This window comes from Stigmatopora nigra, chromosome 8 (genome assembly GCF_051989575.1).
Source record: "Stigmatopora nigra isolate UIUO_SnigA chromosome 8, RoL_Snig_1.1, whole genome shotgun sequence".
Lineage (NCBI taxonomy): Eukaryota > Metazoa > Chordata > Actinopteri > Syngnathiformes > Syngnathidae > Stigmatopora > Stigmatopora nigra.
In genome coordinates, this window is record NC_135515.1 from 3414125 (window position 1) to 3558303 (window position 144179).

At 38.6% G+C, this 144179-nt stretch overlaps 4 protein-coding genes and 3 long non-coding RNA genes across 10 annotated transcripts in view; 3 read left to right on the top strand and 4 right to left on the bottom strand.

Moving 5' to 3' along the window:
• The first annotated feature begins 4565 nt into the window (after nt 1-4565).
• On the top strand, nt 4566-28330 carry cdon (cell adhesion associated, oncogene regulated). The gene is made up of 19 exons (XM_077722321.1): nt 4566-4789; nt 14848-14987; nt 15148-15426; nt 16177-16323; nt 16401-16544; nt 17351-17644; nt 17709-17981; nt 18947-19176; nt 19245-19419; nt 20310-20429; nt 21315-21518; nt 21604-21785; nt 22783-22888; nt 24511-24633; nt 25335-25526; nt 26326-26585; nt 26701-26780; nt 27549-27796; nt 27913-28330. The coding sequence occupies exons 1-19, from the start codon at nt 4746-4748 to the stop codon at nt 28050-28052; spliced, it is 3381 nt and encodes a 1126-aa protein (XP_077578447.1). The 5' UTR covers nt 4566-4745; the 3' UTR covers nt 28053-28330.
• An 11304-nt stretch (nt 28331-39634) lies between these two features.
• Nucleotides 39635-46900, top strand: bcl9l (bcl9 like). Its single transcript, XM_077722320.1, is given in 8 exon segments — nt 39635-39661; nt 39664-39970; nt 41418-41540; nt 41801-41996; nt 42080-42164; nt 42263-44588; nt 44674-44928; nt 45025-46900. Coding segments are annotated over 8 exon segments (4482 nt in total). The 3' UTR covers nt 46188-46900.
• A 353-nt stretch (nt 46901-47253) lies between these two features.
• On the top strand, nt 47254-54935 carry ddx6 (DEAD (Asp-Glu-Ala-Asp) box helicase 6). The gene is made up of 15 exons (XM_077722444.1): nt 47254-47532; nt 48112-48671; nt 48835-48898; nt 49459-49563; nt 49658-49787; nt 49893-50039; nt 50131-50225; nt 50646-50768; nt 50879-51007; nt 51093-51209; nt 51306-51369; nt 51540-51641; nt 51729-51908; nt 52330-53725; nt 53803-54935. Exons 2-13 carry the CDS (start codon nt 48484-48486, stop codon nt 51902-51904), a joined length of 1440 nt encoding a protein of 479 aa, XP_077578570.1. The 5' UTR covers nt 47254-47532; nt 48112-48483; the 3' UTR covers nt 51905-51908; nt 52330-53725; nt 53803-54935.
• A 271-nt stretch (nt 54936-55206) lies between these two features.
• On the bottom strand, nt 55207-57603 carry LOC144201049 (uncharacterized). The gene is made up of 3 exons (XR_013327259.1): nt 57530-57603; nt 57383-57463; nt 55207-55344 (listed from the first exon to the last, which is right to left on the bottom strand). It is a non-coding gene; the product is annotated as an uncharacterized LOC144201049 (long non-coding RNA).
• Nucleotides 57604-58241: 638 nt separating this feature from the next.
• Nucleotides 58242-82298, bottom strand: LOC144200876 (uncharacterized). The gene is made up of 5 exons (XR_013327215.1): nt 82180-82298; nt 77954-78061; nt 73261-73338; nt 58373-58449; nt 58242-58308 (listed from the first exon to the last, which is right to left on the bottom strand). It is a non-coding gene; the product is annotated as an uncharacterized LOC144200876 (long non-coding RNA).
• A 5771-nt stretch (nt 82299-88069) lies between these two features.
• On the bottom strand, nt 88070-119770 carry LOC144201067 (uncharacterized). Its single transcript, XR_013327264.1, has 5 exons — nt 119712-119770; nt 118078-118131; nt 108358-108471; nt 94933-94998; nt 88070-88153 (listed from the first exon to the last, which is right to left on the bottom strand). It is a non-coding gene; the product is annotated as an uncharacterized LOC144201067 (long non-coding RNA).
• A 1038-nt stretch (nt 119771-120808) lies between these two features.
• Nucleotides 120809-144179, bottom strand: part of nectin1b (nectin cell adhesion molecule 1b) — a 136375-nt gene continuing 113004 nt past the window's right edge. For 2 of the 4 annotated variants that reach the window (XM_077722010.1, XM_077722011.1), the window contains 3 exons: nt 137720-137811; nt 136449-136550; nt 120809-124671 (listed from right to left, as the gene is read on the bottom strand). In XM_077722010.1, coding sequence (XP_077578136.1) covers nt 124435-124671; nt 136449-136550; nt 137720-137811 — 431 coding nt within the window. In that variant the 3' untranslated portion in view covers nt 120809-124434. Of the gene's footprint in view, nt 124672-132135; nt 132323-136448; nt 136551-137719; nt 137814-144179 lie in introns of all 4 variants that reach the window. The other 2 variants (XM_077722013.1, XM_077722012.1) reach the window with 2 other exon arrangements.

Genomic DNA, 144179 nt, shown 5'->3' on the forward strand with positions numbered 1-144179 from the left:
AGTACTGTTTAATATCTAAGTACTGTTTCATATCTAAGTACTGTTTAATATATAAGTACTGTATAATATCCAAGTACTGTTTAATATCTAAGTACTGATGAAACCACCTCTCAAAATTATATACATGAGAGTTTAATATCTAAATATCTACTGTTTTTAACAGTACTCCGATATTAAACAGTACTTAGATATAAAACTCTCTTGCATATTAAACTCTCTCTCTCATGAATATAAACATCCGAGCACGGACAAGAACAGGTCAAAGGGCAAATCACATCAAGAAAAAGTCAAAAATATTACCATAGCATTCCATAATCAGCACAATACTAATCTGGACAAAAACAAATGCAGAGACGAGACCAAGATTTGGCCAGTCCGGACCAAGACCATTCAAATCTGGTCCATAGACCAGTCCAGAGTGACAAGGGAACCTTTGGGACAAATCCCTTAGCCACACCCCCAGTTTGGAAAAGCACACTGACAGCTTGACGGTGGCTGGCGTCTCAGCAGAGTCGACGACCTCGACTCCAGCAGATGCCGCCTCAAGAGCCCAAGCGCACATCCGCAAGCTTTTTTTTTTTATGGGCCAAATATATCTGGCTGCTTTTTTTTTTTGCGGTGTGACAGATTTGTGTTGACCTCCAATGTTTGCTTTGTATTTTTACTACGCGCGGCCTCAAACAAGAATGCAGGCTGCTCTTTTTTAACCTGCACTAAAGCTCTTGTTTCAGTCTAGCATTTCTTCATTTTTTTCTTCTTCTCTCCTTTCAATACCTTCTGGCTTTTTTCTGCATTTTTTTTGGTGCTGCCGTTTGCCAGTAATGTCATTTCATTTCATTTTCTGGCCATCTACAGTCTAGTATTTTTTTATTTTTAGCTAGAAAGCTTTAAAATTCCGGATTTCTCCTTATAAATCAATAATTGTAATTTTTAAATCAATTTTTCTTAGTTTTTAGTTAAAAAATCATTTTCTAAAAGCTAAAAATATGTAAATATTTTCTGTTTTCCACTTTAATATGGAACATAATGATTAAAATAGATTTTCCTTTACTAAGAAAAAAAAAGCTCAAATATACATGGTTTTAAATCTATAAAAATTGAATAGTTTGGGCTTTTGATCCAGTTCTTTTAATCCTTTTATAAAAAAAATAGATCTAAATATTATATCTAAATTCCATTTAATGCTCATATTTGGAGACCGCCAATCAAGGTTCATTGGCTCCTCCCATTAAAAAAATAATGGTCGCTAAAAAGGTGCCCTTCAAAAATCCAATCCCCATCACTGCTGGTGTCGGATGAAATCCAATCACCACGGCAACGGGAGACGAGTGCCAAGCTCCCAAGATGGCCGTCAGCTGGTGAACGGCCGCATTCCACAACTCGAAGGGGGGGGGGGGGGGGGGGGGGGGTTCAACGGTGGTCGGGAGGGTGTTTACTCCCAAAGGGAACTGCGTAAATAGTAGCCGGTGCTGTTTTAAGGACTTCCTGCCATTCGCTATTCCATAAAAAACTAGTTAAATAAACAATGGCTTTCCCATTGGAGGCCGAGCCCATGTCTGCCAGGGCCAGAGTTCATTCCGGCACCCCCGACATGTAGCTTTTTTTTAAGCTCTCACAGGTCACCACACTTTTGTATTAATCCTCCTCTCGCTCACCATGAGATAATACTCGTGCAGAATCCAATCGGGAAGCATTGGCTTCACAATTTGGATTTATACTCGCAGTCAAGTTAAATTGTGGGAAACCTGGCAACAAAAAAACCCCTGTAAAATAATTTAGGGCAAACTAATAGCAGTATTGTACGGAGTATAAACTGAATTTTTCGGGCCTGAAATCTACTATCAATTATTTTTTTGTCTCCATTTTGACAGCCACAATAATGTTAAGTTGTGTTATTTAGGATTAATATGTTCACATGTTATGCATTATTTTTACATATTATATTAATAAAATCTGGTTTCTAATAAGAAAAAAAAGAAAGAAAGAACTTAGCTGGGACAGGCTCTAGCACCCTCCGCGACCCTTGTGAGGTTAGGTAGTCCTGAAAGAATCAATTCTGTTTTAATTATTACTTTTTTTGTATTTATTTGCAATATGTCCCAGATTTTGTTTACACTTTAGTTGATGCTTTTCATTCCTTTTCCCTCCAATTCTTTCATCCACATTTTCTCATGCGTGATTGATTAAATTTCCACTCCATTCCAACAGCGTTTCTCCCCGCAAAAGCCCACTCTCATTCATCCTTAAAGCATCACTACTCGACACTCACTTTGCGGGTGACGCACTCTAATGTCATCTTTCTAAAGATAATGCTTCTTCTTTTGCAGTATGATGGAGTGTGAATGAGTGAGATGTTCCACACACTGTTGAATTCCCAAGGAGCCCCTCCACGGATGATGTTATCCCACCGCAGCGATGCAGAAAGCAGATGGAAAGAGGTGCAATGCTAACGCACGCGTCTGTCTAAATTATGATCTATCTATACACATAGTGCCTCTGTGTTGAGGGATTTGTTGCGTCGTGTATTCCATAAAATGAGTGACATTTTCACACTTTTCGTGTGCTTGAATTTTTGATATCACAAACCAAAATATGTTTAAGGAACAACAGTCAAATGGAAAAAAATAGCTAAGTAAGTAGCTGTTCACATAGCAGGTTTGATGATAAATGACAAAATAGGTTGTTGTGGTCAGAGAGGAAAAAAATGGCATATGTTGGACTTGAGTATTTGTTGCAGGCCCATTTAAGTCCAGAATAAAGTTCGACTTATAGTCCGGAAAATACGGTAGTGGCCCGTAAGTTGATTATTTGTGGAAAACCGTGGTTGGAAGTCATAACTGAACTATAGCCCAAGTCAAATATGAGTTTAACGCCCTGTTTTCATTTGCTAAATGCAACCGACGCGTGCCTGGCGACCAATCACCCCAATTCCCTATCCAAATACCAGATGGAATGGTCTCCCATGCAGTCCTGTTGAAAATGAATGTAACTCTGCAACCTCTCTAACTGAAGTTTTCCAACCCATCGTGAAAATTGTCGTAATCTGTTGACGAGAACCAAACGGGCCTCCTATCAGTTAAATGTGGGTCAAAGGTCGACCCAGCCGGCTCACATACGGGTGAGGTGAAGGCGACGGGGGTGTTTGCGCTGTCAGCTTTGCTTCCCTCCCGATCACGGCCTTTTGTGCGCAGACCCCCGGCTCCCCTGCGGACTTTCTGGCCTTTCACATGTGACTGTGTCCAATCAAGCACCCCCTCCCTCCCGCTTTTGGGTTCCCCAAACTTCAGATGTCTGCGGGTGGACCTTCACCCCGAGAGAAGGCGGACAGGATGAGCTTCTCATAAAACACGCCCCCCTTGTAGACCGCTGCAAACTAGCCGATAATGGTTGAGGGCGTTTTGCCAAATGCGACACAGAAAGTGGTCAAGGTCGCCGGGGGTGCCGGATTTGATTGCAGATGACTTGGTTTGAGAGAGCAAGATTATTGTACAGGTGTGCATACCTGTACTGTACTGGCCTTGAGCTACATTTCAAAATAAAAGCATGTAAAATGTTGTATATGTATATTTATTATTTTCACTCGTCAATGTGGCAATTTCAATTTGTTTTTTTCATTTCAATTTCATTGATTTAGCTTTAATAACAGTGTATCAATATATCCATGTTTCGGACCGGTGGATGAGTGGATAGTGTGTCGGCCTCACAGTGGATGATCTGGGTTCAAATCCAGGTTGATCCACCTGTGTGGACTTTGCAAAAAACAAATCATTGACCCTGAAAGGTTTAATCAAAAACTAAATCAGTTATACATCTAACCAAGTCTTCTCTTTATTTATTTTTTTGCAACAGGTTACACTATGAAGTGTGTTATACTAATGCACAGAGTCCATGTTGGGAAGCAGCACCCTCACTCCCTCCCTCCGTCTTCCAAGATTCCTCTTCCAACCTCCGCCTACCTTCCCTCCTCCTCCTCCGCCTCCTCCTGCTTCTCCTCCCCCCGGTGGGAGCAGCGTGCAAGCTGGGCTGGGACATTCCAGGCTGGCCGCCGCTGACATGACCCACGGAGCAACTCAACACTGGCTGCAGAGGTGCGAGTGTCGCCGAAGAACACCTCCGCTCAACGGCTACTGCCCATACCGACGTGGGTGCGCGTAACTCCGGCCAAGTGGGATTCCTTTTTTTGCCCTCTTTTTGGCTTTTTTAATATACAAAAACATACATACAAAGTGGAATACCGCCCACACCTGGGAAAAGTGCTCCATCGTCCACTTCCAGCTTTTCGCCTGATACATTTTCCTCCATTTGTTGAACTTTGCCCCCCGACTTCCCGACTCCTCCAGCCGGGTTCAGGCTCCACGCTCCCCGGTGCGGTGGTCGCCGTATCGCCCGCGTGGCATGGAGGGCCCTTTGCGGGTTTTTCAACGAGAGAATGTGTTTGATTGCTGATAAAGTCCACGGGAATCAACACTACTGGAACGGAGGTAAGGGGGACGCCGAGGGAAATTGCTTGGATGACCGTGAAATATTAGCTTTAGCAGCCCGGGAGTAGCGAGAGGGAACCGGGGAACGCTTGCGGAAGAGTCCGCAGAATGGCGTTATTTGGCCGGGGAAGTTTCGGAGAAGGGCCGGGGGAACCATACTAAGGGGCTGGGAAAGGCTCATCGAGACACGGAGATCGGTTGTATACGGGAGGCTTGTGGATTGAGTGGCGCAAGAATGTTTACTAAGTGCCCGGAGAATGTTTAATGAGGAGTGGGCAAGCTTCTTGGAAAGCTCCGCTGACTTACCGGTGAGTGGTCATTATAGAGGCCGGGGAAGGTGCACTGAAGGCGGGGGAAAGTTGAGATGAGCACCGGTGCTTTGAAATCATGTATTTAACCCTAATTTTCTTCTACTTTTAACGTTTCTTTGTTGTTATATGCCCACTTTTTAACATTTTTGGGAAGATCAGGAAAGTAAACAAAACTTTGTGTTGTTTAGATGGCATTGAAATAATGATTTTTAAATGCAGTTTTAACAAAAGTATTCATCAGATTTACTACATCTCTTGCTCCTTGATGATGAAACAAGTCAGCTAAAAGTTGACACTCAAAAAACAAAAAAATGTGTTTTTTTTGTCACTTTGACAGCCTGTTACCACCCCCAGTTGACTGACATACAGGCCAAAGTATACCCTCTCAACAAAACACGCCTAAAAATGGTCATTATGTCCTCAGTTGGCGTGGCGATGTTAACAACATCCATTTAAAAAAAAAAAAAAACAAGAGTCCAAACATGGCATATTGAATCATCACTTTGTTCCAAAAGAAAATCCCGAGTCCACTTTGGGGAGCCATGTTTTCCGCCACATTAAACCTGCTGCAGAAACATTTTGCGTTTCTTTCTCGGCTCAGGGAGCTTGACTTGTTTTAAATCGAGTGTGTGATGTGACTTTTTATTGAATTTAATGTCAAACCCACGCAGGTAAAACTTGATTTTTATGCAAAGTCAGATAGGCCACTTTCATTGATAATAGACATTTAAATGTATACAATCAATATCATATACTGACATCCGATTGTAATGTTTCTTTCCATAATCCAGGTTTAATTCTGACCCCACAGGCCTTCAGTTTGACCCTTGCACCCAAATTAGGAGAAGCAACACCGATTAGTATATCAATTATTGTTATAGATGCCAGATAATTGCTGAGCGGTGTTGACTGTAATGCATTTTTTTTTCTGTCAGCAAAGTGAACACTCCAAACGAGTGACGGGTAACAAAGGGGCCAATGAAGGCGAAGTCTCGGTTCGACACGCATGGCTACCCGCGCATAAAAAAAACGCCTCCGAGTTCAAACACTGGCCGCCGCTTTGTGATGTCAATGGGCGACAAGCAGACACTTCCGATGCCATTCAAATCCTTTCAGGGATCGCCGATATTTGCCATTTGCTCTTTTTGTCGTGGGAAATCACATGGAAATGTCTTTTACCTTTCCAGTATTAACCCGAATTCCACAAATTCTTCTTCTTGGTATCTTTATCGTCAAGTTGACGCACCTCCATGGCGCAGGTGTCAAACTGGCGGCCCCGGAGCCTGATTTGGCCTGGATCTTTATCAAGCATGGAAATATAAAGCTTGACTAAAAAGATCTTTTATGTAACCTCGGATTTCTAGAGATAACGAGATTACAAACTTAGCATTTTGGAGATGTGCCTTTTACTAACTTTGCAAAGAAAAGGAAAAAAATGTAAAAACAAGGGTATTCATAACAATCAAAGACCCCCCTGTTAACAATCAAAGACCCCTGTTAACCATCAAAGACCCCCATGTTAACCATCAAAGACCCCTGTTAAAACGTGAAACTGCCTTTGCACCTTGTGTTGATGACTTGGTACGTAAAACTTTCAAAAGCATCCACGTAAACATCTCAACAAAATGAATCACTGTCAAAACTCCCAGTCCAAACGAATTGGACATCAACTCCCAGCAGTGCAGCAGTTGATTGGACGTCTGAAATAACCAGCGGCACTGACATTTAATAATCTTCTGGACGATAGGCACCATCGAGCAAGCTAAATTCAGCATGAACTCTTTTTTTGTATAACGTCGTATTTTTACTACGGTATCATTAGTCCCTTTAGAATTCCGTTTTTTTTCTTTTGCTAGGACATTAATAAGCCATTAGCGGTCCCGACTCTTATCGGACAGGCGGAGAACAAAGCACAGCGATACCATTAAGAGCGCCGCTACACATCCACATTTCGACTATTAGCCCGCCCGCTAACGACAAACACATGTCGCCGTGGCAACGCGATGTTAAGTGAGCAATTTTGAATGAGAGTGTGTAATGGTACTGAGCTCACATTGGCGCTATTAGACCCACACCAAAACATTAAAGTCCACCCGCTAGTTTCCCATGAGCAAACTCATTCACGGTGACAGTGTTTTGGACGTCTATCGTCACCCACGGCAGCCCCTTGCGTGAGTCAAAGTCAAAAGTTTTAAAGTCTTGCATATTTTATTAGCACTAACGTGTTACGCCGTCGCCCCGTTAACCTCGGAGTCGTAAAAAGAGACAAATCGCTTATTTTTTCATCGCTGTCACAATATTTAGACGTAGGTAATGACTCTCACTCCAAATCGCCTTCCGAATTGTAAATAGCCGAATTTTTCAAATTTAGCTTCTCGCCGTTTCGTCCTGCAAGCGGTGGCCCATTGCCAAGGCGGACCCCCGTTTGTCGAGTTGGAGGAGGGGGGGACGGTGGGCAATGTGCCAAAAAAGCCCCCATGATCAAGAAGCCTCTGGGTGTTGATTGACAACACCCAGCAGCCTGGAGGAGCTCAGGGAGGGCGGAAGGGAATGGCAAGCCTTTCCTAAAATTGTATCCACGTGGATGTTGAACAATGTGGGAACATTGTAAGACATTTCAACGTTTGAATGCATCAACTATGGGGGTAACCCTTACCCAATTCAATTGAATTGGATCCATTGGATTTGACTTGGTCGCAACCCATATTTTTTTGTAAAATATATAAAAAAGCAAAATATAGTTTGAATCCCTACTTGTAGAATTGAGAGGTCTCATTTCTGAACTGCTTTATCCTCATTAGGGTCGCGGGGGATGCTGGAGCCTATCCCTGAATTGGTGACCAGCCAATCACAAGGCACAAGAAGACAAAGGACAACCATGTACACTCACAAGGGCAATTTAGAGTGTCCAATCAGCCTACCATGCATTTTTTTGGAATGTGGGAAGAAACCGGAGTACCTGGAGGAAACCCACGCATGCCTGGGGTTAAAATGCAAACTCCACACAGATGGACCCACCTGGATTTGAACCTAAAACCTCAGAGCTGTGAAGCCGACAGTCGAAAGGTGTCCATGTAAAATATTTACCATTCAGTAGATTGACTTTTACATTTCTATTACTTTACTTACACTCTTTTTGTCTTACTTGCACCGTTTTAGTGAGTTTTGCCTCCAATTTGCACTTGAAATGTCAAATTTCCCTGAATTAGGTTCTTCAGGACTTCCTTCTCTGACCCAATTTTCTATTCCGACTCACCGCACGATAAAAACAACAAGTCTCGAGTGCTATTTTCTGCTGATTTTGGATCAGTTCTGATTGTTCAGGATCAGTGTCAGTCTTGATCATTTAATTTGAACTATTTTTGACACGATTCTATCACTGCAATACTGTGTTACTGGGACTGTAAACTAGTAATACGCACTACCCCCACTTTTTTTTCGGAAGGTGTCAATTAAATTTTTTCTTTCGCAGGGATTAGCGTTACGGATTTGAAGGGGAAAAAAGAGAAACATAGGCCGCAGTGATCAGGAAGGCAAACAAGCAGCAGGAACAGATGTTCTGAAAAGCAAGGGAGGGCGAGGCGGTACCGCTTGGAAACCAGCCCGGATCGGAGGTCTGCTTCTTCTCTGAGGTTTTGCTCGTCAGTGTAATGAAAATACGGACCATTTCTAAATATACGCTAAGTAAGATAAGGAGGCGCAAACCACCAACACGGCACCCCAGAAGCCATCGTGAACGGTTTACGTCAAACCGGGTCTTCTTCAAGAGGCTGCAAACTCGTCTGAAGCCGCCTCTTTAAGCCACGCTATTTGAAGTGACTATAAATACCCTTTATTATGTACTTGGAAGTATTTGAGGGAGCGCCTATTGGCGAGCTGTAATCTTCCATACGCGCGTCAAATGCGCTGCATGTGGATGCTCAAACGGTGTATTTTGTTGGCTTGTAGTTAAAAGACAACTATCGGATTTGAACTCTTCTGCATCCTTCACTCTTTGGAATCTTTCGGTTTTGCAAGATTCCCGAAAGTGGCCGGACTAAATAAGCCCCTTTCCAAAGGGGCCCTGACTGAGCTCTCATTTTTGCTTTTTGGACAGACCGCAACTTTCTATTTCAAATGTTTCGCAAGCCAACATGTCACTTCTGACTTTGGTTTTGGCAACGACCAACTGGATTAAATTAAGGCCAGAATGAGCGGCGGTCGGCGACTGGTTTCAAGGGACTTTTCTGTCCTGGCAATGATATTGCTCGCCACTAACAGCCTAAATCAACTCCCATTGGGAGTTATGATCCAGATGTATCAAGGGTCCATTGGTACTGACCTGAAGAGTACCAGGAACAATCCAGGATGTCCTCAATTTACCATGTTTTGGACTTAATGATGACCGTATCTTGTCCGCCGTTATGCATTCGGGAACCGGACAATCGATCCGTATACATCCCTAAAATATACCTACCCAGTTTCATTCCGATTACTCCACAAGTAATGGCTCCAGAGCAATTTTAGTAGTAGGAAAAAAATGAAATCTGATCCGTAAACCAGCTAATCCCAGTTTTACTTGCTATTCTTGAGGAAATCGGCTCTTTCAAATAATCTCGCACTAACAATGATCCAATTTCACGCTATGATTTTAGCTACCAAAAGCTAAGATGCTTTTACGCATAGTTTGTCTTCTCATGTTCCCAGCATGCTTTTACTGAGGGGTACTAAATTTAGTATTAATGACGGTTACCATCTTTAAATATAGTTTTAATAGTAGTAAAGATACAAATAGTTGGTATACTGTCAATATTTTCATCCCCATTTTACACTCCTTGTTTACTTCTGATTTTGTTATTTTGTTGTTCACCCAAGGCAAAGACTTTTGCAAACATTGGCATGGAGTGGCGACCAATCATTATCTTCTCTGTTTGGATCCACAGTAGCAGTTTATGAAAGATGGTCTGCATGAGTTCACTATTATGGTGTTTGGTTTTATGTCTTGTTTTTCTTGGCTAACTTCAACCCGTTGGACTTTTTAGACGTCGCCAGGGAGCCCAGACGCGTCTTGTTTATTATTGACAGCAGCCTGTTTGATTTTTGATCTCCCGATTGGCACGCAACAAGCAAAGAACACCAAGGATAAACATTTAGACAAACTATATAGAGCTTTTGCCTACGCATATTTGTCTTTGGCGCTGGTTTATTTGGGTTTTTGCAAGAGATTTGTGCATTGGTGAGGAAGACTTAATTATATTTAACTTCTTTACAAATGTTTGTTTTTGTTCTGGCTAGCTAACAGGAGTACTTGCAGACTTGGTTTTGCAGTCCTTCCCGTAAATCCTTTCCCAATGTTGAGCCATTAATCACGAGTTTCTACAAAAATCAGTTTTCTTTTGGCTTCTTCTAAAAAAACTAAAAAAAAATGAATCAAAACCAAGAAGTTAATAACTTTTTGGGCATTAGCCACCAATCTATCAGAAGGAGGTTTTACAGAAACTGTTTTCTGCTGCTTGTTGCCGCGGAGATGTTCACTGACGGAATCCAGGAGCAAAGGGGAGCTGGATCAAATCACCGTATAGCCCACACAACAGATCCTGACTCCCCCCCCCTCGACCAGTGAAGGTAGACCTTCTGGAAAACTTGATCCTACCCTCGCATCAACGCTGTTTCCCCATCATCCCATGAGTCAAGGCTGACTTGTAGGAATGTCTCACCTGGCAGAGGAAATCAGACTCTTGGCACATGTCAGGGTATTATAACACTCCCTACAGGCATAGAGGGCCCCCCTTCAGGCATTCTTCCTTTCCATCGGAATTACCTTTTTGGTCCGAGTTGGCGTCCCACTGTGGGCTAAAAGGCCTGTGAAGTCAGCTAGAAGAACTGGTACAAAAGCAGCCGGCTTGTTAGTTTCTTTGCAAAAAAAGTCCGGAGGCGGCCTTGTAAGGCGGCGATAGCCCACGATCCGTTTCCCGTGCGCCAGGCCCCGATTGAGTTTCGTCACCGTCCACTAATCCGGCTCTCGGAGGAGCTTGGGAAACCAGTGCGCCTCCCACCGGACCCCCCTCGCCAACCCCCCTCTTACACATTCAGATTCCCAGGGGAAACAAGACATTGCTGAACAATCTCCAATTAAGAGAAGCCTAAGATACTGTACCATTGAGGCAGGCTCAGTCTGGCCGAGACCCCCCCTTCCCTCCCCTTTCCTTTCCGTCTCGGCTCTATCGGCCAAAAAGCCTCAGGGCGGAATTAGCGTCGTCTCGGCCCCGGCTCCCCGCTTTTGGGGAGGGTTGGGAGGCATCGGGGCGGAGATAGGAGGTATGGGAAGGGGGGCTTGTGTGTCCTCGGTAAACAGGTCTTTGTGGGATGTGACTGTCTGATCCCCCGGGGCCTCCCCTTTTCAATCCTGATCCCGAATCGCAGGGATGCTGTCACGGCCTCGGCGTCTTGGAGCCCTGAGACCCGCTTGGCCTAGCTGTCACCCCCGCCTCAGTACTGCCTCCACTGTCCAGGCTTTGACATCCTGGGACCCATTGATGACTTTCCACTCCTGGACGATGGTCTCGTCTTCTTCTGGAGCTAATTCCGTTTGCCAATAACAAATTGTCCCTCTTTCTTGAGGTTGCTTGAGGAGTCCCCATCTATTAGCTTGTTTAATTGCCTGGGCCTATCTTGGTGGGTTCTTCATAGACAATCAAGTAGAGCTGGCAATAAAACTAAAACGAGGCCATAATGAGCGATTATGAGATGCAGGACAATACAGATCCGATCCACTAAAACAGTAATGTCAATCCGGTCCCCAAAGGGCTGTAGGGGGTGCAGGTTTTCATTCAAACCGAACAAGAAGACACCTTTTGCAAGTTTAATCAGTTGATTCCACCCAGGTAGTACTTATTTTAGAAGACCCCTCATTGCTTGAACTGTCCACTGCCAGAAAAATGGCTACTACGTGTTTTATACGTTTTTTTCACTGACCAGAATTCATGTAGATGAAAATAGGCTTATTATTCCATTTCAGTTCCAATGCTTTAATTTGTTCTCCAAGAAATTCAATCATTTTATCAGGAAAAAGTTTAGCATCTGCGTGAGTATTCCTAGTTTATTTTGCGACCACTCTTTGACAAGATCCTATCATCTAATTTCTGTGTAAAAAGTGGCGATTGTAAAACTTGGCAACTTTTCACCTCTTTCTACCCTCATCTCCTTCTACAGTTTCCCGTCTTCATGTTTACACGTTTATCTCCCATCATTGCGTCTATCCTTTCCGCCGACTTTGTCTCCATGTCGACTTGAGGAATGCAAGCATCCACAACCCATCCGATGGGCGAGTGCGGGCAGGTTGGAGGTTTAACTCTTGGGGTCTTGGCTTCTTCTGGCTGGTCAGATTAGCCTACCATCGAGGTATTGACCTTAAAACCAACCTATCTTTTTACGCAACAGACTCTACAGGTTTCTAGTTTTGGAGATCCCATCTCAACCCGACAAATCCACGTTGTTTGTGGTGGGCTGTCACTGGGCTGTGCAGTCTTGTGAAGCCGATTCAAGAACGCCAGTTGCGACCTGTTCTGCCTTTACCCTGCGGCTCTTTGATGCTTCACTACATGGCTTTTTATTGTCCCTGTTTACCCAATGGGACAGGGATATGGGCCGCGCCCCACATGGGGGCCGATGAAGCTTTAAGGAGTTCCTGCAGGTGCTCTCTCGCACCCCCCCCCATACCCCCACTACACTTGAAAACCCTCCCCTACTCCTTTGCTTTCCCTCAGGGCGACCTGTCAGTGTGTTTATTTTCTCCCGTGTCAGGACCTCGGCTCCCTTTCATCCAATGGCACGAGGATAGACGGCGCTATCCCGGTCGGTGTTGGGCTTCTGCCGCACAAGGCAAATAAACGCTACTATCTCTTTACAAGGAATGCTGTATATATCAAGGGGGAAGGGAGGCTTGAAAGATAAATGGGATGATTTTGTACAGTTGTTGAGGAATTGCTGTTTTTTTTTGCCCGGTGCCAGTCACAGTGTAACTGCTAAGTCGCTCATCCATGGTGAAAAGTTTTCAAAATGAACTTGTGGATGATTTTTTTTTGTTAATTTTGTAAGTGTATTTGTACAGTCTGTTTGGCAGGTTAAGGTCGATACCTGGAATTTGATGCAAACTTGTCTGAGGAATGCAATGCTTTGGATTGTTTGATTTTTTTGAGAATAATTGCTGGTCTCAGCGTTTATGACTGTAGTAGTATTTTTTTTATAGAAGAATTTATTAATTTTCAGGAGAAAAATAGTTTTTGGGTTTCTCGTACCTTTGGATCAAGGGTGTCAGACTGTTTATTTTAGCTTTTTTTAAATATATTTTTTTATTTTACCAAATGATTTTTGAATCAAAAACTGGGAAAAAAAATTAAAAATTTACAGTTATTGATTTAAAAGGGTGAAAGTCAGGAAATGTAATATACATCTATATTCTTCATTTTAATTTGATCGTAAAACAGAAAGTCAATACTCATCGTTTACTTTCCCGGGCCACACAAAATAATGCGGTGGTCCAGATTTGGCCCCTGGGCCGCCACTTTGACACAGTGCTTTAGATGCTGAAGAGTTTGAACAATCTCTTGACGCGATTGGTTGTATTCTCTATGGTTTTCTAGTGTGTTTAGCTTTAGCTAACAGTGTTTGTACTTTAACTTACAATTCGGAAGTTAGCTCGTCCATCAACTTGTCATAAGGAGAAATATAGATCTATTGTTGACATTGCAAATGACAAGCCTTGACAAGACTGTATCCACAACCCGTTATGTCGCGCCACCAGCATCAGTCCGGTTCTCACTAATGGGATTTTGGGGGTGACACCAGATATCCTAGTAGTGTGTCTTTTCATGGTGGCGGATGTCAAAGAAAAGTCAAGTAGATAAGTGTGAAGATGGATGTCCCTGTGTATTTCCTCGCAGCACCAGATGGACGGGACCGATAGGCAGCTGTGTCTGTGTTTACACAAGGCCGACTGGTCGCCATAGTGCTTTCAGGAACTGAAGGGAGCCAATGATCATATGGAACACCTTTGGAGAACTTTTTGATTGGATTTGTTAGAGAAGAAAGACTTCCTGGGTACTACAACTCAACTAGACCAAAACTGAGTTTTAAAATCCAAGTCCAGGCAAAATTCTGATAAATTGGGCTTTTTTTGTACAAGTTAAACATTTTTCCACAATATAAACATGAGTTAAATCCAATGCTAAATGTTATACTTTGCCGAATACCAGTTTTTAGGGACAGTATTCCCGTTCGCATATTTTATTTGCTAACGTGTATTATTATTGTAATTATATATCATGAATCCAGCAAAGCGGGGGCCTGTCGCGGCATGCACTCTTGCCACGTGGGTTTGATGTTAAAGTCCTTAAAGTATACTATACTTGTAGTCCAATAACATAGTCGTAAGTCAAAATCCAAACTCTGTCTTTCATTGGTTGAGAACGAATAGACAAAGCCAATCAAAACGGATCAGATTTCCATGGTAACCAATAAGCCAGATCCCTTAAATGCACAATAATATATATTAGGAATAACCTGACATAAAATTGCCTTATTTCACATTAAAGCCACCTCCCCTTCTCTTATTTTCTCCCTATACCCATTTTTTTTGCCCTCTCGGCTCCTTCCGCTGAAACGTCGGCATCAATATCACAGCTGGGCGGCCATTGTGGAGTTCGGGCCCTGGCTACCGAGCAGGAACCCCTGGATCAAAGCCTGGCCTGGATTACCCTCGGAAAGAGAAGGAGGAAAAACGGGAGGGGGTCTGCTTGAAAAGGATGGAGGAATTCTTCTAATTACACCCCCCGACTCCCCTCAAACCCCTTTTTTTTGGACCCTTCCAGCCAGGGTTGGCCTAAGGACGTTAGGCTAGAGTGCTTCTCTGAGGAATGATGCTCATTTTCTTGTATCTGGTCGTCTCTGGGGGGTAGGGGGTGCAAAGTGGGGGTCAAGTGGTGCCATGTGAAGATTAGAGAGATGCTCTTCATTGTCTTCTTTGGTCGCCGGGACTACAAGTTGCTTTCTGACATATTTTTTTTTGATTCGTCTAGGTTGGCCAATCGGAGAAGGGCGCGTACGGCGGGTAATCACGACCACTGGCAGGGGTCCCAGGACGCCATGGACGGTGGCCTCAGGGTCTTCTTGTCCACACTGCTGTGTTTTGGCCAGTCCTTGCTTATTAGCTGTACAGGTAAGTTAAGCTACAAACATTAGCATGAAACCAGATTGAAAACGTAAATAATGATTTACGTCTCGACTACTTCAGTCTATTTCCGTCGCTGTGATTTATCGCGCAATGGCAACGCGGTTTTACTCCCTCCATTCATTAGCCCCGTTCTTTCCCTCCTCAGTTCAATACCCGTCTTTCCTCTCCGAGCCCGCCTCGCTGGTCCAGAGTCCCGGTTCGAGGGTTCGCTTACACTGTGCCGTCAGCCCCTCGTCGGTGGCGCTCTCCTGGCGCTTTCGCGGCGCCCCTCTGCTCGTCGACAGCCTGCCCGGTGTGGAGGTGAATGGGGGTACGATTACCATCTACTCCCTGCAGCGTGCCCATGCTGGGGCGTACCAGTGTGTTGCACGGTCGAACCAAGGGACGGCTGTAGCTAGCCGCTACGCGTATGTAACACTAGCAGGTATGTCTACTTCTATTTCTGCTTTGAAAATACTACCGTATACAGTACTCCCTCGATTATTGTGGTTCATGTAGAACAGACATGACCACAATAAACGAAAAAACGCAAAGCAGGGTCACCCCTATTTAAAAAAAATAAATACATATATATATTTATTATTTTTTTAAAATAGGGGTGACCCTACTTTGCATTTTTTGTTTATTGTGTTTTTCACATTTTTATGAATTTACAAAAAAATATAATAAAAAAAAATGTCCCCCTGGAAAAATTGTTGATAGTTGAAGGCACGTTATTTGAGGGATTACTATAAGATGCACAAATGTACTATACATACAAAAACTGCTTTTACTCAGTCCGCCCTGTGCCATCCTAATTTTCTGCTTCCTATCTCATCATGTAAATTTGATATATTGTTGGATTACATATACATATCCGTGATTATGATTTTTGTTTTCGTATTGAGGTCATGAATTGATGATGTAAATATAGTTGAGAATTAGCCAGTACAAGTAGCAAGAAAAGCTTATTCAGTTATTTTTTAAAAGTGAACGCCAATAGTAGTGGTTGGTCGCTCTGCGTTAAATATCGAAGCAAGGCAGGAAGTTGCTCTCCTAAAGGGCGAGGACGCCTGCCTGCCGCCGCATGGTAACGGGAAGGAAGCAGAAGAAATTTCAACATCCTTAATGAGCTTTTGGGTTTTCCTTTTAGCAGTCATAACAACACTCGCCATTTCCTAATGTTCTTTTGCAGAAATCTGGCCATATGAAGACAGCCGCCGACGTTCGCTGTCCGCCCGGGAAGGCGACGTGGCGGTCATCGAGTGTCCTCTGCCCCGAAGCGTGCCGCCGGCCTTGCCTAGGTTACGAGTGCGAGGCGAACGTGTGGACAAGTCCGCAGGTGCCCCGTCTTTTATTTTGGCATTTTTAGGTTAAATTCCCCACTTGTTGCTCATAGGCTTGCTCTTATTTTTTTAGACAACTACTTGGTTCTTCCATCTGGCAACCTTCAGATCCATAATGTTTCACTCCGCCAACAAGGCACTTACAAATGTGGCTCGTACAATCCCGTCACGGGCGAAACCGTCATGCAGACCCACGGCATCAAACTCTCTGTACGACGTAAGTCTCATTTAAATGACTTATTTTTCTTGTTCCACTCTATTGGTCTTTGACTATACCACCCCAAAAAAATTATGTGGGGAAAAAAAACCCCACATTTATATTCGTTTGAGTCTGTGGAGTCCCTCCAAAGCTCTTTCAGCAATAGACTGCTGCACCCTCATTGCAGGAAAGAGCGCTTCCTCCCATCAGTTGTCAGACTCTTTAACAAAAAAAAATGGCCTAGTGTTAAGACCTCCCGTATGCATGCATGTACATTTATGTGTATATGTGCTTTTATATGCATATGTATGTATGTATGTATGTATGTATGTATGTATGTATGTATGTATGTATGTATGTATGTATGTATGTATGTATGTATGTATGTATGTATGTATGTATGTATGTATGTATGTATGTATGTATGTATGTATGTATGTATGTATGTATGTATGTATGTATGTATGTATGTATGTATGTATGTATGTATGTATGTATGTATGTATGTATGTATGTATGTATGTATGTATGTATGTATGTATGTATGTATGTATGTATGTATGTATGTATGTATGTATGTATGTATGTATGTATGTATGTATGTATGTATGTATGTATGTATGTATGTATGTATGTATGTATGTATGTATATATATATATATATATATATATATATATATATATATATATATATATATATATATATATTTCTATTTATATTTATAAATGATAGGACATCTACTATTAGCCAATGGCAGTCAATGAGTGGTCAAACTATGCATAAATAACCTTCACAAGCTGTATTATGTTTTTTTTTTCTTTAGTTGCGGATACCCCACCCTCTCTACTGCAAATCATTTACCCCACCAACCCCGTCACCGTGACGCTGGAGCGGTCACAGTCGTACACGTTGGAGTGTGTCACTTCTGGAAGTCCGTCCCCGGCGTCCACGTGGTTGAAAAACCGCGAGCGAGTCCAATTCGGACCCCGCCTGCGACGACTCCGGGACAATCTGGAGCTCGTCTCCGTGACGACGGAGGACGCCGGGGTGTACGCTTGCTCCGTCGGAAGCGAGGGAGGATGGGTCACCAGCGCCAACTACACCGTCGACGTTCTAGGTAAGGACTCCACGTTTGATTAAATAAGTCCGATAAATCTAATGGCAATTTTTGTCATTTTCAGAGCCGGCGACCATCTTGGAGGGCCTCTCCGACCAACGGTTGGACTCGCTAGGATCCGCCGCTCGTTTTAGCTGCGTAGCGGCGGGTAACCCCACCCCGAACGTCACCTGGCTGTTCAACGGCGAAGCCGTGACCACATCACGTCGCGTTCGGGTCTCCGCTAAAGGACTCGTCATTCAGGATCCGGTTCTGTCGGACCAAGGAGTCTATCAATGTCTGACGGACAACGGCATCGGGTCGGCGCAGTCGTCGGGAATGCTGACGGTGAAGACAGGTATGTCCCAGGTGGTTGAATGATTTATTAGATTAGATTAGATAACTTTAGTCATCCAGTATTTGGGAAATTTCACTGTCACAGCTAGACATATTTTATTTAAAAAAAAACAGCATAAAAATACGACAGGAATCCATCTAAAATATTTTTAATGATCCCACTATATTATCAGCTTCACGTTTTCTAGCTGAGACGCAACGCAGGCGCGGAGTGGGAGGACGCCGCCACGTAAATACAAGGCGGTTGTGTACCAAGTTGACAGCCGGGTGGTCTGCTCCCCGTTCTAACCCTTCACGTCTACTCCTCGCATTCCAGCGTCCGCGGGGGCTGATCCACGGACGGCGTACACAAAGCTTACTCTCACGATATAGCTCAGGGGCCGGCCTTGGCGCAATCAACCAAATTCCGTTACTTCGCTGATAACTCTCCAAATAGGTTGGACGCGTATAGTGCCGTCAATGGCAGACAATAACTTTAAAACATATATTTTTTAAAAAAATTGTAGGAAAATGTATGCAAAGTTCATACAGGAAGGTCGGAATCGGGGATCGAAACATTAATCTCCGAACTGTCAAGTGGACGTGTCAAAGTGGCGGCCCGAGGGCCAAATCTGGCCCGCCACATCTTTTTGTGCGGCCCGAGAAAGTAAATCAAGAGTGCTGACTTTCTGTTTTAGGATCAAATAAAAATGAAGAGTATAGATGTATATTAAATTTCCTGATTTTCCCCCTTTTAAATCAATAATTGTCATTTTTTAATCATTTTTCTCTGTTTTAGTTTAAAAATCATTTTGTAAAATCTAAAAATATATTAAAAAAATGCTAAAATAAACATTGTTTTGGATCCATAAAAAAATTTAATATTCAGGGCTTTTTATCCATTTCTTTCAATCCATTTAAAAAAATCTAAATATTATATCTAAAATGGTAGGCAGTAATATTTTTCCACAATCTTTTGCCTCTTAGAATCAAACCCCGACCCCGATGCCTGGCCCTCGCTACCACCCATGCAGAGCGACGAGGGCTTCCTGACAGAGGAAGACGCCAACGAACCACGATCCGACCACCTCCCACCCGACGCACCCATCATCACCAGCCCACCGCAGACCCACAAACCCGACATTTACGACCTGGAGTGGAGGGCGGGCCCCGATGGCGGAAGCCCCATCAATGCCTACTTCGTCCGATATCGTAAGGTGAAGGAGAGTCCACGCAAAACCATGTCGAGAGATGGCCCTTGGTTTAATATTTTGAAATTTTACAGGTGGATGAAATGGCCACAGTGATGGAAAGCTGGCTGACGGTCCGAGTTCCCGGCAGTGAGCGGTCGCTGAGGCTCTCAGAGTTGGAGGCGTCCAGTCTTTACGAAGTGCTCATGGTGGCTCGGAGCTCGGCGGGACAGGGACAGCCGGCCATGCTTACATTTCGCACTGGGAAAGGTACGTGCTTGCAGTACTACACAAAAAAACTTTAAAATTATTGAGTATAAGTTTACTGTTTAAGAAAAAAAATATATGGCTATTATTTTGGCAGTCAAACCAGCTAACTGCTGAGCTAATGCAAATTGACAATTTAACAATCATTTTTTTGTAGTGTTAGTACTTGAGCTAGTACAACATTTAACTGAAAATATTATTTTTGAAAGCACAAAAAGTGCAAAAATTCCAAAAAAACATGAAAAAATATATAAAAATCACATTAAATTACCAATAGAGTTAAAAACAGAAAACTCTTGAAACAGGAACTAGAAATATAACAAAAAATTACTAAAAAGCCAAACATCATAAAACTAAATTTATTAAAATTTTCGGTGTAGGTTTCTGAGGTGAAAGTTAACTCAAATACGACCATACATTTTGACTATCTGCTGAAGGATGATAACAACCACATGATTGCAGATGTATCTTGGTAAATACTACAAAAAGATTTATCATTAGTCAATTATTAGTAGTTAGAGCATGACCTTTAAAAAAAAAAAAGGCTGTCCAGGAGCTTTTCGAGAGAAAAAAACAGCCGCACATCCCAGGAAAACAGCTCAACCACAGCCGGAAAAGTCCAAAGTATGCGGCGAGGATTGTCATTTGCGCTTTCCAAGTGGGAACGCCCTCCTGCCGGGAAATAGCCCGAGCCAGCGAGCCACAAAAGAGTTTGTGTTTGACTTTTTGTCCACTGCCATTTATTACTTTTCTTCTCAGCCTTTATCAAGATGAGCTCTATTCAGTCTTGGAAATGAACAACAGTCCCGTCTCAGTCTCATTTTGCTCCTTTTATCGGAATGGCAAATATTTTACATTTATGACCAATTTTTTTCTTCTTCTTGTTCTTCTAGAAAAAAGCACCTCGTCCAACAAAAATCCCTCCAACAAACCCCCCGTGGTCTTGATGCCCCCCAAAGCGCCCGAGGACAAGACGCCCAACACCCACTTTGGCGTGGTCATCCATGATAGAGGTAAATCATTCAATTTTTAGAATAGTAAATACCACAGAAACACTTTATTTCATTGGTGTCCAATTCATTTGGACTGGAAGGGATGGCCAGGCTTCAGTTAATATATAGACTTTATTATTATTATTATTTTTTTTAAGATCATAAAACATAATACTTCATATTAGCTGTCTTATATATAAGGTAGACCAATATATGGAGTATTATTTTTACAAAATAAATCCCTCTACTTTGTGAAAATAGTTTTTTGTTGTTGTTGTTGTAATGTAGAATATCGTGCTTTGATTTCTTGATATGTATTGAAAAATATCATTATGGGTGTCAAAGTGGCGGCCCGGGGGCCAAATCTGGCCCACCACATCATTTTGTGCGGCCCGGGAAAGTAAATCATGAGTGTTGACTTTCATGACAAATTAAAATGAAGAGTATAGATTTTTTATTATATTTCCTGATTCTTTCCCCCTTTTAAATCAATAATTGTAAATTTTAAATCATTTTTTTTTGTTTTTAGTTCTAAAATCATTGTGTAAAATCTAAAAATATATAAGAATATTTTCGAGTCTGACACCCGTGGTCTAGAAAGTATGGCATTCTTTTATTTTGAAGGATAGAATGTTGCACTTGCTTTCTTTGCCTGTTTTTTCCAATTTTGGAAGCTAAAAAGTATTTAAATCATTTCCACCCCTATAATTTCCCTCTAAATGTGACAAGCAAACTAACAAGACTTCCTTAACCTTGCGCTAACCCTCATCTCCGTCTTTTTTTCTGCTGCTTGTCTAAGCGCTGTAAGTACACGTCCCCCCCCACGGTTGACCCTTTCCTAACTCCTCCCACCCCCGGACGCCGCGGTCCAAAGGTTAACGGGCTTTCTCATGTCGCCCCCAATAGTGCCCGAGGCACCCGACCGGCCCACCATCTCCATGGCCACCGAAAGCTCGGTTTACGTCACCTGGATCCCCAGAGCCAACGGCGGGTCGCCCGTCACGGCGTTCCGCGTAGAGTACAAGCGAAGCCGCGGCGCCGAGTGGGGAGTGGTGGCCGACAACATCTCGCCGCTTAAGCTTTCCGTGGAGGTTCGCAATTTGGAGCCCGGTGAGGAACCGCAACGGTGGACGTCGAGGTGGTCTTTTTTGGTCAGATAGACGGATTTTGATGCCGATGCTCTTTGCCCAATCAGGTGCCACTTACCGCTTCCGCGTGGCAGCCATCAACTTATATGGTGAGAGTCCTCACAGCGTGGCATCGAGGCCGTATCAGGTGTCACTGGCGAGCCCCCGCATGGCCGACCGACCCGTGATGGGACCGCACATCTCGGCCACCGACGCCATCAGCGACACGCAGATCATACTGCGCTGGACTGTAAGTACGCTTTATTGTTTGTAATGACTTTTACGGCGATTTGGATGACCATTTTGAAATGACAGATAGTTGTAATATCAGTAAATATTAATTTTTGTAACTCTAATAATAGTTTTTAATGTGATGTAGTAGACCCACTGCAATTAAGGAACAACCGTTTGACATACTAATATACTAATACTAGTACTAATAATACTAACACTAATACTACTACAAACAGAATTTCAGACACTAACACTAATACTAATACTACTACAAATATAATTTCAAACACTACTACAAACATAATTTCAAAAACTACTACAAACACTAATACTACTACAAACACTAATACTAATACTACAAACACTAATACTAATACTACTACAAACACCAATACTAATACTACTAAAAACACTAATACCACTACAAACACAAATGCTACTACTACTACAAACACTACTACTACTACAAACACTACGACTACTACAAACAATACTACTACTATTACTACAAACACTACGACTACTACAAACAATACTACTACTACTACTACAAACACTACGACTACTACTACTACAAACACTACTACTACTACTAATAATAATATTATTCTTGGATTATTGGAATTAAAAAAAATTGTGACGTTTCATGTCTTCGTTTTTCGCTCCACATTGCGATAAACAATGAGTTTCAACCACGCGTATTTCACCACCAAACAGAGTTGAACGGAGGTCGTCGCAAAATGACAAAAGCCACGGCGACTTCCCGTCTAAGCGGCGATCTCCCCGATATCGGAGCTCTCGTTTTTCATGCTCGCGAATTGATATGTTGCCAACTTTCAAGTGCCGATGGGCTGAGATAGTCGCCGCCCTTTTGGTAACCTCAGCTTCTCACGACCTCGTCTGCCTTTGCGCAATCAGCGGCTGATAACGGGTCACTCCATTAGCTTCTCGGGGGGCTTGGGGGGATAATTGTGCTGTAATGTAACCCTGTTTTTTTTTTTCTTGCCTTTCAGTACAGTTCTTCGAGTAACAACAACACCCCCATCCAAGGCTTCTATATTTACTACCGACCCACCGACAGTGACAATGATAGCGACTACAAGCGCGATGTGGTGGAAGGTGAGTGACCAAATAACCATCTTTGATTTCTTGGGGAAAAAAAGGATTAACCTTGCTTGAAAATATTAAATCTATTAAATATTAAAACATTATTTTCCTATGAAAACTAGAAAATGGGTCTATTTTGATCCAAATAACGTGTTACCCACGTTTGCCAAACTTAAGGGACCGTCAAAATCGACTAAAATGAAATTTAAATATTATTTATTTAGTCCTTTTTTGAAGGGTTGATCTATGTTAAACATAGATTATTTAAAGGTTTTTTTTTCTTTAAAAAAGGGGAAATTGTTAAAAATAAAAACACTTAAAAAGGAATATTTTCTATATTTTATTTAGATTAAACAATAGTAACAAAGTCAAATAAAATGTGAATATTTTTAGCAGATGCTGTTTTTTCTTCTGCTAATAACAATAATAAAATAAAATTTCAAAACATTTTCAAAAATAAAATATAATCGAAGCGTTTTCTAGGACAGCAATGTCAAGACTTATTGATTCTTTTATTTTTTTTCGTTTTTTTTTGGCGGTTGAGTTGATTCTGTTTTAAAAAATGACAGAGGGGCAGCATAACGATAATTGCGGCCTATGAAAAGGATGACTGACAGCCATATTGTATCCTCATGTCAACATAGCTGACATTCTATGCTACTGCCAAAAGATAGCCTTAGCTTCCCTAGTGTGTTTTTGCCAAATGGCTCATTCAACTTCATTTACCGGACGGAACTGAAATATGAGCGCCCTCGGCAGAGATGCGCGGCGCCTCGGCTTCCCGGACTGGAATGCTAACTGGCCGTCCCCAAATGGAAAGGAAAGATGAGAAGAGAACAGGAAAGGAAAGGAAAGGAAAGGAAAGATGAGAGCACAACGGGACAGAAACGGAAAGGAAAGATGAAAACAGAATAGGAAAGATGAGAACACAACCGGAAAGAAAAGATAAAAACAGGAAAGGAAAGAACAAGATAGGAAAGAATACAACATGGCCTTTGCTTCAAAATAAAAGTGTCTTTTGGAGCCATGTCAGAAATAATATGAAAAAAATAAGGCCGTCAGAATAGATGACCATTCATTCCAGTGTAGAAACTGTAAAATATCTAAAATTAAATTCTGCAAAAAAATATTTTATATATTGATTTTGTACCATATTCGTCTATGTTATGCTATCTCTCCTGTTGAAAAAGTTATGTTGTAACTGTTTTCAACTCCTTTAAATTACACTGCAATACCAAATATTGTAATGCAATGCTTTTGCTTATTTTCAAAAACGATTCAAGTATAAACTACTACTTACTAAAATAATTATAGTAACCTCATTGTTTGAAAATGAGAGTTTCTTCTCTCCAGTCCGTGAGTGTGTGTTAACATTGGAGTAGAGCCAGTACAAACACAAACTGCCATATATGGACATGGACCAGAGTGCAGCAGCAACTGTGCAAAGGCCCGCGGGACTGACCAGACGGTTCTGTGTGTGTGTGCGTGCCTGCCACAGTATTTCTTAGCATGTAAAATTAATGTGTGTGTAAAGACAAAACAAGCCTCTCCCTAAAAAAATGTGATCTCCCTGAAAAGGGGAAAAAATAATGAGGATTTTGTTATAATTGCATTGCTGACCCTTATCTGTTCAGGGTTGAAAGACTGGCACATGATTGGACACTTGCAAGCCGAGACTTCGTACGATATTAAGATGCAGTGCTTCAATGATGGAGGTGAAAGCGACTACAGCAATGTCATGATCTGCGAGACTAGAGGTGAGAATGTTGGAAATGTAGAAACTAAAAAATAAATAAATAAAGTCGTTAAATTGCACCTCAGGGCTTACGTCAAGGGTGTCAGACTTTAACGTCAACTTGATTTCATGTGGGTTGAACCATTTTAGATATAATATTTAGATTTTTATTTTATAAATGGATTAAAAGAACTGGATTAATATGCTTGAATATTCAGTTTTTATAGATCTAAAATAATGTTGGTTTTAGCTTTTTTTTAAATATATTTTTAGATTTTACAGAATGATTTTTGGACTAAAAACCCAGAAAAAATGATTAAAAAATGACAATTATTGATTTAAAAGGGGGAAAATTAGGAAATTTAATATACATCTATACTCTTCATTTTAATTTGATCTTAAAACACAAAGTCGACACTCATGATTGACTTTCCCGGGCCACAAAAAATGATGTGACGGGCCACATTTGGCCCGCGGGCCGCCACTTTGACACCTGTGGCTTAAATGATCAATTTGAATCAATTTCATTGCACGATTTCAATTGAGTCGGAATTCTTCGGTTTCAACTATGCACAGGCAAACCGTTCCATCAAATGTTGTTATTGCACAATTTCAATAGTTATGGATCTCTGTTTATTTTTGTATAGTCTTTGACAAATTCTTCATGTTTACTTCATGTGTAAAAAGTAGGATTTTAACATACACATTGCGACCTTCCCACAGCTCGCCAGTCTCCAGGATCGGCCAGCCAGCGGCCCTTCACCCCGGCATGGCCGCACCCGCAAGAACCCGCCGGACCGCCCGGGGGTCTCCTGTACCTCATCGTGGGTTGCGTACTCGGGGTGATGGTTCTTATTCTGCTGGCCTTCATCGCCATGTGCCTGTGGAGGAACCGCCAGCACAACAACACGCACAGTGAGTGTTTATCTTTCACGGCTGACTGAGCGAGCGGCAACTATTTATTGAGCTCTTTCTAAACATGCGCTCAGCTTCAATAAACTGAATCAAAGAGTCATGTCAACTGTGAAACACAATCAAATCAGTCCAAAACAACAATACCAATGATTTATTAGTAGTAGTGGAAATTGTAGTAAATGTCCACTTGACTCAATGCAAATCTTGCTTATAAAAATAATAATAACAAAAGAAATGTATACATGGTTGTGTGAAGATTATAATGTTATATAATTTGTAGATTCCCTTAAAGAAAAAAAACTACAAAACCTCAAATGATGAAATAAAAAATTAAAAAAGTGAGGATGACCTAAGATAAAATTATACTTAAAAAAGGAACCTGAAAATATTTATTTCTAATAGCCGTGATGATACATATTTTGTATTATACATATTAATATTAGTAGTAATATCTACAAATATCTCAATTTTCTACACCAATGTATTCATAATAATAATAATTTATTACAAAAAGTCTAAAGGCTACAAATAATAACAATTGGGAATCAATTACCGTGTTTTGCCATTTAATATACCCGGGTATATTAAATATTTTTTGCTTTTTTTTTGAGCCTCCCATTTGTGCGCCATTTAATATACCCCTGCCATTTAATATACCCAGGTCTATTAAACTGCAAAATACGGTAAGTATATTTAAAGTTTTGTATTTAATATGAAAATATCCTATAATAGTTAAGAGGATCTAAAAGGTGTCTAGAATGGAGCCTTGAGGAACGCCATGTTTTCCCTCCCACTGCAGAATACGACCCTCCCGGTTACTTATACCAGCCGACGGACATGAACGGACACGTTCTGGAGTACGGCGCCGGGCGTATGAATGGAGGTGTCCACGGAGGTTATGTACACGGCGGTGGGGGCGGCGGCATGTTGTCACCGGGGTGCCACCACCTGCATCACAAACACCCCAACGGCCTGCACAATGGGAATGGCGGAGTCTATCCTGGTGGACACCCACACGGCCATAACGGCACCCTGCCTCACCCTCACCACCACCACAATGTAAGTGCCTCATTTTTTGGGCTCCTTTCTGGCTAATTGACCAATTAGAGGACCCCGATTTGATTTTGCCTACATGGATATCTTTATCCCAATTAAATACTGTTTTAATTTTTAGGGAGGCGGCATGTATACAGCCCTTCCTCAGTCTGAATCTCCGGAGTGTATGAGCTGTCAGAACCTCTGCAACAATAACAGGTATGCAAGTGTAAAGTTTATTGTCATAAATGTGCAAAATGAAGAAAAATAAGGTCCTATAATGGGATGTAATGTAATGGGGATGAGAATGGAGCCCTGTGGAATGCCGGTGTTTCGTCATGTGCGTTTCTAGCAGATGTTTCTATTCTTTTTTTTTTTTTGGAGCTCCACATTCCCATGCTGCTCCGGTTTATGTACTCAAGCCTCGGAGGCATCACAGTTTACCCTGTGTGCACTCACCCAGCACACGAGCCGCGCGCTAATGAGCCTCCTGTTTGTTTATTTCTGTGAACTGGAGAAAAAAAAACAGGATTGCAATTGGGATAGAATCTTGTTCCTATTGCAGGAAGAGCTATGAAACACGACGCTACCCTAATTATATTTCAGCTTTGATGTTGGTTGGCTTTTAGGCTTTATTAACCCAACTAGCTAAAAGTTGACCTTTGACCCTTTATAGAGAAAGTGACTATTTTTTGGTTATTTAATAAAAAAAACTTTGTTTTTCCACACTTATAAACAAGTGACTATAATAAACATAATAATACATAAATATATTTATTATTATTACACTTTTTAAATTAATATTAACCCTTTCAGGCAGTTGTACTATAGTGGACGTTGATGCTTAAGAATGTAAAGCCTTAAAAACTGACTTTTTTGGTCATTAAAAACTATTTAAATATTAGCATAGAAATTTAAAATATGTATTTTTAAATCTTTACATGTGTTAATTAATTGCAAACTTTGTGTCTGGGTGTGGCTTGACAGATGCTACAAGAGCAACGGTGTCCTCCCGGGCGGGACGCTTCCCCTCATGCAAAGAGTGGCGCCCTGCCAAAAAGACACTCTGGAAATGGTACCAATGGGCGTGGCTCCTTGCCCAGGCCACACCCCTACGGGTGAGCGACCGGGCGACGAGCCTGATGCGGTGCACGCGCCCCACCATCACCAAGAGTCTTTGCCGCGCTCGTGTTGTCTCAATGGGGACGACACGGGATGTACGGCAGATAAAACAGGTGATTTTTCTTTTTTTAAAAGGGACGGGAACATTTATGTATTTTTTTTAAAGAAATGTTTTTGTAATATCCATATAGTATTACTATATATAATATTTGGTTTTGTTTTTTTACAGCAGAGGAGCACGTGGACTGCGTAGACCAGGACAGACCGGCAGTGCGCTGGGACAATCTTCCCGACTCGGACTGTGACGAGAAGCCCGGCTGGATGTCCGGCCGGAGCGAACTGATCCAGGCCAGTCTCCAGGAGGTCTAAGGTCTACTGAGAGTACATTCGGAGGACCTAAGAGAGGACTTTGTCACGGCTAATGCAGAATGAACTCCTAAAGACTCCTTAGATGACTTATTTATTTTTTTCTAGTAGTAAGCTATTATTTCCTATGAATGTATCTGTTTCAAAGAGAAAAGTGGTCAGGCTTTTATATTATTTATGCTTTTTTTGTGTGTTTGCCTGAGGATTTTGTTTTGTGTTTCGGAGATTTAGCGACTTGTAAAGTTTTGTAATAATATAAAGAGAAGATATGGAAGAGTTAAGTTGACATGTCATCCTAATATTTAAATGCACAAGATGTGAGGGAGTTAATTGTATAGATGATGATTCGTTATTGAGGAAATTAGGGGATTGATAAATTAGCGGGATTAAGAGTCATCTAGTTACTATATGCTGCGTTCAGGTCAAAATTGAACAGTCGCACAAAAACTTATGCCTCATCATTTGATGCGGTTTTTGCGGCCCACGATACAAACGTCGCTGACAGACTAATCCTCAAACAACTTTCAGTTAAAATATGGACATAAATGTCAATAATCGGTTTCCCAGTACTTTTCATGTCGATATGTAGATGTGTTATGATGAGTTTTCCGGGCTGTCCCTAAACGCCCCCCGCGCGTCTGATTGGTGGAGAAACAGGTGGACGAGTTGGTTCTGATTTCAATAGTCGTTCTAGCGTGCTTTCATTCACAAACAAATCATTGAAAAAGCCATACGTACTACCAATACCGGTAAGTAAATCGTTTTATTATTTTAATTTGACTTTTTGAAATACAATTTTGATGTTTGATTACGTTGCCAGTGTAGGAACGGAACCTGATCGGAACTGCAGGATCAATAAATGGGTGAGTGAATGAATACTTTTTTGAATCAAATCATGTATTGGATCTTTAGTTTGTGTGGAAAAGGAATTTGGTCAATGGGTTGGATTTAGTTTTAAGTTAGCGCGATCGATACGTTTGTTGTTAGCAAATGATCCTTTATTTCCCTGTGCATGTATTAAGAAAGACACTTGTTAAAGTTGCTGGTCAAACTTTGCAAAAATGTCCATGCTAACTCATTAACTGCCATTGAGTGTGATAGACGTCCAATCCATTTCAAGTGGGAGGGATGGCAGCAAATCAACATGTGCATTTGCAGCCATCCCTCCCACTTCAAGTGAATTGGACGGCTACTGGTACTAAAGCAATTTCAGTTCTGACTTTTGATTGGCCCACATTGGAGATTGATCTGTAACCATCAATGACTATGATCGCCATTTTTCTGGCATTTCTATTAGTGACTTTATTAGTTTATGAATCAGTCATCTTGCACATCAAGTTGGGTAGAGTAGAACATAACTCTGGCCCTGTGGCCCTCATCGTACAAAGCCTGGCAGGTGTACGTCCCCGCCGCCTCCTGCCGAACCTCATCCATCACCAACGCCGATCCATTGGCCGGCACGCGCACTCGTAGCACGCCATCCGGGGGAGCCCGCAACTCGGGCCCATGGCCGTAGTCGCAAGCCAGCGCCACGCTGCCATCAGAACCGGTTTTGGTAAAGCCCCAGATGAAGACGGCTGGTGGGTCGGCGCCGCAATCCAAGCGCACTGAGGCCCCTGATGTTGCCGTCATGTTGAAGTTGAAGTACTCCACCTCCTCTGGGTCAGTTAAAACCAATGCTAATGGCGTGGACATAATCGGTTAGTCCAGAAAAGTGATTAACTGCGGTTCAAATTTGGTTGAAGTCGCTTTTGTAGATATCACAAATAGAGAGAAATGAAAGTGTAATGCAGGTCAAAGAGGTCATCAGAAGTCGACCATTTTTTTTTAACAGATTACTAACCCGAACCTGACAAAGACTCGCAAAAAAGTATGCAAGAAGTCTGTTGAAAAGCTCACCTTGGAGAGGAAGATACCAAACGCAGGAGGCTAGCAAGAAGACCAGGAAAAATGGCGAGAACATGTTGCACGCCGCCGTCACAATTCTTTTGGCCCGATTGTTTTGTGGATGCCTTTGAGCTACGTGCTAAAATATTTAAGAGTACTGCACGTTGTCGGTGGTGTAACTTTTCTAGGTGCTAATGTTTTATTCAGCCAATTGCGGCATGCTTGTTGTCATTAGAGTAGCAAATAGGGGTGGAACAATGTGTATTTGGCGATGTACTTTTAATTAGGGTTAACTTTTGACTCTTTCACAAAAAAACTAGCATGTTTGGTACTTTAAAAAAACTTATAGAGATTTTTTTGCATTTTTCTCCTTCCTTAAAACAAAAACGAAATGCCATTGAAACCTGATTGTCAAAAACTGTCAGATTTGCATTCGATATTTCATTAATGGCATTGATTGATCCCCCACACGTCCCCAAAAAAGCAATTGTGTTGCATGATATTTGCACACTTTGGAATGGCTACTTCAAATTTGCCAAATAAAGTCGTCAGCCCAAACGCTAAGCGTGAACCCCAATAAACAACAAATCTATTGTATTATTAGGCATCGTCTCAATAGAAATAAATCATCGGTCGCACTGCCTTGTTTATTATTAATGTGTCAGCAGTTAAAATGACGTCCAGATGTGAAACAATGTGGACTTTGTTTACATAAAAGTCAAAACAAACAAACAGGAGGCCTTTGTCGCTTTTAAAAATGCTTTTTTTTGGTTGACAAATCTGTTTTTGCTTACAATTTGCTTGATCTTAGACTTTTATTTATACTTTTTAATTTAAAAAAAATCAAATAAAATACTTTCAAAACAAATACAATGAATAAAAGAGAATATTCAATGATTAAATGAATTTAAAATAAAATAAGATTTATTATGAAGGGCTTACAAAAGACCATTTGAGGCCACTACTGTTTTTAGATTAAAAAAAAACATTTAAGTACACTTACACACTAACTCACTGAAGAACGAAAAACAAGTGGTAGGGTTCGAACAAGCGTACAGGGAGCTCGTAAAAACCTTTTACCTTCCCCCTCTCTCGAGTCTTACCGTCTGGGTCGAAATGGATGCGTGACTTTTTGGCAGCAGATGAGAGAACAGACCACGCCACTCGTAGACCAATCGGCGCGTATCTGTCCAAGACATTACGACCTCCCAATTCACTCGTGTTCTTTTTTTTTGAGCAACCAAGGACCACCTGTAAATCTGCTCTATTAACACATTTGACATCTTCTCCCTGGGCTTTTGTGGGTTTTTTTCCGGGTACTCTCCCACATCCCAAAAAAAACAGTCACAGTGGGCTTTTTGTACACCCTAAATTGTCCCTAGGTATGACAAAGAGCGTAAATACCGTTAATTTTTTTGTGTGCTGCCATTGGCTGGTACCAAATTCATGGTGTCTGTCCATCTACTGGATAGGCTCCGGCACCCCGCAACAATTGCCACTAATGGCAATGAATGGGTGGAAAATGAAACAGCTAAGTTTGGACATGTTGTTTGACCTAGCATTTCTGCCTAGCAACAAGCGACCATGTTTGACAGCGGTAGGGGAAAAAGTCAATATTGTTGATTTATGGTCCAACTGCAAAGAACATATTTTGTTTCGGTTGTGAAATTTAATGATAAACTGCAAACATTTTTGTTATTTCTTATTGTTGGAATACAATTTGGACTCATAAAAGAAAGAAAAAGTTGAGTTTTTAGGTATGCATGGTCAACCTCTGATCCTGTTGGCTTTCTGGTCTGCTTGCTTTTTTTTTAACCTTAAAAAACATTAAAGCATTCTTTTTCTTTTTCTTCTTCACCCTCCCAGAAAACCAACTTGAACTCTGGAGTTCTCAAAAGTGGTGTCGGCATCTGGAAGCAGTAGAAGTCTTGTCTGGAAGATAAAGTAAGGAAGATATGAATGCCAATGTCCAGTCTGGGATCAATTACATAGTAACAGAAGGGGCGTGGCTTAGGGGGGAGGCTATCTCCATGTGGATCCTTGCTCACACCCAAATTCACTAAAATGGCCCGTGAGTGCCTTTTGCGGGACATTCCCCCGCCTCCCGAGCCTTTTTTTGAGCGTTTAACGAGAAGCTTGTGGCGACTCCAGATGTGGACGTCGCCGGCTCACCGACTTACGACTTTGATCGTAAACGAGCGCCGAGTTGCGCGGGTTGTCTCGGAGGGCCTTGCTGTTGATGAGTGAAATTTCAGACCTCTTACAAAGTAACCGCCACTGTATCTGTCATGTGGGTATTACTAGCAACATGAAATGTGGGTGATTCGATGTGGATATCAGACTTTTGGTCCTCTTGCATTCTGTAGTTTGTAGTAAGGACAGCACCCCCATAGAGCTCAAGCTTTTATAAACCTGGTGGGCCAACAGGCTATTTTTTCTACATCAATACTTCATGTCAAATCTGTCAAATACTACGAATCTTCCCAAGTTTACCACAGCAGTTTTTTTAATTAATTTTTTAGCAAACTACTAAATATGCATTATTACAGTAATCCCTCAAATATCATGGTTAATGTAAACCAGGCATGGCTGCCATAAACAAAAAAAACGCAAAGTAGGATCACCCCATTATACAAGTACAATAATCAAAAAGTGTATATTTATTCAATATTATGGCTGTCAGCATATTAAAAGACTAATTTATTAATGTCTTGTTATTATGGAATTTAATCAACAGGCGCTTCCTCTGGTCTTTTACTGGCAAATCTGTTAAGTGAAACTATAGTGCTCTCTAGTGGATGTTCACGTTACTACAGACAAATCTGGGGGATGATGCGATTTTTTTTGTGGTTTTATTTTGCGTTTTTTGTCAGTTTTCATACGAGGGTGGGAGTGTGACTCTAAGTGAGAGTGTAGTGTGTGTCAGAGGGTTAGCACATAAAAAACAGGGTGAACATGGGTGTGTATTTCCCAGTCAAAATGCATTTATTGGCCTGGAGATTTTGCGTGAGAGTGTGTCATTTGTGTATACTTGACTGCAAGAGCTAGAATGAGTAATAGGATGTGTGTGAGTGCAAAAATGCGTAATAGTATGTGATTTTGCCACTACAAATGTGTGTGTGTGTGTGTTTTCTGAACGTGTATTGTTAGTTTTCTCACGGCTTGTCAAAACAACTCCATTTTTTTCTGCTTAGCAACAAGAAAATGATACTTAAAAAATGGCAATTGACTGATATTAAATGGGCATAACATTGAAATATTGATTCAAAAAGGATACTTTCTATTTAAATAGTGAAATAATTGAAAGTTGAAATGATGTAGTATGCAAAAAGTAAGCAGAGATCTTTCACAAAGACAGTCCAAGGGCAGCGAGTGTCACCATGGAAACCATCATCTTTTTTTATCATTATCATCATCTGTAGACGACACTCACACTTTAACATCATTAGAGGCCCAAACAAAGCATTGAGTACTCCTACGACTCGTACATTTTAAAGTACGTTTTTACCCAAACAGCCTATAAAACCTTGACTAAATTGTCTATTGGCCCTATGATTTACCGGCGACCAATCCAGGGTGCTGCCCACTTCCCTCACCATGGCTCAGACATAACAAAAGAACAAGTATTGATGACATGATTGAAAGGGTTATTTGAACGGACGCACCCATGCGAGTATTTTCAACGGCAAGCCCCGCTGACATTCTTTGTTTGTCTCCTCACATCCATGCCAGTTTCCATGACAACGTGACTTCATTCTCATCCTCTTGTGCCATCCGTTCTTCTGACCCTCCGTCTCTGTTTTCATTTTCTTCACCCCCCCACCCCTCATCCCCACCACAAAAAACAAAATAGGCCCACCCGCTCATTCCGAGACTCTAATTGGTGCTCGCCAAATAGCAGCGGGAAAAGTAATGGATGTGCATAAAGTGGATGACATGTTTATGGTGACAAACAAATCAGGCTGCAGGCCATCTTTGTCCTTTTGCTATGGGATGACGTTGCACCACAACAATACCCAGCTTGCTAGCTAGAAAAGTCATTTTTTCTATTGTGGTTGCTTCTCAGTATTTAGCCACATTTGGCAACCAGCTCAATCCAGATCATAATAATAAACACATTTTTTAATGACTTTTCATCCAAGCGTTCCACTTGTAAGAGCATTCTATCATTCATCAAGGGGGTGCTTGAGAGTCTGGGTGAATGTGAGCAACAAGAAAAAGGCAACGATTTCTATTTATTTCATTTTTTTATTATTGAAAAAAAATTAACGACAAAAAAGAAACATTTCTGATTGCCCGTCACAGTAAATGCTCCAAAGTGACCTAGGAAATCCCCCAAATGTACAGGAAGTTAAGTTACCTGATACATGTTTAAGTAAATTGATCTTAATCCACATTTTATTTATAGAATTACCTTTTGAAACCAAATAACAATTGATCATAGAAAAACAACATTATACAAAAAAATACTTGTTATATTGCCCTAAGAAATATATAAATTGATTGGGGATACAAAAAAACAATTGCTCTAAAAATGAGCTGATTTGCCATTTTTGCATTGAAACAAAAAACAACAAAAACCTGGACGTCAATAAGCGTCAATGGCACCGAGACCTAATGATCCCACGCTAATTAGTTTTAAAAATGACGTCTCTCACTGTCAATGTCACTTGGTGAGTTAAAGTAATATATAAATCCTATTTCCAATCCCTATTTATTTTGCTTGATTTTCTTTATTTAGGTGGCTATCGTGCGTTTTTGCCAAATTACTCCTAAGAATTAACAATGGTAAAAAGACGGTGGGGGTGTACCTAATGAATAGTCCTGAGAGTGTCACTGTGGGAAGTCCACGAACGCAATGACACTTACGGATGCCCGCGTGGACACTCTCATGATTGTCAGCTCCTCGATGGCGACTCGTCTTGGCTGGTAGTCGTGAACCGCGAAGCGCGTCCGGATTCAGGCCAAACTTCCAGCGAGACGAGCCGCGCTGCGCCGCTTCGCCCGCAGCGAACCGAGGCTCCGCGGCGAGCGAAACTCCCGTACCCCACGCCCCCTCCCACTCTATACTCGAGCCATCGGGGGGAAGCGGCAGTGGCTGCGACGCCAGCCGGCTCAGCGAGCGCTGTCGGCGGCTTCCACCCTCGGGGAATGTCGGCCTCGGACGTCGGCCTCCTCCGCCTCCTCCTCGTCGGCTGTCACACTGAAGCCAAACGGGGTAAAGTACTCCGCTTGTTGTACCGATCTTAGACGTACGTGTTTGTATTTATAGAGAAAACTTTGCATATTTTTGTCCTTTCGAATGAAATGTTTGCCGCTGGTTCCAAAAAGTTGTGTTAGTGCGCGCGCGCGCAGTATGCCAATTAGCATGGAGCTAAATTAGCATTGACGCATCCAGCTCGCCGGAGTGGGCTTACGTGCCACCGGCTATCCGCGCCCCCTCCCCAAAAAGCCTCCCGGGCAACCGTAGAGGATCTCCCTGGTCTTAACGTCTAGCCAGGCGATCGACTAAACTACCCCGTGAACCCTAACCGCTCCTTTCCATTAGCTTGTTGGCTAGCTAATGTTGGAGAGGGCGGAAGCGGTGGTGAAGCTCCGCCGGGGTATGAGGGCTGACAGTCGGCTGTCACTTCCACGCAGAGCCGGTGTGGGCGTGCGGTGACTTGACCCTTTCTTTCATGCCCTGACCCAGTATTTCATTTAATACACTTTAAGATTTCATATGTCTTTTATTTCACTCTGTGTCTGCATCAAGAACATGTGTTTTTGCGCGATTGGGCAATTTTAAAAGTCTAAAAACCTAAAATTGTTCCGCCTAGCCACGCAAGTGAGGACCGGGGTGGCGTGCTTCCTCGCTCGTCCGGTTGTTGGGCTCCTCATGTCCGCTATGCCCGTTGTTAGTCCACGATGACAACAAGCCAGCAGCCTGTTGCATGTACGGTTGCCATAACGCTGCTGCTACAGTTCCACGCACTGCACGGCGTGGCTCCCATATCCCGGCGTGCTATATTTAGACCACTAATAGAGTTTGCAACTTGATCCGAATCCGAATTGTCTTACACAGCTTAGTGACTGGTGGTGCATTCGGTGGTTCATGGGCCTTCAGTGTGGATACGATTCACTTGATCATGCCACCCGCAGAATTTTGCAATCATAGAAACCATCAACACAAAACATGTGATGTAACTGCAGTGTTCATTCGTTGCCGGGTTTGATCGTTAACCACGTAAAAAGCAAAGTCCAAGAGTCAGGTGAGGTTACTTTTCGAGTTGACCCAGGTGAAGATCGGCGGCCGTGGTTAAAGTTGACGCAGTGTTTCCCAACCCGTCAGTCATACGTAGTGATATTGTGAGAGAAAAGTTATAAAATGTACTGGATTAAAATTGAAGTATGAATTATAATAAGTTCGTGCTGTCATACTGCAAGATTCAAATTGTCATTTTTACAGGTTTAAAGTTATTTTGTTGCTTATTTTTTAAACATTCGGGTGCTCACCCACCAGCTTTTTCACGGGGTAAACGGCCAAAGGCTTTTAGGATTTTTGTTTGTGGCTCGGTATTTGTCTAAGTGACATCATTGGCTCGCTTTCCAGTAGAGTGAAAGTTGGCAGCGGCTCCATTTGCTGATTCAGTGTCTGTTTGGAAGCAGGAAATCTCCGTAGACTTGCAGAGCTTGCACGCTAATCGTTGGAACGAGAAAAATTTGGTGGTTACTCGGTGGGAGAAAACATATCCGTTTCAATCTCAAGCAAATTTTGTCAATGTGAATGGTTTTAAATGTCATTGAACATGAGAAAATATAAATTTTTGGTTCAAGTCATTTCTGTCTTTACATAACACGCTTGACTGGTACGCGTTGATTTCCAAACTTTGTCAGTGTTGACAGTTAATGTATTGTTTTCTTAGATAATTGAAGAAATCTTCTTTTAAGACTGCAAATTTGACAGTTTCATTCCACAGAAGCGCTAGTGCAGGTGTGGCCAAAATGCGGCTCTTGAGCTGAATGTGGCTCTTTGTTTCTTGTCAAAATTTTGAAGAACTGCAGTTTGTGTGTCGAGGGTGGACACTTTCCTTACAAAATTGAAGAGATTCTATAGGAGCACTAGTGTAGGTCTGGCCAAAATGTGGCTCTTGAGCCGAATGCGGCTCTTTGCTTCTTGTCATATTTTTGTAGAACTGCACTTGGTGTGTTGAAATGAATGCATTAATTTTTTTGTAAGGGGAAAAATTGTTATGCTGAATTATACGGTTTTAATGAGTATTTTTGTGTGTGAGCCTCTTTGACTCTTATAGTTTAATTTTTTTTGCTTTTTGAATTTTGTTGGCCACCATTGCTCTTGTATAAGAATCTGCCGAGTTGCTCTCCATTTCTGATTTTCCTTTTTTTTTCCCCCGAGCCAAAGTAGATCGATGGGATCTGGTCGATGGCGTCGGCCTCGACAGACTCTCCTTGAAGCGGGCGTCTGGTCGCTATCTCCAAATTCGCTCCCAGATAGGCCCTATCTCCACTTGGCCGCCGTCTACTCGAAGGTCGACCGACCGCCCGCCGTGTGATTAGTGCGCCCGCCCCCGCCAGTGACTCACATTTGTCAACAGGGCCACATCTGATCGGCCCCCGCCAGGTTAATAAGTGACGGGGTCCCGGCCCCGGCGTACAAGGCGCGTCCCTGTTCCTCGCTTGCCGTACTTAGTTAATGACTAATGAGGAGATTGTGTTAGTGTTCGTTTGAGTTGTTTGTTGCCAGGCTGCATAGAAAGACTTTTCCTCCCCAAATAGATTGGGAACAAAAGTGTAATCAGTTAAAGAAAATAACATTGAAACACTAAAAATCTAGTTAGTGTTTTTTTTAAGTCGCAAAATCCATTGGTGGTGTTGGCGTCCAATCCATTTTGACTGGAAAGTCAATGGCAGTGAAGTTGGATTGGAGGTCTATCATTGTTAATGGCAGTTAATTTTGTTAACTTATTACTTTATTATTGAAAATTTTGAGAAACGATCATTTTGATAAATCATATAAATACAAAATGATGAATGTATTGAAGTTTTATCATGAAATACTACTACATTTAATAAAATTGTTTAGTTTTATGGACCAAAGAAGCTACTTATTCAAAGTCACTTCTCAGAAAACTCATTACAAGTTTAATCTATTCAAACATATCTTCCAACTTAGATATTTTAGCCCCTCTATCTTTTTTAAATTACATTTTAATTTCTTTAATACATTCCTTTTTACTTTACTTTGTACTTTATACTTTTTACTTTAATGATGAGTGATTAGTATGTTAATATTTAAGTCTTTTTTTCCTCTTTATGTTTCATATGTACTGTTAACGGATGCACTTTTTTATATGTATCATATCTTGTGCTGACCCGGCCCATCTGTCAAATTTTCAAGTCAATGTGCCCCCCGCACCCAAAAGTTTGCCCACCCCTGAGTTAAATCCTCCCTTCTTTGCAAAAACTGCAAATAAATGTCAAATGGCGCCTCCCCTCTCATTTCTCTGTCTGAAAAAAGGCCGAACAATGTCAAATTGCGTCTCGTGTTTTGCAACCGGCCTCAAAGTGAAACACGTCATGAGTCAGGCACGCTTTGCTTTGCTTTGCGGCGGCGGGTGAGTCAGGTATCGGCACACAAAAGCCTTGTGGAATGCCAGGTGAAGATTTCGTGACCCACAATGCTCCTGTGCTCCTTGGAGAATGGGAAGCGAGAATGCCCCGCCCACAATTCTTCCAAACGGAGTCACGACGGCTCAACCATTGACCGTGTGCTTTGCCTCTCGGGGGGCCTTTGCTCTCTTATCGCCGCCCTTTCTTGTCCCAACTCCCCCGCGGCGTTTGCGTTAACACGACGGTTGAGAAGCGCGGTGATGATTGCGGAGATGACGTACCGTGTTTTGCTTTCTGTGTCTTCAGGTTTAAGAATCCACTGAAGCATGAAAAGCAGCAGAGTCGCAATGACCACGTCAGTCCTCATCTGCAATTTCAGTGTTTGCAGTCATTGACAGGTTTGATCTTTTGTTTTGTTTTTCCTCTTCTAAAAGTGACAAGACAACTTTTTCATGTGAATTCCAATGGAAAAAGTCCATTGAAAATGGACAGAATTTCATTTTTTTTAAATGATGGCACTCGTAAGCAGTATTGTTTTGTTTAAACGTTATCCAAGAATGTTTTAATGTGTGATTAACATTCTTAAATGCTTCAAGCATAATGTTTTTCACATTAGGGTCATTTAAAACCAGTTTTGTTTGTCTTCTTAAGTCAGAGGGGTGAAACTCAAGGCTGGGGGACCAGATCTGGTCCACTACATCATTTTGTGTGGCCCTCAAGCGATAATAATGCACATTATAATACTTTCTTCTTTTTTGCTAAAATAAAATGCTTTATTTTCTTTCATTAAATATTTTTTTACATTTTAATCTTTGTCTATTGCCCGTTTTCCTTTTTACATTTTTTAAATAAACAAAAAAATAGCAAATTTAAAAAATCTGACGTCCATTTCATATGAACTGGAAGGACTGGGAGCCGTGTACTCCCCATAATGGTGCCCAGCGAGTTAAACTGGACTAGAAAAATGCAAAATGTGACTGGAATAACGGGCTCTTTTTGTGCTTGCTCATCTCTCTATCAGAGTCGCCCCATCGCAATGTGAGTTCCGGCATAGGAACGAGCCTCAGCCTCACTCACCAGCCAATCCGATGCACACGGATAATAAACTGGCCAATTAATGGCGAGCAAGGTCACCGGTGACGGACAAGCTCAAATGGCCGCTGTCAACCTGCAAGCACAGCAACAGCAGCAGCAGGGAGCTGCCGCCGTCGCTTCCGCCGCCGCTCAGCCGGCCCTCAAGACCCGCCCGGTTTCCGGAGCCGGCAACAAGAGCGGCCCCGGGTCGAAGGTCGCCGGGCAATCGGCCAGTGGCGGCGCCGGAGGGACGCTGAAAACCAAAAACAAGCGGGAGAGGAGCGTGTCTGTGGATTCTGGGGAACCGAGACAGGCCGCTGCCAAAAGTCTGGAAGCTGACACCAAAGCGGGTGAGATTTTCTTTGTCTTAATTCATATCAGCAAAAATAACTGTTTTATACACTGGTGTCAAAGTGGTGGCCCGGGGGCCAAATCTGGCCCGCCGCATCATTTTGTGTGGCCCGGGAAAGTAAATCATGACTTTCTGTTTTAGGATCAAATTAAAATGAAGGGTATAAATTTATATTAATTTTCCTGATTTCCCCCTATTAAATCAATAATTATAATTTTTAATCAATTTTTGTCATGTTTTTAGTCAATTGTTGTCTTTTTTCATATTTTTTTTTCACGTGGTCCTTAGAGATTATACAGCTGTTGCCAGAAATACTAGAATTTACTATAGTAAGATTTCCACAGGTCCCTGAATGCATCGCTGTTCCCTAAGAAGGCGTTTTAGGAAAACTTTTTGTCACCAATTAGAGGCCATGGTGACATTTCTTTCCCCAAAAAAAGATAGACTAACATCTCATTATGTATCATTACAAGACATTACAATACTTTAGTACCTCAATATGAAACTGCAAAAGTTAACTTCCGTTAGGCTCTCTCAGTTTCACGCTACTGCAAAAAAACGCCCCAGATGATGTGTCTTAACCTCCTCCGCAACAGGAAGTCGACGTAATATCACATAAAATGCCCTGACCTCCAGCAAAGCGGCAGAAATCCCCTCCTCGCCCCCCCCCCCCCCCCCCCCCAAGGCTGCTGATAGCGACACTGACGTGTTTCATATCAAAACACGTCAAGAATCCTCACCCGCAAGGCCACAGAACATTTTTTTATGCCACCCTTGTTGAAAAAGATATGAAAAAGATGCCCTTTTGTGTTAGTTTTTTAGGATATTTTTTTTTTGGGGGGGGGGCTTCTTTTGAGGGATGGTATCATTTTCCTCATGTAAAATTTGTACTTTTGCGGAAAAATGGCGACCTACGCTTTTCAAAAAGCAAGCAGTGACGAATAACCAAGCAAATTGACCTTCACTTTATTTTTCTTTGAGTTCTGCCCGGCAACATCTTTAGACATTCATTGGTTATTCAAATGGAAAGGTTTTCTAGCAGATTTAAAAACCAGAAATTTATTTCTTCTAATTTTGCTTCGTGTTCTCGATCTCAAAGGTGAACCAAAGACTTTAGAATTGAAATAAATAAAGGTCAAGCTTTTCTTCAACTAAGCTTTACATCACCGCTGAAAAAAAAAAAAGCTGGACAAGGCTAGCGACCAAGGCAAACAAATTGGCTCAAAGACTGACTTTATTGTGAAAAGAATCTTGTCGCTCTTAGCAACATAACATTGGCAGGCAAACAAGAAATCACTGTGGGTTGTAGTGATTGATGGGAGCTCCCTCTGCTGACGTTTTCATGTACTAATACTGTTTTTTAAACTTATGTATTTTTCTTTGTGTGTGTGTATTGAGTATTTCTTTACTTTTTTTTAATTGGGTGTGAATTGTTTGTGTTGAAGAGGGTGTCACACGCAGTAAACGTCGATGCGTTTTGGAGAAGAAGCAGCCATACAGCGGCGACGAGTGGTGCTCCGGACCCGAAACAGAAGACGACGAAGACAAGCCCCGCTTAACCACTCAGCGTAAGTTTAGCTAAATTCCTAAAGTAGGCGCTCTTTGTGTCAGGCGCACTCTATGCTATGATTTTCATTTTATATTCCATCTCATCACATGATAAAAACGAGTCTCGCATACTGCTTTCATAGTCATAGACTCTTTTGTCAACTATGCGGAGGGGAACTATTACTTCAATTATTTTTATTTTACTATTTCAATACTTGTGGGACTCAAGTGACAGACTACACAACTACACAAAAACACCAAACTATTTAATATTTTTCAGGTGAGCGGGAGCTGTCAGGACCTAGACAACCGGAACACCTTTCTGCCACCTCTGAGGCTGTAAGGACTTGTGGACCAGGACCTGGACCAGTACCTGGACCAGGACCTGGAACTGTACCTGGACTGAAGCCAGGACCGCTTACGTCTCAGCCCTCACAGCAGCTGTTGTATGTCTTCACTACCAACATGGCCAACAAGTAGGATACATTTTTAAAATACTTTTTTAGTTACTAAAGTATCGATCCTGAGGTTATATCACTTATTGTTTTTGCTCCAACAGAGCTGCAGAGGCAGTAATGAAAGGGAAGATGGATTCCATTCTTCAGTTCCACCAGCAAAATGTTTCAAGAACAATGTTAGAGCAGGTCAGTCAACAAATGACGAGTATGTTATTGTATATCTGATTTTGTGATCTTCCGTCTTAACCATAACTCATGCAGCACGATTTTTTTGTCTCATCTAGGGCCATGCACTGGTTCGGACTAGCGAGAGTGTGAATTCCAGTATCTCTCCGCCCGTAGGCACCCCTAAATCCAAAAGTGGAACCCCTCGACCCAACTCCGCGGGATGCACCGTCCCACTCTCTGGGGGAACACCCACGTCGGCAGGCCACTCTGACAATGACTCCCCTCAGAACAGAGTCGGTGGACTGTCTGGTTCTAACTCTCTTCATTCCAGTAAACAAGAGGCAGATGGCAAAGGCACACCTGTAGGCTCAGTATCAGTCACTGTACACGGGGAGGGTCTTCACGTTCCGAGTCTTTCTCCATCGGGGAGTCCTTCGCTTTTGTCTGCGCATTTACAGGGTGACACGAGACCCAGAAGTGGCCCTGAAAACATTGGTGGTCTTTCTAAGGAGCAGCTTGAACATAGGGAACGTTCTTTGCAGACTCTGAGAGACATCGAGAGGCGATTTCTAGGTACCGGAGAAAGACTTCATGGCGACACGGGGGGCTCCAATGGGAACCTTACCAATATTGCCTCCAAAGAGATGAATAGCGGCGAACGAGGCGCTGTCCTCGAGGACAACGGTGCTACAAACACTGGAGACTGCGGTAACATGGCACTGTCAGCATTGACCTCTATGGGAACCGCCAAGAAATTTGAAGAACCACTGCAATCCGTCGTATCTCAAACGCAATCGCTCGGTCCAGCTACTCACAGCCCTGAAATGGATCCTCGCCACAATCTACAACAACACCCGCATCATCAGATGTTTTCACCCGGTTTGGACATGGGCCCCTTACTCGGACATGAGGGGCCGACTCAAGAGCAAATGGCTTGGCGGAAACTGCAAGAAGAATATTACCAGGAGAAAAGGAGGCAACATGAAATGCAAAGTCCCCAACACTTGAGGATGATGACTGAAATTAGCTTACATGGAGGTGGACCAAGGGGACCACCCCCTCCATATCACAGCAAGCCCGGAGATCAACAGTGGGTTTCTGGAAACGTGATGGGAGGAGGAATGCCCGATAACGTACGAATGGCGGGTATGTATCAAGAAGTACCTGGACGTCCAAGGTTCCTAGCGCAGATGCAGAGAGGGACGGCAGGTGGAGCTGGGTTTCCTGGTAGTCCGGGTGTGTCGTTATCTGCCGATGGTTTAGGACCCCATAGGCCTGTAAGGCCTGGGATTTGGCTGGATAACATGCCCAATAACATGGATGGCGCTGGACCGTTTCATGGCTGCTACCCTCCTCAGCATTTGCAAGACGAGCCTGAGCACATGTTGAACCGTGAGGAATTGTTTCGGATGACGGAGAAGCGCCAGATGCAAGGACTTCCCAGGTTTGAACTGGATCGGATTATCGCACAAAGGCAACAAGGCAATACGGCCTTGAGAATCATGGAAAATCCTGGCGGACCAGATTTTTCCAACTTGATCATGGGCAGGGGTCCTTCTTCGGACCAAGGGGACCCTTCGGACTTTCACGGTTCGCGGGATGTGATGAACTCTCCTAGAGGTGGGCCTCAGATTCGAGATTTATTGGACTCTCCTCTCGGGAGCAACTTATCTGTCAACATGAACCCGCAGATGAATCTGCAGCAGCAACATATGATTCTGTCCCAAAAACTCAGAAGGGACCAAGGAAGAGCCGGACCGTTAGGGGAGTTGTTCAGTCCAGGAGAAATCGCAACTATTCGAGCCTTGCAAAATGAGAGGCGAAATATGGCTATGGGGCCGGGACCTGAAGGACCATTTCGGTTTCCCAAGCAAGGCCCTTTCTCCGCTGGACCAAGTGAAGGCCCCTATCCTCAACATCACCCCGACATGTTCGGACCTGAGCAAGAGGGTCGAAATCAGATGGGGGGCACATCGCGTCTCAGCCACATGCCGATCACTGGAGACCTCCGAGGAGTAGGCCCAGTTCCTCAGCATTCTAGCAACATGGCCATCAATGTCCACCCTCTGGCTTCTCCTACAATCCAGCACCCTCACCATCTTAATTCCCCATCCCTTCTCCGAGATTCCTCAAGTCATATTCCCTCACCGTCTGGTCCAGGACAGAAATCTCCTTCAATTATTGTCCCTCCTGGCCCTCACCCTTCCCTACCTCCTGCTTCTGGTGCAGGGACACCTTGCTCTTCTTCCAACAAATCCCCCCAAATAATGGGGTCTTCTAACCACGACTTGCACTCCCCATCCATCTCACCTGGAAGACTCAAGTCCCCAGCTATGGTCAGGGGCTCTCCCGCATGGATGTCTCCTAAAACAGCTCCTTCAAGTCCGGGCGGTCCAACGGCCGTAAGGGGTTCGGGTAATGGAGGAAGTTGTCCTGAAACAGGTACCTGTATAAAGAGCTAATTTCCAATCTTGTGGCATTGTCTATCCTAATAATCTTGGTGATGTTTATCTTTGTCATTCTACAGGTCGATCACTACCCCCTCGAAGTTCCAACTCCACCCCGAGTAGCCAACCAGGCTCGATGAATCCCAATATGGCATTTACGTCCTCACCCGATGGCCCTCAAGCACAGAACCCTTTGTCACTGATTATGTCTCAGATGTCCAAGTACGCCCTGCCCAGTTCCACTCCCCTTTACCACGAAGCCATCAAAACAATCGCAACTTCGGATGACGAGATGATGCCCGATCGACCTCTCCTGCCTGGCGTTAGCATTGGAGGTACGATCCCCTTTCAAACCCACCTAAAATAGCAAATGAATCGTTCAAAATTCTTTCTTTTCGACTGTTAACCTGCTGTTTTTGTTTCGGCAACAGGAAACATGGGGAACCCTTCGACATCCCAGGGCATGGTCTCCCAGAGTTCCATTGCCGCCCAAAGTAATTCCCAAAGCCCCATTGGAATCCTAAACCAAGGTCAGCAGCAACTATCCCACGATGCCTCCGATCCCGGGCTATCTTCCCCAAATGCATTGGGCCTTCCTCTCATGAATGCCACCATGATGGGTGGAGGAAGTGACGACCTGGGTCCTTGCAATATTTCACCCATGTCTCAAAACCCAATGGCGACTTTCCCCCGCACACACCCATCGTCTCACAGCCGTATGCGATCGCCCATGGGCAGAATTTCCCAAAACTTCCCTCAATCCGGCGAAGACATTCTTCCTCCTCAACAATTGAACTTGCTAGGAGGTAAAGACCCCCACCAACGCCATCCACACCCTCACCCTCATCCCTCAGAAACCTTTGGGCCTCTTTCCTTGGGAGACGGCCCAGATCTGAGCGAAGTCATCCGACCCACCCACTCCGGGATCCCTGAGTTCGACCTCTCCCGCATCATTCCTTCAGATAAACCCAGCAGCACCCTCCAGTATTTCCCCAAGAACGACCCACGGCCCAATCCAAACCAAGGTCCGCCACCCCAGCAGCTCCTCAAACACTTAATGTCCTCTGGTCCTCACCACATCTCCTCATCCAATCCCCACTTGACCAATCTGCAGAACATGATGCCAGAGCATCAGCTCCCCCCTCACCAAGGCCACGGCGGACTCGGACAAAACATGGCCGTCCTCCAAGGGAACACCCGCATGCTATCCGACCCGGGCATGGGCCCCATGTGCCCTACCGGACATGTTATGGGAAGGACTGGTGTGATTCCCCAACAACAGCAAGCCATGATGGCCAATAGTCTTCTTCAACATCCTGCTGGTCAGTACACGGGAATGATGTCACCTCAGCAGCACCAGCACAATTTAATGGTGCGACAAAATGCCATGATGATGCAGGCCAAGCAGCATATGTCCATGCCGGGAGACCCTATAAACTCCCAGGGACATTTGATGTCCCCTCAGGGTCCCATGATGGCCCCGTCCCATACACAGACCGGAATGATGGGACCTCAGTCTCTTAGACAGAGGAGTATGTCTATGGACGGCCCTATGGGCTATGGTCCTGGCAGTATGGCCAACATGCCTTTTTGATCCACCTGAGCTTTATTTTACGTTCTGTTGTAATCGTACTCCCTTCCGTGTATCATTTCGTTCTCTACGGTTCCATTAAAATCACAAGGACAAAATAATCTGGCATTTTTTTAAAAAACTTTAATGATGGAAAGATCAAATTATGCACAGTTTGGTGTGCCCAGTCTATTTGTTTATGGTTTCTTTTTTATTGGAAATGTGCGTCTTGCTTGTTTTTTTTTTTTTTTTGAGAAGAGAAATTGGAAATTACTACTTTATACTTGTACATTGAAATATTTAAGTGCCCTGTAAAATGATTCGAGATGAAAAATCTGAAGTGCTTTTCTCAAAAAAACAAAAAGGAAAAAAAAAGAAAATACTCTGTACATTTTGGAAATTTGCTTGTTTGTTGGAAATCATTTGGCAAATAAGAGTGCCTGAATTTTGTATTTTTTTTCCTCCTCCCTTGATTTTATTCCTCCAACTACCAAAACTGTTGCGCAAAGGAGTTCTATAAATATATATATATATAAAATAATATATACCTGCTGTATATAAGATGCGATTTGTGATTGTTTGCACTCTTGTTCTGTACAACTGTGTTTTAATATAAGTTTAAAAGAAAGGAAGAGTGAGGATATGATGGGTTTTACTTAGAATGGTGGTTGCTGTTTTTAAGAACTCAGACAGGACGAGACACGTTTGCAGTCAAATAAATGAAAGCCTTAATAACTCTTCGTCTGAAGACTCATCCAAACAATGCTACACTTAAAAAAATATATGTAAAACTTCCCTTCTATAATAACTAACATCATTATTTGTTTATCCTTTATATTAACCTAGAATAGCCAAATTGAAAGCAGGGTCCTTTTGCTGACCTCTATAACCTCTGACCCTTTCCTCTTCTCATCTGTCCTAACATGACATCCCTTTTAACCTTTGACTACATTACTCAAAAATGTAATGATATCTTTTGTTCGAATTGAAACACAACCCATGAAGTTTAAGATAAAGTGAGAAGTTATAGAGTTAAAGCAGTATTTGTTAAGTCGAAACTGTGACGTCACAGAGATGACACATACCCATGTTGAATTGAAACACGGCAGCACATTTGAACAACTACATTTATTCCTCACGAATAAAAGAAACAATTATATGACACAAAGGGAATCATTGAACATTTTGGTAGATGAAAAGAGATTAGAAATGAAATCAGATGATTTGGGCGTTAGTAGGCGGGCGCAAATACGAGTGGAAGCCATCTTGAAGGTTTGGACGTGAAGAAGGTGCCTCATTCGTGCTCTCAGCTACCATTCGGCACTGATTCAACAAACTAAATGACCGCGATCGACTTCGCCTATTTGAGGTAACGAAGCCTTTGTCTCCCCGTATGTGGATTTAATGTTCCGATTCACGATCGGCCTGTGATGTTCTCTAAAATTAAAGGCTGCTTTACACCGTCGTTACTTAGTATGAGGCTAAGCTAGGAAGCTAACCAGGTGACGTCGACTGCCGATGTTGTTAATATGAAACAAACATTTGATCCGCGAGGCCGTGTATCGTACCGATCTTGAATTAATCTTGGACATAATTGTGATCAAATGTTTGCTATAGTGACCCTTGATGAACGAGGAACTAATTCTACGTCATCGTTGCTAGAAGGCGAGCTCAGGCGATCGCTGCTAAACACGAATTAAAATGTTTATTAGACGAGACCTTGATTTGTCTTTTTAAAAATAAAGGCATTATTGTACATTTCAGATCCTCAAATGTCATATAGGATGGTTATTCGCTGTTAAATCAAACAGATCTCTTTTGTCCTTCACACTCAAATGAATGGACTTTTGGGGTTGGCTTATTTGAATGGACTTTTGGGGGTGGCTAATTTGAATGGACTGTTTTGATCTGTTTATTTGTGGTTGAACTAACTACTTGTGATCTTTAGGGTTGGTACAAAACCGAAGTGGAGGACACATCAGCTCAGTAGAGCTCCATGAAATGGCCAGCTTGAACACGTCGGCCCACATTTGAAAAGCCAGCTAAGCCATCCCTACGTTTGGATTCCAGACACCTGCTGTCAAGCTCCACGCTTAATAATACAAACTTCCATCCCTGACTGAAATCTATTCAAAAAAACACTGACAAGAAGTTCTCGCTTCATGTCCCAGAGACAGCAACATTGTGAAGTTGGTGGCAAGCGAAAATATTTGGACGCGTATCAAAAACAAAGCCCCGACGGGGGAGGGCGACACTTAATTGTGGATTAACTCCCCAATAGAGTTTCAATATTATTGAACTGAGAAACTAACGCAGAAACATGAGCACTGCCAGGACGGAGAACCCGGTCATCCTGGGATTGTCGAACCAGAACGGACAGCTACGCGGCTCCATGAAACCGGCCGGAGCTCCGGGTGGAGGACCCCAACAACAGCCACTTAACCAGATGAAAGGCACAATCAACAATGGCAATGCCCAGGCAGCACCCACAACTAATACTGTCATCAAGTAAGTATCCAAATATGCTTACTCTGTAATGGTAGCTTCAATAATAATGAATATGTTCTTTCAATTTATTTTTAGGGAAAATCCCTCAGTACTGTTACCAATTGTTAAATTGAAGATGACATCTTTTGTAATAATTTCTTATAATTTTTTTGGACTTTTACAGGCCTGGAGATGACTGGAAGAAAAATTTGAAATTGCCCCCAAGGGACATGAGGATGAGAACTTCGGTTTGTATTCATAACTTTTTCTTTAAATTTTAACTACTACTTTAAGTAAAATTTAAAAGGACTACTATGGTGTTTGTTAAAATCGCAGTATACTGTAAAATAAGAGTTTAGGTGATGAGCTGCTATTTTTGGTTGTTGAACAGGTTTCTGCTTAATATAGCTATCAATGGCTAGTAATTGACTTTGCTCAAGTAGTTTGAATAGTTCCACTAAGCTATTCATTTGGTTTAATATTGTTTTATGTGGGGAAAAGGTGGGTATTTTGGTGAATGGCTGATATTGTAGCAAGTTTTTTTTCCCAATACGGATAAATCACTGGTTCAATACTAAGAATAAAGGCTATTATGTTTCTGTTATTTTCTCAGGGATTTCAACTCATTTTTAAAATTTTCATTTTTTAGCTGCTATAAGCTAGCGCAATTTGTTAGTCTAAGCAGGTTTGTTAGGCCCTAAAAAAAACTTGCACAACCTTTTGTGCTTGTAAAAATGTCAAATACCATAATGTTGCCAGTTACAATATTATTGTAAATTTGTTCCGTTTCCTTTCTTGTTTCCCACAGGATGTGACCGCAACAAAAGGCAACGAGTTTGAAGATTACTGCCTAAAGCGGGAGCTGCTCATGGGCATCTTTGAAATGGGCTGGGAAAAGCCCTCTCCCATCCAGGTGCGTTTCTCCCACGCTAACATTTGACGCCCAAATCTTGGCCTGATGACGGCGAGCCGATCTTCAAAGCGCACGTTATCACTTATGCTCGCAGGAGGAAAGCATTCCCATTGCATTATCGGGGAGGGATATCTTGGCCAGAGCCAAGAATGGCACGGGAAAGAGTGGAGCCTACCTCATTCCCTTACTTGAACGTATTGACCTGAAGAAAGACTACATACAAGGTGGGCTTCTTTCTTCTCCCTTAGTGAATGTCTCCTTGACTGCTTGTTTTTTCCCCCCCCCACTCTCCCGTGAGATAACCATATCTCTTATTCCTGCCTACGCAGCATTGGTGATAGTGCCCACCAGAGAACTGACTCTGCAAGTAAGCCAAATATGCATCCAGGTCAGCAAACACATGGGAGGAGTCAAGGTGATGGCAACCACAGGTGGAACTAACCTACGCGATGACATTATGAGACTTGATGAAACGGGTAAGTCCTGCAACAGTTCGTTTGTGTCTTAAATTGTCATTGGTTTTGCCCATTTTTTTTTAAATTTATTTATATATTTTTACCTCCACAGTCCATGTGGTCATCGCCACTCCAGGAAGAATTTTGGACCTCATCAAGAAAGGAGTGGCCAAAGTCGGTCAAGTCCAGATGATTGTTCTCGATGAGGTTTGTGTCACAACAATGACACAAGTTGTTGGTGTTTTTTTTATTGTAAGAATGCAATACTATAATTTTTAATTTGCCGTTTTTCTTGTGTATAAGCCACACACCCTTAAAATTGCTTGATTTGACAATTTTTTGCGTATAAGCCGCCCACTGATTCATAATTTTTATTTCCAAATTCATAGTTTTAATAGGGAGTACAAATGTGTTACTTTGAAGGGAAAATCTTAAGAAAAAATCTTGCATGTAGTATTTCTGAGTTACAGTATGCATCAAAACCACATTCATAGGATCAGTAGTATAAGGAGTAAATTTATCCATCATTATTCAACCGACTTTTGGATTTGGATTCAGTAATGTGAGTAGTTCCACAAGAATTGCACAATGGTCATCATTTAATAATATTTTATTTCCTCTTTTCAGGCCGACAAACTTCTGTCTCAGGACTTTGTGGTTATGATGGAAGAAATCCTAGGCTTCCTCTCCAAACAGAGGCAGATTTTGCTTTACTCTGCTACCTTTCCCCTCAGCGTGCAAAAGTTTATGGTGCGTAATGGAATAACACACTTAACAAGAAATCAACTTCTCCAAATACATCCACAGATTCCACATATCAATACAACATTTTTAATTATTTCTTTTTTTATTTTCTGTAGAACTCGCACCTACAGAAGCCCTACGAGATCAACCTCATGGAGGAACTCACACTGAAGGGTGTCACGCAGTATTACGCTTATGTCACTGAAAGGCAAAAGGTGCATTGCCTAAACACTTTATTCTCCAGGGTAAGACTGATTTTTCTGATTCAACATCACACGAATTACATATTTCAAAGAAAGTAATGACTCTTGGGGATTGTCTGTCTTCTAGCTCCAGATCAACCAGTCTATAATCTTCTGCAACTCCTCTCAGAGAGTAGAGCTTCTCGCCAAGAAGATCTCCCAGCTCGGCTACTCGTGTTTCTACATTCATGCTAAAATGAGACAGGTAGGCAAATACAGTTGACTGATGGCACTAATTGTTGAAGATTGTTTGTGAAGTTGTCGCCAAAGTCAATGCAACTTTCTCCTTTCTCCTCCCCAGGAACACCGTAATCGCGTGTTCCACGATTTCCGAAATGGTCTTTGTCGGAATCTCGTCTCCACTGGTAAGTCTGAAACACACAAAATTAAAAAATCTAGTTAAAACAAGCCACAATTTTTCCAGATTTTTAAAAAAGCTCTTTAATTTTTCAGAGACATCCAAAAGACAGATGAAACTTAAATGTTGATCAGTGTTTAGCTTCAAGTAAAGCTAAACTGATGTCTTCTTTTTCAGACCTCTTTACAAGAGGAATTGACATTCAAGCTGTGAATGTTGTTATCAATTTCGACTTTCCGAAGCTGGGAGAGACGTACCTTCATCGTATTGGCAGATCTGGTGAGAACTTGCTTGCAGCCTTTAGTTTTTCATTCTCTACCCTCCTGAAATAAAGACAGAGAATTTAATTGACCTTGTCTCACACAGGCCGCTTTGGACATTTGGGTCTGGCCATCAACCTGATCACATACGACGACCGCTTCAACCTGAAAGGTATTGAAGAGCAGCTGGGAACAGATATCAAACCCATCCCCGGCATTATCGACAAGAGTTTGTATGTGGCTGAGTACCACAGCGAGAGCGGCGAAGAAGTCAAGCCGTGAACCAGTAAGTCTGCACCTGCATTTTTTTTTTAAGATGACTAGCAAATTCAACCAAATTCTAAAAAATACACAGGTTGAAAATGCCTTAAATGCATATATAAAAAATATTAATATACTCTAAATCATTTTGTGTATTGAAACCCAAATAATACAATTAGATTAATCTTTTCAAATAACTACATTTCCCATGATCCTTATTGGGCAAATATCAAGAACTCTGATACACAATGTTAAAAAGTATTTTCGTTCTCCCTATAATGTGTAAATACAGATAAAGTAGTAAAATTTAAAGGCCCAATCTTGAATGTGGTTGTCTTTGGATTGACACAATCTGAACCTGGCAACCCGCCAGGCTTAAAGTACTCTGCATTTGTACTTGAAAGGACTTCTAAGCTAAGTCGTCAAACTGTTTCTGTTTGTCACAGATCAGTCCATCCTCCATTTCCCTTTTGGATCCACCCATCCCAACTTTTTTTGTTTTTTTTTATGCCTTCATCGGGAATGTGAACTTTGGACTCGTTTTGGAAGAACTCTAATTTTTTTCCTCCCCCTCTTCTCACGGGGCTCAATGCTGCACCGCTGGCACAGAAGACAGTAGTGCTTGACCAAGTGGATGGCACACCTTTTTGGAACCCCTCTCACCACCAGCCCCATCCGCCACTTTTGTTCTCTTCTCATTCTGGAACCGTTTTGTATGAAGTGCCTTACGAAGCAGCCGCAGCCCAACTCCTCGTCTCCAAGTAACAACGTCCCCCTAGTCATCGATTCCCAACTGCTTTCACATTTGTGCTCGTCGTCCTGCTGCGCTTCAAGTCTGGCTAGTTAACATTGCAGGACCAAGTTGGAACCCTATTGACCGCTATGGACACAAATATTTTTTTCCCAGTTCAGTAAGAAAGCCAGACGATTCCTTTAAGTTAATATTCTTCAGAAAGCTCGCTTCTAGAAGAAGCTGACAATTTCGTCTTCAACAAAACTTGGGCGACGGTGCAGCCAGTCAACTTGAGTCAGGAGGATCTTTCAAGTGTTTGTTTTTTCCCCCCCTCAAATCGAATATTTTTTCTTTTTCTTGATCCACTCACCCTTGCTCACCTTCCTACGGATGGCTGGACTTAACTTTGTGAGCCTGTGTATATACCTTCATTTTAAGATTGTTTTAGACAAGTCAAGAAGAAGCAAAGCCGATATACCCCCATAGTTCCAACCCCCCCTACAACCTACTTGTCGGCACTGGAGAAGGATGACTGCCTATTGGCTTGTGAGTTTATTTATAATTTTACAAATGGCAGAACGGTTTTGAATTTCAAGTAAAAAAAAGACGCCTACCGTCAAAAGTGTCTGTCACCATTTTTGGCCAGCCTGTTACACGGACGCACACGTGGGAGCGCCAAGAAGGACATATTTCAACTACGTCGTGTCTGGGGAAAAAGCAGCAAAGTGACTGACGCATCTTACCTGGAAAGAAGAGAGAAAAAATATGTAGCATGTGAAGCCAATCCCGCAAGACGTTAAACAACAAAAAGTGAAATCCTATGGCAGGTTGGCCCTTCAAATATTGCAAGTTGAGTTCAGGCAATAACATGGACACGGATTATTTTTACCACCATTCTAACGGCACGGTGTTGGTGGAGAAGATTTCTAAAAAAAAAATTCTAAGACGACACGAAGAGGAACGGCTGTGATGGACAATATAATTGACTGACTGCAAATTCAGACTGAGCTAACGGCTGTTTTCTCAATTCTTTTCCCCGCCCTTTTTTGATGTATGTGTGTGGGGTTTGGTTATATGTCCACAAAAACCCATTGTTCTCCCCCAAAGGAGTTCCAAGGAGCTTCCAAGGAGCTTCCAAGGAGCTTCCAAGGAGCTTCCAAGGAGCTTCCAAGGAGCTTCCAAGGAGCTTCCAAGGAGCTTCCAAGGAGCTTCCAAGGAGCTTCCAAGGAGCTCCAAGGAGCTCCAAGGGGCTCCAAGGGGCTCCAAGGGGCTCCAAGGTGTTCCAAGGTGCTCCAAGGTGCTCCAAGGTGCTCCAAGGTGCTCCAAGGTGCTCCAAGGTGCTCCAAGGTGCTCCAAGGGGCTTTTTTGGGGGGAACATTGTGGTTCCCTTTTGCAGCAAGATGCTTTTTCTAGCCGTTCCGATAGCTTTCAAACATTAAGAATTGTACTTACTCATTTAGTCGGAACGGCGATCCTCTGCTCGCTTGAATTTCACGCTCTGCCCCCAAGAGTGAATCCAGCATCCAATTCGGTGAATTCGACCTGGGAGTGGGAGGGATGGGTTATGTTTAAAAACAATAGAAGACAATTTAAAATTTCAGCGTGCAAGCGAGTCGGGGATCCAAACTTTTCAGACGCTGGGCAGCCGTCTGCGTAGCCTGGCGCTCTGTCGGCGGTAGGCGGGTATGTTTTTGTTTGATGGTCCGTCCGGATCAGCGACAGCCGGTAAGATGGTTTGATGCCTCCCGCCGACCAAGCGCCATGGCTCCTTTAGAACCTTGGACACTGAGGCGATAGCATCTTGCCAAATTGTGTTAATTGGATTTAATTATTAAATTTGCCTCATTGTTTAAGGTCGTTTTAAAATTTGGGAGGGTTTTGATTGGATTTTTTTGCTGCCCTGATGCCCACAGGAATCCTCTGTCACAGCGGCGACTCAAAACGATGACAAATCGGACTTTGAAATGTCGTCGTTTGTGTGGGAGGATTCTGACGGCGCATCAGTTCAACTCGGGGTTGGTTGCCAGATCCTAAGTTCACAGAGATGGATCTGAAGGGAGAAAGAGATTGGGGGAAGAACATTAAAAAAATGGAAAGTAGCCCTAAATTTTGTTTTGTTGTTTTGCCCAAAGAAAACTGCACTCAAGCAACTTTTAAGTTTAAATTTTATTTTTATGGAAATTTGGTCATTAAGTAATTGGCAGGAATTTCAGTGATGCTAATTTTAGGAAGTGGAGTTAAATAAACGGCAACAAAAGAACTTGTAAAATTGGGCTTGAAAAGTGAAAGTTTTGTTCAAAATAAAGCTCACTGAATTTACTCTTTGCTCTGGTTTTCTGACTTTTAACTTTTGTCTTAAATTTTTACAATCTTTACCTTTTTAGACTTACTGCTGGCGGTCCACCTGTGGAGTATGCATGTTTTCACCAGGCCTATGTGGGTTTTTTCTGTGTACTCTAGTTTCCTCCCACATTCCGAAGACATGCATGGTAGGCTGATTGTCACTCTAAATTGCCCCTAGGTTTGAATGCGAGTGTGAATGGTTGTTTGCCCTGTGATTGGCTGGCCACCAACTCAGGGTATCCCTTGCCTCCGGCCCTAAGTCAGCTGGGATAGGCTCCAGCACCCCCTGTGATCCTAGAGAAGATAAAGTGGTTCAGAAAACAAGATGAGGTGAGACTTACTGTTCATTCTATGTTCTTGTTGGGTAGGAGGTGCTAAAGTCCATCTGAGGAAAGAAAAAAATTGTCAGTTTGGATTTTGTAAAAACTTAGCAGGTTAAAATATGCTTTAAAATTGATATTGGCGAAATATAGCATGGATAAAATCGGATAGTTAAGTTAAAAATCGGCATTGGAACATCATGGTAAATCTAACTACTAACTAGACGAACTTGAAGTAACTCTTGACTACAAATACTTTATTTCTGTCACTGTCAAACCAGCAGAGGGAGCTGAAGCTTTATGGATTCCTCTTTAGTCGACAGGGAGTGTGGTTATGCTGTAAAACACCTTCTGTGTCAATGTGAAGAATTGACAGTTATAGTTGTGACAAATTAACTGTTCGAGCAACGTTTACACTGACAGTGGAAGATTTCACGACTAGAGTTAAGACATGTGATTGATGTGTAAATTGATAGTGTGTGATGTAAAATGGAAAAATTAAACCAGTTGTGTTAATCACTAGTTTGCAGATAGGAATATTGGTTTGTCATTGGATTGGACATTTATTGCAGTCAATGGTAGTTGATGATTTGGTCAAGATTTGTTTGTGATGACCTCTAAACAGGAAATGTTAGCTTCACGCACGCAGTTTATATAAGACAGCTTAGTGGTATTGATTCAGCTCCTCCAGGAGACATTAGGTTGGTTATAATCAATAGTTTTCTTCAGTAGTTGTTCCTATCCAATTCCTTCTGCTTAAAAGGAGGTTTAAAAAAAGTAAAGAAGGGAAAATCCAATCTGTTGGACGGAGGCGAGTGAAAATGGAATGCCTCCACGTCCTTGAACTGGGCAGATAACGGAATGAGAGGATGCATGGTGTCATTGTTTTGGCTAGTTGCTGCTGACAAAGCTGGGGATTTGAATCTAATCGAAAGTTTTAGGGCTTTAAAAAAAATAAATGGGTAAGTAAGTTGACTCATTTCTTCCAATCAAGTTAAAGTATAGTTTTAAAGTAGCGCTTGACTGTAATCAACTGATTACAATTGCAAAAAGTCCTTGTTGGGTTTTGAATGAAAAGTGGTAGACATTTGAAAACTGCCTACATGTGACTAACTTGATGTAGAAGTGAGAAATAATAGCCTGGAGAAATGGTCATATAATTGAAGATATTTTTTTTGGGGGCCCCCTATGTAGATTGCACCCTAGGAGATTGCCTAAATTGCTCATAGGAACAACTGGCTCTGCTTATTAGAGTTTTTCATTTATTTAATCCTTTTTTTGGGGAGTTCAGGAAAATAATTGGCCTAGAATTATCTCGTCATTGGAGGGGAGGCGGGGCATCTGTTGCAAATGCGCAATCAAAATAACTTAAAGTGGGCGGATCTTAACTTAACTTAAGTGTTTCCAATAATGTGTCTTTTACAGCTTGACACGAGTTCTGTTTAAGGGATAATTTAGTTGCAAATTTGGCCTATGATGGAATTTATTTTATAGTTCGTGTTTGATAACTTAACATTAGTCTAATAGTGTTGTTTGTTAAAAGTTGGATCTTTTTGTCTCCTCTTAAGAAAGGATGCCACATAGGGTGCAAATTTTAAAAAAGGCTATTTGAGTGTGAATTTTAATGATTGCCTCAAGATAACCGCCTGTCGGGCTCCTGACGATTGTCAGGGCGCCCACGCAGGTGACTATGATAATGGCCATCATTTATTCTCACAATTCCTTTTTACAGATACGCAGCCCAGTGTGACGTATGTCCGCGGGTGGCGTGGAGCGCTTTGGGGTTTGCGGGTTCTCGCCGTGGGAGGTTGGCGAGGTCACGTACGGTCATCTGTCCGTCATGTGCTTTAATGTCCAAAGGCATATACAGTGTTCCCTCTGTTATCGCAGTTAATGGAGACCTGGACCACCCGCGACAGGTAAATTTCCGCGAGGTAAGGATTCCCCTTCAAAAATGCTTAATTTGAATTTAATTCCAATTTTTTGGATCTGGGTTCAAATCCTGCTTCGCTCTTCTTACCTAATTTTCCCCACTTGAAGGTACCATAAAGTACTAAGTATGATCTGGGAGTGGAAAGAGACAAAACAACAAATACTACTTACTGCATAATCCAGTAGAGTGGTGGCCCAGTGGATCAGTCATCAGTCTTCCACCTCTTTGGTCTTGGGTTCAATTCCCAGTGCCTGCAAAAATTTTCCAAATATTATTCAGGTAAATGAATGAGGTAAAGTATACGTACTACTGCTTACACTAACAGGGTGGTGGCCCAGTGGTTAAATCATCAGTCTGCCACCTCCATGGTCGTGGGTTCAAATCCAAGTGTCTGCAAAGATTTTCCAAATATTATTCAGGTAAATAAATGAGATAAAAGTGTAAATATTACTGACTTCTCTTACAGCTTGGTGGCGCAGTGGTTAAGTCATCACTCTCCCGCCTCTGTGGTCCTGGGTTCGAATCCAAGTGTCTGCAAAGGTTTTCCAAATATTATTCAGGTAAATAAATGAGATAAAAGTGTAAGTATTACTAACTTCTCTTACAGCTTGGTGGATCAGTGGCTAAGTCGTTAGACTCCCACATCTGTGGTCCTGTGTTCAAATCCCTGTACCTGCACATATTTTCCAAATATTATTCAGGTAAATGAATGGGATAAAAGTATAAGTATTACTACCTTCCCTCACAGGGTGGTGGCCCAGTGGCTAAGTCATCAGTCTCCCACCTCTGTGATCCTGGGTTCAAATCCCTGTACCTGCAAAAAATTTCCAAATATTATTCAGGTGAATAAATGAGATAAAAGTATAAGTATTACTAACCTCTCTTACAGCTTGGTGGCGCAGTGGCTAAGTCATTAGTCTCCCACCTCCGTGGTCCTGGGTTCGAATCCAAGTGTCTGCAAATATTTTCCAAATATTATTCAGGTAAATAAATGAGATAAAAGTGTAAGTATTACTAACTTCTCTTACAGCTTGGTGGCGCAGTGGCTAAGTCCTCAGTCTGCCACCTCTGCGGTCCTGGGTTCAATTCCCAGTGCCTGCAAAGATTTTCCAAGTATTATTCAGGTAAATAAATGAGATAAAAGTATAATTATTACTAACCTCTCTTACAGCTTGGTGGCGCAGTGGCAAAGTCTTCAGTCTCCCACCTCTGTGGTCCTGGGTTCGAATCCAAGTGTCTGCAAAGGTTTTCCAAATATTAAAACAAAGCCTTACAATACTAAGGCTTTTTTTCCTCCAAAAACGACATAGTATAGTAAGGTTTTTTTTTCCTCCAAAAACGACATAGTATAGTAAGGCTTTTTTTCTCCAAAAACGACATAGTATAGTAAGGCTTTTTTTCTCCAAAAACGACACAGTATAGTAAGGCTTTTTTCCCTCCAAAAACGACATAGTATATAGCAAGGCTTTTTTTCTCCAAAAACGACATAGTATAGTAAGCCTTTTTTTTCTCCAAAAACGACATAGTATAGTAAAGCTTTTTTTTCTCCAAAAACGACATAGTATAGTAAGGCTTTTTTTTTCTCCAAAAACGACATAGTATAGTAAGGCTTTTTTTTTCTCCAAAAACGACATAGTATAGTAAGGCTTTTTTATCGATAAAAAGCCTTACTATACTATGTCATTTTTTATCGATAAAAAGCCTTACTATACTATGTCGTTTTTTGACGAAAAAAAGCCTTACTATACTATGTCGTTTTTTGACAAAAAAAGCCTTACTATACTATGTCGTTTTTTATCGATAAAAAGCCTTACTATACTATGTCGTTTTTTATCGATAAAAAGCCTTACTATACTATGTCGTTTTTTGACGAAAAAAGCCTTACTATACTATGTCGTTTTTTATCGATAAAAAGCCTTACTATACTATGTCGTTTTTGACGAAAAAAAGCCTTACTATACTATGTCGTTTTTTGACGAAAAAAGCCTTACTATACTATGTCGTTTTTGGCGAAAAAAGCCTTACTATACTATGTCGTTTTTTATCGATAAAAAGCCTTACTATACTATGTCGTTTTTTATCGATAAAAAGCCTTACTATACTATGTCGTTTTTTGACGAAAAAAGCCTTACTATACTATGTCGTTTTTTATCGATAAAAAGCCTTACTATACTATGTCATTTTTTATCGATAAAAAGCCTTACTATACTATGTCGTTTTTTGACGAAAAAAAGCCTTACTATACTATGTCGTTTTTTGACGAAAAAAAGCCTTACTATACTATGTCGTTTTTTACGAAAAAAAGCCTTACTATACTATGTCGTTTTTTGACAAAAAAAGCCTTACTATACTATGTCGTTTTTTATCGATAAAAAGCCTTACTATACTATGTCGTTTTTTATCGATAAAAAGCCTTACTATACTATGTCGTTTTTTGACGAAAAAAGCCTTACTATACTATGTCGTTTTTTATCGATAAAAAGCCTTACTATACTATGTCGTTTTTTGACGTTTTTTTTCTCCAAAAACGACATAGTATAGTAAAGCTTTTTTTTCTCCAAAAACGACATAGTATAGTAAGGCTTTTTTTTCTCCAAAAACGACATAGTATAGTAAGGCTTTTTTTTTCTCCAAAAACGACATAGTATAGTAAGGCTTTTTTATCGATAAAAAGCCTTACTATACTATGTCATTTTTTATCGATAAAAAGCCTTACTATACTATGTCGTTTTTTGACGAAAAAAAGCCTTACTATACTATGTCGTTTTTGGCGAAAAAAAGCCTTACTATACTATGTCGTTTTTTGACAAAAAAAGCCTTACTATACTATGTCGTTTTTTATCGATAAAAAGCCTTACTATACTATGTCGTTTTTTATCGATAAAAAGCCTTACTATACTATGTCGTTTTTTGACAAAAAAAGCCTTACTATACTATGTCGTTTTTTATCGATAAAAAGCCTTACTATACTATGTCGTTTTTTATCGATAAAAAGCCTTACTATACTATGTCGTTTTTTGACGAAAAAAGCCTTACTATACTATGTCGTTTTTTATCGATAAAAAGCCTTACTATACTATGTCGTTTTTTGACGTTTTTTTTCTCCAAAAACGACATAGTATAGTAAAGCTTTTTTTTCTCCAAAAACGACATAGTATAGTAAGGCTTTTTTTTCTCCAAAAACGACATAGTATAGTAAGGCTTTTTTTTTCTCCAAAAACGACATAGTATAGTAAGGCTTTTTTATCGATAAAAAGCCTTACTATACTATGTCATTTTTTATCGATAAAAAGCCTTACTATACTATGTCGTTTTTTGACGAAAAAAAGCCTTACTATACTATGTCGTTTTTTGACAAAAAAAGCCTTACTATACTATGTCGTTTTTTATCGATAAAAAGCCTTACTATACTATGTCGTTTTTTATCGATAAAAAGCCTTACTATACTATGTCGTTTTTTGACGAAAAAAGCCTTACTATACTATGTCGTTTTTTATCGATAAAAAGCCTTACTATACTATGTCGTTTTTGACGAAAAAAAGCCTTACTATACTATGTCGTTTTTTGACGAAAAAAGCCTTACTATACTATGTCGTTTTTGGCGAAAAAAGCCTTACTATACTATGTCGTTTTTTATCGATAAAAAGCCTTACTATACTATGTCGTTTTTTATCGATAAAAAGCCTTACTATACTATGTCGTTTTTTGACGAAAAAAGCCTTACTATACTATGTCGTTTTTTATCGATAAAAAGCCTTACTATACTATGTCATTTTTTATCGATAAAAAGCCTTACTATACTATGTCGTTTTTTGACAAAAAAAAGCCTTACTATACTATGTCGTTTTTTGACGAAAAAAAGCCTTACTATACTATGTCGTTTTTGGCGAAAAAAAGCCTTACTATACTATGTCGTTTTTTGACAAAAAAAGCCTTACTATACTATGTCGTTTTTTATCGATAAAAAGCCTTACTATACTATGTCGTTTTTTATCGATAAAAAGCCTTACTATACTATGTCGTTTTTTGACGAAAAAAGCCTTACTATACTATGTCGTTTTTTATCGATAAAAAGCCTTACTATACTATGTCGTTTTTTGACGAAAAAAAGCCTTACTATACTATGTCGTTTTTTGACGAAAAAAGCCTTACTATACTATGTCGTTTTATATCGATAAAAAGCCTTACTATACTATGTCGTTTTTTGACGAAAAAAAGCCTTACTATACTATGTCGTTTTTTATCGATAAAAAGCCTTACTATACTATGTCGTTTTTTGATGAAAAAAAGCCTTACTATACTATGTCGTTTTTTGACGAAAAAAGCCTTACTATACTAAGTCGTTTTTTATCGATAAAAAGCCTTACTATACTATGTCGTTTTTTGACGAAAAAAGCCTTACTATACTATGTCATTTTTTATCGATAAAAAACCTTACTATACTATGTCGTTTTTTGACGAAAAAAAGCCTTACTATACTATGTCGTTTTTTATCGATAAAAAGCCTTACTATACTGTCGTTTTTTGACCAAAAAAGCCTTACTATACTATGTTGTTTTTTATCGATAAAAAGCCTTACTATACTATGTCGTTTTTTGATGAAAAAAGCCTTACTATACTATGTCGTTTTTATCGATAAAAAGCCTTACTATACTATGTCGTTTTTTGACGAAAAAAAGCCTTACTATACTATGTCGTTTTTGGCGAAAAAAAGCCTTACTATACTATGTCGTTTTTTGACGAAAAAAGCCTTACTATACTATGTCGTTTTTTATCGATAAAAAGCCTTACTATACTATGTCGTTTTTTATCGATAAAAAGCCTTACTATACTATGTCGTTTTTTATCGATAAAAAGCCTTACTATACTATGTCGTTTTTTGACGAAAAAAGCCTTACTATACTATGTCGTTTTTTATCGATAAAAAGCCTTACTATACTATGTCATTTTTTATCGATAAAAAGCCTTACTATACTATGTCGTTTTTGACGAAAAAAAGCCTTACTATACTATGTCGTTTTTTGACGAAAAAAGCCTTACTATACTATGTCGTTTTTTATCGATAAAAAGCCTTACTATACTATGTCGTTTTTGGCGAAAAAAGCCTTACTATACTATGTCGTTTTTTGACCAAAAAAGCCTTACTATACTATGTCGTTTTTTTATCGATAAAAAGCCTTACTATACTATGTCGTTTTTTGACGAAAAAAGCCTTACTATACTATGTCGTTTTTTATCGATAAAAAGCCTTACTATACTATGTCATTTTTTATCGATAAAAAGCCTTACTATACTATGTCGTTTTTTGACGAAAAAAAGCCTTACTATACTATGTCGTTTTTAGACGAAAAAAAGCCTTACTATACTATGTCGTTTTTTTATCGATAAAAAGCCTTACTATACTATGTCGTTTTTTTATCGATAAAAAGCCTTACTATACTATGTCGTTTTTTGATGAAAAAAGCCTTACTATACTATGTCGTTTTTTATCGATAAAAAGCCTTACTATACTATGTCGTTTTTTGACGAAAAAAGCCTTACTATACTAAGTCGTTTTTTGATGAAAAAAGCCTTACTATACTATGTCGTTTTTTATCGATAAAAAGCCTTACTATACTATGTCGTTTTTTATCGATAAAAAGCCTTACTATACTATGTCGTTTTCTGACGAAAAAAAGCCTTACTATACTATGTCGTTTTTTGACGAAAAAAAGCCTTACTATACTATGTCGTTTTTTATCGATAAAAAGCCTTACTATACTATGTCGTTTTTTGATGAAAAAAAGCCTTACTATACTATGTCGTTTTTTGATGAAAAAAGCCTTACTATACTATGTCGTTTTTTATCGATAAAAAGCCTTACTATACTATGTCGTTTTTTGACGAAAAAAGCCTTACTATACTATGTCATTTTTTATCGATAAAAAGCCTTACTATACTATGTCGTTTTTTGACGAAAAAAAGCCTTACTATACTATGTCGTTTTTTGACGAAAAAAAGCCTTACTATACTATGTCGTTTTTTATCGATAAAAAAACCTTACTATACTATGTCGTTTTTTGACCAAAAAAGCCTTACTATACTATGTTGTTTTTTATCGATAAAAAGCCTTACTATACTATGTCGTTTTTTGACGAAAAAAGCCTTACTATACTATGTCGTTTTTTATCGATAAAAAGCCTTACTATACTATGTCGTTTTTTATCGATAAAAAGCCTTACTATACTATGTCGTTTTTTGACGAAAAAAAGCCTTACTATACTATGTCGTTTTTTATCGATAAAAAGCCTTACTATACTATGTCGTTTTTTATCGATAAAAAGCCTTACTATACTATGTCGTTTTTTGACGAAAAAAAGCCTTACTATACTATGTCGTTTTTTGACGAAAAAAAGCCTTACTATACTATGTCGTTTTTGGCGAAAAAAAGCCTTACTATACTATGTCGTTTTTTGACAAAAAAAGCCTTACTATACTATGTCGTTTTTTATCGATAAAAAGCCTTACTATACTATGTCGTTTTTTATCGATAAAAAGCCTTACTATACTATGTCGTTTTTTGACGAAAAAAGCCTTACTATACTATGTCGTTTTTTATCGATAAAAAGCCTTACTATACTATGTCGTTTTTTGACGAAAAAAAGCCTTACTATACTATGTCGTTTTTTGACGAAAAAAGCCTTACTATACTATGTCGTTTTATATCGATAAAAAGCCTTACTATACTATGTCGTTTTTTGACGAAAAAAAGCCTTACTATACTATGTCGTTTTTTATCGATAAAAAGCCTTACTATACTATGTCGTTTTTTGATGAAAAAAAGCCTTACTATACTATGTCGTTTTTTGACGAAAAAAGCCTTACTATACTAAGTCGTTTTTTATCGATAAAAAGCCTTACTATACTATGTCGTTTTTTGACGAAAAAAGCCTTACTATACTATGTCATTTTTTATCGATAAAAAACCTTACTATACTATGTCGTTTTTTGACGAAAAAAAGCCTTACTATACTATGTCGTTTTTTATCGATAAAAAGCCTTACTATACTGTCGTTTTTTGACCAAAAAAGCCTTACTATACTATGTTGTTTTTTATCGATAAAAAGCCTTACTATACTATGTCGTTTTTTGATGAAAAAAGCCTTACTATACTATGTCGTTTTTATCGATAAAAAGCCTTACTATACTATGTCGTTTTTTGACGAAAAAAAGCCTTACTATACTATGTCGTTTTTGGCGAAAAAAAGCCTTACTATACTATGTCGTTTTTTGACGAAAAAAGCCTTACTATACTATGTCGTTTTTTATCGATAAAAAGCCTTACTATACTATGTCGTTTTTTATCGATAAAAAGCCTTACTATACTATGTCGTTTTTTATCGATAAAAAGCCTTACTATACTATGTCGTTTTTTGACGAAAAAAGCCTTACTATACTATGTCGTTTTTTATCGATAAAAAGCCTTACTATACTATGTCATTTTTTATCGATAAAAAGCCTTACTATACTATGTCGTTTTTGACGAAAAAAAGCCTTACTATACTATGTCGTTTTTTGACGAAAAAAGCCTTACTATACTATGTCGTTTTTTATCGATAAAAAGCCTTACTATACTATGTCGTTTTTGGCGAAAAAAGCCTTACTATACTATGTCGTTTTTTGACCAAAAAAGCCTTACTATACTATGTCGTTTTTTTATCGATAAAAAGCCTTACTATACTATGTCGTTTTTTGACGAAAAAAGCCTTACTATACTATGTCGTTTTTTATCGATAAAAAGCCTTACTATACTATGTCATTTTTTATCGATAAAAAGCCTTACTATACTATGTCGTTTTTTGACGAAAAAAAGCCTTACTATACTATGTCGTTTTTAGACGAAAAAAAGCCTTACTATACTATGTCGTTTTTTTATCGATAAAAAGCCTTACTATACTATGTCGTTTTTTTATCGATAAAAAGCCTTACTATACTATGTCGTTTTTTGATGAAAAAAGCCTTACTATACTATGTCGTTTTTTATCGATAAAAAGCCTTACTATACTATGTCGTTTTTTGACGAAAAAAGCCTTACTATACTAAGTCGTTTTTTGATGAAAAAAGCCTTACTATACTATGTCGTTTTTTATCGATAAAAAGCCTTACTATACTATGTCGTTTTTTATCGATAAAAAGCCTTACTATACTATGTCGTTTTCTGACGAAAAAAAGCCTTACTATACTATGTTGTTTTTTGACGAAAAAAAGCCTTACTATACTATGTCATTTTTTGACGAAAAAAAGCCTTACTATACTATGTCGTTTTTTATCAATAAAAAGCCTTACTATACTATGTCGTTTTTTGACGAAAAAAAGCCTTACTATACTATGTCGTTTTTTATCGATAAAAAGCCTTACTATACTATGTCGTTTTTTGATGAAAAAAAGCCTTACTATACTATGTCGTTTTTTGATGAAAAAAGCCTTACTATACTATGTCGTTTTTTATCGATAAAAAGCCTTACTATACTATGTCGTTTTTTGACGAAAAAAGCCTTACTATACTATGTCATTTTTTATCGATAAAAAGCCTTACTATACTATGTCGTTTTTTGACGAAAAAAAGCCTTACTATACTATGTCGTTTTTTGACGAAAAAAAGCCTTACTATACTATGTCGTTTTTTATCGATAAAAAAACCTTACTATACTATGTCGTTTTTTGACCAAAAAAGCCTTACTATACTATGTTGTTTTTTATCGATAAAAAGCCTTACTATACTATGTCGTTTTTTGACGAAAAAAGCCTTACTATACTATGTCGTTTTTTATCGATAAAAAGCCTTACTATACTATGTCGTTTTTTATCGATAAAAAGCCTTACTATACTATGTCGTTTTTTGACGAAAAAAAGCCTTACTATACTATGTCGTTTTTTATCGATAAAAAGCCTTACTATACTATGTCGTTTTTTATCGATAAAAAGCCTTACTATACTATGTCGTTTTTTGACCAAAAAAGCCTTACTATACTATGTCGTTTTTTATCGATAAAAAGCCTTACTATACTATGTCGTTTTTTGACGAAAAAAAGCCTTACTATACTATGTCGTTTTTTGACCAAAAAAGCCTTACTATACTATGTTGTTTTTTATCGATAAAAAGCCTTACTATACTATGTCGTTTTTTGACGAAAAAAAGCCTTACTATACTATGTCGTTTTTTATCGATAAAAAGCCTTACTATACTATGTCGTTTTTTATCGATAAAAAGCCTTACTATACTATGTCGTTTTTAGACGAAAAAAAGCCTTACTATACTATGTCGTTTTTTGACCAAAAAAGCCTTACTATACTATGTCGTTTTTTATCGATAAAAAGCCTTACTATACTATGTCGTTTTTTGACGAAAAAAAGCCTTACTATACTATGTCGTTTTTTGACCAAAAAAGCCTTACTATACTATGTCGTTTTTTATCGATAAAAAGCCTTACTATACTATGTCGTTTTTTGATGAAAAAAAGCCTTACTATACTATGTCGTTTTTTGATGAAAAAAGCCTTACTATACTATGTCGTTTTTTTATCAATAAAAAGCCTTACTATACTATGTCGTTTTTTGACGAAAAAAAGCCTTACTATACTATGTCGTTTTTTGACGAAAAAAAGCCTTACTATACTATGTCGTTTTTTATCGATAAAAAGCCTTACTATACTATGTCGTTTTTTGACCAAAAAAGCCTTACTATACTATGTTGTTTTTTATCGATAAAAAGCCTTACTATACTATGTCGTTTTTTGACGAAAAAAGCCTTACTATACTATGTCGTTTTTTATCGATAAAAAGCCTTACTATACTATGTCGTTTTTTGACGAAAAAAAGCCTTACTATACTATGTCGTTTTTTATCGATAAAAAGCCTTACTATACTATGTCGTTTTTGACGAAAAAAGCCTTACTATACTATGTCGTTTTTTGACGAAAAAAAGCCTTACTATACTATGTCGTTTTTTGACCAAAAAAGCCTTACTATACTATGTCATTTTTTATCGATAAAAAGCCTTACTATACTATGTCGTTTTTTGACGAAAAAACCTTACTATACTATGTCGTTTTTTGACGAAAAAAAGCCTTACTATACTATGTCGTTTTTTGACCAAAAAAGCCTTACTATAATATGTTGTTTTTTATCGATAAAAAGCCTTACTATACTATGTCGTTTTTTGACGAAAAAAGCCTTACTATACTATGTCGTTTTTTGACAAAAAAAGCCTTACTATACTATGTCGTTTTTTATCGATAAAAAGCCTTACTATACTATGTCGTTTTTTGACGAAAAAAAGCCTTACTATACTATGTCGTTTTTTGACCAAAAAAGCCTTACTATACTATGTCGTTTTTTGACCAAAAAAGCCTTACTATACTATGTCGTTTTTTGACCAAAAAAGCCTTACTATACTATGTCGTTTTTTGACGAAAAAAAGCCTTACTATACTATGTCGTTTTTTGACGAAAAAAAGCCTTACTATACTATGTCGTTTTTGGCGAAAAAAAGCCTTACTATACTATGTCGTTTTTCGACGAAAAAAGCCTTACTATACTATGTCGTTTTTTATCGATAAAAAGCCTTACTATACTATGTCGTTTTTTGACGAAAAAACCTTACTATACTATGTCGTTTTTTGACGAAAAAAAGCCTTACTATACTATGTCGTTTTTTGACCAAAAAAGCCTTACTATAATATGTTGTTTTTTATCGATAAAAAGCCTTACTATACTATGTCGTTTTTTGACGAAAAAAGCCTTACTATACTATGTCGTTTTTTGACAAAAAAAGCCTTACTATACTATGTCGTTTTTTATCGATAAAAAGCCTTACTATACTATGTCGTTTTTTGACGAAAAAAGCCTTACTATACTATGTCGTTTTTTATCGATAAAAAGCCTTACTATACTATGTCATTTTTTATCGATAAAAAGCCTTACTATACTATGTCGTTTTTTGACGAAAAAAAGCCTTACTATACTATGTCGTTTTTAGACGAAAAAAAGCCTTACTATACTATGTCGTTTTTTTATCGATAAAAAGCCTTACTATACTATGTCGTTTTTTTATCGATAAAAAGCCTTACTATACTATGTCGTTTTTTGATGAAAAAAGCCTTACTATACTATGTCGTTTTTTATCGATAAAAAGCCTTACTATACTATGTCGTTTTTTGACGAAAAAAGCCTTACTATACTAAGTCGTTTTTTGATGAAAAAAGCCTTACTATACTATGTCGTTTTTTATCGATAAAAAGCCTTACTATACTATGTCGTTTTTTATCGATAAAAAGCCTTACTATACTATGTCGTTTTCTGACGAAAAAAAGCCTTACTATACTATGTCGTTTTTTGACGAAAAAAAGCCTTACTATACTATGTCGTTTTTTATCGATAAAAAGCCTTACTATACTATGTCGTTTTTTGATGAAAAAAAGCCTTACTATACTATGTCGTTTTTTGATGAAAAAAGCCTTACTATACTATGTCGTTTTTTATCGATAAAAAGCCTTACTATACTATGTCGTTTTTTGACGAAAAAAGCCTTACTATACTATGTCATTTTTTATCGATAAAAAGCCTTACTATACTATGTCGTTTTTTGACGAAAAAAAGCCTTACTATACTATGTCGTTTTTTGACGAAAAAAAGCCTTACTATACTATGTCGTTTTTTATCGATAAAAAAACCTTACTATACTATGTCGTTTTTTGACCAAAAAAGCCTTACTATACTATGTTGTTTTTTATCGATAAAAAGCCTTACTATACTATGTCGTTTTTTGACGAAAAAAGCCTTACTATACTATGTCGTTTTTTATCGATAAAAAGCCTTACTATACTATGTCGTTTTTTATCGATAAAAAGCCTTACTATACTATGTCGTTTTTTGACGAAAAAAAGCCTTACTATACTATGTCGTTTTTTATCGATAAAAAGCCTTACTATACTATGTCGTTTTTTATCGATAAAAAGCCTTACTATACTATGTCGTTTTTTGACCAAAAAAGCCTTACTATACTATGTCGTTTTTTATCGATAAAAAGCCTTACTATACTATGTCGTTTTTTGACGAAAAAAAGCCTTACTATACTATGTCGTTTTTTGACCAAAAAAGCCTTACTATACTATGTTGTTTTTTATCGATAAAAAGCCTTACTATACTATGTCGTTTTTTGACGAAAAAAAGCCTTACTATACTATGTCGTTTTTTATCGATAAAAAGCCTTACTATACTATGTCGTTTTTTATCGATAAAAAGCCTTACTATACTATGTCGTTTTTAGACGAAAAAAAGCCTTACTATACTATGTCGTTTTTTTATCAATAAAAAGCCTTACTATACTATGTCGTTTTTTGACGAAAAAAAGCCTTACTATACTATGTCGTTTTTTGACGAAAAAAAGCCTTACTATACTATGTCGTTTTTTATCGATAAAAAGCCTTACTATACTATGTCGTTTTTTGACCAAAAAAGCCTTACTATACTATGTTGTTTTTTATCGATAAAAAGCCTTACTATACTATGTCGTTTTTTGACGAAAAAAGCCTTACTATACTATGTCGTTTTTTATCGATAAAAAGCCTTACTATACTATGTCGTTTTTTGACGAAAAAAAGCCTTACTATACTATGTCGTTTTTTATCGATAAAAAGCCTTACTATACTATGTCGTTTTTGACGAAAAAAGCCTTACTATACTATGTCGTTTTTTGACGAAAAAAAGCCTTACTATACTATGTCGTTTTTTGACCAAAAAAGCCTTACTATACTATGTCATTTTTTATCGATAAAAAGCCTTACTATACTATGTCGTTTTTTGACGAAAAAACCTTACTATACTATGTCGTTTTTTGACGAAAAAAAGCCTTACTATACTATGTCGTTTTTTGACCAAAAAAGCCTTACTATAATATGTTGTTTTTTATCGATAAAAAGCCTTACTATACTATGTCGTTTTTTGACGAAAAAAGCCTTACTATACTATGTCGTTTTTTGACAAAAAAAGCCTTACTATACTATGTCGTTTTTTATCGATAAAAAGCCTTACTATACTATGTCGTTTTTTGACGAAAAAAAGCCTTACTATACTATGTCGTTTTTTGACCAAAAAAGCCTTACTATACTATGTCGTTTTTTGACCAAAAAAGCCTTACTATACTATGTCGTTTTTTGACCAAAAAAGCCTTACTATACTATGTCGTTTTTTGACGAAAAAAAGCCTTACTATACTATGTCGTTTTTTGACGAAAAAAAGCCTTACTATACTATGTCGTTTTTGGCGAAAAAAAGCCTTACTATACTATGTCGTTTTTCGACGAAAAAAGCCTTACTATACTATGTCGTTTTTTATCGATAAAAAGCCTTACTATACTATGTCGTTTTTTGACGAAAAAACCTTACTATACTATGTCGTTTTTTGACGAAAAAAAGCCTTACTATACTATGTCGTTTTTTGACCAAAAAAGCCTTACTATAATATGTTGTTTTTTATCGATAAAAAGCCTTACTATACTATGTCGTTTTTTGACGAAAAAAGCCTTACTATACTATGTCGTTTTTTGACAAAAAAAGCCTTACTATACTATGTCGTTTTTTATCGATAAAAAGCCTTACTATACTATGTCGTTTTTTGACGAAAAAAGCCTTACTATACTATGTCGTTTTTTATCGATAAAAAGCCTTACTATACTATGTCATTTTTTATCGATAAAAAGCCTTACTATACTATGTCGTTTTTTGACGAAAAAAAGCCTTACTATACTATGTCGTTTTTAGACGAAAAAAAGCCTTACTATACTATGTCGTTTTTTTATCGATAAAAAGCCTTACTATACTATGTCGTTTTTTTATCGATAAAAAGCCTTACTATACTATGTCGTTTTTTGATGAAAAAAGCCTTACTATACTATGTCGTTTTTTATCGATAAAAAGCCTTACTATACTATGTCGTTTTTTGACGAAAAAAGCCTTACTATACTAAGTCGTTTTTTGATGAAAAAAGCCTTACTATACTATGTCGTTTTTTATCGATAAAAAGCCTTACTATACTATGTCGTTTTTTATCGATAAAAAGCCTTACTATACTATGTCGTTTTTTGACGAAAAAAAGCCTTACTATACTATGTCGTTTTTAGACGAAAAAAAGCCTTACTATACTATGTCGTTTTTTTATCGATAAAAAGCCTTACTATACTATGTCGTTTTTTTATCGATAAAAAGCCTTACTATACTATGTCGTTTTTTGATGAAAAAAGCCTTACTATACTATGTCATTTTTTATCGATAAAAAGCCTTACTATACTATGTCGTTTTTTGACGAAAAAACCTTACTATACTATGTCGTTTTTTGACGAAAAAAAGCCTTACTATACTATGTCGTTTTTTGACCAAAAAAGCCTTACTATAATATGTTGTTTTTTATCGATAAAAAGCCTTACTATACTATGTCGTTTTTTGACCAAAAAAGCCTTACTATACTATGTCGTTTTTTGACGAAAAAAAGCCTTACTATACTATGTCGTTTTTTGACGAAAAAAAGCCTTACTATACTATGTCGTTTTTGGCGAAAAAAAAGCCTTACTATACTATGTCGTTTTTCGACGAAAAAAGCCTTACTATACTATGTCGTTTTTTATCGATAAAAAGCCTTACTATACTATGTCGTTTTTTGACAAAAAAACCTTACTATACTATGTCGTTTTTTGACGAAAAAAAGCCTTACTATACTATGTCGTTTTTTGACCAAAAAAGCCTTACTATAATATGTTGTTTTTTATCGATAAAAAGCCTTACTATACTATGTCGTTTTTTGACGAAAAAAGCCTTACTATACTATGTCGTTTTTTGACAAAAAAAGCCTTACTATACTATGTCGTTTTTTATCGATAAAAAGCCTTACTATACTATGTCGTTTTTTGACGAAAAAAGCCTTACTATACTATGTCGTTTTTTATCGATAAAAAGCCTTACTATACTATGTCATTTTTTATCGATAAAAAGCCTTACTATACTATGTCGTTTTTTGACGAAAAAAAGCCTTACTATACTATGTCGTTTTTAGACGAAAAAAAGCCTTACTATACTATGTCGTTTTTTTATCGATAAAAAGCCTTACTATACTATGTCGTTTTTTATCGATAAAAAGCCTTACTATACTATGTCGTTTTTTGACGAAAAAAGCCTTACTATACTATGTCGTTTTTTGACGAAAAAAAGCCTTACTATACTATGTCGTTTTTTGACGAAAAAAAGCCTTACTATACTATGTCGTTTTTTGACGAAAAAAAAGCCTTACTATACTATGTCGTTTTTTATCGATAAAAAGCCTTACTATACTATGTCGTTTTTTGATGAAAAAAAGCCTTACTATACTATGTCGTTTTTTGACGAAAAAAGCCTTACTATACTATGTCGTTTTTTATCGATAAAAAGCCTTACTATACTATGTCGTTTTTTGACGAAAAAAGCCTTACTATACTATGTCATTTTTTATCGATAAAAAGCCTTACTATACTATGTCGTTTTTTGACGAAAAAAAGCCTTACTATACTATGTCGTTTTTTGACGAAAAAAAGCCTTACTATACTATGTCGTTTTTTATCGATAAAAAGCCTTACTATACTATGTCGTTTTTTGACCAAAAAAGCCTTACTATACTATGTCGTTTTTTATCGATAAAAAGCCTTACTATACTATGTCGTTTTCGAAAAAAGCCTTACTATACTATGTCGTTTTTGGAGAAAAAAAAGCCTTACTATACTATGTCGTTTTTGGAGAAAAAAAAGCCTTACTATACTATGTCGTTTTTGGAGAAAAAAAAGCCTTACTATACTATGTCGTTTTTGGAGAAAAAAAGCCTTACTATACTATGTCGTTTTTGCAGAAAAAAAGCCTTACTATACTATGTCGTTTTTGGAGAGAAAAAAAGCCTTACTATACTATGTCGTTTTTTGAAGATTAACCCTTATTATACTATGTCGATTTTAAAGAAAAAGCGAGATGAGATAAAAGTATAAGTATTACAACCTTCTTTCACAGGGTGGTGGCCCAGTGGCTAAGTCATCAGTCTCCCATCTCTGTGGTTCTGGGTTCGAATCCAAGTGTCTGCAAAGATTTTCCAAATATTATTCAGGTAGATGGATGAGATAAAAGTATAAGTATTACTACCTTCTCTCACAGGGTGGTGGCCCAGTGGCTAAGTCATCAGTCTGCTACCTCTGTGGTCTTGGGTTCAAATCCCAGTGCCTGCAAAGATTTTCCAAATATTCTTCAGTTAAAAGAATAAGTTCTAACGGGTAAGTGTCTAACTGAATAAGTATTCAGTGGTGGATGAAGCATTTTCCAGACTACTTGGTTCAGTGATCAGCCAAATGACGACAGCGAAAATCGAACCCAGGTCTCCCAAACAGGAGTCCAGTGATCTAACCTCTCTGCCACCAAGTGGACTACACTTTCCTTTGTAATCATTTGAGTATCTTGAGTACAAGTCCACAGAAACATTTAAGGGAAAATGATGTGTCCCAACCAGGATTTGAACCCAGGTCTCCCACACGGGAGTCCGGTGAACAAACCTCTGCACCACCAAGTGGATACACTTTCCTCTGTCATCATTTGACAGATTAGGTTACAATTTATAGAAATGCCAAACAATACATACAACAACATTTCTATATAAGCTGTAAAAAATTGACGTCATGCCAACGGAAATTCTCAAAATTATTGTCCTATGAAATGTAGTCTACTATCGATAAATTGTAAGAGCTAGATTATTGGTCAAATTTATCTAAAAAAGTTTGAGACCGGCTCTTCCATAACCAAAGTCAGCCTTGTGATGACCCCCCCCACAAATAAAATAGTCCATCCCACTTGCAATCTAGTAAGCCTTAATGTGTCCCGCCAAGCCAACACGCCATAATACGCCACCCAACAAAAACTAATGAAATGCATACAAGCCACGTAAACCAGGACCAGGAGTTGGCCAGCTTAACGGGCGCCACCCACTGCGCCGACCCGTCATGACAGCGAGACACCCGTCTCCCGTCGAGAGACGAGCGTCGCGCATCAAGCCACTTAAGAGCGTTTCGCCACGCAAGCGCGACGGATGTGTATTAGTGGGGGGTCGGCGAGGCGTGGCCAACCGGGCGGGTGGTCCGCTAGCTCGCACTCTCCCGGGATGCCCCCCCCAAACCCCCCTGGAGATCAGACTTTGTTCGTTAACAGCGAGAAGTCAAAGCTCGGGTTATGTTAGGAGCGACTTTGGCGTTGATCCGTGTCGAAGTTTTGGGGGAACAAATTATAGCTTGTTAGTGAGTTAGTACCAGAAAACGAGGTCAAAAAACAACAACAAAGTAGGAGTAAACCATTGGGAAAAATGGTGATATGTACATTTTAAATGTAAACATTCTGGAAATTTCCTCCTATTAAAAACAAATTATGTTGGTGTACAATTACTAACCTAGCATGCATGTTTTTAAGTTATGGGAACCAGAGGAGAACATTCAAACTGCAAACTAGAAGTTGGAAACCCAACGGAAATTGAACCCTTGATCTCAGAACTGTGAAGCGGACATGCGAACCACTCTCAGTTTCAACTTTTACGGTCACATCTCGGCGGAATCAGCTAATCTAAAACTCTTTCCTTCCTCTAACCCACTTTCAATTTCCATCTCATCACATGATAAACACAACAAGTATCCACTACTTTTTCCACATAGTCATACATATATATTTAATTTTTACTTTAAAAAAGCTTTTCTTCACTTCCAATCAATAACGTATACTTTACAGACATGTTAGCTAACCCCACACATGCACTCTTGATACAATCTTCTGGTCAAAAATAACGAAATAAATAATAATAATCAAAATGGGTCGCCTATGGACTGTAGTGTGAATTTAGCTGATTGCGGTTCTTTCTTAAAAAGAATCTGAAGAGAAGCAATTTCATTTCCACTTCCTTTGCCTGAAAGCCCCCCCTTTGCCCACACTCGCTTGTCTGCCAGTTCTTTATGATTATTATTATTTCCTATTTCTGTCAACAGGACTTTGTGAGCCGTCGCTGTGCTGCGACCGATACCAGCTGACCTCAATTTACTGGCGGGCCGCCATGAATACGATTAGGACGCCACGTAAAAACCCGACTCAAGTGGAAGGTTGACTGACGTGACGCCGTTTGGAGATGATTACATTGACGCATTTCCAGACTCTACATTAGGTACACCCTGCCACGACTACCACGAGATATTTATTACTGTAAAAATCAATAGCTTCGCTAGGTACAAACACCAAAACAAATTATAAACAAAGTGCAGCTTAAGTCTAAATCTTAAATAGAATTTGAAAAGGATTTACTCTTTACTGTTGAAACAAGCTCTCAAAATTATATTCATGAGAGAGTTTAATATTTAAGAGTTTAATATGTAAGAGAGAGTTTAATATGCAAGTACTGTTTAATATCTAAGTACTGTTTAATATCTAAGTACTGTTTAATATCTAAGTACTGTTTAATATCTAAGTACTGTTTAATATCTAAGAGAGTTAAATATCCAAGTACTGTTCAATATCTGAGAGAGAATTTAATATCCAAGTACTGTTTAATATTTAAGAGAGAGTTTAATATCTAAGTACTGTTTAATATCTAAGTACTGTTTAATATTTATGAGAGAGTTTAATATCTAAGTACTGGTTAATATCTAAGAGAGAGAGTTTAATATCCAAGTACTGTTTAATATCTAAGTACTGTTTAATATCTATGAGAGTTGAATACCCAAGTACTGTTTAATATCTAAGAGAGAGTTTAATATCTAAGTACTGTTTAATATCTAAGACAGTTTAATATCCAAGTACTGTTTAATATCTAAGACAGAGATAGTTAAACATCTAAGTACTGTTTAATATCTAAGACAGAAATAGTTAAATATCTAAGTACTATTTAATATCTAAGTACATTTCAGCTGCGACCAAACGTCCTGCCACACATCAAATGGTAGTTTTATGATATTTAATTGAAGCGTAACTTGCGTAAGTCATTATACGAGCAAAATTTGGAGGATGATTTCTCCCCACCGCCCCTTAACGGAAAACCATCACTGATGCTAATGTGTATACATTTTACCTAATGCAGGAAAACATCTGCTCGGGCTTTACAGCTTTTAGTGATACGTTGTGCATTAATGATGGCGTGCACACACACACACACACGAGCGCACAGATGACGAAAGCAGGATGCGTTTGACGGCGATGAATAAAAGTATAAACACTCCTCGCAACGCTGCCCCCTTGGCCTCAATTTCACGCCATTATCTGGGCATAATAAACACATTAGCTTTCCTTCCCGAGATGAAGCTTCCCGCGCTACATCCATTCCTTGGTCCACGTGAATAATGCATGAAGAAGCCCCTTTGCGACCAAACTCCCCCGCAAGGCCCACCGCAATGACGGCGGGGGGGCAGTAACTATACCCAATGTCGAACCACCTTTAGAGAAATGTTGAGAAATTAGCGCTTAGTGAGAAAGATTCGCAAGAAAAGACAGTTTCTACTAACTCTAACTACTGTTAAAAGTATTATTATTACTACTATTGTGGGGAAAAAAAAAATAATTTTGGGAAAAATTAAACAAAATAAAGACATTTAAAATGACTCATACCAGATTTTCGCCAATTTTTCAATCTCGCCTACTCACTTGAAATGAAAAAAAAAAGGTTATTATTATTACCATTATTATTATTACAATTATTATTATTACCATTATTATTATTACCATTATGATTATTACCATTATGATTATTACCATTATGATTATTACCATTATGATTATTACCATTATTATTATTACCATTATTATTATTATTACCATTATTATTATTACCATTATTATTATTACCATTATTATTATTACCATTATTATTATTACCATTATTATTATTACCATTATTATTATTACCATTATTATTATTACCATTATTATTATTACCATTATTATTATTACCATTATTATTATTACCATTATTATTATTACCATTATTATTATTACCATTATTATTTTTACCATTATTATTTTTACCATTATTATTATTACCATTATTATTATTACCATTATTATTATTACCATTATTATTATTACCATTATTATTTTTACCATTATTATTATTACCATTATTATTATTACCATTATTATTATTATTACCATTATTATCATTATCATTATCATTATCATTATTATTATTATTATTATTATTATTTGCTTATATCTCACCTATTTTTTTTTTTAGGTACGCAAGGAAGGAAGCTCAAGCGGCAAAATTTTGACGAGTCAAGAGAGGTACTGCATGCATACTTCCAATTGTTTCTGAAGAGGATACAGTTTACATTCAGATATTTCATTTTAATACTAAATCGAACATTTATCGTTTGAAATTCAGCCAGCGCACTTACTACTATGTTTGCTAGTTTTTTTGGAGGGTATATGTTACTTTTGTTAATTAGCAAGGTGGTGGTTGCGATGGGTGATTAGCGGTTGCTTACTACGCCATGTCACACCTCGCTCGCATATTTCCTGTCAGACTGAGTTTTATCGCCACCCCACCTTTTACACATAACCCTCACTCCTGTTATCAAATGTGTGATTTCTAATTAGACCTTGTAACTGAAGTTAAGAGACAATTTCATGCACTTTACTTTTGATAAATAGCCATCATTTTTTAAGAAAAAAGCCTTACCGTTCGTTGTCGGTGCGGCAAAACTGTCCCAGTATTCATCAACATTCTCTAGTTACTGCTTTATCCTCATTAGGGTCGGAGGGGGTGCTGGAGCCTATCACAGCTGACCTATTTTAACAACAAAAAAATAATTAGTGTACATTCTAGAAAAAGGATAAGATTAACAATATTCTCTAAATACAATGCAAAAGCTGTGCAGTATATGGTAGGAAATACTTAAATTTAACCTTTCTACACACCCAAAACAATATTTTTGTTGTAGTGATGTGAGGGTTTTCTAAAATAAGGCTTGGAAAATGGCACACTCGCAAGCAACTCTCCAGAAAAGCCATTCATCAATTACACGCCCCGCTGAAGCGCCACACAACTCTTTAATGAGAAAGCTAATATTTATAATTCGCTCTCATGAATATCATCTAGCCGCATGTGGGTTTTGACTCCAAGCGCCCGGACTAGAGCGGACCCTTCGCTTTACAATTCGATACCCGCAGCTAGCTATTTGCACATTATTATTACCCGAGCAAAAACAAAACAAAACAAACAATGTCGCGCCTTTGTTTGTTGATTCGAATCGCACGCCGCCGAGGTTCATTTGGGACGCAGGCAATCTGGTTCAAGCTTGCCGGCGATGGACATCGAGAGATTGGGGTGGGGGAGTTAGCGTGACGCTCGACGCCAGGTTTGCTTTGTTTCCACGCTGGCGAGCCCTCGGTGGATTTCAAGCGTTCATTCCGCAGAGGTTATGCTGACAGATGAAAGACCCGCGAAAATAAGCGTCACAGCCTGATAAAAGGGTGGCGCCAAACAAAGGAAGTGGGGAAACTGGAACGGCGCCACTGGAAATCTCACAGGTACGTCGGATATAGTTATATCTATCAGTAATATCTATCCATTTGCGGATTCCCTACATCGCGGCTTGGTTTTGGTGAATTTAGACGAAAAGTTTTAGTTCAGGTGCAATAATATAAACAAGAAATCAGGGAAAAAATAGCCAGGTTACAATTGGATAGTATTTTTACCTGCCACTAGGGGCAGTGTCGACCAATTTTCTGTCTTAAAAGTGTAATCGAGTTGTTTCAGAAGAAACTAACAAAAATATCTACTGATACCAGCTCTTAAAATCATATTCACCCGGGCGACCAAACGTCTGGGCGACCAAACGTCCGGGCGACCAAAAGTCCTAGCGACCAAACGTCCTTGCGACCAAACGTCCTTGCGACCAAACGTCCTTGCGACCAAACGTCCTTGCGACCAAACGTCCTTGCGACCAAACGTCCGGGCGACCAAACGTCCTTGCGACCAAACGTCCGTTTACGCTTCAACCCAGTCAAACTTGACCAAAAAGACGCAATTTAATTTGGTCTTGGGAATTCAAATGAAACCAGGCAAGTCTTGGATTTACTGGTTTCAAAGAAAGCCAAACTAAAAGGGGAATATATAAAAAGCAAATCATCAGCAGGTGAGTTTTTCTCATAGCTGAACGCGAGGCGGAAAGAGTGTGCTGCGCTAGCGCTGATTAGCCTGACTGACAGAATAGGAAGGGATTAGCGGTAAATTATACTTCTGAGCAGCGAGCATCCAAATTGAAATTCCACTCGAGCTTCAGGTAACGTATTAGAACCTGGCTTATGTATTTGCAGGCGCTAAGCTTTCAAGAGGTGTTCCCATTTAGCCCGACCGCAGAACCGCTATTTGGGGCTGTCAATCAATAAAAGACTCTATTGACAAATCGGCGTGGAGACCGAGAAAAATCAGGCCTTGCGAGAAAGACGAAAAATAAACACGGATAAGTTTACGTAACATTTAAAAGAGGTCAAAAGGTATGATTTATTCTGATTTAACGTTATAGTAACGTGTCATTTTGTCTGGGTGTCAATTTTGATCTGGCAACCGATTCACGGAGAACCCTCCTTACTGCTTTTTGTTGGCTTGAGTAGGCTCCAGCACCCCCTTGTAAGGTTGAGCGACTTTAATAACGAATGACTATCCACTCAATTTATTTTCTAATCCATTAGTTGTCGAAAATATTCAAATAGAATTGACAAGGCGAATTTTGACTGTCGTCCAATCAAAATGGTTCAAATGTTTTGGTCAAAGTAAATATTTATGATTTGACTCTTAGATTACATCTTGGAGTATTTCCCGAATTAGATCTGAAGCAGAAAAATCAAAAAGTAGCACACTAAAAGTCACTTTTAAATATGCGTCGTATAAATAAAGTACGAGTCCTCATCGGTTTATTACACAGCATAACTTAATTAGCTGCTCTTTATCTGGTGTCATATTTTTTCCCACGGATATTTTATGCCTTGAATTAATCATGAACAAAATGTATTTATGCACAGCGCTTACTTTTGATGAACTGATGAATCATTTAACTCGCAAAACTGTCAGCTGTCCAAAGTTGGATGGTGATTATTAATGAGGGATGTTCAAAAGTAGTAAACAAAATAAATGCAAGGACTTGAACCAGAATGCAAAACTGATGGGTGGCGAACTACTTAAAGACTGCATGATTTATCAAATGACCCAAATTTTCTGGAAATTAATTGACTATTAGAAAGTTAACCCTAAAATGTTATGATTTAGAAGGGTATCAAAATAGTCAGAAAATTAAAAATGAAGAATATTACAGAATTTTTGAGCAAAGTTGACCATGTGCAGTAGACCAAAATATTTTGGGAAATTCGCCTACAACTATAAAGTTAATTTGAATAATGTAATGACCCAAATTTTCTGGAAATGAATTGACAATTTCAAAGTTAACCCTTAAATTTTATGATTTAGAAGTGTAAAAAAAATAGTTAGAAAAGGAAAAAGGCCTTTAAGGTTGAATACCAGAATATTCAAGAATTTTTATACAAAGTTGACCATGTAGATTAGACCAAAATATTTTGGGAAATTCACTAATCAATGAGTATCAATGAGAGTATGCATACATAAGAGTATAATAAAGAAAAATTATGATTTAAAAAGACGGAGCGCCATATACACCCATCAAAAGAGCCACATGTGGCTCCCGAGCAGTAGGTTCCCTAACCCTGCCTTACAATTGTAAAGTTAAGTCAGAAGAGTAGAAAAATGTCCGAAAAAGTAAAAATACATTGAAAATCGTTGGGAAAATTGCAATTTGCTCAAGTCCAAAATCTAAAATGGCCATTTTAAATGAGAAAATATGTTACTACACACATGTAAATCTCCACTAACCCTCCTAATTCCAAACAACCTAATCTCAAAACATCTCTACATCCCAAAAACCGAACCAAAAATCCAAAACAACCCCCCCAGACTCTTTCATTTCCTCCCCATCAGGTTTCTCTCCCTCCACCGTCTCACCCACCAAGCGTCGCTGTTGCAACGTGGCCTACTACATCTCTCCACCCCACCCCCGTGTTTATTTTGGCGGGGAGGCGGAGTGAGTGACGGAACGTGGCTCTTTTTCATTTCCCCGCATCCTCTTCCTTTAACCGGCCGCGCCCCGAAACAAGGTAGCTCTGCCTAATTGCTCAAACGCGGCCCGTCCTCATTAGACTCTTGACCTTGGCGGCGTGCGATAAGAGGAGGTCGACGTGGATTATAAGTCGGTAGCCACTGCTACCCCCAGCCTTCACCTTTCTACCCCCCCCCTCATTGCCAGTCAATTCCCCTTTAAATGAAACATTTGAATTGTTACCTCATTTAACCCAATCCCTAATCTTAGTCACAGCTAGCTCACATTAACAAAATTATCTGTCCATTGCGGTCTCGCATTTTTGGGATTGAGGGTTGAATCCCACCTTTCTGTGTGGGTTTTCTCCGGGTATTCCAGTCTCCTCCCACATCCTCAAAAACATGCATGCTAGGGTAGCCGGTTGAATACTCTAAATTGCCTAAAGTGTGTCAAAGTGGCGGCCCGGGGGCCAAATATGGCCCGTTGCATCATTTTGTGTGGCCCGGGAAAGTAAATCATGAGTGCCTAATTTCTGTTTAAGGATGAAATTAAAATAAAGAGTATAGATGTATATTAAATTTACTGATTTTAAATCAATAATAGTAACTTTTTAATCCATTTTTTCTGTGTTTTTAGTTCAAGTATAATTTTGTAAAATTTAAAAATATATTTAAAAAAGCTAAAATAAACATTGTTTTATATATATAGCGTGGGTGGATTTTAAGACCCTCCCGTTAAACTAAGCACAAATGTTGCACTCTGAACAAGTGTGATGCATTTCTGGGAAAGATCTAACCTGAATGGTCGCTGTTATCCCTCGCCGCCGGACTCCGTCTCCATCACACCTATTCGACTGCCACCTCATCTCGTCACCCGCAGCGGTTTGGGAGAAGGGAGGGAGGGAGGAGGGGAAAGCTGCGGCAAAGATGAGATAGGATGATCAACAACAACAACAACAAAAACAAGAACAAAACAAAATAAGGTAGAAAATTTTAAATTTTCCAGATCTCATCGCGTGATATTATATTCATGAGAGTTTAATATCCAAGTACTGTTTAATATCTAAGTGCTCTTTAATATCTAAGTACTGTCTAATATCCAAGTACTGTTTAATATCCAAGTACTGTTTAATATCCAAGTACTGTTTAATATCCAAGTACTGTTTAATATCCAAGTACTGTTTAATATCCAAGTACTGTTTAATATCCAAGTACTGTTTAATATCCAAGTACTGTTTAATATCCAAGTACTGTTTAATATCCAAGTACTGTTTAATATCCAAGTACTGTTTAATATCCAAGTACTGTTTAATATCCAAGTACTGTTTAATATCCAAGTACTGTTTAATATCTAAGTACCGTTTAATATCCAAGTACTGTTTAATATCTAAGTACTGTTTAATATCTAAGTGCTCTTTAATATCCAAGTACTGTATAATATCCAAGTACTGTTTAATATCTAAGTACTGTTTAATATCCAAGTACTGTTTAATATCTAAGTACCGTTTAATATCCAAGCACATTTGACTGGCGACCAAAAGGAACCAAAAGACCAGCGACCAAACGTCCGGTCACAAAAATAAGTGATTTGCCAAACCGCCTTGTCCCACAGAATTTAATTCCAATTTTGGAAGACATAGTCGTTTTGCACAAGAAGACATTTCTCCTACTCGTGGCTAGCAAGTGCCTTGCGCTTTATGATAAACAAAGGCCAAGGAAAATTCACTTCTGAAGACTGCAGCTACCAAGGGACGCGGCAAAAAAAATTTAAAAAAAAAAACCTCTGCTCACACGCGTACGGACGCCTGGCGATTTCATCAAATGTGCGTTTAAATATCTGTCCCGCTCGTCCACCGGGACGCCCGCCGACGTTACTGCCAGATTGTTCTTTGAGTAGCATTCCAAAGTCCTCCACAGGACTAAAACAGAATTAAACAAAAACAAAAAAAAAACGAATCAAAAACAAAAAAATCCCACTGTGCATATTGGATCTTAAATTGCTTTGTTAAAAGCAAGATCGTGCGGATCTACATTTACATTCACTTTAATAGATTTTGTCTCCTCTTTGTTTTTTAAATGACATCAGCCCATGGTACCACAAAAAAAAACACAAAATATTTCAGTAAACAAAGAGAAGCTGGACTCATTGCCATAAACGAACAGGGAATTAAAAAGACTGATTTATTCCGGTAAATAAAAATCTGAAAAATCCCTCAACGAAAAACAACCAAGCAAATAAAAACAAGGAATTATTAGCTACAATGAGTTTTAGACCTCAAGAGTATTTTTCTTTTTGGTCTACAAATGATGGAACTGATTATTTTCAATCACTTCTACATTCATGCTTTCCATTTTGCACAGTGTTTCCAATTGGCGTCCATTTTTTTGGACAATTTTTTCACCTGTGACTTGTCCGTACGACACAGATTTAAAAAAATGTAACAAATATGAGGCCAAAAGTCAGCAAGGTGCCATTTTTTATCCACTCTTTTGATTACAGATGGACCACATAGTGTATTACACTCCCTTTGCGGTTTTTTGTGTGGTTCCCCTCCACTTCACTCCCACTTACTATTTGGCACAGCTCTAAATTGTTTCTGTCAGCTTAGATAAACGCACCCCGGGGTTGGCTCAACTCAGGCCACATAAACGTGAAGTCTCTCCGTTGTGGCTCAACGGTGACTGATCGCGTTTCAAGACCGGTGAGAGACGCCCAATCCGTTTCAATCAAAAAAAGCTTGGACGCCTAACACTGTCAATGGTAGTGAATATATTTAGCTTGGATTTTAAGTCTTCTATCCAGGGTGGCGGTAATAGAGCGCGGGAAAAACGTCGGTAGGCGATTTTAAAGGCGGCTTTGTGAATACTCAACCATTCACATCATGAATATAGACAGCTAATATGGGGCCAGGTTTATAGGCGAACTCCTCCCCCGAGAGGACGCAAAAGCTTCGGGGAGTCGAACATCGGCGCTGTGATATATTCCGTGTAGCGCGCAAATGACAGCTGATGTGTAATATGGAACTGCAGTCGTATATTTTGTGCACTGAAGAAAGTTTTGTAAATCATCGTGTGTGCTGGGTCCGAAGGAGATATTAAAAGTTTTGGGGGATTTTGTAGCTTAGCACAAAAAATGCAGGGACTGTGCTGAAGTAGATTTAATGGGTATTTAGTCATTTGTGTTTTTTTTATGAAAACAGGTATATTGAAAGGGTATGAGAAAGGTTGTTTTGATTAGCATGGCAATACTTTGTTTTTGGATTTTTATCGTATTTTTCATTTTTTCGGAATTATTTCCAGAATACGGGATGAAGAAAGTTATTCCAATGAAAGGGGATGAGAGAGGTTGTTTTGATTAGCATGGCAATACTTTGTTTTCTGATTTTTTTTATTTTTTTCCGAATTATTTCCAGAATACGACATGAATAAAGTTATCCAATTGAAAGGGGATGAGAGAGGTCGTTTTGGTTAGCATGACAATACTTTCTGTTATATTTTCCGATGTTTTTTTAATTTTTTTTTCTGAATTACTTCCCAAATACAGGACAAAAAGTTGTCCAATCCAATAACTGTCATTTTATTTTTAACTTATATTCTATGCATTATTTTTTCATGAACTCATTCACTGCAAGCCATTTACAAAACAGCAACCTCGAATCGTGTTTTTTGCGTAATTTTGTAATGTTATGGAAGAACTACTTTAAATAATATTGGGGAAATTTTGCGTCGAATTAAATCCAAGTTGAGTTCATCCAAACATTTTATGCATAACACAGACTGTGTTTTGTTTGGGGTCCAGGGGAAAGCGCAGTAGTGGAAATGCTTCTTCCCCCAAGCAAGTAGTAGCCTTCAACTCCGGAGCGTGAGAATACAAGAGGAGAGTTAATCCGAGCCGGCGTGAAACCGGGCGGCGCAAATTGAACGTTACACCTTCTGATGTACGAGCGCCGCGTCCGAAGTGACGTTAATAAAGCAGAACGGTGCCGGGGATGTGTATCGATAATCAGATCCCGCACGACACTGTATCGCGTCGGGGGTTATGGCGGGATATTGATTAGAGTCCGCCGAGGCTCCATGAGGATAAATGTCGACTTGTGGAGCGTGACGCCCGAGTGTTGCATTGTTTAGTGGGAGAAAAAACGGCCATTTTTAACTTTCTCCAAGATTCAACGCATTTACAGCTATTGACGGCATGAGACGTCCAAGGAATTGAACCCTCTATCTCAAAACTGTAAAGTATCTCATTCACTTTTATGATGTTAGGCCTCATAATAAGAGAACATGGTCTGTTTGGATAGCCTAGGTAACAACATAGCCTTGAACAAGACTACGTCACAACTACAAGTACAGTATAATAAATAAATAATAATATTTTTCTTCTATTTAGTATTTAATGTTATTGGATTGGATAATTTTATATACATATACATATACATATACATATACATATACATATACATATACATATACATATACATATACATATACATATACATATACATATACATATACATATACATATACATATACATATACATATACATATACATACACATAGATGTACATGCATGCATTATTTCTTCATATTTGTTTTTGTTAGTGCACGAAAAATGAGTATTGTAATAAGTGAGTTAAATAATTGTAGAGAGGATTTTAAAAGTCTAAATAATATTAAATAGACACTATAAAACACCTATCCTCGATGACAAATGCATAGAATTTTATGATGCAAATTACAACAAGCATCAATGTTAAAAAAATGAAAAATAAAAAATATATAAGTAGTCTTAAGGTGCCAATATTCACTGGTCTGATTGCCTTTTTTCTCCAATTAAATATAGCATATTGAGACTCGGTTTTTATAGCAATTTTCATTAAATTTCTCAATACGGTGGAATCTCACGGTGATTCCACACAAGCATCATGAGAACACGGCGGTTTAACGGGCAGATTCTCTTGGGCGTTTCATTTCCATTTTTATAAGCAAGTGGTAGCTGTGGTCCGTGTAATAATGCTGTTTACTGGGCACAAAAGAAAAGCGAGATTAAGACGACGGGATTATCGAAACCCGGAATCACAAAAGAAAGCCAATCACTTCCCTAAAAAGAAATCCCTTCTTTCGAATACTGTTTACTCCTCATCTGGCTACTCATTTTCTGCTTCATGTCCTTCTCATGCTTACAATTCAAAGGAGGAAAAAATAAAAATAAAAAATACATAAACAGGCAGCTCTGAGTCACCGATAAGCAAAACGGTAAATTGTTCTTTTATAGAGAAAAATTGGATGCTACTTATACATCTGTGAGCCGGAATTTTCCTGATTTGGAGGAAACGCGAATGAGATAAATGTAGATTTTATGATGCAGATTTGTGTTCTGGGGTTAAAGAACATTGGCCTTTGAATTCAGATAAAAAAGTGGATAAGAAAATGTTGAGGAAACAACTGATTGCAATCAAATGACAACTATCACGACATTACTAAGTGCTCTAAAATAGCATTAGTCATTAGAAAGGTCAGATTCTTTGCTTCTAAAAGTGAGAATTGTTATTTTTCAATGCATTTAAGACTACATTTTAAATCAACCTTTTGCTCCTGCAAGATAATTCAAGTTTCGAGTAATGTCAAGCTAGCGGTCGTCACTTAAGATTGAAAGCTTGATTTGATTTTAACATTGATACAATTGCTTTGTTTATGTCGGAATTCTGTTAATTTATTTAAAGTGTCTCCCAAAACAGTCATTTTTGATTATTTACACAATTTCTATTGATGACATTTGAAAAAAACCCTAACAAAATATTTTGTTTTAGTTTTTTGTAAACCGAACCAAGCATTAAAAAACGCACTAAACCATTATATGTATACATATGTACATATGTATACATATGTATACATATGTACATATGTATACATATGTACATATGTATACATATGTACATATGTATACATATGTACATATGTATACATATGTACATATGTATACATATATACATATGTATACATATATACATATGTATACATATATACATATGTATACATATATACATATGTATACATATGTATACATATGTATACATATGTATACATATATACATATGTATACATATATACATATGTATATTTATGTATATACATATATTTATATATACACATATACACACTATATATACATATATACATACTATATATACGTATGTATACACATACATATACATATATACACATACATATACATATATTTGCACATATATATACATATATACACACATATATACAAATAATATATATTATATTAGAATATACCCTGAACTGTTTGCCCCTTTTGCAAGGAAACCGGAGTACTCACCCACATAAAACCCACGCCAGCACAGGACAATATGCCAAACTCCACACAATCAACTAACTGTTGATCTCACAACTGTGAGGCAGACACATATCAACGCAAAACAACTTAATAAATAAGAAGTAATATTAGGTGGAGAAAAAAAATAAATCTCAAAATGGCAATGTTTAAGTCGTTATCTGACATATTTGGACATCCCCTTGTTCCGGGTGTGCGGATTCCAGCTTTTAAAGGTCAGTATGCACACAAAAAAGCAGCGAGATAAGGTAGGAAATAAAAGACTATACGGAAATGTCCTTCTAAGACCATCCTGAAAAAAAATAATACACAAAAAAACTCCACTAACCTGCTCATGTCACATTGGCGTTATTCCACTCCCGCACTGCATAATAATTCCAATGGCATTTGCACCTTTGCATGAAAGTAAACACTGTGGAGAGATTGAAAGCAGACGGTAAGCGTACGGCGAGGACCGGTTTGAACGAGACCCGGAACGTTCTGCCGCGGCTGACCTTTTTCTAATTGAATGATAGCAATTTTTTTGGGGAAGGCAAAAGGCTCACATTTCCATACATTACATTTTAACGAGGTCGATGGGATTCGCCGTGAGTGGCGAGAGGAAAACATCTTTTCTGTTTGTAGTTGGTGAAGCACAAAAATGCAAGCGGTCTCAAAAGGTCAACTCTTGTTACAATTGTTATGATACCAAGCGTGTCAATTGTGGCGCTTCCACTGCTGAAAATTGCATTCTGCTGTTAAAGTTGCTCATAAAAGCTCCCGTGAGAGATGTATTATTATTTGCAGTCCAAGGATTTGTTGGTTTTTCGGAAGGAAAGTGGACATAGATAGACGTCCAATCCATTTGGACTGGACGCAAATTTTGGTAATCCTGACTGAGCAGAAACAAGAGGCTAAAAAAAATGAAACATATTCAAATTGTCTCACAAAACAGTCGCTTTTGATTATTTACACAATTTCTATTGATGATATTTGACAAAAACCCAATGAAGTATTTTAATTGAATTTTTTTGTAAACCGAACCAATCATAAAAAATATTTGGGAAAAATTCATTGACAGTGCGCCTTTAAATGTGGTGCGCCTGATAGTTGTGAAAATATGGTATATAACGATTGAGTAAATTGAATGACGTATTAATTTGATTGGAAAAAAGCATTGAATTAAATTTTATATGTTTTGGTTAATTGTTAAGAAAAGTAGAGGGGATGAAGATTATTCTAGGGGTTGTGTATAAATCATGCTAAGTAATTATTATCAGAAGGTTATTATCATTATTATTATCAGTTATTATAATAAAAAGGCTAATTTATATGCTAGCAGAGGCATTTCATATTTTAGTATAGTTTTTTGTTTTGTTTTTTAACCACTGTCAACCAAATTTCAACTGTACATTATTTTTCAATTTTAATACATTTAAATATGCACGCTGAAAAACATGCTACATCTCATATATCTAGCAAAAATATCAATATATTACAACACTAAAAAAAGATACAAATTCTTCCAAAGAGAGGAAATTGAGACAGAAATAGTTCTATTAATAGAAATATGAAATGACATCATAATTTTGTACAACCACTTCATTTTCTAGCTTCATCTTCCCAAAATATTTGACAGGATGTCAAATTTGATCGTCTATAAGCGCTCTCACGTTCAAATTACAATAATATAAGAAAAAAAAAACGTGCCTGTATAAAATTACAGCAGGAACATGAGATCAATGACTACAAGATGAAGGAAAATATTAACTGACAAGACGTCTCACCACGACATAAATAACGAGGAATTTCTCAAAATATGACAAAACTTTACTCCGCACCTGATTATATTTCCACACTAATTGTCTCCTGATCCATAAATCTTGACGCAAACCCCACGAAAACTGTCAAACATTCAAAAAAAGCAAATGCTGTGTTTTAAAAAAATTAACTTTAAGCATCATCATTCATAAAGCAGGTGGGATTAAGATAAGAAAACGAGGATACTCAGCACTTCCGTGTCAGATTGTGCTCAATTAAGCAAATCACACACACTCTTAATTAGCATTTCACTGACATTTTTTATGATTATCACTTGCGTCTGGTGTGCATATTTCACTTTCAAGCACGATAAAAAGAAATTAAAATGATTAAAAAAAGACAGTAGCAGATATGAACCAACTCATGCGGCAAATGAAGAAAATATTATTGTATATGTCCCGCAAAAGAAGCTTAAATTCAACCCTAAATGACACTTCCATTTACCACAAGAGGGCACATGTCATGTAAGCAACACCTCTAAATTAGCCAAGGTTTCAAAACTGGACAACAAATGGAGAAAATATGAATTATGTCATTTTTGTCATTATGGCTGGTGTGTTAGGACCTATGCGTACATGTACTATGTGTATGTATATATGTGCTTATATATACATGTATGTGTATGTATATAAATATACATATTTCAGCAACACACTTTTTATTTATACATTTATTCATGTATTTATTTATTAACTTACTTATTAACTACCTCTTTATGTCTAAAATGTCTTTTGCTGTGTCTGTATTCTCACCCTCTTGCTACTATGACAACAAAATATCCCAAATACAGGATAAATAAAGTTATCCAATCCAATTTTTAACAAATATTTTGGCCTATTTTGTTGGTTGTGCCCATATTTATTGAAAATTATAGACATCAAATCAATTTCAATTTAGAAAAACTCATAACTAACTAAAGAAATACTAAAAAACTACAAAATAATATCTATTTGCCATTAAAAGCATTCGAACAATCAAAGTGTATTGGATGTTTAATACTGTTTAAAACCAGATTTTTTTGTTGCACTTTGCAGAAAAAGCACTCAGAATAAACTAAGCAAAAATTGTATTAAAACTGTGTAATTGTGCTTTTTGAGGTTTATTATACAATGAAAAAGACTATGAATTGTAGCTTAGTCTCGTCCAATCAATCCAATTAGATGATATCGAACCTTAAAGATCTCTTACCCCATTATTCACCCACATTGTTTTGATTTCATTTCTCAGTTCGTAGCCTCATCATCAATCAAACGTGACCAAGTAGAAGCTGCAGGCAGCAATTTAAATAGAAAGAAAGGTCTAAGTATTTATGTTTTGGAATGTGTTTTGCATTTCAAACTGCTGAGCATATTTATAGATAAAAGAGCCATTTGTGAGTTTAAACAGGTTCTTTTTTCGAGCAGTTTTTCCATCACTTGCTTTTATTTGATTACAGTAATTGGAGGGTCATAGCATCACGCGTTTCCCTTGACAGGCGACGTTGTGAAGTTAGCAAAAGCTATGAGAAAAATTCCCTTCTGATGTTGTCACGAAGCGTACTAATCTGCCAACGGCTCGCTTCCATAAATCAAGAAGATGGCGGACATAAGCAAACATCTGAGCGCTTTCTAACCTAATCAACAAAGTCAATTTATCTCCGTCCGATCGGAGTCCATTATCGGCGCGACGCTAACAACAGCTGCTCGCGTGTGATGGGATTCTTAATTACACACATTAATTGTACTTGGATGAATACGAGAGAAAAATAGACATTATAAGAGCCGTTCTGGTTACAATCAATTGGTCCCCGCGAGACATGAGGATGTACACGATGAAGTTTGCCCAGTTTAGGAGGGACATTAAAGCAGTGTTGACACTTGTTGGCGCTATTTTTTGTTGTCCGTAAATGTTTCGTTTTTTTTGTGTTACTGCAAAAAACGGTGAAAATATTTTTTGGGGCATTAATCACCATTTTTCTTCTTTTTTGTGGAATATAACAAGTATCTATTTTTAAAAAGCCTTGATATTTAAAATGTATTTAAAAGAGAGTTTAATATTGAAGTACTGTTTAATATCCAAGTACTGTTTAATATCCAAGTACTGTTTAATATCCAAGTACTGTTTAATATCCAAGTACTGTTTAATATCGAAGTACTGTTTAATATCGAAGTACTGTTTAATATCGAAGTACTGTTTAATATCGAAGTACTGTTTAATGTCAAAGTACTGTTTAATATCTAAATACTGTTTAATATCTAAGTACTGTTTAATATCCAAGTACTGTTTAATATCCAAGTACTGTTAAATATCCAAGTACTGTTTAATATCAAAGTACTGTTTAATATCCAAGTACTGTTTAATATCCAAGTACTGTTAAATATCCAAGTACTGTTTAATATCCAAGTACTGTTTAATATCCAAGTACTGTTTAATATCCAAGTACTGTTTAATATCCAAGTACTGTTTAATATCCAAGTACTGTTTAATATCAAAGTACTGTTTAATATCTAAGTACTGTTTAATATCTAAATACTGTTTAATATCTAAGTACTGTTTAATATCTAAGTACTGTTTAACATCCAATTACTGTTTAATATCTAAGTACTGTTTAATATCCAAGTACTGTTTAATAACTAAGTATTTGACCGGCAACTAAAAGACCGGCGACCAAACGTCCGGTCACGGATTTCAGCTATCTACAGACAACTAATCTTATTCCTCGTATCAGTAGACGACAAACAAGGCCGTTATCGGTCTTGAAATTGGGCCAGTCAATTCTAAAAGGTACGCCAGATGACCCCGCATTGCTAGTTTAAAGCAGGCCAAATGGTTGGCGTCAGCCAGGGGCTCTTGTTTGGATCGACTCAGTCGGGTGCGAGATAACCTGCCATCATCTCCGCGATCATCAATGTCCTCCAGTCCCGGCGTTTATCCGGAAGACAGCCTAATAGTCGGCGGTGGTGCAATGAGACGTCCCACCTGTCGCTAGCAGCTTCTGGATGAAGACCACTGCTTGGGGACTTGTACTCCATCAAGCACAGAAGCATCTTACGAGCAATTCAAAGCTACCACGCAAGCCGTGATTCGGCGATGGCGATCACACGGCCGTATCTCGTCTCCCAGACACTCCGAGGTGTGTTTGATTTGATTTTTTCTTTGGGCTTTTTCCCCTCTCGTACAAAAACGACAGATGCCTCAGTGACTGTATGTGCTTCTCTGGCTGTCATAACAGCAGAAAATGAGATTTTAGGCTGCGACAATGAAATCGCCAGGAGGGCGGGCGTGCCATCTCCCGGGACTATTTTTGGTCGCCTTTGTTGTCTCAATGACAAGACTTTGTCGGATTTTGCCGACGGTAGTCAAAATATTACATAGATTATTAATAAAATAGTATAAAGACACTTTCCCATCAAGTCGTGTTGTTCTGAATGAGTGGAATATGCCTGTGTTGGTGATATATAACATTATCCTTAACCTTATACAGTGGTACCTCGACATACGAGTACCCCGACATATTTGAGATACGGGTAAAATTTTTATCAGATATTTATCTTCAGATACGAGACAAGATTACATTTATTTTTGAGTGTAACTGCATCGTTATCCAAGTTAATTTAGATTTTGTTTGTTATGTTACGAGCACGATGCCATGTCCACCCTGCGAAATCCGTATAATTTTAGTTCTACAAAACACACTTTAGTAATATTTAACCACTAGTTATTTGTTACTTTGTTAATCGATGGCGAGATAGAACAAATAAAAATGTTTTTCCTATCCAATTTCCGGTTTTTGTTGTTTTTTCAGAGGGTTGGAACGAATAAATTTGTATTTTAGTTCATTTCTATGGTAAAAGTTAGTTTGAGTTACGAGAAAATTGACATAAGGGCTCAGTCTTGGAACAAATTAAGCTTGTATCTCAAGATACCACTGTATAGCCATAAAAAAATCATATTGGACACATGAATTTTGAACCATGTGAATTTTTCCCTTATTGCATCATAAATATCAACATTTATGTCAAGTTAAATTTGAAACATTGCTTTTTGTTCCAAGCGAGTTCAAAGAATTTCAATCCACTGTCAATTATTTAGTGGTCTTGCATTTCCACCTTGTTGTAATTGAGGATTTTTTACTGACCAATTACACACTATTGATTGAAGCACAATAGATTAGAGGGCTAAAATCCATTGCTCGATTTATGGAGAGTCGGAATGCTGTCAGGCGTAATCACACATGCACAAAACCCTCCCTCCGACGACCCTTGTGAGGATAAGCAGTCCGGAAGATGAACGAATACATAGAAAACGCTTCCTATTCATTGTTATGAATGTAAATGGGAGAAGTTAGCGATAATTACATTCATTTAAACGAAGTCGGAGACTTTCAGATCACGTTAAATGCCCATTATGTTTATCGTAAAGGCTTGTTAACTGCCTATAAGTGTCAATGATGAGGCTGTCTAATCACTAGTTGTGCTATGGAGTCTTCTGTCAAATGAGAAGATTGATTAAGGGTTTAGTTTGAAGTCACAGAGAAAAATCCCCAGATTTTTCGTCGTTAATCGAAAGTTACCCGTCACCGCCTTTAGGACGATCTCACACAAGTGATTGATTTGGCTGAAAGCTTTTGGAAAAACAGAGATAATTTGCTTTTTAATGGAACGGGACTGCTGAATTGAAGGCCACAGAGAGGTTAAACTAAAGTAATCTGCCGTACTTATCGGTGCACCGGAGGGAGGTTGATTTTTTAAAAAGGGGGCGCCGTCGACTGGCGAAAGCGCATTACAGTTTTTGCGCTAATTCTCGTTAGCCCTTCTCGCCGTTGCTATTTTTAAAAATCGTCCCATCTGGTTGGTCTAGGCAGCAATATCGCCCGATGAACTTTTGTCTCCCGCGTTTGTTAAATGGAAATGAATCGGCGCTCCGTCACAGGTGGGCGGCGCGTCCGACTGACTCGTGTTAACATCTTTGTCGGATGCTTACACCTGCTCTCGTCCATGCTTTGCTTCACACCTAATCTACTGACAGGCAATCATATCAAATCAATGTCATCTGCCTTCAAGAGCATAAAACCGTCTTATGACTCATTTTTTTAAAGAAAATTGCTGCTGGGCTAACGTGACCTCAAAAAAGGGCTTTTAAGTGACCCACTATCAGTTTTTTTACATTTAATTTCCATTAAAATTCAATTCCAAACACTATCATATTTTTTTTCCATGTTAATTTCCATTGAAATTCAATTCCAAACACTATCATAGTTTTTTTACATGTTAATTTCCATTGAAATTCAACTCCAGACACTATCATAGTTTTTTACATGTTAATTCACATTGAAATTCAATTCCAAACACCAACTCTAAAACTTGATACTGATTTTTCCTCAATTTCAACATATTGAATAATAACACTCACCTGCTGCCAAAGAGGTTTTCGTCGCCATGATTTTCTGACATCCTCACTTTCTTGAACGTCTTGCTTCTAAAAAAAAAAAACAAGTTGGTTTTACTGTTAAAACATGTTAAAATCTCATAAACACAAGTTTTGACCCTAATTAATGCTTAGAATCCTGTCAAAATAAAGCATAAAGACTATAACAAATCCATAACTGTTGAAACTGCAATAAAAACAATCTTTGTTATGGTTTGCCTCTGCATAGATGAAACCAAAAGCATAATTATTCATTAATTTTTGGGGTCACGAGGTGCTTGAAGCCTACACCTGAGATTGGTCGCCAGTTAGGGCACTCAGAGAGCCAGAAAACCTTTCGTGCTCACAATCACGTTGCCATATTACTTTAGGTTAACCCGCCTCTTCCCTCCGTCTGGGAAATCGACTTCATAATTGACTGTCGCATCATTCCTGCAAGACAAATGGGTTCTTTGGGATACATAGCGCGTTGTCCTTTGCCTTAATTATTTTCTAAAACCGCCCCGTTAATGATGGATTACGAGCCTTAACTTTGTTCAAGTTGGGTCTTAAGTTTTTAAGTGCTTGCTTGAAGCAAGCTTTGGTGAATACACTGAAACATTATAAAGCATCTAAAGAAGGCCTAGCTTTGTCTGCATCGTCCTTTTGTTGTGGAAACGCACGACGCGGCAAATAAAGCGATCCGACGGTTCCGGAAACGCTGCGAGAAATCCGAGTCGTGCTTTTCACGCCCTAAGCTTCTCTTCTCTAATCTCGCCCACTTGTTGCGGAGGTGTTTTTAGGTGTGAAACGCGCTTTTGCCTGCCTTGGCTCGACTTCTACAATGTTTGTGCCAAGGGGGAAGTCGGAGAACGTGCTTGGCGAGATCTGATGCGCTAAAACCCCGCCGGCGCACGTTAAAGCGGCTTCGGGAATGACAGATGTTGAGAAACGGCCGCGGCGTGGGTGCCGTGACATCATCGTTTTTGCAAATGGGAACAATGAGCCAGCCAACAATGGACGCTCTGTCATGCCACTTAGATAATTGTTTTTGTCCTGGGGTGCAGAGCGAAGAAATTGATGAAAATTTTTGGGCTTCGGAGATTATTTCAGTTGGCAAAACTGTTTAAAAACTGGAAAATGACATAATTAAAGCCATAGTTATACTAAATATTGCTTCCTTGTGTGTGCCCTTGCGACCTTTGTGATGGAAAATGAATAAATACAAATATTTTAATAAACATTTGTTAATATTTCTTACAATAACAAAAAATAAGAGTGGAACACTTAGAAAAATAATAGTTTTTATCTATTTCGCATATTTAAATTTGCTTTTTTTAAACTAAAAAAGATAAATAAAATCGTAATTTACTTGGATTGAAAAAAGGGGAAAAACAGCAATTTTGTTGACCCTACAAAATGATCGAATGGGCCAGATACTGCCCTCGGGCCACCTTTTGACACCATTCTTAAGAGGGATGGTCTAGTTCTCTTACATATCATGTAATGGTGGCTCAAGTCCGTTCCCCATCCCGTCCAGGCGTCCCCTCGAGGTTGCGGTCGGCTGGAACACGGATTAACGGACAATATCTGGCTCTTTCAGAGTAGCCCTGTCTTTTTTAATCAGCGCTGTCGAATTGACGGGCAGGTGGGGAGGAAATTTGGCAGGCCGAGTCATGCCGGGGCTGCTCGCAAGGTTAATTGGCAGTGGGAATAATCGGCCGCCGGGCTTCTTTTGTCTAATAGGCCGACGAAAGTAAGCGGAATGGGTCTTGGAGACAAGCTGGGGAAAAAGCAAAGTGCGGTCCGTGGACCAGGCCTGGTTCGTGCAGAGTTTATGATTGGCCCTTGCTATGTCTAGAAGGTGAGCAATGGTCAGGTGTGCTGGAGGGAAATTGCAAGTCAAACAACGTAATATTCAGAGAGAAAGGAGATTAAAATTGAACTATTATGAGGTTAAAATCTAAATAGGATAAATGTTAAATTACAGATTGTACTATAACAAGATTTAAATCGAGTTGTTTGGTTTCTAGGGCATCAACTTTAGATGATGTAAAGTCTGTGTCAGCAGTAATTTTAGGAGATTTAAGGAACATTTGGAGAAAAGGTCAAAAGTATGCACTTAAAAACATTACTTTTAGACTTTTGTGCAGGAATAGAAGGTCACTAATCTGTTTGCATACCTGTCAACTTATCAGTTTTCCTGTATTTTATACTTTTTTGATCATTTCAAATTATGTACGCCGTATAAGGCAATTTTTTAGTGAAACTGATCCCCATTTTGGCTCTAATCCGAATCATCTCGGTCACTATTAACATACAAAAATGTCATTATCGATTACTAATGTTGTCATGTTTTGACTATATAAATATAGTACGTCAGCAAGCAATATACCCAGACAGTCACTCTGTCAGCAATATACAACTACATCCACAGAATTAAATAAATTCAATAAATACATTAAATAAATTAAACTTAATGCATACAAAAGATGCACCGACTGATTGGGCACCCCGTCCACTTTGGGGAACATTTTTTTTAGACTTTTAAGTGCATCCTATGGGAGCAAATATATGCTGCATTTTGTTTAATTGCTTAATTTCATTACAATCATTGGCCAAGATTGACAGTTATGTGTTTCGCTACATAATATAATAATAATAATTGTGGGTAAAGGTAACCACTTGAAAATCTAAATTATATCTGCACATGATAGCAGGGTTGCAAAAACACATACTAGTGTTTGCAGTTTTTTTTTTAGACTGGTGCAGACTTAACAAGTATGCATTTGACAAAAACATGCCCATCTAAACAAACTACTTCAAGCAAAAGAATAAAACAGCCTTAAATGAAAACCACAGTCAAAAGAAACTTACTTTAGGGGAGATTTGAAGCACAATGTTGAGGATCTAACTAGAACCACACAAACTTTAGGCTTACACAAAGAAAACAGGAGGTAACGAGACAATGAGGGCCAGATGGGTGACTGGAGTGGCAGCCAATAGGCAACAACGGGTAAAATCAATATCCAATCACAAGGACAAGACACCCTAAAGCAGGAAAAAAATGGAATGAATCCCTAGAAAGAAAAGCCTAACAAGCACAAACCTATTCTGTAAATAAGCCAACAAACAAACAATTGTGAAAAGCTTGATTAGTTAAGCTTATAGATCACTTGGTCAATTTACTGTCACATGATTTCCTTGGCCAAAAAACACAATAACAAGGATGCAAACATATAATGTTTGCTTTTTACTCAAGTGTAGAAGTTAACTTTTTAGCTGAGCAAAAGGAAACTTACTCATGTAAATACAGCATGATTATTAAGCCATTAAAATGAATATCAAACACGCATTGAAGAAATACAGCATGAAGAAAAATCTAAATAATTTGTTATTCTGATCGTATTCATCACACTAGTTATATATATATACATACATATGCATATATATACCCATATATACACATATATACCCATATATATATACATATATACCCACATATATACCATATATATCCACATATATACCCATATATACACATATATACCCATATATACATATATACCCATATATATACATATATACCCATATATATACATATGTACCCATATATAAACATATATATACATATATACACATATATACACATATACACACATATACACACATATACACACATATACACACATATACACATACACATATATACACATACACACATACACACATACATACACATATACACATACACACATACATACACATATATACATATATATACACATATATATACTTTATATACAAATATATACAGACATATACATACACATATACACACATACACACATATATAAACATATATATACACATATATACACATTTTTATTTATGTCATAAACGACATGCAAGGAACTGCTGTTTTTTTCATATTTGACCTGGATTGACCCTTCAATTTTTCCAACTTGGCCAACTATTTTCAAGACATTTTTCCATGAACAAATCCAAATAAAAACTACTATCAAAATAAGATTTATTGGCACATTGGTATTATAACTGAGGCGGGGAGTCCAAAAGCTTATTATTTCACAATAAGCTGTTTGTTTTCAACTATTTAAAAACTAGAAAATAGTCTGGAAGCTCCCTGCAGAGAAGCACTTTAGTGTAGTCACTATATTATCTGTATTTGTGTGCGTCTTGTGCTCATCTATTAAAAGTCACTCTCACTGAGAATAAATTGGAAACTGTGGTGGAAGTAATGATAAATGAGGCCCCTGGTTGGGACTGAGTAATTTTTATTTTCCATTGCATGGCAAGCTGAGGCAAATCTTGTTTTTTTTTTGCGCTTTTTTTTCTACGATTGCGTCTGTATATGAGCCCTGTAAATAAGCAAGACATTAAAATTTGCATTCCATAAAAGAAAAGAAGTAGCGGCTCTGACAAATATGAGAACGCATTAGGGAGACATTTACATAGCATTTACAAGCAATTTAAAGATAAAATTAAATAAAAGGGGAGCTTTTTTTTTGCGCATCAGCTGGAGAGGACGTTTGTTTGCATTTGCCGACAACCACGGAGACGCTTAAGTGCTGATGATTGTTTGGATTTAGTTTGACAAAAACATTTACCAGTCGGGAAAACTTATCAAAAACAAACATCATGACAAAACAACTCTGGCACTATCGAGAAACGGATTTCATTTCAAATTAGGCTTCGAATTGGATCAACATTATGGAATTGCATTAAAACAGGGCAGTCCAAACTACACAAATATTGTACACATGCCACACAATAAGCTTAAATTCAGTCTTGATTGCAATTCTCATCTTGAACACTAGATGGAGCTAATCACTTAAACAGTATCTCTACATTAGCTGATTGGTCAAAAGCAAGCATGTTTAAATAAAAGTTGAAACCTATGTTATATTTTGTTTAGTATAAATAAGTATACAGTGTTACCTCGAGATACGAGCTTATTACCTTCCGGGACTGAGCTCGTATGTCGATTTTCTTGTAAAACAAACGAATGTTTCCCATAGAAATGAACTAAAAACAGATTAATTCATTCCAAACCTCTAAAAAAACACTAAAAGCAGGATGTTGGATTGGAAAAAAAATGTATTTGTTCTAATTCGCCATCTGTTAACAACGTAATAAATAACTAGTGGTTTAAGATGACTAAAATGTGTTTATTATTATAAAAATTAGACGGATAGAGGAAGATGGGGGGTGACTTTTTGCACGGCAACGCGCTTGTAACATAAAAAAATAATTTAAATGAACTTGGATTACGATGCAGACACTCAAAAATAAATGTAATCTAACTTTACACTTAATTTAATTCTAATTTAGTTTTACATTTTAATACCTTTCTTCTCCCGGAGTTAGCTCTATATGCCCCGCCTCCACCCTCACTTAATAAATGAATAAATAAATAAAATGGGTCAGTTTTAAGGGTTGGAAACAAAACTATCGTCCCGTTTGTCGAAAGCAGAGTGCCGAACCTCCAAAATCATTATCGTCCGATTACGTTTGATTAAGAGAAGATCATTAGCAGCTGCATGTCCTGTCCGTAACGATTACGATGATGGGGCGCGTTCCGCCCAATGAACTGGCTTGCCTTCGATGTTAATGGTGGGCGGCACGTTGTTTAGCTATGGCACGGGAGGTCGTTTTCGTACCTGCGCTGCATTGTGTAATGAGATAAATTAGTCGATGACATTGAGCATGTTTAGCAGTATTTTGTATGCGATGTAGTAGACTTGTTGGAGAAGTTAATTCTATCACTTACATAATGAGAAATGAAAAAAAAAGTCTCACAGGGATTAAGTTCAAAATTGGCAATTATTTGGCCTGTAAAAATAATGCTAGTACTTAAATGAACAATAAATTCAATCAAAAAATATCTCATCGTTTTTGTTTAGTATTCTCGCGGCTGTCATGTAAATTGTAGGCCCAAACAATGAAAAAAATATGATTTATAGTCCATAAAATAAGAAAACCATTCAGCCAATCACCATACAGCATTTAACAAGTAAGGAATGCCCACTATTGAGAAAAAAGGGAATTATAAGTATTCCAATAACTGAAACAAAAGCAACTTTTTCGCATTATTCCTCCTCTGAAATTCAAATGTAAAAGTTAGTGAAGTTATCTTTCGTTAAACTTTTTTTGAATAAAGAAACGCGAGCAGAATTCTGCTGGAAACTCGTTTGAAATGGAAAGATTGAAAAATGGAATTTAAAAAGTGCCAGTGAGACATTGCATTAATGAGTGCAAGTGTGTAAGTGTGTGTGTGTAAGTGTGTGTGTGTGTGTGGTCAACCCAGCAGCGGCCCAATGTCATTTTGCAGGTGATTTAATGAAGGCAGACATACCGGACAGTCATAATGGCGCCGCTCCGGGCACTTCACACGACAGTCAGGTTACAGATTTATCTGCACGGTTTCATTTAATAGAGACTGGGAGGATTTAATGAAGCACTACAGCAGACATGGTCCCAGCCATGCAAATTAATAAGGCATATAGACACGTTTTGTTTTGCTTTTACGTCACCACGATAGGTGTAAATTATGATCACGTGATGCGACAGTCTTGCCTGGTTCATTGCATTGCAAACATTTTAGAGGTATATTTTTTTCTTTGAGGTTGTTAGGTTCATCAATAATTATACTTATAATGATAAAATAATACAGTGATATCTGATTCAATTATATATACTTTAAATTGGCATCTTCGATGTTCTGCTTGCAAGGGAGAATAAAAATATTATGTTTTGTCTTTATATCAGTAAGTTTTGTGCACAAAAACATGCTTTTTACTTATTTTTGTTATTTTATTTTATGTTCCTCTGTTGGAATAATTCTGTAATACTATTATATATATTATATATGTGTGTGCATTTAATAATTTTTATTCCAAGGACTGTTTAATGGAAGATAAGACTGACCTTTACCCCAGAATGCAGACCTGGAAGGACAAGGTGACTTGTTACGATCCCAAGCTCTCATACAAAAATGATTAAATGCACACATATAATACATATAATAGTATTACAGAATTAACCCAACAGAGGAACATAAAATAAAATAACAAAAATAAGCAAAAAGCATGTTTTTTGTGCTCAAAACGTACTGATACCAAGACAAAACAAAATATTTTTGAGTCTTAGGCATCTGTACAACAAGCTATACCAAAACTATTAAGGATATAATATTTCAAACAGTGAACATAAAATATGGAGTGCCTAATTATAATTTTTTACACTCCCCAAAAATTGGCAGTCATAGGGTAAATTTGATTGTGTAAAATCTAATCTTCACTGAATTCTCTATGAGGCAATTTGGCGAGGAACCCCCATGACCCACCCGCCAACTGTACTCTAATTAAAAATCTGCAAAATATTGCGTTATGCCATTGGATTCTTTTCCTGGCATCTATAATTACAAGAAACGATAAATCTTATTGGAAAATAGCACGCGGCGGAGTTATTACAAGTCTGTTTGATTAGGAGGGCAGGGGGCAGGCGCAGCAATTACCGTACTATCAGCACTATAAGTCGCACTTCTTTTTTTTAAATGGACTTCTACTCAAGAGCGAGTTGTGTCTAATTTTTTTCACCATCAAAAAAAGTGTTATTTAGGCTGTAGTCATCCAAAAAATGTCAATATTACACAACTGATGCTTATTTTGATGAATATTTCTGATGTTCCTATTACTTTAATGTATAATGTTGTTGTTATGCCAAACATAAAATATATGTTTTCATAGATATAAAGGGTAAATAGCTTTTTCAGATTTTGTGATCCTTTTAGAGACACACAAGAAAAGCACAATATTATAAATTTTTGGGGTGCTTGGTTTGCATTTTTAAATGGTTAATGCAAATCCTATATAACTCACGTTTTCATTTTAGCCAACAGATGTCGAATTAATCGTCATATTAAGTAAAAATGGCCAGCCACGAAAACAAAAACTTTCAACATTTACAATTTTTTTCCATCTAAATTGCTGAAAAGAAACAGCGGTTGATATTTTTTTCCGTATTTTTTTTAAACAAAATGTGTATGTAGTAGTTTCGTAAAAAAAACTAGTGTAAAAAACCTACAGAATATTTGGAGTAGTATTAACTGTAAACCCGAGCAATGAGAAGATTACTATGGATAAAAAAAATAATAAATATATTTATGTTCAAGTGAGTACTTTGAAAGTGATTTTTTTTTAAATTACCTAAAAAAAAAATAAAAACGGAAAGTCAAAGGAAATCAAAACGAAAAGTCAAAGGAAATCAAAACGGAAAGTCAAAGGAAATCTAAACGGAAAGTCAAAGGAAATCTAAACAGAAAGTCAAAGGAAATCTAAACGGAAATCAAAACGGAAAGTCAAAGAAAACAAAAATGGAAAATCAAAGAAAACAAAAACGGAAAATCCAAGAAAATAAAAACGCTAAATGATCTCAACCCGTAATGAACGTATTAAGTAGCCAGGGGGCTTCGTCCACTCTGCGGTTTGGTAGACCGGTGGTGAAGCGTGGCCTTTACTAATTGTAAAGTCAATGAAGCATTCTTAACAGATGCCGGTGGAACGGCTCCATTAGGAATTGGGGTGGCGGTGGTTGGAGGTGGTGGGGGGGCTGTCATTCACATATTACCGACCCTGGAAGCCAAAGTGTCATTATCGCTCCGTTCCAAGCGCATCTATGTGCCCCCGCCAATTTCATTCTTATTTAATGCACATTAAAAGTGGAGATGGATGGTTTTGCTCGAGTGGACTTGGCGCTCGCCAAAGACTTTTCAACGGACCACCATGGCCGTCTTAAGTGATGACCATTAAGTATTCATAAACGGGAAACTTTGATTAAATCGTTGGAGCGTGATAACGGCCGCCAAGAATTGCGTCACAATTAACCAACTTTTGCAACTCGGAGACCTTGATCAAGCTTTAAAAATTCCTCGCAAAAAAAGTGGAATAATTAGCGCCTTTTGAAAAAAAAAAAGACATTAAAAGACTCTGCATTTAGCAGATAAGTAATGCAGTAAGTTGCTCCCCGGGGGGAAAGACAAATGGGCGTGGGGGTGGTTTAGCGTATTAATAAAACAAACAGAAATGGCACAATTGGACACATTTTTTCTTAATTAGCACAAACAAATAGGAAAAACATTAACAGCTACGCATCTTATAAGTGGAGAATGTTTGCAGTCGCCGCTGCGCAAACGACTATTTGATCGACGACTATTGCAATTAGCATGCAAGCGTCATATTCCATGTCAGCCACCCACAACAAATCTGAGTAATATTAAGCTATTATATCCCACGAGAGTCTTGTGCTCAATCATTGCCTTTTTCCCAGCTTTGCCGCATTTAAAAGGCCATTATTTTTTGCTCAAAAAAGAAAAACAATGGCGTTTTCAAATGTCACGTAGCGGTTGTCGGGGTGCGTAGTGAGGTTTTCCGTGCGTGTACCGACAAGCCGGCCGCTCCCCCGGGGACAAGCGTGTGAATATTCATCACGCCGCCGCCACACAGTCAGGGAGATGATCATCATCGGGGACGACAATGCGCCTCTGATCAAAGAAAGCTCATTATCTCGCTGACGTGCCGCCGAGTTGCCCGGGAAAGAAAAAAAAATGCCCCATCAGTGGTGGCTTAAGCTTCTTTCTGCCCGTTTGTCTTTGGTTGAGACAAGCAAAAGACGAGACGCATTCAAATTCTGGCATTGGGCCAAAATGGCACCCCTAAAAAGCAATTAGCTTTAGATGAGAATGTGAGAATTGGATTGGTTATGTTCACCATGCTTGATTGTGAAATGGCATCGATTGTTTTTCTGGAGGTCAACGAGAGAGATTTGTAATGGCGGGAGTCATTTTTGGGTCAGAATGTTAGGTTAGGTTAGAACAAGGGTGGGCAAACTTTTGGGCCAAGGAGCCACATTGACTTTAAAAATATGACAGATGGGCCAGGTCAGAACAAGATACGATACATATAAAAAAGTGCATCCGTTAATAGTACATATGAAACATAAAAATAAGGACTAAAGTATTAACATACTAATTCACTCATCCTTAAAGTATAAAGTACAAAGTCAAGGAAAAAGGAATGTATTATGAAGTATTAAAATGTCTTTTAAAAAAGATAACATGTTATGTTATGAACAGGTTGCGGTTCCATCCTTGTAAATTTTTACTGACCAATTACATGCTATTGATTGAGGCACAATAGATTAGAGTGGTAATACACTGTTTTTGGTGTTTTTTCCAAGAGTTGGAACAAATTCATTAGTTTTTAGTTCATTTCAATGGGAAACATTCGTTTGAGTTAAAAACATTGACATACAAACTCAGTCCCGGAACGAATTAAACTCGTATCTCGCAGTACTACTGTATTACATAGAGGATTGTAAAAATCCAAGGTCCAGATAATATGAAATTGACACTTAAAATATCCCTACAATTCCTGTTATTCACCTTTTTTGTACCACAGATGTTTGCTCCAGTGAATCCACTGACCTGTTGCTATAATATAAGACCCACTCTGACATTTACATTGCATTAAGCACAGCCACTAACCGAAAAGGTCTTTCACTACGCCTCAACCAACAAGCAGTGTCTTCTCCCACGATGCATTCAAGACACCACCGTAATCATAAAAGCGGCAAAAAGTGCTGCGCCAAATAAAAAAATCACTTTTACGAGTCCGATAATGATCTTGTACCTCTGTTTCTGAAGCGTGTATGAAAAAGAAACAGATATCACCTCCGTTATGTTCGCTATAGATTTTCTGTCGAGTGTTGACTAATAACGAACCGCGCAAAAGGACGCAAACAAAAACAACGGGGAATTAAAATGATGTTTCAGCACTGCTTCAGCAATCTGGGGAACACGTACCGACATGTCTGCGAACATCTCTGTGAACAAAAGTGCTGTCACATTAATCTTTTTTTTTTCCTTTGGATTGCCTTCATGTTGCAAAGCGAAAGTCACCGGGCCAAATCCAATAGCGCCATCGATCCACCACCACCGTGTTGCATTACAACGGCATTTTGGCGGCCGCTCTGTAGCCTCCTTTTACCGGAAATGGCGAGCGTTTTTTTTTTTTGATTCTCTATGACTTGCTTTAATTTAGTTTTATTTTGCCGTGTTGCTCAGCTAATGGCCTTCCACCTTTTTCCCGCGAGCGAAGCCCTCCCGGGGCGTTTTCCCGAGTAATTTGGTTCCACCTGAGGAGACGCGAAGGCTTGCTCAAACGCACAATCAATATTAATCGACTCTGCCTTGGGCCCCCAAGTCCTGCAGCAGACGTTGCGGCGGTTGGGATCATATTTTTTGCTGGCTTGGAGAGTCGGACGGCACCCACGTGTTCACCCAGCGGTGTTATTGATAACGTGACCTTGAGAGGTTTTTGTGTCATCTTATTTCTGTTTCCCAACGCCGCCGTCTCGTTCGCCGCCAAGCATTTTTTTTACTTCAGATTCCACGATCAATTCCTATCTGATGTGCTGGAGGCAGCGAATACTAAAGATGAAATATGGATCAGTAATGAAGCCTTGATTAAAGCTTAAGCACAGCAGGAATGCTGATCTATTTTAAATATGGAGTGATTTTTTTTTAGATCTATTTCAGCATACCTCTACATGCTAAAAATTCAAATTGGATTACCCGAAGATTCCTTATGAACTATTTGGACTACTGCAATGTTAAACGAGGTTACATTTTTCACAAACAGAAGTCAAGTACTGTATTTACTCAGTGCAATAATAGCATGAGATACACATCACGCAGGTATATCAAGGCTGATATTTTAATGATTGTATTATCTGTTTATCTTTTCTCTATTTTTAAAATAAATGACCATCTCAACTGCATTATCTGGCGTCATGATGTTTTATCTTTGTCACCTTGTTCGACAAATGAGGCTTATATGCGAGTAAATACGGTAATTCATATAAAAACTTGCCAAATTTGAGGATTATGCGCCAAGTCGGAGGTTAATGGACTTTTTGCAACATTTTCTCCATGTAGATTAGTGATTACTTCTTCCTATCTTGATTAAATGATTAAAACAAACAAAAAAACATTCACATTGTCACCGTGGCTTTCATAGTTTGCTTACAGAATGAAAAAAAAATTCAGGGGCTTTTCTGCAATGAAAATAATAATTAACGCACTACAATATCTATGGTAATCCTCTATTTTGATAACGGCTAGCAAATATATCAATTAAAATGAATGCCTAATTACAATATTTTTGTATACCAGGCTCTGATATAGCTACAATAATACACCAAATAACCAAAAAGCCCTCACTCCTATTTCGCTAGTTATTTTTCAGGCATCTCAATCTTCCAGTGAGCTTTTTCTTGACAGATTCCCATTTAGACAACGGCGACACGGTGTCAAGCCACCACTGATTGATGGGCTTGATCAGCGCGGCACACCCAGGAAGTGGACAGGTGAGGTTACCATCCTGTCACTCAGCCAAACCGCTGGCTCACATTACTTATTCAAGAGCTACAATTAACACAGATTCTATTGCTCCAGACTTGAACGGAAACATGTTCTTCTTATATCATACTCAGAAATATCATGACGATAAACTCTTAGCCTATCAGCTCAATGTCTTTCCCCAATATCTCTACATAAAAAAAATTCAAGTTACAAAAAGCCTCAATAGGGAACTTTTTGTTCCAAAAAACAAAAGAAATAGAAGTTACGAAAGGCAAAATCTCCCATAAACACTGACTGATTTAAAGAAAAAATTATTCAACACTGATAGGCCGATTATGCATTCATTTTCTTAACCGCTCATCCTCACGGGGGTGCTGGAGCCTACAGCCCCTCCATCATTTTTAAATGACATTTGAATATTTCTTAATACATTCCTTTTTACTTTCCTTTGCACTTTATACTTTTTACTTTAATGATGAGCGATGACTATGTTAATACTTTAGTCCTTTTTTTCTGTTTATGTTTCATATGTACTTTTAACGGATGCACTTTTTTATATGTATCGTATCTTGTGATGACCCGGCCCATCTGTCAAATTTTTTAAGTCAATGTGGCCCCCGTGCCGAAAAGTTTGCCCACCCCTGATTTAGAATGCCCAACCAATCTGTTCTGCATGTTTTTGGGATGTTGGAGGAAACCGAAGTACCCAGAAAAAGCCCACCAAAGCCCAGGGAGATCATCCAAACTACACACACCAATATCCGAATATGGAATCTCAGAACTTTGACTAAAAAGGTCCGAATACCGAAGACTGAATAGGCCTAACGACACTACTAAGTTTAACTCATTCACTGTGACCTTCCCAGTTAAATGGGTTGGAGGTCTAAATGTGATGGAAACATAGAAAAATCCAGAAAAATGATGAAAAGAGCCTGACAATTGGAGGTCTGACATCGTCAATAACACTGACAAAAAAACAGAAAATTTACCGTGAGGGGAAGCCAGTACAGGACAGCAAGGATGGAAAAGGGCGCTCAAGCTGAACAGCCGGCGTCACTCTGCAAACGTTAGATAAGACTGGAAGCATCCCATCGTTTTTTGACCTGTCAAAAACAACACCGGAGTTTTATTGTTACTGCAACAATCGCTGTTATTTTTTTTTTTTTTTTAGATTCTAAAGCAAATTTGGCCTGGTGGTATATTTCATTTTGATGTTTTTTTGGCTGAACGGGTTGGTTGAACACAAAGAATGAGCTCAAGAAGCCGATAAGACAAGATAGATCGCTCGTCAACAACCTTTTGGAAAAAGGCAGTTTTGATTTTGAGTGGATAAAGTGGGATTATGATACTTTTTGTTTTAGGCAGAAAAGGAAGAAATGAATACAAAAAAAATGATAAAAAATCTAAGACTATGTGACTTTTCTATTCTTCATATCAGCAAAAAACATGGTTTAAAAACAACAACAAATACACCAAAAAACTATGCAACTAAGCAAAATTGAATTATTAAGTTATGTTTACCTCATACAAACAGAGTTTCTGCATAATTATCAATGTAAACATTTTGTTTGAGGACTGCATGCTTTATTAATTATGATGAAATGAACTCTGCATTTTTAAGATACCGCTTTTTACATCACAGGCACACGTGAACTTGTTCTATCTGAGCTTTACAGTTGGATGTCAGGGGGCAAAAAATGGGCTATTTTCTCCACTTCTGCCGGCGTTTTGTGATCTGAAAGGGTCGTCATTTATTCTGTGCTTCATTTATTTCCATTAGCTTCTAAGCCGTATCGCCATGTTTTTTTTTTTTTTTTTGCCGAGAGCTTCGGCAATACTACAAAGCTCGATGAGGTAAGACGGTTTACAATTAGGACTTGCAAGTGTCTTGTCTTGTCAGCGACCAGTCTCCTTGCAAGCAAAAAAAAATGATTTTTTCCCTCTTTTTTGGTGTGAATTTAGGAATGTCATTTACCTGACACCAACTCAAACCTTTATTTATATTTTAACTGGTTCTGCGACTTGTACACAAGGATGACTTATGACATGTGTGTCAAAGTGGCGGCCCGTGGGCCAAATCTGGCCCAACGGATTATTTTGTGTGGCCCGGGGAAGTAAATCATGAGTGCCGACTTTCTGTTTTAGGATCAAATTAAAATGAAAAGAATAGATGTATATTAAATTTCCTGATTTTCCCCCTTTAAATCAATAATTGTAATTTTTAATCATTTTTTTCAGTTTTTAGTTCAAAAATAATTTTGTAAAACCTAAAAATATATTTAAAAAAACTAAAATAAACATTGTTTTAGATCCATAAAAAAACTGAATATTCAGGGCTTTTAATCCAGTTCTTTTAATCAATTTATTTAAAAAAATCTAAATATTATATCTAAAATGTTCCGGCTCACATCAAATCAAGTTGACGTTAAAGCAGCCTAGTTATCCCAAAAACTGTGGTTACATTACATTAACAAGTTCCTGTATTGCCTATTTCTCCCTATTTTACTATAACTTTAACTCATGTTTTTTCTCCCCTTCTACAAAATTAAAAACAACCAAAAAATAAAACCCATAATCCCATTTAACTCACATTTCTTCCCGCCTTCTTTGGCTAGTACGATTTAAACCCAGTTGCACCTGATAGTCCAGAACATACGGTAATTTAACTTGACGATTTATTCCCAGCATGCAATATAGTGGCGTTAACATTAAGAGCCACTCAGAGTGAGATAAGGGAAAGAATGGTCGGCACACCAGAAGATTTATGGGCAGACAAAGAGACATCTGCGAATCACTGGGGAAATCGGGCCACAAAAGGCATCGTCGCCCTCGTTATCACGGCAAATAGTGGTCGTTTTTCAAGGCCAGGCGCCGGTCGGCACTCAGGGAGCTCGGTGTCCATTTTTGCTTCAACGGAGCGTGAACCGGCCAACGGCCACCCGGATTCAAATGGAGCTATCAACATCTATGACCGAGAGGCACCATTTACTGGCTAAATGGAATTCTGCAGCTACTTTCAATACAGTTGAAGTATTAAAAATGAAGAAGAGGCTTTGATCATTTAAACTAAGGGTGTCCTAACTTTTGTTCTTTGAGTTCTGCTTTTAAAAAAATCAAAATGCAAAAAGGCCAACTTGAAATGTTTTCACTTTCATGAGTAAAAGAGATTGGATTTTGACTCTTAAATATTATAGATCTGTTCATTCATTTACTGTCAAACCTCCCACTTAAAATGGATTAACCATTTACTAGTGAAGAACGTATTTAAATACAAAGCTGAAGGATGAAAAGAGCCACAAGATTGGACGGCTAAAATGAATGCAATAATGACTTGCTAATTTGTGAAGACTTGAGTCTATTTCTAGACTCAAGCCAAACTCTATTTGTCCCAGATGACCACTTCACAATGAGTAAGCAGCTCACAAGAGCACTTTTATAACTCTCCTTGTCATTTTCATCAGTTGCTCTCCCCCCCCAACACCACACCAATGGGCGCTTTACAGAGAGCCTGCGAGAGTGATTGAAAATGTGATTTTCGAGGGGCTCAAATAGTAATCAAGGTGTGTCTTGCATGGGATATAGATGGATATATCTATCTATCTATATCTATATATTTATCTATCTATATCTATAAATTTATCTATCTATATCTATATATTTATCTATCTATATCTATATATTAATCTATCTATATCAATACATAAATATATCTATCTATATAAATATATATATATACACACATCTATATATATACATACATCTATATATACATCTATACATCCATCTATACATCTATATACACATCTATACATCTATATATATACATCTATATATACACATCTATATATATACACATCTATATATACATCTATGTATCTATATATACACATGCACATACACATAAATACACACACATTCAGTAGTATCTCTACTTACTAAATATTTTTTGTAAGAAGAGGAATATTTTTAGATTGAATTAGCAGGCTCAGTTTCACTATCTTTATTATGAGGGCCTAATGAGAATAAAATGAGGAAAGTATACCAATTTTGCTTTAAATATCTTTGCGAAATGAGTAAAAATGGAAGAAAATTATTTATCAAGGCACACAACTGACATCACAACAAACAAAAGCGAAAGGCCAGCTGGTAAGATTGTGATTGCGAAAACTAACACAATCATTTTTTTTAACATTCATTGCCGACTCTGTTTATGGGTGCCATTTCTCTCCGTCCAAATATTTTGAACACCTAACGGCGTGAAAGGCCTCAAACACTCCGAAAAGGCTGACGTTATAATTCCAACTTTCCCCAAAATACAAACACAGTCAAAAACTGTGATTTAAAAGTACTTGCATTTGACAACATCGACTAATCGTATTTCCTAATCTCCTTCCGGCGATAAGGATTTAAAAGCTACGGATTTGCAAGTGTAGAATTGTGTGGTCCGTCCGGCTCGCCGCCTCGACTTTGGTCAAGGACGCGGCGGAGCAATCGGGCGCCACATGGGACGTTGGCTTTGTCACACCGGTGGCGGCCGGTGGCGTGTAATCGACAGCTGAGTGACAGCCTCATCACCAAGCGGGGAAACTCAGGTGCACTGTGATTTGGACATCAGCTCAGTGACCGCTACGGTCTCGACCGAGTCTTCCTTCAAGTCAGGTGTTTGACACATGTCAATGAGAAAAAGACAAGGTCAACCCTTGGAAAAACTTCAGAGTCAAGACCATGAATGGATACTTGGGGACACCAAAATTGGTGACTTTTTGGTTGGGTTGCCAAATAATAGGTTAAATCTGAAATGCCAAGCTGTTATATGAAGAAGAATCATATTTAAATCCCCAAAAATGTCAAGCTTAAAACCTACTATCCAACAATATACATCAATAATAAAAGGCCTAGAGGAATTGACACAATGGTAATCGAAATTCACTTGAAAACTACAGAAAGCAAACTATAAATGGCCCTAAAAATCATCAAAAAGTTTCTCTACAAATGTTATTTTCAAGGACGCAGCTGTGTATGATGACAATAAAGGCTTTTGATTTGATTTGAAGGATAAAAATATGACTAATCTCCTTTATCCTGCCTTTTGATTCAATAAAATCTTATAAATAGTACGTATATACAAAGATTTGTAGCTCAATGTTAAAAAAAAGGGGAATAAAACAGAGTTTTGAACATTTCCTGGGGTCAATGTTGAGCGATTTTTTGTACGATTTTCCTGAAAGCACCACCATTTGTAAATATTCGCCAATATCTTTTAATCGTCTAAATTTGGTGCAAATTGGGGAATGCTAGGTCCAAAATCGGAAATAAAGGCAAATTTCCCAACGTCGACGGACGCGAGAACGCCGACTTTACGCCAACTGACAACAAGCCGCGTGCATTTAAAGTAGAAATTACAATTCCCTTGCGGGTGAACGCTCACTGATGATTTTTTCCCCAAGCCGAAATACTGAAAATGAGGAGCTTTATTATGATGCCTGTTAATGCACAGCGGTAGATCACAGTAGTCACCGGATACCAAACGGAAAAGACTATCGTGATTGCTATGGCAAATTGGTGAGCCGTGGTTTTTGCAACCTAAGTAGGGACGGATAGACGGATATACAACTTCCCTACATTTACATAATAAAAAGAATTAAAATCTGGTGTCACTCTCACTGACGCTGGTAGACGGCGGTCTTTTAAGCTAAAAAATATCACAATTAAAAGGAGAAAAACAATGAATCGTTCATTGAAATCAATCTTGTTGATTGATGGCTGCCATCCATTGCAGCTCTAATGGAATTGTTGTGAAAAGCAGCCTTGACTTAATTAAAATTCATCAAGAATAATCACAGAAAAATTATGTTTGACGCAATGGAAAAATATCTTTTCCCCAAACTCCCCCAAAAAATAATACAACAACTACAACAGGAAAAATAAAGAATACCGTATTTTCACAACTATAAGGTGCACTGGATTATAAGTCGCACCCTCAATGAATGACAGATTTTTATTTTTTTTCCATATATAAAGCACACTGGATTATAAGGCACCCTGTTTATTTTGGAGAAAATTAAAGACTTTTAAGTGCGCCTTATAGTCTTCAAAATACGGTAATCGAGATTTTTTTTAATCCAAAATCAAAGTCCTGACTTCCTCAGCCACACCCTTCATTCGTTTATCACCATAATGAACATTTATGTTGTTCTCTGATCATAAAATCTTCATGAATTGTGACCAAAAGCCTCCTAAATCCACATCTCAATAGAGCTTCCATTTTACGACCTTCAAAATCCAACGCATTGGCGACTTCCTCCATTTAGGTGTGTACTTATTAAGCATCTTTCACTGGCTATTTCCATCTTTTTCCCCATGTTGCCACGGTCGTCCACTAGCAGATGCCAAGGTGGCCTCTGCCGCGGGACGTCCATATTTGACCAGATTATGAGGCGTGATGTGTAAATTAACGGCGGAACCAATGGAGCGGCAGTCTTTTTGGCATTCCATTGAAAAGTAATTGACGTAATTAACTGAGGTAAATTCCTATTTAGGCTGTAATTGAGAGGCGGATGACATTTGAAGTTGACGCAAAAGTGAGAAGCAGTCACCCCGAACCGGACGTTAATGACCTCCGCCGACCGTCCAATTAGTTTTGGCAAAACAACCTTCTCGGCAGCAACGAATTTAGATATTTATTCATTCATTTTCTTAACCGTCTATCCCCGTGGACTTAATGTGGAACACCCAGGATCTGTGACAAAATGATTTTTGAACTAAAAACACAGAAAAAATGACTAAAAAATTACAATTATTGATTTAAAAGGGGGAAAATCAGGAAATTTAATATACATCTATACTTGTCATTTTAATTTGAGCCTAAAACAGAAAGTCGCTACTCATGATTGACTTTGTCGAGCCACACAAAATGATGTGGCGGGCTGGATTTGGCCCCGGGCCGCCACTTTGACACCTGTGCTCTAACCACTCCGCCTACTCGTAGATATTAAAGCAAAAAAGAGTAAAAAGTAGCCAAAAGAACATTTTCTCCCAACTGGAGGCATTATCTGTAGTTATAACAGAATCTGTCAAAAAGAAAACCTTAAAAACAGCAAAAATCCAAACTCCTCTGAGGCCAAACTATTAAAGAAAAGAAGAACAGTAATAGTATAGTGCGAGTGGTTAACACGTCAGCCTCACAGTTCTGGGATCGAAGGTTCGATCTCAGGTCTGTCTTCACTGTGTGGAGTTTGCATGTTCTCCCTGGGCTTGGGTGGGTTTCCTATGGGTACTCCAGTTTCCTCCCATATCCCCAAAAACATGCAACGAGGCTAGCTGGTTAAACACTCTAAATTAACCCCTGAACCTTAACCTTTATGAGGATAAGAAGTACAGAAAATGAATGTAAGAATCCAAGATCCAATGCCTAATACTAAATGCTTACAAAAGTACTTTAAAAAAACACTGTGACTAATCTCCATTAATGCAATATCACAGCAATAAAATCCGACTAATTTCTCCCAAAAACAAAGTCCACTTCCTGAACCAAACCTCCCAAAAAACACCACTTTTCTCAAAGCCAATATCTGCTTCATTTGCATATACAAAAACCAAGAAAACGATTTGTGTCCCATGTTATTAACTCAGAAAATAACTGCAGCGAATGAAGTCATTCATCAGCACTCCCAAAATTAATTTAATTAGACCGACAGACTAATTACTTGGGTGCATTTTTTAGTGGGCGAAAAAAAAAAAGAAAAAAAAAGAAAGCTTAGGCGAAAGCATCAGTGTTTCTTCACCTCGCTTAACACAAGCAAACATCCAGTCAGAGTCAATCAGGTGACGATGACTCAATTTGACGCTTCTCAGCACCTTGATTCTCTTTTCAAACTCAATTTACCCGACGACAACGGCTCTTTTCCCTCCGAGCGACCCCCGTCCGCCCCCGAAACGTATTAGCCAGATTATCGAGAGGCTCGTCGATTCCGGGCGGATAACAAGCTTTTGACGTGTTTGACTCGTCGCTTAGACGGACCCCCGGGGGGTTGCTTTTCATTAGCTTGGAATGGCATGGAGAAGGAGACTTTTTTTGCGCTTTTCATTAGCTTGGAATGACATGAAGATGGAGAGTTTTTCCGCGTGACAACCACCTGCAGTGAACCGTGGCATCCCGCAGGGATCGATAGCCTGACCTGTGATCATTCTATTTGCTGATAGAGTGCCATCGTATAGACTTTTGGACTGGTAATCTTTGACAAGATGCATGGATAGACTGCTGAAATTGATGAAAATACCAACTGTATGATTAAGGGCAGTCTAGCAAAGGAGTGGTTAGCATATCCATTGCACAATTCTGAGATGGATAATTCATAACAGCCAAGACAAACAGATTCAAGGACAGTTTCTTCCCAAGGGCTATCACCATACCCAACTCTAGTTCTGCACCTAGGACCCAGTGTTCTCGTTACCTCTGCGTCCTGCGTCTGATACGCACAGCTTTTCTTCCAGACGCACAATTTCAAGTAATGTGCTTTTTTCGGACGCAAAGAAATTTTTATCAAAAAAAAAAAAAAAAAACACATATATCCGATAGCAAACCAATTTATTCCACATAATCTTTGCGAAATAATTCTCGCGAGACTAGCAGACACTAGCAGACGAAGGAGAGAAAGCGATAGCAAGAGTTTCGTAATAGTGTAAGAAAGATAAAAAATGTTTCAGAAAAAGCAAAACAGTCTGGATAGTTATTTCGCAGTTAAAAATACAACTAGTAAGAAAAGAACTGCAGAAGATTCGATCGATGATCATGAAGCAAAACGGGGGCGGCAAGGAAAAATACGCACATTTCAAAAGACTTTTGGCTGCAAAGAGAGGAGGATCTACGAGCTGAAAGACTAGTACAATGATAAATAAACCCTAACCCTAAACCATATAATAAATAAATTAAATCTGAATGTTTATATATCGTTGTTTATGTTTTATTTGCATCCGTAGTATGTTGGGACTCGTGACAAGTTTCCTGGGACGCACAGTTTTCAGACAAGCGAATCCCTGGGACTCGCAGTGTGCCAATTGTAAAATTATCACTGAGGACCTAATCAAGTCTTATTTGGACTACTTATACTAATTATGTATCATGTTTACTACCTATTTATCTATTACTATTTATTGGTTATATATTTGACATTACTATATATTAATTATTTATACATTTGTTTGTTTGTTGTTGAGTCCATAGACCCAACAAGTTTTGCGTTCTATACAAATTGGCACTGAATGTCTTCAAAATCATGAAACTTGTCCTGGACTTTAGATGGGAACAAGACCACTTCACTCTGCTGATCTCTCTTGGACTACTTATTTATTTATTTACAGTTTTTTTCCTCAAAGCCATCGGGACTCTGAACTTTCGGTAGCACGGCACACAATCCCTTCTGTGTAAACTCTTCGGGGTGAGGTAACATGAGTATTATTTACTGATTGATATATATAGGGGCCAACCTTTCCCTACATTATTTTTATTGTACATTTTCAATAGTTCTAGATATTTGCCAGTCTTAATCATTCATCTTTGAATACTCTTTGGCAAGATCCAAATCTTAAATCGGTGTATAAAAACTTGTCAGAGTGGGATTTTAAAATCAAACCGACAAAAGCAATCACAATTCCAAAAAAGGGCACGTTTTGGCATCTCATTTTTGCTAAATAAATAGTATTCTCTATTTATTTGTCCTGAAGTTAGACTTTTTGACTCTTAGCAAAAAGTTATCAGGACTGAACTGCTCAACAGGGATGGCAACGCTTCCAGAAGAAGACATTAAGCAACTTGCATACATGATTTTGGCTCATCATCTCAAGTTCCAGTGCCCTTTTGGCTTCCGTTATTCCAAGTTCTAACACGGTTTTTTGAGTGTGCTTTAAGTAACTTTATTCAGTTTTTTTCCATCATAAGCCACAAGAAAGTTCAATTCATTTTAAGGTGTATATTGCCAAAAGTTTGACCTTTTCCCTTCGATAACAATATAAAATGTGTGTTTGTTATTCATTTTAATGGCTTAATTATCATTTTCTTATTGTTTTTTGGGGCGTTTCTCACATATTTCCTACAAAATTGTTATCAATATAATTCTAATGGTAGAAAAAAGAACAGTATGAAGATTTTACATAAAAATGCATCTCGACATACGAAATATTCAAGTTACTACAACCAAATTATTCCGTAAGTAGACATACCACTGTATTTAAAAACAAAATAGCATCCTTAGTTACCATTGGTTCAATGATAAACCATTTTTCAACACCGAATAAAATATCAAACTAACCCTATTTTGAATACGTTGCTTTTCATTTCCTAAACTGAAGCAAAGATGTGTAATGTGTAACAAAACCCAACAGAGATTCTTAACATGAAATAAAGGAGCAGCAGGTGCCTGGTTTTTATGATTTAGCTCGACGCCATCTGCTCGCCAAGCAAACGACCGCCAGAGTGGCAAACATGCCGCTTAAGTCCATTAAGGCTTCGGCTGGTGGTGGCGGTAAAAAGGGGGAGAGGGGGGTGTAATTACTGGTGCGCTCCCGCCCGGCGAGCCGTGGACTCAATTAGAGGAGCAACGACAAAATATTAACAGGCTCATTAGAGGGCAGCATGTAAAGAAAATGCCACTTTTTCTGTTTGCTGCCAAGTACAAAGACTATCTAATGATATAACGCTATTGAGGACTCACCTGAGGGATTGGGCGGAGTATCTCAGCAGTTCTTCTTCTACAGGCCTTTCAATCCTACAAGATAAAGGTTAAAGGGGGTTTGAATCTTACACGGTTCTAAATCAGGGGGTGTCAAACTCAGTCTACATTCATGTCAAGTAAGGATCAGTTTAAAATGTTAACTTATTGTCTTGCGCTGTCAATAGTGCTGAAAAATAAGTACTCACAGACAGTTTAAGTGAATTTATGTGATATCTATTGTTGTGAATGGCAGGCAATTAGTTCATTTTGTGTCACTTATTGTCGTTTTAGGGTTATTAAAGGTGATTTAATGTGGATTTTGGATCATTTTCCATTGACTTTTGAGTAATTTTCAGATTTTTGTTCCTATTTTTGGTTGTTTTTGGTGCAATTTCAGGTGACATCCAATTGGATTTGGGCTATTTCAGGATACTTTTTAAACTTTTTAAACGTTTAGACTGCAGGAGGTGAATAAATGAATGAAACTGTGGATAAAAATGTAGTAAAGTGTTCTCAGAACACAAAAATTCTGGTTTTACAGCAAAAAAATGAACAAGTTTGAGTCTATATGCAAAATATGAATGTGTCTTTTAAAAATAGCCCGCAGGCCACACGTTTGACACCCCAGCGCTAACTCCTAACAGTGTCCTTGAACCTAAAGTCGCTTCGAACTTTGATGTACACTATGCATTTTATGCTTCATTCATTCATCCGATCTAAAAAAAAAAAAGTTTAGTGGAAAAAAAAACCCTTCCGTAACAAAAGGATTTGTTTCCCCCGAAGGCTGAATGCAAATGAGCCTGCTCATCTCCCTTTTCCAAACACAGCTGAGAAAACCCGAAGCGCGGAAGAACAATTGGACCAGAACGTTAGGTTAAACATTCCCAGCTGCGTCCTCGTGCCGCTTTAGTGAAGGACAAATACACTATGCAGATTAGACACCAAAAACATCCTATCAGGTGACCAAAAAAAAAGATGACCGTTTCTAAATATAATGACCCCCAACCCCCATGATGCCGACTATATTGGGGGACGTATTCTTCTTGTCTTAGTTGTTTTATTTTACATGTTAATGCCAAAGTAAATTGTGTGTCGAATTCACATAACCACATTTTTTTGTAAGTTTTCCACTTTTTTTTCTTAATTCTAAACATTGAATACTTCACTTTTTCAGTTTACTTCTTTCAGCAATATCTAAAACAGACCTGAATGCCAAAATGGAAATAAACAATATCTAATGGATAGGGTCAAAAAAGCACCCGCCTCTTTTTATTGTTGCATATCAAGTCTAACCTAGTTGAGTGCAGACAGCTTTCAGCACCAAGGACAGCTCCTGTTTTTTTAGCCATGCATTTTTATGCTATATAAATTGCTGTTGTAGAATGTAATAACTAAAAATGCCTTTTCTATAACGAATATGGAAAAGTTTTTAAAAAAAAAAAATATTTGTTAGCACTGGAAGCATTTAGAATTATTCTAGGAAAATAATAATATATACTATAATAAATATAAAGTATACAGTGCATGCTGAAGAGATGAAACGCATGGCTAGAAAAAGACATCCTCTTATTATTCTAACATCCTAGAAAAAGGAAGTGTGCATTTTCATGTCTTGTAAAAAAAAAAAAACATACCTCTTCCTCCATCCTCACAAGTGTCACAGAAGTGGGGGTGCTGGAGCCTAACCCAGCAAACTCTGGACTCCAAGGCGGATGGACAGCCTGCTTTGGTGGCCAGCCAATCACAGTGGATGAATGATACTGTTGAAAAAAGGAATGTCATGAATGGACAAATGAATGTTTGTGGCTAGAATTGAAATGAATGGAATGGTACACACATGAACGATAATGAAAGGATGAAGATTAGAAGCCAGATGAACAGTTGTCTTGGAACGTCAACAAATGGAACATTGCCAAATGGCTGTGTGATGCCACGTCTGACTGCGCTTGTTTCCTATTTGTTGAGTTAGTGTTGGAGCGCAGGTGAGAACACGCGGGACCTGGACAAAGCCGACGGGCCGCTGGACCCGCTCCGCCTTTCCAAGCCCGTTGGCAGAATCTCGCAGGCTTATCGTCTCTCCGCAGAGACGTTGGCTCATTCTTTTACTCCGCTCCAAAATGTCTATCCTCTTCTCTATTTTTTTCCCTGTGAAAATATATGGCAGCAGAATAGGACTAGAGGCAACTGTAGGAGGAAACAAAAGGGGGTCCAAGTTCTTGGTCCAATCCAATTTGACTGGGGGGGAAAGTAACTATTGATGATGTCAATAGGTGCTAGATATGATGACTATATAAAAGTCAATTACTCTCAATAAAAGTGGATGAATTAAGGAATATAAGCAACAAAATAATATTTTCTTATTTTCCATAGCAGTCAAATTGGATTGGATGCCTATTGACGTCAAAAACAATCAGAAATAATCAATTAATTGTGTTATTGTGGCATTTTCAGTTTATGTTGTAACCATTAGCAAATTTTTGCTTTTACAAATTTGGTCTTTTTAGCCACCATACAAACTTCATAGTAGAAAGATCAAAAATAGTTACACGATAAGAAAAAAAACTAAATTTAAGGAGTACTTTGTGTGAGATTTTTTCCTACAGTTGCCACGGTTACAACAATTGTTCCCTTGGAAACAATAGAAAATGAACCAACTGACTATAATATATATATATATTTTTTTTTTCTTCATTCATTTCCTAAAATGAATTAAAAACAACCACAAAACATATCGGGTCATTTGTGAGGTTTAATTTTAAACTGCATGACTTAAGTTGATTTTTTTTTTTTTTTTAAACACACATCCGATACGTTAATATTTACAGCAAACATGATCATAAAATTAAGTAAAACAGGTCATTTTTTTTCTTCTTTCGTTAGAATTTCACATGACACTATCATTCCAGTATCTACGTGGGTGTTATTCTCACAAAAATAAAAAATAAAAGTGTGTGAGGAAGGTGTGTAGATATATAAATATGCATAGGATAGAGCCTAGCAAATAAAAATGAGGTAAAAGTTAAAACGTTTGCAGGATTAAATGCGGCAAGAAAAACTTAAATTTTAAGATTTTTTGGGGGGACGAACAAATAAATGCCACTTGAAGCATATTTACTTAACAACCCTTATACTTACATATACGTACATCATCATCATCATCATAGCTATCATAATTATGTGTCACAAATAGAAGACAACGTTGTGTTTCAGTGGTATTACATCTCATTCTTTTAAGAAGCACCACTTACGAAAAATGACTTTCAACAAGGTTTTTTTTTGTCACATTACCACAAACACAAATGTACTCGATTTTTAAATACGTCGGACGTGGATCGAAATAACAAAGAGGACGAGCAGCAAAATAAAAGCTAAATTTGTGCTGCAAATTGGCGATGTTGACAGGGGTTGTGTAATTTTTTCTTTTATGTTCGTACATTTTACGTAAGGTTTTCTGTTCGTACATTTTACGTAAGGTTTTATGTTCGTACATTTTACGTAAGGTTTTCTGTTCGTACATTTTACGTAAGCTTTTATGTTCGTACATTTTACGTCAGGTTTTATGTTCGTACATTTTACGTAAGGTTGAATATTCGTACATTTTACGCAAGGTTTTAATATCGTACATTTTCTTAAGAAAGAAAGCAAAGTTTCCACTGAAAAGTTCGGTTCAGAGTGCTAAGAAGCAAAATATTGGCGACGGATTTTATATTTTAATAGTCAGTCAAACGTCGTTAATGTACCTTTCAAGTTTGACAATTACTTTGAAAATGTCTGACGATGAAATGAATAAATTTGCTTTAGCAGTTAGCTTGGTGAGACAAAATAATGTGAAATCTTAGCAAACGTTTTAGTAGATTGTGTGTACTCTGTGTTTTAACATCTGACAACCACAAAAATGACAAATGAAACATTTTAACAACGTAGAAAAGACAACTCAATTGCCGATGAGGACTTGTGACAGCTTGATTGCCTTAAAATGCTACTTTAAAAATGCGTAACTAACAGAACCGAACTGTTCGGTGGAAACCAGTCTCAAATGAACTGGTGATTTTCCCAACCACACTGTTTTGCAGACAGCTCATCGAGATTTCTGTCAGAATTGATCCAATTTCCCTAAAAAAAACTGATGAATTACAATAAGCAAGCCAATGCCTTGCAATTTTTAGGTTATTTCCAAGGTGGCAAAACTTTCAGTTGGAAATGAAGAGAATGACTAACTTAAAAGTTGACTTTAAACCCATTCAACAAATGAGTTTTAATTTTCACGTTAAAAACATGAAATGGACCACATTTTAACGTGATATTTATCATGCTAAAACATGTAGCTTAACCATTTTTAACGTAATTTTGAGCTTTGTATTCTGGTGTGGCAGCTGTACAAGTTACTGGAGATTGTTTTATTATATCTCTGACCTTGTTTTTGATATATAAAATCTGCTATAAGAATATGTTAAAAACCGGATGAGAGTGATTGTCATCAGAAAATGAACGATTGTATTAGGTCTTCAGTATCGTTGATACTTTACGTTAAATAATGGAGATGGACTGATGTGTCTTTGGCAGCTATAACTAGAAAATATGTATTTACATAAACAAAAAGAAACACTTGCGTAGATGGAATTAGAGAAATATGAAATGATTCTCTCGCATCGCAAGCCCTTTTTGTCCGAGTTTGTTTTTTATGTGTTTCTTCGTAACTAAACATGCTGACATTCACTTCTAACGAGCCAAAATGTCCGTCAAAAACAGTCATGCGATGGTCGAGTTCACCGTGATGCAAGACGGTTTGGTCGATCGTATCCTTTTTTTTCGGAACTTTTCATGAAATGCAAGGAATTGTTGCAAAAATGTAAAACAGCCCACATCAAGGCAAAATATGTGTTTTTTGATATAACTTCTTACTGGACACATGTAAACATATTTTTCGGTGATTTTTACGACCAAAAATATCTTGACGATGGATTATATCATGTCAGGATGCTTTTTAAGTTTAATTTCGTACATGTTTTTGTTATACTAGATCTACTTCTTTTAAGTATGGATAAGGTAATTTAAGTATTTTCCTTTTTTGGAATTTCCCATATTGTTATTTAAATGCGAATTTTGCATGAAAGTTAACATCTGGGAGAAAGCAAGCAAGAACTTTGAATAAAAAACAAAAACAATAGTGGCCATTAAAAAAACTGGCGACAAGCAAGTGATGTGTTAGCGAAGAAGACATTTTGGTACAGGAATATAAAATACTAAAATAGCTTGAAGCTACACTTCAAAAACTCCAAAGTAATTCTGCAATCAATCATTAAGCATTTCACTGATGGGCTTCACCTACAGTAATTTTTCAGAATTAATTTTCTATAGCTGCTGTTATTTTAGAATTATTAAATGGATGATTGGTAATGTTGAAGTGATAATTGGGGCCATTGTCATAATTAGCAGGAATTTGCAAATTAGATATTTTTGTCTTACTGACATTCACATTTAGATTTAAATCAAATAGTTCTTAAGTTTTTGTAAGCATTATGATGAAGTTTTCCTAAACTAATCAAAACAAATGAGATTTTTGCACAAAACTACACTGAATATTTGTCAGTTATTTAGTAAAGTACATACATTGAAGTAATTCTATAGCCCATGACTTTTAAGTCAATGATGTGTTCTTTTTTGTGCAGTTTTGCTAAGTTTACTAGATTTAAAAAGCATTGAGTATAATTTAAGTGTTGTACTGGCAGCTATTTTCACATCAAGGAATTCATATATTCCTTATTTCCTCAAGTGTATCCGTTCTGCGGGTTACAAGACGGGTCTGCGTCCGGTAACGGGGGCATGTCTGGCCATACGTTGCAACTAAGCGCTAACAATCACGCTCCTAAAATAAGTCGCCAAGCAACAATAATAATGCAAATAGGTTGTTACATAAACATATTCCAACACATAACAGAGATTGGCACTATTCCCAATTTCCGCTAAGTTCCTGTGCTTAAAAATAAACTCGCTTTCACGAACTCTTTCTAAAGCCTTGTAGACTAAGCGTGGTAAAGTTACGATCAGGGTTGGATGTGGACTTTCTGCTAAGTGTGGTTAAGGCTAAGATTAGGTTAACATATACGGTTAGCAAAAGACCACTTGCCAGTTTTAGCCCCCATTTCCGGACGCCTTCTGCCCTTGGAAGTCTTAGACAGACAAGAGTTTTGTGGTGTAGTCAACGTTCACAGGTTATCAAGTGAGAAATATCAACTAGGAAACAGTGAGGAAGATCTGGGGCGGCCAACTTATCTTGTACAAGGTAGAAAACGACGAGCTGGAATCAAGCAGGACTGGCGAGGGACTCGGCGGTGCCTTCAACTGGTGCCGGGGGCGTCACACGGATTGCTCCTTGGGGAAGGTCGCTCGCGGGGCGGCGGGGGCGGAGAAACTAGTGTTGGAGTACATGGGCTCGTTGGAGGGTGGCTGGGCGTAGGCGTGTTGCGGCAGGAAGGTGACGGGAGGGTGAAGCGGGCCCACAGGGGACTGACACTCGGGCAGGTGGTCCACGTCACGCTGGTGGCTCATGTATTCAGTTGGGTTCAATGGCTCATCCGGATGGTTCCCAGAGTCCTGTTTGGTAAAGAGTAAGGAAGTAGCATGGTGTCAGATGGGCTATGGTTAGGAGAATGGCGCCAATTGCGAATAGATGAATTTGAGAGTATTGGAGTTGGAACAAAATGCATAATATGACCTGGGTCCTGACAGAAGGAAAGACCAGCTTTGTTGTAGGACAGTACAGTGAAAATGTGAAGGACATCAGCTCCATTTTGTCATGTTTTGGCCAATGGACATCGTCCGATATCTTTCTTGGTAGGTCAGCTATCTCATACAAACATAGGATGGTATCTGCAACTAGTGGGAGCCCGTAACCGGACGTTTGGTCGCAGGACATTTTGGCCGCCGGTCAAATGTACTTAGATATTAAACAGTACTTAGATATTAAACTCTCACTCATGAATATAACTGAGAGCTGGCTTCAACAGTAAACTCTGTCACCATTTGACCGGCGACCAAAAGGGACCAAAAGACCGGCGACCAAACATCCAAGCACCGCAGGAGCCAATATATTCCACAATATTTGCTCGTTTATAACCATAAATATATTCATCCTTTCCTTCCCTCCCAGTTCAAATGTATTGGAGGACTATCAATTGTCTGTTGTAGTCAATGGTAGAGCATACCCCAGTTCCCCAAAATCTGAATAACCCAAACTTTTTGACAGTAGTGTAGTTAGTCAATGTCAAACTCCAGCACGCACATATTTGACTGTAGAAATAACATAACCCTCCACCCGTCCCTAGATACGTTCACCTGCCCGGAAGATTTATTAGGCCTCCATTTTTGTCTGGTACCAGAGGAACGCGCTTGCAATTCCACGCCAGAGCGAGACTTGATTCTTCCTCCGCTTGGGATTTGCTCGTTATGACGCGGCGAGGTCGAGATCATATCGTAGTGAAAAACTGCAATGTATGCTGGTGATATTAACACCAGGTTTTTCAAAAGTCTGGAGCATAGACATCAATCCTTGAATATGTTTAATGGGTTTTATCTCATAGCTTTTTGTCCCCCGGATTGGTGAATTTTCTCAGGCCAGAAGCAGAACTGATTCTATGTGAAAGGAAATGGGAAAATGCGACTGGAGTATAAATTTGGGGGATTAAGAGACTTCACCGATGAACAATGTCATGCTACAAGCCGCATCGAAGTTAAAGCAGCAGCCGTCTGCATTCCGCGGCTAATATTAAGTCGCGGGAAGTTAAACAGCCTTAGAAAAATCTACTTGTGGGAGGACATAAATTTTATAAGTCAAACTGTTAAAACGGCGCAATGTATTGATTATCTTTTGGCTCATTTGTCACCTTGTGGCATTCTGTAGTCAGTGTGAGCGAAACATTTTTCTCATGGAGGGAAATCACAAGAGAACAGTTAACACAACAACATATAAATCTAAACAACAGGCTTGCATTAAATTAAAAAAAAGTTATTAACTCACATCAACTCCATTGCTGACAATAGAGGGAGCAAAACTAATCCTAAACTATGGAAGATGCGGGTTATGTATTAGTAATGTATTCTGTCTGTTTGACTTGGGGTTATCAAGAGATAATCAAACAAATGTGGGATGTGGGGTAATAGTTGATTGCATTTTTGGGTGATAAACGGCGCCATTATGGGGTAAAGGGTTAAAAAAAACAAGTTTTGATTTTATTTACTGCGCGCCATATGATTGCTGCTGCGCAGAGAAGACGAGAGTAGTGCAAAGCTTAGAGGGAACATTGGTCAAAGGTCAGATATATATGGCAATGTTTTGAACTAGGTGGCTCAGGTAGTACTAATGTGTGCTCCTCTAGTTATTTTGTTTTAACATTCTATACATTTTAAATTTGGCTATAAAATTTTGAGTTGTGTAGGCTAAACTAAATGTTAATATTATGGTTTATTTGCCCCAAAATGTGATGGTCCCAGGGTTCTATTTTCTTAAATCACCAAAAGAAAAAGCCCCATAGAATGTTACTATAACATAAATTAACTGAATAGTGGCCACTGACTGCAAGAGACGTCGAATTAACTAAAAAAGGATCATTCAATGCCACTATGTTGAAAAAGAAAAGTGTACTGAGTACACATTCGCAACAAGAAAAACAAGAATAAAAGGCTCACAAACAAGGCAGGATGGCAAGGAGCTTGTTAGTTGGACATAAAGGGAGTTTGGGGCAGTCCTAACAAGGGAGAACTTAAAAAGTAAAGAAACATTCCAGATAGAGAAAACATTTGGCGCAGTCAAAGTCAGCCAAGTCGTTAAGGTTTTGACAAGAGGCTAATTAGCCAAACACAGGGGGGGTTAAAATGAAGAACAAGCTGACAAACTGCATGGCAACAAGAAATGAAGTTAGTGGTGGCTGGCAGCACTTTGAAAAACTGTCACTTTGGAATCAGCATATGTGATACCCCGCTGTTCTGTTTGCACGAGTGAGAAATCCAAACTTGTTTTCAATTAGATGAGAATTCATTTGCAACGACGTGATGACGGTAGATTATTTAGCGGAACTGTGTTGAATTTGCTGGTGGGAACGTGTCGTGTTGTTGTTGTTTGGGCTTTGTAACTCGTTGGAGTTAAAAGGGAGTGTTTAATAAAGCCAGAATGGCCCCAGATCTTCTTCGTTGGTAATAAATTGAAGCTGATATTTCTTGGTATCTCCAGCAGACGGTGCTCGGACGTTTGGTCGCCGGTCAAATGGTGACAGAGAGTCAGCTCTCATAATTATATTCATGAGAGAGAGTTTAATATCTAAGTACTGTTTAATATCTAAGTATATTTGACCGGCGACCAAACGCCCGGCGGCCAAACATCCGGCGACCAAATGTCCAGTCACGCCAGCAGAAAGTTAGCTTGTGACTTTTAGCGCCAAATGGATAACTTGTATCTGGTAAAACTTAATTAAGTAAGTGGCGAGACTGAAACTGATTCATTAATGTTTTCCCTGAAAAGATCTTGACACTTTCATGCCAGGCCAGATGGAAAAAAAGGCCGTTAAAGTTCTTTGGATTGCGGCTTGTAGCGAATAATGGGCTGATTCACTCCAGACTTTGAATTGTTGTGCTCATCAGCAAACACTTTTGCCCGTCAACAACAAAAATTGCTTTCAACTTTGTTTGTGCCAGACCAAAAACTATATTAATGATTTCTAGGGAGGTTGGTATCCAGAAAGAATTTAAATCTTTTAGCAAAACGTTATTTAGGTTGAATATATTAGTTTTGGTTTATTTTTCTTTACCAATTCAAACAGTACTGGAAATAAAGACATGGGCTAGATCTTTGGAGAAATGAAAAGGTTAAACGGGGCAAATTTCTAGAGGCCTTTGAAATGTTCAACACTCTTGTCACGATTATAGAACTCGCCTCTCCCAGATGCAGTTCAAACAACAATACTTAAGAACACAATGAGAAAATATCAGCTGTCAAAGGTTATTACTTTTCTGACAGTAAAATGATGGACTTGGTGAGATGGACTCACATTGGCCAAAACAAAGGTTTGTGTGAGACTGCCAACAATTTTCCAAACGCAAGCAAAACGCAAAAACATGACCTAGACTTGACTATCATCTAATATTCTGACACGGAGTAAGACACGATTATGTTGTCAGTTGTGATGTTTTGGAGAATGTATCACTATTTCTTTTCAACACAGTACCCGTTAAAACGCTATTGAAAAAGATCGAGAGAGAATTTCAGGACTCTTAATGTCGGCAGATTTAACTTCGCTCTATTTTTTTAAAGTTTTAAATTGTATTTCTTGTTATTTCTATATCTATATATATGTATATATCAGTATGTATATATCTGTATGTATATATATGTATGTATGTATGTATATATCTGTATGTATATATATGTATGTATGTATGTATATATCTGTATGTATATATATGTATGTATGTATGTATATATCTGTATGTATATATCTGTATGTATATATCTGTATATATCTGTATGTATATATCTGTATATATCTGTATGTATATATCTGTATATATCTGTATGTATATATCTGTATGTATATATCTGTATATATCTGTATGATGAGATATATACAGATAAATACATACAGATACATACAGATATATACAGATATATACAGATATATACAGATATACACAGATATATACAGATATATACAGATATATACAGATATATACAGATATATACAGATATATACAGATATATACAGATATATACAGATATATACAGATATATTCATACAGATATATAGCAATAATTGTTTTTTTCATTGATGCAGTACTACTAAACAACTCTCGTCTTTTAATGAGTTTACGATGTCAAAAAGAAAAGTCGATGATGATTCAAATCCAAACCACAATATTACCAATTTCTGCCAGTACAATACCTCACTTAAATGCAACAAATTTGAATACTTTCACCTTTGTTACAGCCCTGCACTGATTTCAAGAGTCATAAAATGACAAAAGAGTGCTCGACATAACCACATTTAAATCTGAAATGTCCACTGGACTTTCATTTAAATAACTTTCAATACCTTTTAATTGCACAATTTTTATTCACGACCCATGAATTACTTTTATACCGCCCCCCCCTGCACCCCCACCCGGACCTCTTGAATAGCCACTTGGGAAGGATTTAGCTAACTAAGCTGATAAAATGTATTTTAACGCAGCCCTCTGACATCCAAAGTAATAAATTTTATCAATTTGATTCTATTTTATTTAAAATATATATATTTATTATATCAGTCCAATAGTCCATCCTTTGGAATATCGTCTTTTTTTGGGGGGAAATCACCTATCTGGTCCCCACTCCAATTAAAGTTCTTTCCAATTCTGAGCAAACAGGGAGACCAGAGGGAACTTTATCAAGCACATACATTTAAACCGAGTCTCTAATCTAAATGAAATCTGGCTCACCTTGAAGTCATTTTGTAGTAGTTTAGAGTACTGCGCCCCCCCCAAACATCTGATAATGTAATAAGTCTGTCAAAGCGACAATTTAAAAAATAAAAAAAACATACACACACAATCAGTCAGTGATTAACAGGCAGTTGATTCATTTCCTAGATTATTCTAGACTCCAAAAAGAGGAAACTTCGGGAAATTGTGTGACTTCAAGCTGGACGGAGGTTTAATTGAGCGAAGTGTACCAAAACCAGAGTGAAAATTTGTTCGGACGACTCATAGAATATTCCATCACTTCTTGGGCAGACTCGCAACTCTATATTAAGTTTGCCAGTTGGACTAACAGAAATTGACTTAAATGGTGTAAGGACTTGAAATATCCCAACATAATTGGTGTCAATCCCAAAAAACTGGCCAAGGGACCTTGAGTTGGACTCTGGGGGGACATCAACATTAGTTTTGATTTCAGACTGTCATATACACTCATATATACTGTCATATCTATTGAGCCTGATCTGCTCAAAATTTTACATTTGGCTTAACTATCATATGCAATAAAAATGGCGAGTGTCCCAATCAACAATTACATTTTGTTCAGGGTCGTCATAACATCATTTTGTGGCTATACCTGCCGGCTGTAATGTACGAGGACTATGACACAATGTAATGGCATCCTCACTCTGATGCCATTGCACCGACCGACGACTCGCTGTTGCCAAGGGCACGGGGCCGAAAACGTGGCCACACAGATGGTTGGCCACTCATGCAAATGAACTGCCTGACCATATATGTACACGGACGGCGGGCGAGTTGCCTAGACTGTGGCGGGCTTTTTGGCGCACCTCTTCAGTCGAATGATATCAACTTTAAAAGCTGTATTGAATCAGAACAGCAGTCAGTTCATCACATACTAGGTATCGATTGAACAATATTTTTTAGTATTGCGGTTTGCCGTGGCGTCCGGCTTCACACACACGGAGAGCAGTGGCACGCTAGGCCAGAAATGAAACACACACTATGGAATCGATATCCAGAAGGGACACCTGAGTAAACATGTCACCCCTTGGGAGGTGAATGCTCCTGAATGTGAAACGAGGGGCTGTTTCAGCGATGCCTCTCGACTCGTCTGAGACTCTGTGGGTTGCCGTGGAGACAGTAGTGCTAGGATTCGGATGCATTCATGTTCACGTCCAATTACTGTATGTTTTCCACCATAAGACACACTGGAGTATTCAGTGAATGGCCCATCTTAAAAATGTTCAAAACAAAGTTTCATATATAAGGCGCACTGGATTTTAAGTAGTAGTAGTAGTAGGGGGTGGTGGTAGTAGTATTAGGGGATATATGTTATACAGCCACTAGATGTAGATGTAGTAGTAGCAGTAGTAGTATTAGTAGTGGGGGGGTTGTGTATTGCAAATACTAGATGAAGCTGTAGTAGTTGTAGTAATGGGGGTGTTATAAATTTACTAGATGGAGCTGTAAAAGTAGTAGTAGTAGTAGTAATGGGGTGTTAAAAATTTACTAGGTGAAGCTGTAGAAGTAGAAATTGTAGTGGTATTAGTAGTAATGGGGGTGTTATACATTTACTAGATGGAGCTGTAGAAGTAGTAGTAGTAGTAACGGGGGTGTTATACATTTACTAGATGGAGCTGTAGAAGTAATAGTAGTAGTAGTAGTAATGGGGGTGTTATACATTTACTTGATGAAGCTGTAGAATTAGTAGTAGTAGTAGTAGTAGTAATAATGGGGGTGTTATATATTTACTAGATTGAGCTGTAGTAGTAGTAGTGAGTTGTGCTATAGAATTGATATCGTAATGTCAATTAATTGGTGAGTGACAGCCTGTAACAATATTTTATGTAAATTTTTGTTATCCTATTTTATTCTTCACTAGACTTAAGTCCTGGGAAGTATTTCTCACCCAGATTTATGTCTCAGTACCTCATCAATTTGTAAAAAGCACTCTCATTGTGGTGTTATGGGTACATTAGAAATGTATGAGGATGTTCATTTCTGCTCCTCGTTGCTCTTAAGTGTCATTTAATCATTTCTACCACATTAATATTACAGCAGTGATTCTCAAAGCACTTGTATGCCGGCTTCATCCAGGCTAGATACATAATGAGATATTTTCATGAGCTGTGATGTAAGCGATTGGAAATTTAGCAGGCGTGAGGGCAACGGAATCATTAGGACCGTTACATTGTTATTTCAGGAGGGAGGTGTTGGGGGACAGTTTGTCCTCTAAATAAAATTATTCCAAGATTAATTAGGCCATTGCGGCTGTTTGTTGTGTGTTTTCTTTAAAAAAATATGGCTCGGCTCCACCTGGGTGATTTTTACAAGCTCTCGCTCGCCTAGTTTAACTAGCAAATTTAAGTTCCGCTTTACGTGGCCAAACGGCACGCCCGAGCCACATTTGCCGGAAGGCATTTCTCGGCAGAGAACCCCGAAAAAAGGAGAAAACGGCCAAAAGAGAAGGTGGACAGCGGGGTCGGTTATAAAGGAGAGGTGTTACCGTGTTTAGAATTGAAGAGGGAAGTCGGCGCGAGCCAAAAAGGAAGACAAAGAGGAGAAGGAGGAGCGAATCGGTCTGTGTACCTGGAGGCCAAAGTCTGAGGGGAAAGGCCTATAATGGCATGCGCTAGTGTGAGCTAGGCTGGATGGTCGCGTACTCGACAAGGTCCCCGGGGCCGCAGTGAGCCGAGCTTCGCGGGCTGGGGGAGGAGGCCAAGGCTGCAGTATCCAGCTCCGCGTACTGGACCTCGCAGTCCTTGTGGCCCGAGGTCTAGAGACAAGAGAGGGCGAGATGCGAGTGAGGTTCTAACCCAGGATGTGGAAAGCAGGGTCCGCACGCTGCCCGCTGATGTGGCCAGTCCAGATTGGGAAAAAAAGCACCCAAATGTATGTTTAAAAATGTGCATGATCCCAGGTCCGAGAATACGGTGCTCGGACGTTAAACACAAAACTATTCAATCTAAGAGAGTACATTTGTAATTTTGTTGTGACATAATCAAAAAAATGTGTTGATATCGTGATTTAAAGGCTTTTGATTGGTTAAAATATGATTTTATGCACTTTTAACACAAATTTTATTGCTAAAACACTAATCAGATTTATATTAAAAAAACTTTAACCTCTGAAACACAAATTCGGCCATTTCAATTGATTTGATTGTAATTTAAGCAAATTTTAGGGTCAATTTTGTTAGATTTTAACCCAAAAATTGAAACTTATCTTTTATTTTAATGAGGGTAAAAGTTTTTTTTTGTTATTTTTTAATGTCTGCTCCTTCAAATGAACTTGCAAATATATTCTTAAAATTCTCCAAACGCTGAATTTTTGTTTTTCCAAATGCAAATGAAGGTTCTATTTGCAGTCAAAACGGCAATCATAGGGCAAAATAATAATAAATAAAAAAAAGAAATATAATTTCCATCCCTCACAATTGATTCAAATAACATTGCCTCGGTATGTAGGAGGATTCTAATAAATAATGAAAGCGATCAATTAAATTAAAAGACAGATAAATTTTGCATCTACGACGCCTTCTGTAAACGGATGCAAACTTGCTCCTCTTCATCTGCATCCATGGCAGGATTACATGGAAAAGATTGAGGCTTTTAAAAAAAAAAAAATGGATGTTAATAATTCACATCTTCCCGTTGTCGGTGGCATTGGGCGCCGTCTGCCTTTTTAAATATCTGCAATATTTGTCATGAGCAGAGGGCAATCAGGGGGAAAATTACAGTCGCTTCGCATTGGGAATTGGCAGATAGTGTTTTGCCCCCGGAGAATCGTCATTAGCAAAAAAGCCGGCGCTCTGCAAGTCCCTCCCAAGTAGCGCTTGGAAAAAAATTGCATTTTCCTCACGTTTAGAGAAAAAAAAAGGGAATCTTGTTGGTCCTTAGAGGTCTAGCTGCATTTTGAAAAATGTTTTTGACTTCTCTGAGTGAAATTGATTCAATTTTGGTAGGCGTCAGTATTAGGCATGTCTAGCCTTGGATGAGGTCTGTGAAGTCAACTCATTTGCAAAAAAAGCTTCCCCAGTAGGAGTGATTTATGTATTTTTTTGTATATTCTCGCTTCTACAGCAAAAAAAATCATATGTGAACTCAGTGGTGTTGTTTTTTTATTTTCACCTTCTTTGTGAATTCTAAATACTGCATGTTGTAATGAATATTCACAATTTAAGCAAAAAATAAAGCAAACAGATGGACATGGTTGCTCTGTAAAAGATGCACAGGCAGGTAACACAAGTCAGATGGTAATGAATATGTATTAAGTGTTTTTTTTCTTTTTTTGGCGGTTTTGTTTTAATTTTTTGCAAGTAAAGAATCACATTGCTGGCAGTTCTGTTATAACATAGCTTTGTTGACGTTTTTTTTGTTTGTTTGTGTTGCCGTTTCTGGAAGGGAGACAATTTACATGATCAAAACCAACTTGGTCTTTTCTGTGCCTTGCTAATTTACATTGCCCAGGGTTTGTACTAGCATGATTTGGCAGCTAGACGAGAGGAAGATGCAATATTTAAAAGTGGCAGCTGTTAGCTACCCTAGGATAGCCCAACAGATGCATATAGACAAAAGCAAGAGAAAAAAGCAGGTAGGCAAAATATGCCACTTTAGTATGTGTGTGTAATTTTTGGGTATATTAAGATCAGCCATGTGATGAGATGAAATCAGGTGCAAATCACATAATTTTTAGATATTAAAAAGATCTTTCTTTTTTATTTTTAAGGGCTATAATATAAGAGCTTTAAAGATCTTATTCCAACAAATTAGGGATCTAATCCAATAGTGATTGGAAATAGGTCCAGTTCACAATTTTTTAGTGAAAAAGATGGGATATTAACATTTTTATTTATTGTTAATGGCCCTGCAATACAATTATCAAGAGGTTTAAGGTTATGAGCAAAAGAACAAATTTAAGTTAAATTTAAAATATATTTAATTTAATTTTAAAGATGGATTTCATGTTAGGATATATTACAAAAATATGAATAGAAAGGTATCCAATCAGAGCTTCTCATCTCATTTTCTGAACCTCTTTATCCTCATAAAGGTTGACCTGGATTTGAACCCAGGTCTGCCACAGTTAGGCCGACCCACGAACCACTCCAGAAGAGCTAAGAGACCCAGAATTTGATTCCCTTCTATAAATAGAGTATTTTTTCCAATATATAAAATCATATACTTAACAATATTCAACCATATTTTGTGCTGAACAACTGATACGGAAAAAAAACCCGGATTGGTAACGTTTAAAAAATAAAAAAGGCAGATAGACTCACTTGAACTAGTTGACTGAATATTGAATACATATTTAACCAAAAAATAAAAAATAAATAAAAACAGCCTGAAAATAAAAGGCAAGCCTTAACATCATGTTACAATGGTGACCCTCGCATGCCAAACGCCCTCGGCAGTGTAAAAAAAATAACACTAAAAAGCTGCTTTGAACTCAGCTATAGTCGGCTAGCTCGGGCAAACATTTACATAAAGCCCAGCGAGACAAACCCGCATACACATCTAAACACACAATCCATCCTCATTGTTTAAAAGCCCCCCAAAGACTTTGTGTAACTCAAACTAGGGACTCCAGCCAAAGCAAACTAAAGCTGCAAAGAGTTTTTTTTTGGGGGGGAAGGACTGAAGCCTTTCCCAGGGGTGGAGAATGCCTGATGCAACAAGGCAGCCATTTCATGGTCAACACGCGGCACCGTGATGCTACACTTTATCTTCACGCGCCAGCCACGCAAACGTCAAGTTATTACGGCGGATTAGCGGAAGGCGGAGTTGAGGTGATCCGGCGTGCAGAGAGCCGGGGAGAACGTGTGGTGTTGGATACGTCGCCGTGAGGAGACGATAGCGTTTTGATAGGTAGTGCTTCGAAAAAATGGGCTGGGAATCTTTTACTCCCCCAAAAAATAAAAAAAACATTTGATTCATATCGATAATCACCGTCAATGATCTGATTCAAGGAATGGAAAATTGCAATTGGTTCAATTTGAGATGTGACAAATACAAATACCGTATTTTCACAACTATAAGGCGCACTGCATTATAGGGCGCACTGCATTATAGGGCGCACTGCATTATAAGGTGCACTGCATTATAAGGCGCACTGCATTATAAGGCGCACTGCATTATAAGGCGCACTGCATTATAAGGCGCACTGCATTATAAGGCGCACTGCATTATAAGGCGCACTGCATTATAAGGCGCACTGCATTATAAGGTGCACTGCATTATAAGGCGCACTGCATTATAAGGGCGCACTGCACTATAAGGCGCACTGCACTATAAGGCGCACCCTCAACGAATGACACATTTTATTTTTTTACCATATATAAAGCACACTGGATTATAAGACGCCCTGTCTATTTTGGAGACAATTTCAGACTTTTATGTGCGCCTTATAGTCGTGAAAATACGGTATTAGTTTAAAAATCTTAGTCAAAACATAAAAATAAAACATACTTACACAGTACGCACTTTATTGGGAACCAATTGGCTGTAAACCTTCCAATAATTGCGTGTAGTGCAATTGCTGTATAACGCTGACGAGTCATTATCAGAAAAGTCACTCTGAAAACCGTCGCAAAAGACGGATTATCTAACGCACAACGAATGAGTCGCAGTATCGGAAATGACCAGAACTTCTTCCTAAGATCTTTAAATGGCGGATTTGACAACAAAGTGTCATTTCGAAAATCCTTTAATTAGGAAAAAAAACATTTTGAGGCCCTGATAGGAAGTTCCAATGTTATGACCACTAGCCAGTTAATCGTAAAAAGCCTCCCATCGCCTCGAGTCGCTGGGAATTGAGCTCATCGTACCCCACGAGGCATTGGGTGTGAATCAATTCTCGGTCTCTCGCCGCTCAATTAAGACTGGCCGAAAGCCACTCACCAGTTTATCGGTGAAGGGGGTCGACTCAGAGGGCGCCATGTCGTAATACGGTGGTTGGAGAGGAAGTTTCTGCATGTCCTCATCTTTATCCAGATGGACTACCTGCAGGAAGTAGACAGATGCAAAGTTACATTTACACCCAAAGTGCTACCTAGGAGAATATCCAGTTGAGATGGAGTGTTGAATTGCACTGCAGGCTCCTTCACTCATGCCGATGGTCTAAATTTTGACAAGGAATTGTTTGCTTGACAGCAATTTCAACTTTGACTGCTTGGCTGAACCGTGCATTTGGATTTAGTAAACAGCTTGCGTGTGGTGTGATGCAAACAGTAGCAATAATGCAGCACAGACGCGACAACAATTGTAGTGCTTCCACAAAAAAAAACAAATTCAACATTTTTGATGCCACACCCATTGCTAAGAGTGTTGACTGGCGACCAGTCTAGGGTGTCGGCTGCCTTTCGTCCTAAATCAAATGGGATTGGCTCCAGGAACACTTGAGTATGTGTGGTACGGAAGATGAATGAATATATGTTATTGTTATTTTCATTTATAATAAAAATCTAAAATTACGTTTTCTTTGCGAGTGTATTCCATAAAAAGTACAATAACGTATGCAGTAATAAACAAAAGTAAAAAATAGTGATTTGCAAGGTAACTGAGGGGTTTCCATTAGGTCAAGGGTGTCCGTTTTTCAATAAGTGGATTAAAAACTGGATTAAAAGCCCTGAATATTCAATTTTTATAGTTCTAAAACAAAATTTATTTTAGCTTTTTTTTAAATATATTTTTAGGCTTTTACAAAATGATTTTTGAACTAAAAACAGAAAAAAAATGATTAAAAATAACAATGATTGATTAAAAAGTGGGAAAATCAGGAAATGTAATATACATCTATACTCTTAATTTTAATTTGATCCTAAAACAGAAAGTCAGAACACATGATTTACTTTCCCGGGCCAAACAAAACGATGCAGCGGGCCAGATTTGGCCCCCAGGCCGCCACTTTGACACCTGTACATTAGGTGTTCATCCTGTCCTCACCTCCCCTGCTGTCAGATTTCCATCACTATAATGAACGACTTTAAATCATGACTAACACCTAGTCATCTATCTGCATCACTAGAGTCGGTACCACTATTTTTTTTACAACTGAAAAGAGTCCCAATAGAAGGAAATATGATTCATTTTTACGAAACCCCGCTATGCTGTTATCACGAAATGTATAAAAAAAAGGAGGTGTGTAATGATGAAGGGGGAGCTGGTCATACCTGGATATCGTCAGATGTCAAGTGTCCCTTCATGTCGCTGTTCTTCTTCTTGGGTGGCGGCGGGGCGGGCTTGTGGGCCGGCGGGAGGTCGGTCCTGTTGAGAAGGAGACAGAGAGCACAAAGACAACGTGACACTCGGGCACCTACAGCGCCAGCCGCCCGTCACGTTCCCCTAACCTTCCACGGTACTCTGTAATGAGAAGGCCTGCCTGCACTTGCCTTTTTTGCACTCTTTCTTGAGCTTTTGATAGATCTGGACTTGGCGGCTGCGTGGCGGCGGCGGCCATGAGCCCTTGGCCTTTCATAGGCTGCAGACAGACACTGTGCTAACGAAAGTGGGCTGTAATTGGACACTGAGGTGAGAGGGATGAGATGGCGTTGTAAGGGTTGAGGGAGGAGTGGGGAAGAGGGTTTGGTTGCATGAGTTTTTCCACTTGCTTTGGTTCAATGGAGACTCACCGCCATTATATTTTTGCAGTATTTTTACCAGATATAAAATTTTGGGGATTGGATCAGTATCGGCACAACCGTGACCGGATGTTTGGTCGCCGGACGTTTGGTCGCCGGACGTTTGGTCGCCGGACGTTTGGTCGCCGGACGTTTGGTCGTCGGACATTTGGGTCGCCGGACGTTTGGGTCGCCGGACGTTTGGTCACCTGTCTTTTGGTCACCTGTCTTTTGGTCGCCAGTCAAATGTACTTAGATATTAAACTCTCTCTCTCTCTTAGATAATAAACTCTCTCTCTCTTAGATATTAAACTCTCTCTATTAGATATTAAACTCTCTCTCTTAGATATTATAATCTCTCATGAATATAATTTTGAGAGCTGGCTTCAACAGTAAACTGACCGATGACCAAAAGACCGGGGACCAAAAGACCAGCGACCAAACGTCGCGATGGCTGTCGTAGTATTTCCTGGCTCCAGGCCTTAACCCGTTTAATATTTTGTCTTGACATTGCTTAAAATGTTGACCACTACACTTAGGATTGCCTTCTCTGCTGTGATTGTGTGTATGTGCTAGGATGAGAAAACCCTACATGCTAAAAGTTTTCTGCTGTAAGCTCGCCCAATACACAAAAGCTTTTCAGAATGGCACACGCCAGGGTTAGGCATTCGTTCCTGACACAACATGGATATCCATCACGGCTAATGAAGACGAGCCTTTTTTTTTTTTTTCTTGTGCCACTCCCTGCTTCTCATTCACGCTTCTTGGCGTCCTTATTGAATAACATGACCTTTTCCGGCAAGGCCAAGCCGGCGATTTAATGTGCAGAAAATTTGTGCATGAGCGCACCAATTAACTCTTTCTTTCACGCTCTTTATTTCCGCTCACATGAAAAGCCCCCACCATACCAGCGCTTAAAAAGAAAGATGACTGAACAAGGGTACAGTTGAGTTAAGATCAGTACTCTTTTGGTTTGTTTAGTTCAAATCATTGCCAAATATGCTCTACATACTTTGTCCTGTTATTGTGCTGTCAAAAATGCAGCCAAATGTCAAAAGTAACATTTCGTAGTGGGTAAAGAGAATTTTTAGATTTTGTTTGCCACTTGTGTACAAAAATAAAAGGTAAATATCACATTTTATAATGCTTTTCAAATATTTTAAATGGCATATTAACTGTATTTGACCATTCACGACACACAACATCAGGAATTGGTCTGTAAACAAAAGCCCACCATCTCTTGCAGTGTAAAAAATAAAAAAAGATAGAAAAGCAATTTCTCTAGTGACAAAAAGAATCTCATAGAGGTGAATCGGCGGGCTCATTAGTCTACATTGTGATCTAGATCACTTGATGCATACAAACAATAGCTTTGACGGCCACCTTGGAGAAAAAAAACGCAAAAAAAAAAAATCTCATTCCCAGCCCTTGTCAAAGCGGCATGACATCAAACCGCAGCGAGTGGAAGAATCCGCCGGATGCCTCCCGCATTGACCTACATGTCGCTTCTTTTCAACAACATCACCAAACAGTTGACACTTTTTAACATCCACCTCCATGTGAGCAGGAATTTACCAGGGTGTGTGTACTTTTTGCAGCAGAAACTCTTCTTCAAACCTGCCAGGCCTTCTCATCATGGCATTTCATTGGCAGCGCCAGCTCGGAGGGGGCCATCATTTTTCATGGCGGACACCCCGGGGGTCTTCTTTTCATTTTTCTCATCGCCCACCCTCCTCTCATGTCACAAGTGGGAGAATGAATAGGAAACTGACATGAAAGCAGGTGTTTTTGTATGACTGATGTTATAGTATTTGTACCACGGTAAAACCCTATGTAGTCACAATACATATACATATACATATACATATACTTATACATATACATATACATATACATATACATATACATATACATATACATATACATATACATATACATATACATATACATATACATATACATATACATATACATATACATATACATATACATATACATATACATATACATATACATATACATATACATATACATATACATATACATATACATATACATATACATATACATATACATATACATATACATATACATATACATATACATATACATATACATATACATATATACATATACATATACATATACATATACATATACATAGCATTCCCCTTTCACATGTCCCCTTCTCATGATATAAATATAGCGTGTCAGCAAGCAATGTACCCCGATAGTCATACAGCGACAGCTATAGAATCTTGAATTTGGCACCTGATTGGGCACCCTGTACACTTTTGAGAACATTTTTTAGACTTTTAAGTGCACCCTATGTAGGTAAATATGTGCTGCGTTGCATTTGTAAGTTTTTTTTTTAATCGCTTAATAAGGGGAGCAATTGGCCGAGGTTGCCAGGTATGGTACAGTAAAAAAATGTCCTAGAGTGTAGCATAGCAACAAACTAAATTGACTGCAGAAGAACATACTTGGCTCAAGAGGCACAGATTGCAGGCATTTATTTTCAATAGAACTGTAAGAGATTTGATAATCAAAAGGATTATTATGAGGTTCAGGAAGAGGTTAACATCGAATATAGTATGCCAAATATTTGAAAACAAACATCCAGGATTATAATGTTTTTTTGCGTTCACTGGGATGAACAGCTGCCATCTGTTAATATCCTTAACATTTCTTAGCACACGTGCGGCAAACATGCGGAGTTATTGGGGAAAATCTGCGCAAAGAGTGGGAACTAACTCACGGGAGAGTCGAATAACCCGTGTTGTCAGATTAAAAAGTCATCAGTTTCAATTTGTACGCCTCCGCGCCACCGAAAGCTTCAAAGCGGCAGCTGTCGGCGCCACTCGGGGGAACGTTTGCCTTGCAGCTGACTAAAGGACGTCCCATCCTGGGAAGTTGGGGTACAGTAGTTGTCAAAAGACTCTTTTAAGCTCTATGTAAAAGGGTGGTATTTATTTTGTAACGCTGTTTTAATCTGTTACTCCAAAAATAGTCGAATCGGGCGCCAATACCATTACCAAATATCAGTGAATGTGTACATAAAATTAAAGGTCGCCGATACAGACAAATTTTTGCAACTATTAAATTGTTGTTCTAAAATTGTAGATTTACGCCTTAATGACAGAATTAGGATTTTTGACAAAAACTCCCTACCCCACAGCAGGTGTACAAAAATAAAGCTCAATATTATCTAATTTCCTAATGCTTTTCAAATAGTATCCTTTTTCAATTATTCATTCTTGCAAAGAAATAAATACCTCGAACAGCATATTAACTATTACTCATTTTCACTTTAACTAACAGTTTGAAACATAAATCGTTGAAAAGGAAGAAGTAATTGAACGTTTTGGCAATTTATTTAGAGCATGTTTTGAAATAAATTGGAACTGCAAAACAAAAACTTGCCAGATTTTTAAAACTTCCGTAGTTTTGATACAAACTAGGTAGTTAGTATTATGGTTCCAGTTCAAATTATGACTCTTACACTTCCTTATTACATTTGAATTTCTGGCAAAATGGATACATGCCAAGTCTTCCTTATGGGAATTGATTGGTGCAATTTCACAGAAACCGAAGTTCTTGCAACTCCCAAACTTTGGTACCTCAGCTGTGCTGTGATGCAGTAATGAGGTCCTGATACTAATGAAAACTGACAAGCACTACATGCCTGTGGCCAGCAGAATACACCAGGCGGGCGGGGGAGGCGTAAACTGCCACCAAGTTGAACGCGACTCAGGCGGCGTCCACCTTACGGCTCTCTCGGCCACGGCGCACGGCTGGAAATCGACGCTGGCGGCGGCTTAAGAGGAGATTTAAGGGGGATAGTGCGGGGAAAACATTGCTAATCCCCAAATTGAGAGGCGTAATCTGGGCGGGAGATTGACTGGCCAAGACCTACATTGCACTCTGACAGAATCTCGACTCTCTTGACCAACATTTATGACCCCAGGGAGCAATTTACAGCCAAGGAAAGCAAAGCCCATTGGGATTGGTTGATGAAGTAGGAACAACGTGGCCCGGCTAGTCGAGATGACCTGTTCGTCTCTCATTGATTTCTACTGATCACAATCTTATTTGCCAATTTAAATGCTAATGATACTTTTAATTGCACTCCGACTGGTGATGAAAGCAAAATGATTTCCAGGAGGCAATTACTTTCCCGCTTTGTCTCACGGATGGCCACATACACACACAAAAAAAACCCCCCACAAGAATGCAACAACTGTCTTTTTTGTTCTTGGATAAGTTTATCAAAAATAATTCTGGACGTGGAGAAGAATACTTTGTAATTATACACATTTGGCTCATATCCAGACCTCAGGCATTGGTAGATTAGATATAATATACACGGCTATGACAAGATAACACCAAGAGACACGGAATTCACAATTAAGCAGCGATTTAGAGCCAGGTTACATCACTGACACTTTGTTACAAAGCTGCAAACTACAAGATGTCAACATTGCAACAATTTTGCACGAGATTTTGACATTAAAGGCCGCCCACTTACATCAGAAGATACTTTACTGAATTCAATAACGTCACTGACCCACAACAAGGCGTCCTTTTCTTTGTAAAATAAACCAAAAACACAGTTTGAATCCCATTTCACTGTGGTCAGAAAGCCAGAGTCAATTTTCAACCCCTTTTTTTTTGCTGCTATGTTGAGTACTCACTCTTTTCTTACATTGAAAATGTCAATTTAGTATTCCGAGTTGTATCCTAATACTGTTTTCCATCGAGTCAGACACCCTCTGCCAGAATCCCTACTTTCGATTACACCATTGGTTTCAACTTTGCAGAGGCAAACCATTACACTGATTATTTTTACTGTATACTTTCAATAATTATGGATATGTGCGAGTCTTCACTTATTTTTTAACACTCCTTAACAAGATATAATTTAATTAGTATGTAAAATTCGGTGATAGTGGGACTTTAACATGTAGTCACAACTATAACAAAGCATCTATTTAAACACAATTTTCAACAGTGATGACATCAAAAAGTCATTACATTTTTATAGACTATGCATTTTATCTTATTTTTTCCTTATAAACCTCAAAATCACTAGTTATGATCAGAAAACCATCGTTTTTTTTATCTGAAATGTAAATATTATGTGTATTATACATGAAACACAATTGGTGACCTTCCCTTCTAAATGCCAGTGTGAATATATTGAACAAGGTTCTATGACTGTGTTGTATGGATGCATGTTTCCACCAGACGTGAACATCCTTCAACATTGACTTTTTTTGTCTGAACAACATCTTCTTTCCTGTTTAAGTCGTGTCCTTTCAGTACCGTCTGTAAAAAATATGCTGACAACAACCAACGTCAACAGGATTTCTTGTACCGCATTTACAAGTGCAACGGCGGCTGTGTCCAAGTGATTTATTCCACCCAACGTCAGCAACTGTGTCAATGTCAGGATGGCGAGAGTAAAAATTCATTTCGCAAGGCGGCGTGCCGATGCCACGTTTACCATTGTGGACGCAATTTCAAGCGTTGTGTGTTGGCGGCTCGTAAATCACGGCCTGGGTGAGCAAGACCGATGAAAACATTCTTTCCTGACGATAGTTTTTGACAAACGCCCGTCTGTTTTGATAATCATTAGACGCTCGAGTCGCTTAACGGTCGCGTGATTTATTTGCCTTGACCGAGCGACGGTCGACTGAAGCGAACACAATCAACTGTGTTGTCTACTTTGCTCGTTTTGTAGCATTCCGCTTGGCTGTCCCGGTTCAAGTGTGTGTAATCAACTTTCATCAACAGTGATAATCATGTTTCAGTGCTGTTGATGGCAAGACCCTCCCAGTCAGGATGGATTGGACGTCTATCCTACTCAGTCAGTCAACAAGAGTTTTATACCGGTGATTTACAAGGCCTAGGCATATCAGAAAATATGTCTGATTGTCAAGGGATGGCAGTACCTCTGTCCACTTTTATTTGTTTTTTGTGTTTTACAGCCTCTCTATTTTTTTAAATGACA

Excerpts from the sequence above, each read along its gene's own strand:
- ddx6 (XM_077722444.1), top strand. The coding sequence starts at position 48,484 with ATGAGCACTGCCAGGACGGAGAACCCGGTCATCCTGGGATTGTCGAAC. Across the intron at positions 50,226-50,645 it reads AGATGATTGTTCTCGATGAG|GCCGACAAACTTCTGTCTCA; the intron begins GTTTGTGTCACA and ends TCCTCTTTTCAG. Across the intron at positions 50,769-50,878 it reads TCAGCGTGCAAAAGTTTATG|AACTCGCACCTACAGAAGCC; the intron begins GTGCGTAATGGA and ends TATTTTCTGTAG.
- cdon (XM_077722321.1), top strand. The coding sequence starts at position 4,746 with ATGAGGAGTGGGCAAGCTTCTTGGAAAGCTCCGCTGACTTACCG. Across the intron at positions 4,790-14,847 it reads AAAGCTCCGCTGACTTACCG|GTTGGCCAATCGGAGAAGGG; the intron begins GTGAGTGGTCAT and ends TGATTCGTCTAG. Across the intron at positions 17,645-17,708 it reads CTACACCGTCGACGTTCTAG|AGCCGGCGACCATCTTGGAG; the intron begins GTAAGGACTCCA and ends TGTCATTTTCAG.